Source organism: Vipera ursinii, assembly GCF_947247035.1.
Source record: "Vipera ursinii genome assembly, chromosome: Z".
NCBI lineage: Eukaryota > Metazoa > Chordata > Lepidosauria > Squamata > Viperidae > Vipera > Vipera ursinii.
In genome coordinates, this window is record NC_139517.1 from 38694438 (window position 1) to 38838616 (window position 144179).

The window sequence follows — 144179 nt, forward strand, 5'->3', positions numbered from 1 at the left end:
CCAGAAAGCCTTGGACAACTCTGCTAATTATTCCAAAAGAGAGAAAATAGTAAAAATAATCATGTAGAATCAAATTAAATTTGATGTCTGTTCAGGTCCTTGAAATATATGTATATTCAGGGCTTTTTTTCTCATAGAACGCTCAGAACAGAGTTCCGGCACCTTTTTTGGATGGAACCCTGTAGGGTAGGCAAAGCGGGTTGTGTAACGTGTGAGTTCTGCCACCTTTTTCTTTTACAAAAAAAGCACTGTGTATATTACAAGGAATCATAGCCCAACATATGTATTAGTCATGAAATAAGCAAGGCAAGTGAAGATCTATTTGGGGAGCTCTGTAAGCATGCAGATTATTTTCGCCCAGATCTTTCACCCTCTGCAGTTCTGTTGAGCAATAATCCTTAGATACAAATTCAAATATCTTTCTTGTTATGTTTTGGGATCGGTGAGACATTGACGAGGCGTTTGGTGAAACAGCAACAAGTTTATTAAGTTAATACAGAAGCAGCGCAAACTGCCGCTAAGCTTCTATTTAAACAGACCACCGCTAGGTGGTGGCCAATGGGATTAAAGCAGTCTTTCCCACTCAAAACACAAGTAACAACTTTAGAGACAAGCAGTCTGTAGTTTAAACAGACACAGTAGTTAACTAACAACAACAGTTTCCAAGTATTTTGCACCTATACATAACATTTCGGTCTAGAGATTAATGGACTTGTAGATTAACCTTTCTGATAGGTATCATCTTCAGGACTCTCATAAATCATTTCTGGAATGGATCCTACCTATGTGTCCATCTGTTCAATATAAATGAAACATTAGTTGGATTAGCAGTTGAGAATTCAAATATAATATTAGCCATGATAGCCAAATTATAATATACTTTTCATTTCTTATCTTCTCCCTGAAGGCCAATCTTTGAATAATGTGAAATATTTAAGTTGCTTAAGGCTACCTGAAATTGGAGAAGAGTTCTGTGTTAACTCAAAGACTTGGGTCCAGTATGTCTAATACTGTAGTTTTAACAAGTCTTAATTATGAGTTTCTACTACCCTCTGCTGTTTTCAAGAAGAACAACAATGACAAAAAATACCTTATAGAACTGCAGTCAACTTATGTTAAAGAAGATACAAAGATGAACACCACACTCTAGAGATGGGCACAACCGGACAGGGAAATCTTTGCCTTTTTATTTATTTTCTGCCTTTAGATATATATTTCCAGTGTAAATTGCTTTGAACTGAGTCATATTTTTAAATAAACAATACAGGATGACACTATACATTAATAATCTTTTTTCTATGGTATATTTATTTTCTTCCTTTCGTTTCAGTTGCTTAAATATGCTAGTTAATATAGTTCAGACAAGGGATCCCAAGCCCAGGGGTGCAGCCTGCTACCATGCCGCAGCCTGTTCAGAACCAATTCACACAAGTGGCAGTCGAGCGAGCAGTAGCATGCAGCTCCATTTGCGTGAGTGGCAGGTGCATGCAAGCATGCTCACCCATTGCTTGCATGGAACCATCCCTTCTTCCACCACCACCACCGCCTCCAGGACTACTACCACTGGTCCACAAAGTCAGAAAGGTTGGAGACTGCTGGTTCAGACCATCTAAAGGAGCCCAAGCTGAGCTTGGTTGCTGCCATCCAGTGACTGTTCAGATTTTAGAAGTCCAAATACGATAGCCTATTTATATACTCTAGCCAAAACAACAACTTTCTGTTACTAAAGAAATCACCAAAAGAGATATTAATTGATTTTATTTTAAAAAAAATTAGCAGCAAAAGACGTTAAATAGCCATAGAATGTTCATTGCTAATATTGAAGAAAATAATAAATAACTGAAGAATAATTAAATGAGAGACATATACAGGTAGTCCTTGAGGTACGACAGGTGATTTAACGAATGTTTGAAGTTACAACAGACAAACCCCCACCCCAAAAGCTACATATGAGCCCATTTCAAAGTTACAATAGCTAAAGTGACCCTGCAGTTATTCACCCTTATGACCCACCACATGTTCACTGCAGCACACCCTTGGCTCTCTCCCACCATCTCATTCCACCTGAAACCTGCAGTGCTTGGGCCTGCTTTGCACATGTCTATCATGCACCACATTTATATTTTGATGCTCTCCAGACTTCATGTTGTGGAATGAGAACAGGTCATGTGTCCCTAGCCCATGCAGTGGCAATCCAAATGCAGCCATTTTGCCCATGCACATGTGGGTAGGGACAAAATGACTGCCACCAGATAACTTGTTTTGCTGCCTTCGCTTCAGCGCAGACCTTGTTAAGGCAGTAGAATGAAGCAGTATGTCCCCTGACCACTCAGTGACCTGAATGCAACTGCCATTTTGTGGGTGGGACAAAATGGCAGCTGCTTTTGGAATCGTGCCATGAAGCCATGCAAAGATGGGCCTGGACCTGTGCTAAGCTCCAATGACCTTCCCTACCCAGGATGTAGCCCCCGCTCTGCATAATGACCCAGACATTTATTTAATGATTCATTGGGGGGGAGCAAGGATAGAGGGAGTTAGGTGAGACATTTTATCTAAAGATTGCCGTGTTATGAGACCATAATTGGCAGGCTCCATTATGGTTGTGTCTCAAGGACTACCTTTAAATATATAAAACACGATATAAAACATAAGGAGAAAACTGACTCATCTGTTATGAGACACAGTTATTCTGGGGAGCTAATTAATTCATTACTTCTGAGAAGCTATTTTTTAAGCCTTGCAAATATTTGCAAGGCTTAAAAAAATTCTTTTTAAATACTCCATTCCTTTTTTAATACTCCATAGGCAGTTTGTTTCTTCCTCAATCTTGGATCCCCTGCCAGAGACCTAGGAATATGAGAGTTTTGTGCAGTATCCTAGCTGTTCCTAACATTGCTCTCTTCTGGACAGAGAGCTCTGATATTCCTGGGATCTGTTGGAGCTCCTCTCCCAGGGTAGGAATCACAGCCCTAAGTACTGCTACCTTCACTGGGACCACTTTGCCTTTTATTTTCCAAATCCCTCCTTGTTCCTTTTCTCCTTTGTGTGAAGACCCAAAATCTACTGAACTGCAGATATTAAACTGAGTTTAATATCTGCATGTGAATAACGCCTGCTAGAATGCGAGTCTGTACCAAAGCAATTCTTCATACAGAAAATTAAATATCAGGAAGAAGTAACAATGGCCCACATTAAGCACTTGCCCAAGACATTCAGTATCCACATTACAGAAAATTACTTGGTTCTGAATACCATATTATTCCATGTATAAGATGCTATTTTTTCCTGCAAACACCCTGTTCAAAAATCAGGTGCATCTTACACAAGTGCAGTGTCTTTTACATGGAAAAATAATGGTAACTGTTATGTACTGGGCTTTTGGAATATCACCACGTGCGTTGCTGGAGAACTAACGGTTCTCCAGCAACCCAGACAGGACGTCTCCAGTCCTGCAATTGGTCAACTTTGGGTGGCAAACATGGGTTCAATCTGATTGGAGCACTCCTTAGCAGCCGGGGAGTGCGTGCATGTGCAGGACTGCCCTGCCGGCTCCCGCCCGACGCCGGACAGCTCCGCCGATGCTGCTTCAAGAGGGAAGAGCATGAGGCACCTGCCATGGTTCCCCGAGGACTCCTTAGGAACCGGGGAGCACGCGCATGCGCAGGACTGCCCTGCCGGCTCCCGCCAGACGCCAGCCTGCCCTGCTTCCTCCACAGTGAGAGGGGAGGGCTTGCCTTCCCGGGCTCGCTGATTTTCCAGCGTATGATGAAAAATCTTGAAAATCATCTCAAAAGTTGGGGTGTCGTCTTATACGCCCAGTCGTCTTATACGCTGGAAAATACGGTACCATTGGCTTAACAAAGCATTACATTTATTATTGTTTATTATTATTTTAGTATTTGGGTTGTTGGGAGTGATTGATAAGCCTTGACTATTGTCAAGGGTATTATAGCCTGATCTTAGGAGGGAGGAGTGTTATGTACTAGGCTTTTGGAATATCACCACGTGCGTTGCTGGAGAACTAACGGTTCTCCAGCAACCCAGACAGGACGTCTCCAGTCCTGCAATTGGTCAACTTTGGGTGGCAAACATGGGTTCAATCTGATTGGAGCACTCCTTAGCAGCCGGGGAGTGCGTGCATGTGCAGGACTGCCCTGCCGGCTCCCGCCCGACGCCGGACAGCTCCGCCGATGCTGCTTCAAGAGGGAAGAGCATGAGGCACCTGCCATGGTTCCCCGAGGACTCCTTAGGAACCGGGGAGCGCGCGCATGCGTAGGACTGCCCTGCCGGCTCCCGCCAGACGCCAGCCTGCCCTGCTTCCTCCACAGTGAGAGGGGAGGGCTTGCCTTCCCGGGCTCGCTGATTTTCCAGCGTATGATGAAAAATCTTGAAAATCATCTCAAAAGTTGGGGGGTCGTCTTATACGCCCAGTCGTCTTATACGCTGGAAAATACGGTACCATTGGCTTAACAAAGCATTACATTTATTATTGTTTATTATTATTTTAGTATTTGGGTTGTTGGGAGTGATTGATAAGCCTTGACTATTGTCAAGGGTATTATAGCCTGATCTTAGGAGGGAGGAGTGTTATGTACTAGGCTTTTGGAATATCACCACGTGCGTTGCTGGAGAACTAACGGTTCTCCAGCAACCCAGAAAGGACGTCTCCAGTCCTGCAATTGGTCAACTTTGGGTGGCAAACATGGGTTCATGTTTGCCATGGAGCACTCCTTAGGAGCACTCCTTAGGAGCCAGGGAGCACGCGCACTCCTTAGGAGCCGGGGAGCACGCGCGTGCGCAGGACTGCCCTGCCGGCTCCCGCCAGACGCCAGCCTGCCTTGCTTCCTCCACAGTGAGAGGGGAGGGCGTGCCTTCCCGGGCTCGCTGATTTTCCAGCGTATAAGACGAAAAATCTTGAAAATCATCTCAAAAGTTGGGGGGTCGTCTTATACGCCCAGTCGTCTTATACGCCGGAAAATACGGTACCATTGGCTTAACAAAGCATTACATTTATTATTGTTTATTATTATTTTAGTATTTGGGTTGTTGGGAGTGATTGATAAGCCTTGACTATTGTCAATGGTATTATAGCCTGATCTTAGGAGGGAGGAGTCTTATGTACTAGGCTTTTGGAATATCACCACGTGCGTTGCTGGAGAACTAACGGTTCTCCAGCAACCCAGACAGGACGTCTCCAGTCCTGCAATTGGTCAACTTTGGGTGGCAAACATGGGTTCAATCTGATTGAAGCACTCCTTAGGAGCCGGGGAGCGCGCGCGTGCGCAGGACTGCCCTGCCAGCTCCCGCCAGACGCCAGCCTGCCCTGCTTCCTCCACAGTGAGAGGGGAGGGCGTGCCTTCCCCGGCTCGCTGATTTTCCGGCGTATAAGACGAAAAATCTTGAAAATCATCTCAAAAGTTGGGGGGTCGTCTTATACGCCCAGTCGTCTTATACGCCGGAAAATACGGTACCATTGGCTTAACAAAGCATTACATTTATTATTGTTTATTATTATTTTAGTATTTGGGTTGTTGGGAGTGATTGATAAGCCTTGACTATTGTCAATGGTATTATAGCCTGATCTTAGGAGGGAGGAGTGTTATGTACTAGGCTTTTGGAGTATCACCACGTGCGTTGCAGGAGAACTAATGGTTCTCCAGCAACCCAGACAGGACTTCTCCAGTCCTGCAATTGGTCAACTTTGGGCAGCAAACATGGGTTCAATCTGATTGGTTGCTACCAGAGGGTCTGGCTATATATTGAGGCAGGGTGACTCCAAATCCTCAGTACAGTTTCAGCTTAAATAAAGAATGAGTTTCTCTGTACTCAGCTATGTGTCTTCATTCCTGCTCATCAGAGCCCACGACATAATAGTAACCTTCGCAGCTCGGGGCATGCCTGTGTGGGTTACCATGCCGCCTGGTGCAGGTGTGAAGCCCCTGTGGGCCTGCCACTAACGGGACGGGGGAGGGGGCAAGATCGTTGGCGGCTGAACTTCCAGATTTGCCAGCTCCGCCAAACAGCTGAACGGCGCGGAGAAACTTGCATGCCAGAGCATCTTATACAAGGGTGTGTCTTATAGACGGAAAAATACAGTACTACTCAATTACAATTGCCTCTCCCCTTGAAGTGATGCAGCCCAGTCATGTACCATGTACTTTGAATGACAAGTCCCAGAATTTGCACCCAGCAGACAGAACTTAGCATCTGTGATAAAATAGTAAGCCTCTTAACAGAAATAAATACAATTACCGTACATTACAGCAATTTAAAGTAAATTATTTTGAGCTAGTCAGAATGGGAGAATTGAAATTAGGATTGAACAAGAAGAAAAACAGACAATTTTTGATCTGGAGGCTAATTTCTGTAAAGTTAAACTTTTCATCTGCTTTAAATGGCTTGCTATATTATTGGCTGGCTGTAAAAATCTGGTTTTGACATTGTAATTTGGATCATTGCAAGTCTGTCATTTCTTATGTTGATTTCTTTATCTACAATATGTGTCTGTAATTTAAACAACATGCTTCAGTACATGGAAATGTAAACTGCATAATGAATTATTAATTTAGCAGCAACCAGGCCTCCTTTCCCCATCACAAAGGTTGGCAAAAATATATCTTTATTTTCCTGTTGATATTAAAAGCCAAATGTTTTGAGTATCTGCCTATATTGGGATTAACTGGGTAATTAAAAAGCGGGCATATGGGAGTATATCACTTCATTATTTGCCTGCACAAGACTTTAAGTAATGCATGTAATTGAGGGAAGGAAGGTCAGCAGACTGAATGTCAATTAAGATGTGTACATAAGTATCAATCCTGTAGTTTGACTCCTGTGAAGCCCAAAATTATTTTAAGCCCTGTAAAATTAGCTCAAAAATTAACTCTATAAGAGTACAAAATATTAGAACCAAATCTAATCTTTGAATATATCTTTAAAATCCCTGCCTAAGAATATGTAACTCCTACCTTGCAATATGTAATTCAAGTGATTGAAATTGATTGGCCTGTTAGTTTTATTTACAATCCTGCTAGTTACTGCTTGCATATCTGAAAATTTCTATCCATTTCCTCTTAGAAAATTAATGTGCCTAAAAATGTTCAATTTCTGGAAATGAGGATGCATTATTTCATTTTTTCACCAGTTTACCTTTCATTCATTATTACTATAAACCACTAAAGGCACCATAGTGATAAACATAGCTAATGAGCTTTATGCCTGAACAGGATTAAATTATTACATTCAGCTTTTACCATACACTTTCAGAAGATTTTTGCCTGTCTAAACAAGGTTGTTGTATATGCATTCCATTTTGTCCCTGTTCTACTTTACTTCCTGTGACACATTTTTCCTAAGTTTCTTAATATGGAGTTCAATACATTTAGATTTTATGTACATATGAGTGTGCAGCTACTGAAATCTAGTAGTGGTTAGTGGCTAGAAAACGGGAGAATTGCCGAGTTCTAGTCACACAAATCATTCCAAACATCTTGACAAAAAAAAATTACAGGGACTTGTCCAGGCAGTTGTCAAGAATCAACACTGACTTGAAGCCACACAAACACACACACACAGTCTTTCCCCCCCCCCAACAACCTTTTTGTAAATTGTACAATTATTATTTGAAAAGCATTTAAGTGTCTGTAGATGACACTCCTTATAAACAATTAAAATATACCCAAAAATGACCAAGACCCAACAATGAGCATGTGTATTTATTTATTTATTAAATGTATTCATTCATTTATTAAATTTATTTCCTGCCCATCTCATTACAAAGCAAATCTGGGCAGTTTACAGCATAAAAAAATCATGACAATACAAAAACAAAAAATTATTAACAAAAGATGGAGAAGGAGAGAGCTGGATACATTGGGGGTGGGGGGTAGGGGGGGTTGGGGAAGCTAGGATTAGCACTTATGAACCAGTTCCAATGTGAAGCTCTCCATTGGGACCCAAAGCTATCTGGTAGAATCAGGTCTTAAGGCCCGTATGGAAAGTCAGAAGAGTGGAAGCTGATCTCATCTCAGGGGGCAAGATGTTCCAAAGGGTAAGAGCCATGGCAGAGAAGGTCCCAACCAACTGAAATTCCTTACCTGGGGAACTACTGTATGCCCCCTCTATCAATGTGAGTGGGACAGGCCAATCACATTGGGGTGAGATGGTTCCTCAGGTAGCTTGGACCCATGCCATGCAGGGCTTTAAAGGTAATAACCAACACCTTGATTGCACCTGGAAGCAAACCAGCAACCACTGCAGCTCACAGAGCAGTGGTGTAACATTTGGGGGCCCTAAGAACTGCCTGCACTGCTGCACTCCATGCCAGCTTCCAAAAGTTCCAAGGGTAGTCCCATGTAGAGTGCATTGCAATAATCCAAGCAGGATGACCAGGTCTTGAGTACCAGGGCTGGACCAGGCAGGGCTGATCCAGAAAAGGCTGCAACTGGCAAACAAGACAAAAATTGTAGAAGGCTCTCCTAGCCACAACCTGCCACCTGCTCTTTAAGCAGAATTCGCGAGTCCAGGAGAACCGCCAAGTTGCAGTCCAGGTTTATATGAGATAGTACCACCCCATCCAGATCTAAGGATGTTAAAATCTCAGATCCTGAAGCTCCATGAACCCCAAGCCACTTTGTCAGCCAAAGCCTATTGTCCTCCATCCAGGCCTTCACAGCCTCCAGACACAGCAAGAGCAGCCACAGCATCATTTAGAACACCAAGAATGGAGATATAAAGCTGAGTATCATCAGCATACTGATATCTCAACATATGGTGACAAATAATCTCATCCAGCAGATTCCCATAGATGTTGAAAAGCAGTGGAGAAAGTACCAAGCAGGATCTCTCACTCCCCATCAACACAGATTGGGACTGGACTTGGACAAAGGAGTTAAACCAGTGCAAGAAAGTGCTGCCCAGCTCCAATCCCTATAGTCACTCAAAATGGTACCATGGCCAATGGTACTGAAGGCCGCTGAGAGATCAAGGAGAGAGAAAATGGATGTATTACCCCATCCCACTCTTTCCAGAGATCATCAAGGGTGACCAATGCCATTGGGCCCATAACTGGGCCCAAATCCTAACTGAAAAGGGTCCACAAAATCCATTTTATTCAAGACCCTCTGAAGCTGCCAAGCACTCATCTTTTTCACTATCTTCCCTAAAAAGGGAAGATGAGAAATTGAACAAAAATTGTTCAGGCAGGTGGGATCAAGTGCTGATTTTTTTAAGGAGGGGTTGAACCAGGACCTCCTTGAAAGGACCTGGGAATGTTCACTCCTGCAGTGAAATTTATCACTGCTTGCACTCACTTACTAGTCACCATCCTGGAGGCATTCATCAACCAGGTGGGAAAAGGATCTAATTGGCAGGTGGTTGTACTGACAGCACTGAGGATCCTCCTTCTTCAGGATCAAACTGTTCCCGGATAACTGGTCAAGGCAGTTCAGGCATCTCACATGACCTGAACCATGCATGGTTTTAAACTGAGAATGAATCCAAGCTACATTGAAGGATTTTTTCTATATGTCCTTGGAGATGATCACCCAACCCTTCTTCTTCCAGCATTGTTTTAGGCATCTTATCCCTTTTCAGAACCTGCAATTCTTCTGCAAACCACAGGGAGATTTGGAAACAATGGGTCAAGAGAGGCTGCAGATAAGTGATCCTTTCCAGAGCCCTGGCTGCCCTTTGGTTCCAGGCCATTATCAAGGTTTTGCCAAAGCCATGTACAAAGTCCCCAGGTTGTCTCCCAGCTCCCTCTGGAACTCATTTGGGTCCATCAGTCAAAAAGGCCATACATTCTAGTGGCCCAGCCTCTGTGCAGAGGTGGCAGCCTAAGAGAATCTCAAAGATACCAGGGCACGACAGATGTCCTGTTAGGTCCTCTGCCAGGTCACATTCCCCTTGTTCTGGTAAGACAATAACGTCTGGTGTGTAGCCACTGTCAAGCCAGGCCTGAGGTGATCTGGGATGGTCCCATGGCTATCATCACGAAATCCTTGGCCACTTCCAATGCCAAACCCAGGAATGGCAGGTTGAAATCCCCCAACCGCAAGTCTGGGGAACTCTACTGACAGCTCCAAAATGGCCTCCAGCTCAGGCAGGGAGGTTGTTATGTAGCAGGAAGGCTGGCACAGTAGCAACACTCCCAACTGATCCCTTCAGTCCAGCTTCAGAAACAGGGTCTCACAACTAGAAACCTGGGGGGCAAATCCTCTGAATGGCAAGTGACTCTCAAATGACCACTGCCATGCCACCTCTCCCTTTGGGGCCTGGGATGGTGCCAAACCCTAAACTGGGCTGGACACATCTCCAAGAGGGGAACCTCCCACTTCCGCAATCAGCCAGGTCTCAGTAATGCATGTCAGGTTGGCTTGTTCCTCCTCAGTAAGATTTTAGATAATAGAAGCCTGGCATTAACCAGTAGCAGCCAAACCCAAAAGCCTCTTAAGGTTATGTTCAGGTACAGAGAATGAGCCGAGGGGGCTGTAACACACCAGTTCCATGCATTGGGGCCATCTTCCCCTGCAATGGCCTGCTTCTGGCTCCCACATTGCACCCCATGCCTGTCATCACTCTGTGTTGTTCTGCCCAGCATCAAGATTTCCCCCTCCCTCTTTGTAGAGCCAAGGTTCTGCCATCCCCCCTACCCACTCATTCACTCCTGCAGACCGGGTGGGGAAATAGGGAATATCTATCTTAAACTATCAGCACCAACAGGGGTCCCACCATTTTATTCCACCACCACATATGCAACCTCCCACCTCAGCCCATCCCTCTTGCTGGCCATTCAGCAGGATAATTAACCTAGACCAGTGATGGCAAACCTTTGAGAGACAAGAGTGCCTGACTGAGTGCAACCCAAACATCACTTATATATCATGTGCCAAGTGGGTGTGGCTGCAGTGGTAATGGCAGACTGGGTATGACTAAAAAGTTCAATCTATCAATTCCAATTTTACGAGATCTTCCCCCCCCCCCGCGAGTAGTTGAAATTGATTGAACTTTTTTTTTTTTTGCAGCCAAGGCCTAAGTGAAAAGGTTTTCTAAAACCCAGCTGAAGGCCTAGGACTGGGGCGACAGTGCATGTGCCCAGAGCTCTGCGTGCCACCTGTGGCACGCGTGCCATAGGTTCACCACCACAGTCCCACACCTTCCACCTGACTATCAGAGTGGGGGCTGCAAGCATCCATCCTAATACACTAGCCACTTATGGCTGCCTCAGTGGGCCCCCAAGTCCTCATCTAGTGTAGCTCCCGCTATCATATACAAATGCATAAAACATAATTTAAGTGGTATCTAAATGTGTACTAATAATATAAGTCTAATTTTCTATGTTAAAAAAGTGGATTTAAAATATTTATGATCTGCAGACCGTACAACAGAATGGGGTTTATTTTCCATATCACAGAATGAAGTCCTTCTATTCAAACTATTCCTTCCCCACAAAAAATCAACTGGCTAGTACGTAATATTCTGGCTAGCTTCCATGTGATAAGTTTTTGATTAAAAAACTTAAATCTTTCATACATGCATTAAATAAGAAATTAAATACAGCAACTATTTAAAGTAAGTGAATAGTTACATTATACAGGCTTGAACCGAAACATTCTTTAAGAGACAAAGGTTTAGCTAAGACCTGTTATTACAGAAAGTAAAACCTACTTTATTTTAAATTCACCCCCTCCTACACAGAAAAAGATACTGGTCACTACTGTTGTTGAAGACATTTATTAGATACCCTTTGAGTACTATGTACACAAAAAGGCAGAAATTATTTCTTAGTTTCTTCTTCCTTAGATAGGGTTTTGATAATTTCCTCCTTTTTTGCTTGGAGACGCTCTTCCCGGCGCTTACGGGCCTCCTTGGTCTTAGACCTGCGGGCTTCAGCCTGGTCACTGAAGAATAAATTAATGCTCAGATAGTTTAGCAACGAAACATTACTTTTGAGGCATCCAGTGATTATTTGTGTCAATTACACCAAGTATTTCCCCAATATTATTAACAATCATGCTTCTCTTCTTAAATTCTAACTTTTCCCTACAGAAATGTTAGCTTTTACAAGAGGTAGCAATGGCTTTTCTTTTTCCGCAACTAAAATCTAGCTATTTTGCTATTTATGAGGAGCACCCTAAAGATTTATTTCTGTCTCTCATATACAAACTAATACAAACTAAGGTTAACTCCCTCCCAAATTTTTATTTAAGGACTGCTTCCTTACAGAAAATATTATCCATTTGAAAAACCCTAGGTGCCTAATTTTCACTTCCTGCTGCAAATTAATGTGCTCAGACTAATTATGTAATTTGATCAATTCCACATTGGAGTTACATAAAACCAAGCAATCATATTAAGAAATCTTACTAATGATTGTACTTGCAAAAGTATCTCTTTAAAAAAAATGTTCAGAACTTGCAGTGTTTTTTGATGAATGATATGGCTTATCGCCTACTTACTGTACTTTCTAATTAAGTGCTGCACCTATAAATGCTGTAACCAGATTCTTTTGAATCACGCTTCCCAAAGCAGAAAATCTACACACCAAACCTTATTTTCCAATATCCGTTTTCCACATTTTTATAGTTTTTAATGTGTAACTCCTCACTAGTGTTACATTCAAAATTGTTAATACTGTCACAGTTAATACTGTGGTTCTTTATATGTAAAGAAAAAAAAGCATTACTGAGTAAATAAATCTGCCTAAATTTTAGTAAGGTACTTACGCCAGAAGCTTCTTGCGAGCCTTATCTGCCTTCAGCTTATGGATGTGCTCCATAAGAATCCGCTTGTTCTTGAACACATTACCCTTTACCTTCAAATACAAGCTATGGTACCTGTAAAACAGAAAAAAAATGAGTATCTGTGAGTACTGAGGAAAAAAATGCAACTTTAATAGAAATATTTGTCTAGATGTTCTGCCTTGGCACTTGAAATGTGGACCTTATGTTCTCTTTATATAACTTCCCCAATTTAGCGTGCAGAAGTTGTGAACTTCATAGGCTCCAGGCAGCATATGTTGTGGAATCTACCAGCCTGTTCACCAAACATTTAAGAAATTGACTTTATGTGTCAGTCAACAGTGCTAAGCAGCTTTATCTAGAATGTTCTGTTACGGGATGGGGCCCTAAGTAAAGAAAAATAAAGCTTAAACCTTAAACAGACCTTAAACAGACTATCTTCTAGACTTACATATGCCTGTCAATTTTTTTGGACTCCCTGTATCTGCGTAGAAGACGCCTCAAAATTCTCATCCTCCTCATCCAAGTTACTTTTTCTGGCATACGAGCATTAGCTGTACCCTTTCTCTTCCCTAGAGAGCAAAAGAGGTGGGTGTTAAATCAATTTTTGATACTTAATATTTGCACTTCTCCATAACTTTAAAAGCTTTTCTGTGCCTTATCTTTACAGAAGTCTACATAAAACTGATTTTTTAAACTTCATAATTGTAGGCGGAGTATATTATCATGCAACTACCAATAAACGAATTATAATTTGATATAAAGCAGGGGCAACCAGTACTTACCAATGCCCATGTGCCTGCCCTTTCGACGAGCCAAGGTATTTTTCCTGCATCGAGCTCTTGAGTGAACAGTCACAGGTTTACGGATTATTAGGCCATCTTTTATTAGTTTTCTGATCTGCTGACCTAGAATGGCAGAAAATCAATTTCTAACAGATGGTACTAAGGGCAAATTGGTAGATATCACATGAAAACTTGTTTGGATCTGACTAGTAGGTATCCAACTTCAAAACAAAATACTTATTATAAGCAATCCATTCCGATTACTTCAACAAGGCTGGAACATCCCATTCTGGGACAATACTTCCACTGAGAAAAGAGCCTGAACTGGGCATTCTGCAGCTGGTAAGGAATGGTTATATTTGAAAATGTTTTACATGTCTCTAAATGCTATAATATAGGCCTCCTATGCATGGCAAATGAAACTTACGAGAGTTGGCATTAGCAATTTCATTGGTTTCATTAGGATCCAACCATACTTTTTTCTTTCCACATCGCAAAACGCTGGAGGCCAGCCTCTTCTGCAGCCTTAACATACTAAGGAAAAGAAACACTACATGTAAAAGATGGAAGTCATTCAGGGAAAAAATGACTGAAGATGACATGGGAAATTATTCTAAGTATCTAAATATAATTAATTTTGAATAGACAAAATGATATATTTATATAGGAATCTTATGCTGGTTAATCAGGATCAGTGAAGATCATCACCTATACATGCTTGTGATTTTAGATGTAAACACTAAGGACTTAACATATTTTGTCTGATAAATCTTGCTTACAGGGCAACTTTTATTAAATAGAGATTCTATTTCATGAAATTCCACCATTTAAATCTGCTTTATACATTATGGTGAGAATTAAAGAAAATTTCAAGGTTAAAAACATCCTATAAAAACACAAGTTATTTAAAACTGATATTTTTTTATGAAACAACTGTTGTTCACTTGTTTCCTTTGCAGGAAATCATTTTAGTGTACTGGCCTATAATTGCCATTGTCCAAACCAAAATAAAGGGTATCAAATTAGCCAAAGATCCCTCACATTTGGATAATTTTATTCACATGACTTATAGGAAATAAAAACGTAGGTATTTGGGGGAAAATGGAGATAGGCTTAAAAAGCAATATTATTCCAAATTTACCAATTTAATACATTTATTTCAACAGTCAGTGTTCAACTAAGAACTATGCCTACTGTATAATGACACAAGTCTTCCTTTCAGAACCATCATTAAGAATCTGCATAATATACTTGAACTATGCCTAAGTTTTTCTTCAAACCAGGAATTCACTTTCAGGTATCTCTAGAATTGCAATAGATTTGTAATCCACAAGTCTTCAAGATACAGAAAAGCATTTATGCAATTTAGATTACTTGGAGGGGACATACTATAATGAACAGGATTACAGTTCTAATTCTAAAAAAAAATCTAATTTTGTTTTTAGAAATATATGTCTTTATGGTTTTCTTAATGCTGGGAAAGACTGAGGGCAATAGAAGAAGGGGACGACAGAATGAAGTGGCTGGATGGAGTCACTGAAGCAGTAGCTTAAATGAGCTTAAATGGACTCCAGAAGATGGTAGAGGACAGGAAGGCCTGGAGGAACGTTGTCCATGGGGTCGCGATGGGTCGGACACGAGTTTGCAGCTAACAACAAATGGTTATCTTCGAGCTACCCAGATTCACTTTGAAGAGATTTGAGCAACAAATTTTATTTAAAAAACAGCCTTGATATGAAAAAGTATTCTGAACATGTAACATGACCATCAAGAGACAAAATTATTTCAACCCTCTAAATACTATATCTAGTTACTTTAATATATTCGTATTAGGCCTTTTTACATAATAACTTATCATTAAAAAAATCCTCTCGGAAAAAAATTTTTTGGAGGAAACATCACGACTTCTAGATTAGAAGCACAGCAAGATTCAGCTGAAAATAGTAAATAGTATGATCTGGGAAGAAAAGATTTGAGATTATAAAATATAGCATCGTGAAAAACTGTTCATGTTACTCGAGAACCACTTGTTCGGTAAGCTCCACAATGCCTCCACAGTCTTAAGTCTTAAAATCTCAATTAAATGAATCCAAGTTACTTGTAAAGAAGAGAGACATGCAAAAGACTGCAGTGCAAACCGAATAATGTGAAACGAGGAAAATATGCTCTAGAAATAGGCGGCGCCAAACCCCACGAGGCCGCCATCGTCTACCGATGTCTGCTCATTCTCCTCCCCTCTTCCTCCCGCAAAGCTTCCCAGGCCCCTCGCAGTCTCTCCCCTTCGGCTAGCGAGACAGAAAGGGACTCCCTTGCGAAAAGGGAATACTTGGTAGGAAATCCCGGGTTCCCAAATCTCAAGTGCCAAGAGTCACGTTTTCGTCGCCAGGCTCTTCCAGGCTTCACCAGGCCTCTAGGCCGCACTCCTCGTTCGCCTAGCCGCAGCCCCTCGCCCCTCCGTTCCTTATAAAAAGACTTTCACTCCAACCGGTTGTCTTTCGGACCATTTCGCCAATCTCAAGTTTTATTACTTAAGGCTCACGCCAGACCCTTAAGCCCCTTCACAACGCGCAGCTCACCTCATGGCAGCAAGGCCGACAGCACTCAAAAGAAAGAAAGGAAGGAAGGAAGTGGAGGAGGGCCAACCCATCTCACGTAATGGGCTGCACCACTCGCTTTCACCCCAATCCTATCTTCGCTTTGCCTTTCTCACTTTTTCTAAAATCCTGTTTATTTTCTATTGCACCCTTAAATCTGATCTTAAAGGCTATATCGAGGAAGACAGGTGACGTTACGTGTAAATAAAAATATATTCCCTCAAATGGAGACAAATGGTATCATCCAAAGTATTACTACGCTTGCGCACATCTCTTGGTATGTTAGCACGGGGCGGACGGTGCAGGGGAAAGATTTTGTGCCACGAACGTACGCGAACCGCTATGCGCATGCTCACATTTGATACTATTCACACAAATGCGCTATCGGCGTATGAATGCTCAAAGTAACTCCTTTTTTTAAAAAAAAAAAAAGCAATCTGATTTTCTCGTAGCTTTCATAAGCCACTAGCGACTTCCGCCATTTTGCTCATTTCAGAAAATCGCTTTAACAAAGGGGAAACGGTCTAGAAGGGCGAATACTTTCCCCACATCTTAATGCGGGGCGGGGGGGTATTGCGATTGAGAAAAAAACCTACAATACGGGATTCTAATTCTATGATCAGAAGATGGGCTGAACAATTGACTTGAATTCCTCCTCAAGCATTCACTATTTCAAAATATCCTTACTACAGGTAGTCCTCAACTTAACGACCACAATTCAGCCCAGAATTTATGTTGCTGAATGAGGAATTTGTTAAGTGAGTTTTGCCCTGTTTTACAACTTTTCTTGCAACAGAATCACTGCAGTTGATCTGGCTTCTACATTGACTTTGCTTATCAGACGGCTGGAAAAGAGCATCACATGACCCTGGGGCTCTTAATTGTCATAAATATGAACCAGTTGTAAGTATCTGTAAGGTTTTACACTTAGCCTCACAATTGCCCCAGCATTACTCAGGAATTTAAAAGAGCCAAAAGAAACTCCTGAGCCGAGGTTTCAGCAAGCAAACAACTTTTATTTTGATCTTCGGGGCTGGTAGAGAGATGAAGGCAACAACCAGGAAAGATGTCTTCCACCTTTTGTACCCCTTCAGAACAAAGAGATCTGGTGTTGGTACTAGGAACCAAAAGGTACAGAAAAATAATTCCTACGTGATGACTCAAACAACAACCCAGGCTCCACCACAGCTCCTTTCCCCCTCCCCTTACCATGCTCTTTTCATGTAAGCAATCACCTGTACCTAAAGCATGAAACATTTGATTTTATATAATTAATTTCCCAATATAAAGCACCTACAAAGTTGCTTGCACATACACAGATGATTACAAAGTATCACTACTAATATCAATATTACTAACATCAACCTTAAGCACAATAAAATCCCTTCATTCCTCCCTTTTTAATATAAAAGCCGAATAGGCTTAGGGACTCTTGAAGAGGGAAATAAAGTCAGAAGGTAAAGGTTTCAAAATCATTGCTTTGGCTGGTTTATCGTTATAGATAGAAGCGTCAGCAAAAATTGGTGTGGATAGAGTGGATCTAACAATTCTCTAAATAAATGGGATAAGGCATGATAAACACAACAACCCTCCTAAGGTCAAAAACCACAATGAACAATATTCTTTTCCAATTATCAAACATTCCCAAAAACCATCCTCCAACATCCAGTGCTCCTGTCCATGTCTGGACAGGGACATGAACCAACTTGCGCATTCTGTCAGTGACTTCTTTGATATATTCCTTATATGTAATGGCGGACTGGGGTCTAATAATACAGTTCAGGGTCACAATGATGACATAGAGGACCCATTTGGTTGTACAGTCCTTTTCTTTCAAGTCAAATGAAAATAAGTGATGTGCTCTCAAGCTTCACATTTAAAAATGAAACAATTCTTTTGGGACAGATCAATTAAAAAAAATGTCTTTGATACGGAGGGAAACTCAAAGGTGGTTTCCAGTTCAGGAAGATCAACTTGGACCCATATTTGTATCTGGTCCAATTGATAGCAAGTTCAAATGATGCTGAAAAATCCATTGGTCTGGTTATCTTGAAGCACACCAGGTTGCAGGAATCATCTGATTATGCCAGGTTGGGTAGGATGTGCAAACATATTTGGCATTTAATGAGTAGGCCTGTCTCCACACTTAGTCCATTTAGCTTGATTATAGTCAATAGCTTTACATGCACCAAAAAAAATATCTGGCACTTGTCCATAAATCTCATGTTAAAAAGGTAAGGTAAAGGTTCCCCTGCACATGCGTGCTAATCGTTTCCAACTCTAGGAGGCGGTGCTCATCTCCATTTCAAAGCCAAAGAGCCAGCGCTTGTCCAAGGACTTCTCCGTGGTCATGTGGCCGGCATGACTAGACGCCAAAGGCACATGGAACACTGTTACCTTCCCACCGTAGTGGTCCCTATTTTTCTACTTGCATTTTTACCTGCTTTTGAACTGCTAGGTTGGCAGAAGCTGGGACGAGTAACAGGCGCTCACTCTGTTACGCGGCACTTGGGATTCGACCCGCCAAACTGCCGACCTTCTGATTGACAAGCTCAGTGTCCTAACCCACTGAGCCACCACGTCCCTATCTCATGTTATTCTTCCCCAAAAGCTAATATCTGTATGTTCCTCCATATGTCCAGATTTAAAGTTGTTGGTAAAGCTGCACTATATTGACAGGAGCATACTGTAACAAGTGACCCTGTTGCCCCTTTGCAAGTGGAATATGTAGTCTTGTTAGAAACACAACTCCCTTTTCTTCCATAACGTATTGGGCCCATGGTCCTTCCTTCTACCAAAGAAGGTACGAGGGAAACAACAGGAGCAGAAGAAAAATATTGCAATACACAGTCCAGGTTCCATGAACATGATTTCCAGGGTAGTACAATCCATTGAGGTTTTTCTCATACTTGGATAGAAACAGTTCAACAGGCGAGGCAGGTTGAAATTTCATTTGCAGGCTGTCCAGCTGCGGAGCTTGTCACTGGAGAGGGAATGATGGGACTTTCCATTGACTCACGCCTTGATTCCTTAAATCAGGAGGACTTGGCATGGTTGAGACCACTCAGGACTGGTATTTCTAGGTGACAGTTCTTTTCACCTGAACCCACTCTCCAGGAACAACAATGGGCAGAGACAGGTACTGAAATAGAAGACAAAACCTGCGCCAGATTAAATGTTGAGTAACTTTATACTCTTCCTCATTGACATTCTTGAACCTTCATGTAACAAAAGTCTCCCATACATTTATTTTATTTTATTTTATTTTATTTTATTTTATTTATTTTATTTTATTTTATTTTATTTTATTTTATTTTATTTTATTTTATTTTATTTTATTTTATTTTATTTTATTTTATTTTATTTTATTTTATTTTATTTTATTTTATTTTATTTTTTTATTTTATTTTATTTTATTTTATTTTATTTATTTTATTTTATTTTATTTTATTTTATTTTATTTTATTTTATTTTATTTTAATTCCATTTATATCCCGCCCTTCTCTGAAGACTCAGGGCGGCTTACAAGCTTAGCAGTAGCCTTCATTCTATGTATATGCCTGCTTATTAGGGCTTTCACACACACACCCCAAGCGGCATTATTACAAAGTCAGCTTATTGCCCCCAACAATCTGGGTCCTCATTTTACCTACCTCGGAAGGATGGAAGGCTGAGTCAACCTTGAGCCTGGTGGGATGCGAACCTGCACTAATTGCAGGCAGCTGGTGTTACTTAAGGAGGCATTAGCCCACATCATTTGAAAGGGACAAAAACAGCTTTCCAATTGAGGCCTATGTTGAAATGGCCTCACCGCCAAATTTTGCAAAGCTTTACTTATATGTATCACAGATTTGTTTAACCAAAATATAAATACAACCTGTTATGTACTGGGCTCTCGTGATACACCACGTGGGTTGCTGGAGCAGCTAACGGCTCTCCAGCCACCCAGACTGCCAGTCTCCTGTGCTGCAATTGGCTATCCCCAGGCGGCAATGGTTGATTCAAACCTATTGGCTGCCACCTAGGGGCTAGACTATATATTGCGGCTGGTTGCAGCTTTTGCCTCAGTACAGTTCCAGCAAGAATAAAAGTATGAGTTATCCTGTACTCAGTTTCATGTCTTCATTCCTGCACCTAAGAACCCACTATTTAACAGTGGCGATGAAGGTGGGATCCTGCTTCGCTGACTAAGAGCTGAAGTCCACGAGGGAAAGGCAGCACACACCAGAGGGAAGAGGCATTTCCCCCCCCCTCTCAAGGCCGGCTAGCAAGCTACACTAGCGGCCTCGTGCTCAGTGGATGCATTTATTTTTCTTCAGAATGCTTATATTTTTTGTTGAGTACATTGGTATTAATTTGTGGTGTTTATGTGAACTGAACATGCCACCATAAAAGGAAATCATTGTGCTGAATGTTTTTCAGTTTTACCTAGACAACTAATATTTCTATTTAAATATGTGGTTACTTACTGCCTAGGAAAACAGATTCTTGGTCATGGTTGTCTCAAAAGTGCTTTTTCAAAAGGCCACTGGACTATGTTTTTTCCTTGAGGAAGAAGACATTTTGCTTTTTTTTTTTTATCCAAGAAAGCTCATCAGTTCTGACTGGATGATGATGATGGGGATGGAAAGATTAATTCTGATGCTTCTAATGTACTGCCTTCATTGGAAAAGCTCTTAAAAATTCAAGGAAATATTCAGATATATATGTCTTGAAAATAACCCATACTGAACTGTATGGCACTATCAACTATCAGGAACTGATCACAGGAAATATTTAATGACATTCTGTATTATATATTGTGATAATTTTATGTAATAAAATGCTTTATAAAATTTGCCTAATTATATTTCCATGTGAATCATGGTTCCCACACTTTGGATGCCTTCTGTAAGCTAGCCCATTTGAGGTACTTTGGTTCAAAAATTGTTGCCCTATGATGCACTGTTTTGCTCAGATAAAGGTTACAGATATGAGTTTTAGATATAATCATAATTGTCCATTGTGCCAAGTGAATAAAGTTTTTTTTTGAAGAAAGAGATGCACACACATCCAAGAATCACTATGGACTATGGTATTATAGCACCAACAGTAAGGAATTAATTTTTAGCATATTCTCCCTCTTTTTCCCCTTGGGAGATTTTAATATGTTATAGTTAAAATAAGCCAATGGCAGTTTAAATTTATCTTTTAAATTTTCCCTCATTTTCATTTTCTCTCAAAAATCAACAAGTAGTAGTGGCATCATTACTACAACAGTTTGCTACAGCATTTCAGCAGTGTAGGCTTAGAAGTTTCCAGAGCAGGCATGTCAAACTGTCAGCCCATGGGGTGGACGCATCATACTGAAACCGCGCGCACCCCATTGCTGGCAATGGGGAAAAAGTCCCAATATGCTGTGCGACATCATGTGACGTCATGTGATGTCACGAGTTTGTTATGCCTGCTCCAGAGGATTCAAAAGAAAAGGGAAAGATTGGAATCACATGTAAAGCAGGAGTTGTCCATCTTATAGAGCAGGATTGGAATCTCATGTAGAACACGAGTCAAAAAGCTATGGCCAATTTATCAGTTTCTACTAGCAAAAGATGACTTTCAGCCTATTCTGTGTAGGAATTCTCAAGGGTCAACAGGAGCAATTAAAAGAATAACAATACTAAATAAATTCCAGCATTTTCAACAGCACAGGACAAAATACATGAATTCTAGGTTAAACATGTCCTTTATATTTGTACTCAGATCTTTCAAAGCCTTATTCTTCTTTCTAACTAGAAAATATCCTTTGTTTGCTCTATTAGCCTTCACAAATGCTGTAGGCTGATTTTATTCTCTGTGAAAAACTTCTGCATACAATTCCAGAGTCAAAGCTGGCCCACACATATTCAACAAGGATGAACTACCCTCCCTGTGGATTGATTGAAGCCTCAGATAAAGCTGCAAGTTAAATATTTAATTAGAAGAAGGCCTACACTCACTCATTCTGTCATTGCCAACAGCAGTTATGACAAGGATTACAAAGCTCCAAACAACTTTCCAATTAATCCAATGAAACATTTACCTTTCTTTATTGGCAGGAGAGCTGTTCCCCATCCCACCATCACACTTTTTTGTGTAAATTTAGATCTTGGAATTTTAGGAGCTTGAGTTTCAAAGTTTCTTTTAAAATTATTAAAAAGTCATGTCAGATGTGCTTGTATTTGAACTAATTGCTTGCCATAACATCCAGAAAACTGGTTGATTCATAAACTATGGCAAGACAAAACATGTTACTGTAATGTGGAAATCATATTAGTAAGTATGTTGGAAACTGGAAAAAATGAACTTGGTATATCTGAAATATAAATCAGAGGTGAACAAAGCTGTGTTTGTAGATACTATTGTAGTCCATTCTCCAAAATTAGAAGATAAAATGGATTATGGGGCATGTCCAGATAGCTTAATGTGTCTTCTTCTAGTCTGTGAGGTGGTATAGAAGTGTCTTGCCTGACACTGGAATTTATTCTGCCCTGGTTACAAGGCTAGTGAGTGCTGTCTTGGGGTTTTTAATGTGGGACAAGTTAACAAATAGATTGGAGTAGAAAGAATAGAGAACTGGGCTGGAGTCCAATTTTGACTGATGGGTTTAGCCATTTGTCAGAATTCTGGTCTGCAGAGCGGAAGGGGCTTTCTGTGGATCAGGCTGCAACTCCCACCCACTTTGTGGGTGATCCACAGATTATTCCTCACACTCATGCTGTCTCACTTTCTTTTACCTGTTAGTCACTTATACTGTCTTTTTCATTCATCTTTCTCACTCATACTCCATCATCTTCTGTGGCCCCATCATCACTCCATCACTTGCTTTTGCTCCACCACCTTCCGCCGTGCCTGTTTTCTCATTCTGTTATTCATTTCACTGCTCTCATTCATTCCATCATCGTCTCTTGCTCCATCACTCTCATTCAACTGATTTTCCAGACCTTTTTTTGCTCACTTACCTTTCTTCTTCACTCATCCTTCTCTTAGTTTCTTTTTTCTTTTTTTGCACTATTGCTCACTGTGTACTCTCTGTCTCTTAACTGCTGTGCCTCTTGCTGACCACAATAGTTATGGAAGGGTTGAGGTTCAAGGACTCTGGTGGATGGACTCTGCTGCTTCAGCCAATGTACAAGCTACCCAGGCATTCATTTAGCGAAGCAGATAAAAAATCCATGTAATATTTAGTGCTTCACATCAGATGACCACAGCTGGCAAAAACAGCTATAGAAACTGAACTGATCTTAGCCTCTATTCTATCATCACCCCAATAAAAATTTTTAAAGTATTTTATTGGGTTTTTTATCATTTCAATTTACCTGTGCTCAATAAACAACATGTTGTCTGGGTTAATTTTGCCTAGTCATACAGACTAAGTTCTTACTCTATCCTGCTTTTCTAACCATGGGTAAAATAAGTTCCATGTCTGAAAGTATACTGTGTCTTCTCTTCCTTTGATTGTCAATGTAACTCTGTCCATTTCCATACAGTCCAATATTTTCTTAATTATTGCTTCCTCCAATGGTAGTGTCTCATTTTTCCAGTGCTGTGCAAATATGATCCTCGCTACAGTTAATACATTTAATGTTAAATATACATTTTGTTTAGCAAACTTTTCTGGCATTATGCCTAGTAAAAAAAGTTCAGGTTTAAAATCTACAAGTTTTCCTATTATTTTTTCTAACCACATATGTATTTTACTCCAAACTTTTTTTGCTTTTACACAAGTCCATGACAAGCGATAATATGTACCAGGATTCTGATTACATTTCCAGCATTTGCTAGACATATTTTTAAACATTTTTGCTAATCTAACAAGTGGAAAATGCCATCTGTAATGTACTGGGCTTTGTCTTGTTAAAGGAATATCACGTGGGTTAATTGCTGGAAGGTTGCTCAAGCAGGGAAGCTGGCTAACGGCTCCCAGCTCCTCAGACAACCCGTCTTCAGCGCTGCCATTGGCTGCCTCTAGGGCGGCGATAGGTTGCTTTAAACCTATTGGCCGCCACCTAGAGGCCAGGGTATAAATTGCTGCATTCGCAGCCCTGTTTCTCAGTTCAGTTCCTGCAAGCAATAAAAAATGATCTTTATTTATTTATTTATTTATTATTGGGACTTATATGCCACCCTATCTCCCGAAGGACTCAGGGCGGCTAACAACAGTAACATATAATAAATACAGAAGTTAAGATAAAAATTAAAATTAAAGGCCTCTGTACAATAAATTGAAATTAAAATTAAAATAAATTAAAAGTTAGAGTTAAAAATTAAAAACATAATTAAAATCCCTGTCAGTCCAGGTCAGCCAGGTGGAAAAGGAGTGTTCTGAGGCCGCGGCGAAAGGACCGGAGATCTTGGGCCATCCGAAGCTCATGGGGGAGCTGGTTCCACAGGGCTAGAACTCACTCGCCTCATCTCATCATTGAAGCAATGAGCCCAGTAGCAAACATTGGCGATGAAGGTGGGATCCTGCTTCTCCAACTGAGCTGAAGAGTCACTAGGGGAGAGGCCGAACAAGCTTGGTGGGAAAAGCAATCCCCCCCCCTACGGTCAGCCTAGCACAGCCACGCTAGTGACCACGCGCCCAGAGGACCAGTCGCTGGGCCACAGAGGAGCAGGACGCAAAGACAACAAGCCCCAGCCATAAATACCAGCAGAAATGGCCAAGGTCAGAAAGCTGGAAGAATTTGACATAGCTCACCCAGAAAGATGGTCCTCATATCTATCCAGGGTCGAGAACTATCTTTGTGCAAATCAAGTTGCCGAGGACAGTCTGAAGGCTGCTATGCTCCTGTGTGTGTGTGGCCCAGCCACGTTCGACATCATGGAGAACTTGTTCGAGCCGACGCCATTGGAGTCCGTAACATTCATGGACTTGAAGAAGAAGCTCGGAGACTACTTTCAACCCAAGCTGTCAGTAATTGCTTGGTGCCATGCATTTGAACAGAGAGTTCAGCAACCAGGTGAAACAGCGTCCGAATTCATAGCGGCCTTGAGGCAGGCCGCACGCCTGTGCCAGTTCTCTGATGTCGAGGAGAGACTACGAGACCGACTTGTCTGCGGTCTCTGGAAACAAGAGTTACAGCAAAAACTCTTTGCCAAAGAGGCTCTGTCGTTTCCAGACGCGCTGAAAGAAATCATGGCAGACGAAGCCACCGCCGGGGCCGTACGAGCCATGAGGCCCACTAAAACAGCACAGCATGAGGAAACCGTCACCACGAGAACACCGAGCACACAGAAGACCCCAAAGACGACACAGAAGTCAACAAGCTACAAAGACACAACGACCAACAGCGTCACAGCGACAGACAACAAGGGGCAATTTACAAGGCAGATCCCTTCCTTAGCTGCCCAGGGTGTGGCGGCCACCACCAATGTTTGAACTGTTGGTTCCGGACAGCCATGTGCCGGGCCTGCAGAAAGACCGGCCACATTGCGTCCATCTGCAGAGGTCGCCAGAGGGACTGGCCATCAAATCGCCAGTTGGACATTCTGACCAGGAGAGGTACCGGTGCCCCAGGACAGTATAGCATGGGGTTTTGCTCCAGCCGCAGAAGCATTTGCTGTACAGGAGCTCGCTGCCCTATTAAGCTGAAGTTTAGACTTCAGGTGGAGTTGCAAGGGGTCCCCTGCAAGATGGGCTCCGCAGTATCTATCATTTCACTTGAGACATATAATTTTGACTGCAATCACAGTAAGAGATGGGCCAAGCTGAGGCCTTCTGACATTATACTAACTGATTTCCAGAATGCCAGAGTCACAGTCAAGGGTGAGGTCACACTAGCTGTTAAATTTAAGGGGTTTTCTGGGCATCTGGATGTTGTCATAGTAGGGAGTCAGCAAACGAGCCTGATCGGGCTCAATTGGTTTGATGCACTAGGCATCCAAGTAACCGGAATTAACCGGATGCAAGTTGCGAGTCTAGCGACAGTATGCGAGGAATTCGCAGATGTATTTGATTCAGCTCTGGGGACTTACACGGGCCCGCCAATAACATTTAAATTAGATCCTACTGTAGTGCCGGTCAGGATTAAACCTTGTAGGGTGCCATTTGCTCTCATGCACAAGATAGACGCTGAGTTAGATAAACTTGTTGAACAGGGCATACTGCAGCCAGTAGATGGGGGTGAATGGGAGACCCCAATCGTAATGCCACTAAAAGCCAATGGGGAGGTCAGAATCTATGCTGATTACAAATGCAAAATTAACCGTGCACTCAAACAGCATGCATACCCAGTGCCAGTAGTAAGCCACATCCTGGCATCTTTGCAAGGTGGTACAATTTTTGCAAAATTAGATTTGGCTCAGGCCTACCAGCAGCTTCCTGTTGATGAGGCCACAGCCACGGCACAGACAATTGTAACCCACAGGGGGGCGTTTAAACTAAAGCACCTGCAATTCGGGGTCAGTGTAGCCCCGGGCATTTTTCAGGGCATTATGGAACGGACGCTCAAGGGCCTTCCGGGGGTTTGCCCCTATTTTGATGACGTGCTCATTGCTGGAGAATCCACCTAGGTGCTCGCAAGGAGGCTCAGAGCTGTCCTTCAAAGGCTACGCAAAGCAGGCCTCAAGCTTAAAAAGAATAAGTAAAGTATTGAAGTCCCTTCAACTGAGTTCTTGGGTTTCCGTATAGATGCTGATGGCATCCACCCTGCCGAGCCTAAAGTAAAAGCCATTCAGATGGCACCTAGCCCCAAAATGAAGGGAGAGCTGCAGGCATTCCTAGGCCTCCTAAATTTTTACCACGAGTTCCTTCCTAACAAGGCCGCAGTGGCAGAGCCGTTACACCAGCTCTTGGACAAAAATGCTGCATGGAAGTGGACTAGTGTTCACGAAAGAAGCTTTCAGGAATTGAAGGCTCTTCTGTCCAACAGTTCCACGATCACTCACTTTAAGGAATCGATGACGGTATGCTTTGCATGTGACGCATCCCCATACGGGGTGGGGGCTGTCCTGAGTCACTTAGAGATCGATGGAACTCAGGTTCCAATTGCTTTTTATTTGAGGACACTGTCCTCTGCCAAGCATAATTACACTCAAATTGACAAAGAGGCACTGGCCATAGTAACTGGAGTAAAAAATATTCCACGACTACTTATACGGCAGGGACTTCACAGACTTTACAGACCATAAACCACTATTGGGGTTATTCACTACAGACAGACAGACACCCCACATCTTCTCCCCTAGGATGCTAAGATGGTCCATTTTTTTATCCGGCAAGGATATGGGCCATGCAGATGGCCTGAGCAGGCTTCCACTGCCTCAAATTAAACCAGATCCAGCCCCAGCAGCCCGTGTTTTTTCCATTCAGGACTTGCCGGAGTTTCCCCTCCACATGGGGGACATAGCTGCAGAAACGGCAGCAGATAAGACTCTAAGAGTGCTCTCTTGGGTACACACGGGGTGGCTAGATAAAATCCCAGGTCCTGAGTTTTAGAGCTATTTAACAAGGAGACATGAGCTCTCACCTCATAAAGGTTGTATTCTTTGGGGGAACAGGGTCATTGTTCCCACCTCATTAAGGGACAGGGTTTTGCAATCGCTTCATGAAGGTCATCCGGGTATTGTTCACATGAAAGCTTTGGCAAGAAGCTATTTATGGTGACCAGGATTAGATAAAGCCATTGAGGCTCAAGTGCATGCGTGTTACACATGCCAGCAATCTAGGCCTGAAATGCCACATGCTCCCATCCACAGGTGGGAGGAGACACACACACATCAGTTGAGGATTCATATAGACTTCGTTGGGCCCTTTCAGGGACAGCTCTTTCTTATAGTGGTCAACAGCCACTCTAAATGGCTAGAAGTTATACCAATCACAAATATGACTACTGCTAGGACCATCCAGGTGCTTAGGAAACTCTTTGCAATGCACGGGCTGCCAGACGTCGTAGTGTCCGATAACGGGGCCCAATTTACTGCGGCAGAATTTCAGGATTTTCTGAGGGAAAACCTCATTAGGCATGAGACATTGGCTCTATTTCACCCATCTACTAATGGTCAAGCCGAATGAATGGTGCGCACCACAAAAAGATCATTGAAGCATATAGTGACTTGGGACTGGCAACACAGACTGGCTGACTTTTTGCTTTGCCAACATTCCACACCACGCATGGCAACAGGTAAAAGCCTAGTAGAGCTGCGCTGGGGGAGGTGACTAATCACGAAACTGGACAGGTTGCACCCAGATCAGGTGGCACCTGAGGCCTCTTGCCCCAATCCCCCAAGTGGGCTGCAAGTGGGCGACGGGGTGTGGGCCAGGAACTATGGGCATGGGAACTTGTGGGTGTCAGGGAAAATCACCAAAATGTCAGGCCCTCTCTCATACAAAGTGGGCCTAGAGGGTGGGCGAGTCGTCTGTTGCCATATCAATCAGCTTAGGAAGTGTTTTCCAGAATGGCCACAGAGCGAGAACTTTGTCCCAGGTCCCAGCCATGGACCGCAAACCGGCAGCCAGGCCGATCAATCCATAGGCTCTGAGGTCCCAAGCAGTCAGAGCAATGGGGAGGTGGCCATAGGGGAGCAAAGCCCAGGAGTGCAACATGGGGTCCCTGATGGAGAAAGCCAACCAGAACACTACAGCCACTGCGCTAACTCTGCAAAGCGATTGGACTCTGGGGTGGGCCAACCTGAAAGGGCCAGCCAGAGAATTCTGAGTCAGCCAGACTCACTGGAACTTATGTACCCTGGTCTACCCAGCCCGGCAGGCAAGCTGGTAGGCCAGGGAGGGCCTGGCTCTCCCAAGCATTCCATGAGGGTTTGCAAGCCTCCTGCATATCTACAAGATTTTGTTCTGAAATAACTGAGCTATAATGTTGTTTGTATCATCCATGTGCTGCTAGCCAGGAAACTCTATTTATTAGCCAGTATGGAAAATGTGCACATTGCATGTGACTGTTGTAACTCTGTAAAACTTGTACTGCTGTAATCATTCTCCTTTTGTTATTATAATGTATGTACATTCTAGGGGACAGGGGTGCAATGTATTGGGCTTTGTCTTGCTAAAGGAATATCACGTGGGTTAATTGCTGGAAGGTTGCTCAAGCAGGGAAGCTGGCTAATGACTCCCAGCTCCTCAGACAACCTGTCTCCAGCGCCGCCATTGGCTGCCTCTAGGGCAGCGATAGGTTGCTTTAAACCTATTGGCCACCACCTAGAGACTTGGTGGAGCAGTGGTCTAATGCCTCCTTAAGTAACACAGCTGCCTGGAATTAGTGCAGGTTCGCATCCCACCAGGCTCAAGGTTGACTCAGCCTTCCATCCTTCCGAGGTAGGTAAAATGAGGACCCAGATTGTTGGGGGCAATAAGCTGACTTGGTAATAATGCCATTTGGGGGGGGGGGAAGCCGTAATAAGCAGGCATATACATAGAATGAAGGCTATTGCTAAGCACATTGATTTGTGCTTTAAATTGTAAGCCACCCTGAGTCTTCGGAGAAGGGCGGGATATAAATGGGATTTTAAAAAATTGCTCCATTCGCAGCCTTCTCAGTTCAGTTCCTGCAAGCAATAAACAATGATCTTTGCTGAACTCACCCACCTCATCTTGTCACTGAAGCAATGAGCCCAGTATCAAACACCATCTATAAAACATTTTATATAAATTTTCTTTATATGAAGTAGCCATTGTCAGTTTATAATTTCTTTCTCATAAATTTTGCCATTTCTCTAATTCTATGTTATGCCCCAAGTCAACAACACCTGATCAAACACTGTCTGATCTTTATAAAAGCTGTATTCTTTAACATCTTTGTCATACCTGGATTGCATTTGCAATTGGGGCCACCATGATAAGTCAATGCCTTTGTCTTCTAGGTCTTGTTTAGATTTTAATTTCCCATCTATATTTAGAATATCCTTATATGTTATTTTTTTCCAAATTTAACTAAATTTGGATATGTGAAAGCTTCCATTGTTGATAGCCATTCTGGGATTTTCATGTAAATTTTAGGTTTTATGTTTTCCCATACTGATAATAGTGCATTTCTTATGTAGTTATTTTGGAAATATGATTGGCACATAAACTGAAAAAAGAAAGAAGAAATTGATGAATAAACTGCAAGATGAGAAGGGTGATTTACAATTTCAAACTGATGCAGTTAAAAAAAGAGTGAAAGAATTCTATGAAAAACTATATGATACAGAAGGAATTTCCCAGGGAAAAAATGATACAATACTTGGAAAATGCAAACCTACCAAAAGTACCAGAAAATCTGAAAAATATATTAAATGAAAAAAATATGGAAGTAACAGAAGCTATAAAAGAAAAAGGATAAAATTCCAGGACTGGATGAACTACGCGCAGAGGTTTACAAATGTCTACAATATACTTAAAGCCTACCAATGAAGGAAGTATGTAATGAGGTATTATTAGAGGACAAACTACCAAATACATGGAGGGAAGCAAATTGTTGAGGACCCAGATTGTTGGGGGCAATAAGCTGACTTTGTAATAATGCCGCTTGGGGGGGGCAAAAAGCCCTAATAACCAGGCATATACATAGAATGAAGGCTATTGCTAAGCACATTGATTTGTGCTTTAGATTGTAAGCCGCCCTGAGTCTTTGGAGAAGGGTGGGATATAAATGGGATTAAAAAAATATTACTTTAATACCAAAAGAAGATTCAGATCTCACACAGATAAAAAAATTAAAGACTAATATCATTATTAAATATGGACTACAAAAATTTTTGCCTCAATAATAGCAAAGAGACTGAAAAGATTTTTGATTTAATTTATCCATCCAGACCAAAATGGATTTCTACCAAAAGGACAAGTAAAAAACAATCTGAGGATTATTCTAGATACACTGGAATACTATGAAATGCATCCAGGAAAACAAATGACTTTAATTTTTCTAGATGCTCAAAAAGCTTTTGATAATGTAAACTGGTAATTTATGACACAACAATTAAACTGTATGGACTTTGGAGAAAAGTTCACAAATACTATTAAGACAATATATGATAAACAAACAGCAAAAGTAATTGTTAATGGAGAGTATATGGAGAACTTTAACATAAAAAAGACACAAGACAAGGATGCCCACTATCCACACTGTTGTTCATACTAACGTTGAAGTTCTCAATAGAAACATTAGACAAGATCCGGAAATTAAAGGAATGGAGATAAAAAATGAAAGTTACAAACTACAAGCATTTGCAGATGACTTGGTATTTATTTTAGAAGAACTGTTGGACACAATATCTAAACTGCTGAAAAAGATAGAAGAATTTTGAGAAATAGCAGGACTGAAAATAAACAGAAAAAACCCCAAAGTTATAGTTAAAAACTTGACAAATAAGTAAAAAACGCAACTGTCAGAAAAAACAGACTTGCAAATAGTTAAGAAAGTGAAACATCTAAGAATACATCTAACAGCAAGATGCACAATGATAAAAGACGATAATTATATAAAATTATTGAATCAAACAAAAACTGTTTTGGAAAAATGGAAAAATTTACAATTATCAATGCTAGGAAGAATAGCGACTGTGAAAATGAATATTTTGCCAAAACTTTTTTTTATTTCAAACAATACCTGTAAAAACAGAAAAAAACTTTTTTGATGATTTGAATAAATTGATCTTGAAATTTATTTGGCAAAGAAAGAAAGCTAGAATCAAACTGAAAACTCTATAAGAAACTAAAGAAAATGGAGGATTTGGACTACCAGATTGTGCCTTATACTACCAAGCATGTGCTCTAACGTGGCTAAAAGAATGGATAACTCTTAGAAATAAAAGGTTACAATATTTAGAAGGATATGACTTACAGCTTGGGTGGCATGCATTTTTATGGTATCAAAAAAATAAAACCCACCCCAATAAATTCTTAAGCACCACTAATTGTGCATAAAGCAAGCCAATACCGGTAAAATATGGAAAATATAGGATAAGATAAACATAAAGTTATGTGGCCTCAGCGACACTCTAGAATGAGATGAAAGCTGAGTTCTGAGATGTCCTTATAAAATGGTTAAGAAGGAATCTTCACAATGCAGTTAGCAGGGCTTGTGAATGAAGTGAGGAATGTTTCTAAGCAAAAGAAATGAGCAATGGCAGCAATAGTGTAAACAGGCTGCTGGGATTAAAAGAAGATAGAAAATGTTGCACTTATTGACATTATGAGCACATTTGCAAAACATTTTAAGCCATAATGTGGTATGCTTTTTCACCAACCTCAAAGTTAAGCAAACCAGGCTTAGTATAATGGTGAATCAGCCTGTGTCTCATAATTTGAGTGATTTGGAGATAATGTTTCTTAAACCAAGCTCTATGAGACATCTCAATGGAGAAGACTAAAGTGAGACAGAAAGAGGAGAGGTACAGTTCAGCTGGAACAAACCTTATGAATAAATGTAACAGATTGTGTTTGCACAACAAGATCACTTATAGCTAATTTAACCAAGTGGAATTTATGGACTTGCACAACACCATAAACTAATAACACAGTCTGAGTTCACTCAATATATTAGACAAAACTGTGGCAGACTAATTTGGAGTTATGTGTTGTTAAAGCAACCCTGAGTTTGCTCCCATCTTCCACTTTTATGCTTATAGCTGTGGGGGGGGGAATTATCAGTGTTTGTATTTGAACCAAACTTAATTCCTGGGTGAGGGTTTTTGGGGTAACTGTATGTACTGCCAGGTTGACTTCCCAGCCATGGGGGTGCTTGGTGGTCTCTCGTTCAGTATTAACCTTGCTTAGTTTCAGAGTCCAGAAAGGGCCAGTAGTCAAATGAAGCTATTCTCAGCTACAACCTGAAATCTTCTTGCACGACCCAAATTCTGCAGGGATCTCATCAGAAGATGGAGAGAGTGAAAAAAACAGAGTTGGAAGCAAAATGGTCGTCTCCAGCCTAATGCTGGAGGGAGATGTTAAACGTGGATCGACAAAATAAAGAGGGGAAAAGTAGCTAGCTATAACCGGAAGGGAAGCTGAACAAATTTCCTTCCATTCTGGCTTCCTGGATGGGACAGCAGCAGGTGCACCCCAGAGGATCTTTGTAAGGAAGCTAGCTAGATGTGAGACCATTGACAGGAGCTTCCATCTTCCCCTCCCCTCCCCGCCATCTGCTCGGCCCCACTTTGGCTCAGACCACACCCACCCCTTCTTCCTTCCCCTGGGCAGCTGAAGGCAGCCGTCAGCCCTTGCCAGTTGCCAGGAAGCGCTCGTAGGCGATGCCCTATGATTGGAACGCTGGGCTCATCCATCACGGCGGCGGCGGCGCGCGCGTAGGGGGCCTGCTTGCTCATCTTAGCCATCAGGAGGGGCCATGCCGAGGCTACGAGTTTGAGGAGGCTAGTAGTAGTCGGCTCCCTGGGCAGGCGAAAGGCGACCCCAATCTATCCTGGCTTTCACCATGAGTCCGGCGTGAGCTCAGCCGACAGAACAGGCGTCTCCATGGTGCAAGACAGCGGCATGTCACGCACACCTTACAGCTCCAGCCAAGACATCCAAATGGAGGTCTTAGACAACCCTGGCCTCCAGGTGCGTAACCGCCAGCCCGCTCTTCAGTCGGCTGCACCGGTCGGACGCCTTGCAGCCCATGGGGCTGAGGACAGCTTGGCTGTGATGTGGGAAACTTTGGACGTGGCGATCGTGTCCGAAAGAAAGGAGGGGCGGGGAGAAAATCAGAAGAATCGCGGCGGCGGGAGAAGGAGGGAGTGGAGAGATCCAGTGGATGCGACCGGGGGACCATGCGAGACCCGACCCGGGCTGAAGCACCCACGTTCTGTGCTGAATTATTCCCCCCCCCCCCCCGTCTAGCACGTAATTGAGAGAAATGTTGATTCTGGAAGAGGATGGGGTGGAAGAGCACGTTGTCGGTTTTCATGGATAGTCTTTACTGACTGTTGGCCACCCAAGAATAGTCAGGCTTTTTGGGATGGGTGGATGGGTGCTGAGTGCGATTCACGGAGTAGGACATAAGGGGGTGCAGCGATGGCTGTATGAGAGTTCCGGCTAGCCGGTTGGTCCAGTGAAAAGTATCGCTCAGCTTCAGGGCCTTCTCCCTTGGGATCCTTAAATCTGTCCAAAGCCATCGGTGGCAGCACTTGCAAACCAGACTGAAAGTGGGGAATCTCTCTGCCTCGGTCCTTGAATTTCACGGGGAGGGGGAGATATACAATAGGATCTTGTATCTGTGCCTTTTCTTATTTTCTTAGGAGTTCCTCTCCTACCCCCCCCCCCATTCCCAATCCCCATGCAAATTGGTTAAGATATTGTTGAGGCTGGTTATAAGAGAAGCTCCTCAGGCATCAGCCTTTGATTACTAGTGCATCTTTCCAGATGTGTCAGACTTTCTAGCCAGTTGTGATCAGGAAAGTGACCTGGGAATTAAATGGCTACCATTCTTTGCCACTGAAGTTCAAATGTTTCATCTGGCTTTCTTCTCAAATAGAAATCAGGACTAGTCGATTCAAGATTGGTAATGATCCCCCCAGTTTATGTAAGAAGATATTCTTAGGGGTTTCAATAAAGATAATTAATTATATATCTAGCTATGGAGAAAACCTGGGATTTAGTAAGTTTTTTTTTCTCTCTTCCTACACTGCTCCAGGATAGATAGTTCTATCTTTCAGGATATAACATGATTCATGGATGAAATGTCCTAATTTGAAGAAAAATGATTTGATTACACTCTTCATCCTTTCATATGTGTTAGACTTTGTTCCCACAATCTTCTACTTCTGTTTTTTAACTTTCTGAAGCAAGGAGTTTATATTCAACATCTCCTAATAGTTACAGCATAATGACACCATATTGACTATTGCTAAATATTTGTTTAGCTGCTAATTTTAGCTATAAGAGCTCCCAAAACAACATTTACTGGGTGGATTATTGGAAAATTGCTTGTGTTTTTATCTGCCAGCCACTTTTTTAAGGGATAAATTATTGGCCCAGACTGAAAACAAGGGATTCTCAGAAACTGCTGTACTATATGGTTTTGATGAGCAAAAGAGAAGGAGAGAAATATTGGATATTAATAAATCTAGACAAGCAGTGGGAGTTGGCAAATGCCAACATACTCTTTATTTTGATGTATGTGGATAATGAGAGAATAGAAGTCAGTGGCGGTATATTTTAAGAGAAGAGGTTGAGCTACCTGAGTCCTTTGATATGATCCTAAAGATAGAAAATATCAGTTTTCTTGTGCTCACTTATGAACAGCAGGAGCTTAATTTTTTCCCCCAAAATAAAGGTAGATCTTAGAGGGAGGAAAAGGAAGAGAGGCACAGAGAGATCAAGTTGATAAGGAAGTAGCATCTCCAATGCTCTCCCTGGATGGAAGAATCAGATGGAATGAAATATACTATTTTATAATTTTTCTGTGATGAGGTGTGTGGTCCCTCACAAGAGCTAGCCTCAAAAGCAACGCTAAATTGAGTATCTTTGAGGCAGTAGTGGGCTGTTTGGAGCTAAAACACCTTTTGGCAATTCTTTTGTCCTGGTCTTCATGGTCCTCCATGTGTTGGATCCTGACTGCGTATTGCAGCTATGAGTGACGCATATGCCTGATTTAGAACGGGGAAAGACTAAAAATACCAGCCTCATCTCTGCCTTCTTTTCCTGCCCTGCTTGACTTTAGAACTACAAGGACCTTGTTTGTGGGGGCCTAATAACAATGGGTTTCTCCTCAACCAGCTGTCCTTTCTCTCTCTGAAGACATGCTTGGGAAGCATCTGGCTCATTCCTGGTGTGCCCCCCCCATCGGTGCAAAGGGTCGGTTCATGGGGGAGGGAACATTCTCCCTTGGGATATGGCAGAGGCATGATTCTTAGAAGCAGGTGAAGGAAAGAAGCTTAAATTGATATCCTCTCTCCTAAAAAAAGGAACTTGGTGTTGCTAGCTTGCTATGAAAGGAAAAAGCCACAGGTTATAACTGTAATGGGTGTAAGAATTAACTGACCAGCAAATATATGCGGGGGGGGGGGGGAGGAGGAAGGTATCTTCCTGCTTAGAATTACATATGTGCAGGGAGAAGAGCCCTCTTTCTTTTTTAATTCCAGTAGAACTTCTTAATTCCCTCAAATGAAAATTGCATTAAATGCCCCGACTTTTTTCTGCTCAATAATCTTCTGATTAGATTATATCACCTATACTGTAATATTGATCCTCACATGCTCAGAAAATTATTCATGAACTCGCAGTAGGCTTTCCCAAAGCCTTGATAAATCAACTTTGATATTCAGTTTGGATGATCCAGATTGAATTAAAAAAAAAAGATTCATGGTTAAAGAACATGGACATTTAGCAGTTCACAGCTTACCCTCTTAAAAACTGGATTAGATATCTGGTTACTAAGATGTGAAAAACAATAAACTATCAATGTTTCTCACTCAGCTTGGAAAAAAGGGAGGAATGTTGGTTATGATTCATAAGTGGGCCAACTCTTCCTAACTTTTCCTAAAGAAAGTCTCCTGGTGGAATTTTCTCCAAACAACTATATTGACCAACAACAAAAAAGAGCAACAAAAAAGTAAATATGGCAATTGCAACCCTTACAACAAAGCCCCACCCTTTTTATGTGTTGCTTGTGAGGATGAGAGAAATTTATAATCCAACCAAGCCAATAAAGGATTCTCCCATTGCAGAATTCTGGATATAACGCATCTAAAAAAGCAAGTGTTTTTCAACAATAGTTCTTTTTCAAATTACAACATATTGCAAAGCCATGATACGTGATACAACATTGTTAGGCTCAAGGTTTTGTGTCTTGCTGCAGTGCTGACTTGTGTGAATTTAGGGAACTGACCTATGTGTATCAACAAAAGCAGGACATTTATGTGCCATTGGGGTGTATTTATACTTCATAGAATTGTTTGATTTTTTAAATGCTCTTCTGCTTTGCATTTTTGCTCTACATACAACAAGAGAATTAGTAGCATTGTAGCAGATCTTTATAACCAGATTCACAGAGCATGGTAAGTCATAGCACAGTTTGTTTAGTGAAGAGATTGCCATACTATTGGTGTTTTGAACCATGACTTATGATTTAGTATTATTTGTGAATCAGGTCACTGTGTCTTGTTCAAAAACAAATGAATTTGGTGAAAAATCAATGTCTTCTGCAGCATGCAATGGCAGCTGCAGCCTGCTTGCTGAGGAATTCTGGGAGTTGAAATCAACACAACTTAGTGACCACAGTTGAGAAACATTGAATTAAAGAATATGGAACATGTCGTTCAACTGTCTGAAGATGGGGTTTATATCATCCCTTTGCTGGATTAGAGTATAGTGTCGTGTGTATCCACACTTTTTGTCACCTACTTACCTACTTGTGTATGTTTTTCTGCATTTGTGCTACTCTTGACCTTTTTATGTTTTTCCCTTTAGGGGAAGTATAGCAAAAGGAAGAACCGTTTCAAACGCTCTGATGGCAGCACCTCTTCTGACACAACATCAAACAGCTTCGTCAGGCAGGTAAGCAACCCCAAAAAGAGAGAGAGTAGGTATTATGATGGGCAGGAGATGGCTACTAAATTCATGGTTTAGAAATTAAAGACTTGGGTTGATGTTATACTAAACTGTAGTTTGTTGTTTTTCTGCATTTCTGTCTTGCCTTCCATTCAATTTTAAGTCCTGTCAACTGCATGGACTAGTTCCTTGCATTTGTGAAATAATTTGCCATGGTTTATATTAGAACTCCTGGTCTCTAACATGGTGCTTTCACCATTACACCAAACTCTTGCTTAAACATATATTATTAAATTATAAAGTTCATGCTTGGCCATAAGGTAATTGGTATATTCTGAGGTAAGCACATTTCTAAATTCAGTCATGGGGCTTTTCCTCACTTGTATCTAGCCATGACACAAACAAATCTTAGCAACTTTTTTCTGCCATGTCCCCATGAGACTGTTCAAAAAAGTCAAGATGGCAGTCACAATACTGATTGAATCTCCATCTGCTTTTTACGTACAACATACACAAAAAGCTTGGATCTTCAATCACAACCTCATGGCCACTATCTTGACTTTTTTGACCACACTCCCTGAAAATCCAGCCCACCATGAGCAAGCAAGTTTAACCCATTCTCAGCTAAAGTACTTTTTAAACCCCATCCCTTTTTCAAGCATCATCCAAGGGCACCTCAAGGAAAGTGAAGTAACCCAGAGGCAATGAAGGCTGAATTAAAGGATAAACCGTGGGGACAGCAAATATTATGCTGATAGCAAATGTTAGCCTAAATTAGTTTTCTGCTGACTCAAAGGCAGGCGAACAGCCCTTCAAGTCAACAATGGGGAAAGCCCATGGTTTAATATATTTTCAAAGTATTTCCCAACCATGATGAATTCCAGGTAGTAATTTTCAACTCTAAAAATTACACTGCCATAACCATTGATAAGAATTTGTTGATATCCAGTCACTGGGAATTTGCCATGGTGGAAATACTCTTCTTAACAATGTACTTTAATTTCAGAATTCACATATTTCTGAGATTTTTTCCTACCCATCAGCAACTTTTTTATTGCAAGTTTGCGATTTTCTTCACCTGTTGTACGTATGCAGCTCAGAGAAGAAATAAAGGGAATGTGAATGTGGGGGAAAATTGGGTTTCTTCCCATGTAAAGGTAAACGTTCCCCAGCACATGCGTGCTAGTCGTTTCCAACTCTAGGGGCCGGTGCTCATCTCCGTTTCAAAGCCGAAGAGCCAGCGCTTGTCCGAGGACGTCTCCATGGTCATGTGGCCGGCATGACTAGACGCCAAAGGCGCACAGAACGCTGTTACCTTCCCACCATAGTGGTCCCTATTTTTCTACTTGCATTTTTACGTGCTTTCGAACTGCTAGGTTGGCAGAAGCTGGGACGAGTAACAGGCGCTCACTCTGCTATGCGGCACTCGGGATTCGACCCGCCAAACTGCCGACCTTCTGATCGACAAGCTCAGCGTCCTAACCCACTTAGCCACCGCGTACCTTTGTACACTTTCCCATGTACACTTCAATAATTTCTTCCTTGGTCTACACTTCACCTGTTTACTGTACTTTTTATTTGTTTCCTTTCTATTTCTCATCTGTTTTTCAAAATCTTGCCACTAAATCAAAGTCTCTGAACTTTTGGGGGAAATAAAATAATGAGACACTCATTTCCAAGATGTACATCTATAATTTATTTTCCTACTCTTGTCCCCACTTGTCCTAAAGATGTACCAGTTTTTTCTCCACATACATGTGAAACAGTAAAGTGGCTGAGAAAAATTTCCACTGAGGATCAAAATTTGATTTTTGAATTTGAGAACACAGTCTAAAACATACTCCTAAGTGTCTTTTCAAAAAGTGCTCTGAAAATAAGGCAGCAGCAGGTGGTAGTTGGCAATGTGGGCTGTAATCCTCTATTTATGGACCTGGGAGAAAGCTGCTCTGACTAAACAGCACTGATTCTTGAGTAAGTATAAAGTTTGGATCTATGAAATGGAACCCTTCAGTATATGAAGGATCTAAATGACTGAAGAAACAGAGGCAGAGGGAAAAGTATTCTGTGTTGAGATGATAAAGAAAGAGTTGGGTCATACATGAAGATAAGCCAAATGCAGTCATCTGTTTATTTATTTTATTTTAATTCCATTTATATCCCGCCCTTCTCCGAAGACTCAGGGCGGCTTACAAGCTTAGCAGTAGCCTTCATTCTATGTATATGCCTGCTTATTAGGGCTTTCACACACACCCCAAGCGGCATTATTACAAAGTCAGCTTAATTGCCCCCAACAATCTGGGTCCTCATTTTACCTACCTCGGAAGGATGGAAGGCTGAGTCAACCTTGGGCCTGATGGGATGCGATCCTGCACTAATTGCAGGCAGCTGGTGTTACTTAAGGAGGCATTAGCCCACTGCTCCACCAAGGCTCTTAAATTATGCTGGAGAGGAGACATGTTTCAAGGTTTTCAGGATTAACCTCTGTTAAGCCTGCTGAAGAACACGCTGTAATTCTAATGTGTTTTCTACCTTTAAGATGGTGAAAAATATTATCACCATTTTTCAGCAGTAATAGCAAGACATTCTGTGCTATGAAGAAACTTCACTGGATTGGCTATTATGACAAGCTTCCTTGGTTTATCAAAATAGAGTGTTCATATTTCTAGAGGTCACATTAATATTTACAGTGAAACCTTGCTCTAAAGGACATTTGTAAGCAATGGATTACTGTTATTCTTGAAATTGTGAGGACTTTGTGTTTCAGATGATCATTTGTATAACATGAGTTACTATAGACTTTTATCTAATACATGGGAACTCTATTCAGTTGAGCTCTGAAACATCTAGATTTCGATGGTCAGGTCAATGTTATCAGTTTCTTTCTACTGGCTTAGAAGCTTTAATAAATCTCTACAAAACCTCCCACCACAATATGACTTCAAAAACTACAATATCAGCTGGTTCAGGTAGTCCAAATACCAAGTCTTTGAGTTGACTAACCTGCCAAGTAACATACATATAGGCTTTAAATCAATAATTTTAAAAGCAGCTGTACTGAGTTTATTCAAAATAATAATGAAAGATCTATTTTACATGGACCCATTTTTCCTCTAATAACAGAATAACATAGTTGGAAGGGACCTTGGAGGTCTTCTAGTCCAACCTCCTGCTCAAGCAGGAGACCCTATGCCATTCCAGACAAGTGGCTGTCCATTCTCTTCTTAAAAGTCTCCAGTGATGGAGCACCCACAACTTCTGAAGGAAAGCCATTCCACTGGTTAATTGTTCTCACTATTAGGACATTTCTTTTTAACTCTACGTTGCTTCTCTCCTTGATTAGTTTGTAGCCTCCAATCCCCTAATCATCTTTGTTGCTCTTCTCTGCAATCTTACCAAAGTCTCAATATCTTTTTTATAATGTGGTGACCAAAACTGAATGGATTATTCCAGATTTTGTCATACTAAGGTTTGATAAAGTAGTACTAATACTTCACATGATCTTGACTCTATCCTTCTGTTTATGCAACCAAGGATTGCTTTAGCTTTTTGGGCTGCTACCACACACTGCTGGCTCATATTTAACTGATTGTCCACTAGGACTCCAAGAACTCTCTCACAGTTATTGCTTTTGAGCCAGGTTTCACTTAATCCATGCTTGTACATTTGGTTTTTCCTGTATAAGTGTAAAACCTTACTTTTCTCTACATTAAATTTCATTTTGTTGGACAGGGCTCAGTCTTCAAGTCTATCAAGATCCTGAGCATATCATCTGAGGTATTGGCTTTTCCTGCCAGTTTAGTGTCATCTGAAAATTTGATGAGTTCCCCTTCTATCCCTTTGTCTAAATCAGGCATGTCAAACTGCCAGTCTGCAAGCTGGATGCGTCACACTGAAACCGCACCGAAATTGCTGGCAATGGGGAAAAAACCCCAATACATCACACAACATCATATGACATCATGAGTTTGACATGCCTGGTCTAAATCATTGATGAAGATATTGAAGAGTACTGGGCATAAGATAGAACCTCGTGGTACCCCACTGCTTACTTCCCTCCATGTAGATGTAGGATTATTAAGGGGTACGTGTTGAGTGCAGTTTGTCAGCCAGTTACAAGTCCATCTGGGGGTGATGTTGCCTATCTCACTTTTTTTTAATTTACAAAGAGGGTCTAGGACAGGGTAAGCAACCTTGGCTCTTTTATGACTCATGGACTTCAACTCCCAGAATTCCTGAGTCAGCATAGCTGACTCAGGAATTCTGGGAGTTGAAGTCCATGAGTCATAAAAGAGCCGAGGTTGCCTACCCCTTGTCTAGGACATTTAGGTGCTGACCCTTAATCATGCCCACTTCATTCCCAGCCAACCATTGCTGCTGAACTACGGCAAGCTTTCCTCCTCCCCTGGCCCACTGCCAGGGATTGTCCACCACCAATTGCCCCCTGGCCATCCGGCCCCATATTAAGAAATTTCTACTTAGTTCTAGGTTGCTTTTTATGATAGTTTGTTTTGTATGGATAAAGCATCATAATTTGATTTGAAACCAAATATTTATAAAGCAAACATTGTGGCATTAAGTGTATGCATCTAAAGTGATTCTGACATAAGTAAGGATCTCAGTACTTCTCAGATTTAGAGGGATAAAATAACTTTCAAAATGAATCCACAGAGGAATTTCTGAGTTTCCGGTTCCTTATTCAAGCCAGCATTTGAGCCTAAAATTAATATTCAACAATAATCCTGGAAAAGTATGAAAAATTAATTCCACCTTTCTCAATAGATCATTGCAATTTTCATAATTAAAATACCACAGCATGTGTTTTCCAAAGAAATGTATTTAAAGCCCTATATTTTTGCTTAAAGTAGATTAATAAAATAGGAACTTCAAAATAGAGCTAAATTTATCTGAATCGCATTTATCTTACTCTATATACTCAAATAAAGGGATGCGGTGGCTCAGTGGGCTAGGATGCTGAGCTTGTCAATCAGAAGGTCAGCAGTTTGGCGGGTTGAATCCCAAGTGCCGCGTAACAGAGTGAGTGCCTGTTACCCGTCCCAGCTTCTGCCAAACTAGCAGTTCGAAAGCAGGTAAAAATGCAAGTAGAAAAATAGGGACCACTATGATGGGAAGGTGTTGTGTCAGTAGCTTATTTGCAAAAGGTTTCTTTGAAGCGGGAAGCCCGGTTGCAATTATTGGTTAATGTTGTAACGGTGGGAAAATCCGGGCTGGGGATTGGATACAGTTCAAACAGCCCGAGTATATAAGCCGGAGTTATTCTGACAGTTGACAGTTGACATATGTGTATTAATAAACGTTCTTACTGTTAAACCTCACTGAGTCATTCGTCTGTCTGAACCTAACAAGTGGCGGCGAGGATGGGATTGACGGCGGACTAGTGAAGGATCGGCGACAATCAGCTGAGCATAAGGCGGTAAATTTAAAAATACACAGTCAACTGCTAGCGGCCGCGGCGGAATTAAACAAACCTCCGAATGGCGCAACTAGGCTCTTTAAAAGAATTTGATCCAAACTACCCAGAGGATTGGGAAGAATATGTTGGACAGGTCGAAGGGTTCTTGCTCGTTAACGGCATAACCGACGACCGGAAAAAGGCTGCTGCCCTATTGACCATCAGTGGCACACCCGTGTACCGGGTTGCCGTTGGACTCTGTCAACCCTTGCCGGTATCAAGCGTCTCGTACGCTGACTTGCTAGCCAAATTAAAAGTACATTTTACGCCGAAAAGATCAGAACTCTATTGGAGGCGCATTTTCGAAAACCGCAATCAGCGGCTGGGCGAGTCAATCACGAAATTCGTCGCTGCAGTCAGAGAAGCAGCATTACGCTGTAAATATGACAATCTTGAAATTAGGTTTCGAGATAGAGTGGTGCTGGGCTTGCGAGATGAACAGTTACAAAATCGTATTATCGCTAAGCCCACCGGCAATCTACAAGAAGTCCTTGACGAACTTTTAACTTATGAATCTACTGGAAGTCGCGACCCCCCCCGCAATAGCATGGCTGCTTCAGCCGAAATTAATCAAGAAAGCCGTGTGGACAGTGGAGAGGCGGATCAACAATGGGAAGCCGACATAGCCGAAGTCACCCGAAGGTTTGGAAAAATGCCGGCAAGACCTTCTCGCAGCGAAGGACCAGAACCGGGTCGCCGATTTCAACCAACAGCACCGCAACGACAACCGAGAGACAATCTGACCAGACCGCGCGACAGCGACACCAGATGTGGAAGCTGCGGGGGCAACCACCCCAGGGCAACATGTAGATTCCGCTCTGCTAAATGCAGAATGTGCGGAAAGACCGGCCACATTCAGGCCATTTGCCGGGGCCGCCCTCGCGACAATCGTCTTCACGAAGTCGACGTTTGGGCCGAAGGTAAGGTAACCCCCTACCATAGTGGCAACGAGACCCCCAGACCTGTGGCACGTTATCCCAACCGCGGGGAGGTGGCGCGAGTCAACCACATAGGGAAGCCAAAAATTAACCATATTCTAAGACCAAAATTAAAAATCATAGTCCATCTGCAAGGAATCCCTTGCAAAATGGAAGTCGACTCTGGGGCCTCAGTATCGATAATTTCTAATGAGACCCTTAAATATATTGAATTTAAAAGTGGCCGGAAAATTCCACTTAGCTCAACAAAAATTCAATTGGCCGATTTTCAAAAAACCCCAATAAATATTAAAGGGAAGGTCACTCTTAAAGTTAACTATAAAGGGTTTAATGGCTTCTTAGACTTATTAGTCACAGAAGGCCATAGAACTAGTTTAATTGGTCTTAATTGGTTCCCAGCCCTGGGAATTTGGGTCGGGGGAATAAATACCATTAATAATAATAAGACCCTCAAATCTGTCTGCGATGAATTCGCAGACGTATTTGATGGGTCTTTAGGTAAATATAAAGGGCCCCCAATTAATTTTAATCTAGACCCAGCAGTTAAACCCATTAGGCTTAAGGCCCGACGGGTGCCTTTCGCCCTTAAGCAAAAAATCGAGGCCGAGCTCGATAAGCTTGTAGGCCAAGGCGTATTAGAACCGGTCGAGGGTGGTTTGTGGGAAACACCAATCGTCACACCCCTAAAACCTAATGGGGATGTGAGGATTTGTGCTGATTACAAAGCCACCCTGAACTTAGGAATGAAAAAGCATGCTTACCCGGTCCCGACGGTGAAACAGGTCCTCGCGACGATCCAGGACGGCGCCATCTTTGCCAAGCTCGACTTGGCGCAGGTGTATTTGCAACTCACTGTTTCCAGGGAAGCTGCTGAAGCTCAAACTATTGTTACCCACAAGGGGGCGTTCCGAGTCCACAGATTGCAATTTGGCATTGCAGCAGCTCCAGGCATCTTCCAGGAGGTGATGGAGAGGACTTTAAAGGGCATACCTGGTGTATGCCCTTACTTTGATGATGTCCTGATAGCTGGAAGAACTGAAGAAATCTTAGCTGAGCGTCTGGAACAGGTACTGGGGAAATTTAGAGAGGCTGGACTCAAATTAAAAAAGGAAAAATGCTGTATTGGAGTTAAATCCACTGAATTCTTAGGGTTTAGAATAGATGAAAAGGGAATTCACCCTACAGCTGAAAAAATTAAAGCAATTAAATTGGCTCCTGAACCAAAAAATAAGGCTGAATTACAAGCCTTTTTAGGATTAGTCAATTTCTATCACACATTCTTGCCACATAAAGCTGCCATCGCGGAACCATTGCACAGACTATTAGATGGAAAAACCCCATGGCAGTGGCAAGAAAAACATAGAATCAGCTTTCAAACCTTAAAAGATATTCTATCTAGCCAATCCACGGTTACACATTTTATTGAGAACAAACCGATCTATTTAGCTTGTGATGCTTCACCTTATGGTGTGGGAGCTGTCATCAGCCACATGGATAGTCAGGGCAATCAAAAGCCAATAGCATACTATTCCAGGACGCTTACCAAAGCTGAACGGAACTATGCTCAGATTGATAGAGAAGCATTAGCTTCTGGAGTAAAAAAGTTCCATGATTACCTTTATGGTAGGAACTTTACCATATTCACTGACCACAAACCATTACTGGGACTGTTTACCACTGATAAACAGACACCCCAAATAATGTCTCCCAGGATGCTGAGGTGGTCAATTTTCCTCTCTGCATATTCATTTTCCTTGCAACATAGACCTGGTAAGGAAATGGGTCATGCGGATGCTCTTAGCAGACTACCTTTAACTAACACTGATGGTGACCCTGCACCGGTAGGACAAATTCTGTCACTACAGGAAATACCTGAATGCCCCTTAACAGCTAGAGAAATAGCTGAGGCCACTAAAAAAGACCATATTCTCAATAGGATTATGACCTGGGTACTAGGTGGATGGCCAAGTAAAAACCTGGACCCTAAATACACTCCATATTTTAGAAGGAAAGATGAATTATCATCCCACTTGGGTTGTATATTATGGGGTAACCGAGTTGTCATTCCTGAACTTCACAGGAATACGGTTATAACTGAATTACATGAAGGTCACCCTGGGATTGTCCGAATGAAGGCATTAGCCAGAAGTCATTTGTGGTGGCCGGGGTTAGACAAGGCTATAGAAGAGTGTGTTTCAGGGTGTTATCAGTGTCAGCGCTCCAGGCCTGAGCAGGCACACGCACACACGCATAAGTGGGAAATGGCCAGGAATCCATGGTCTAGGATTCACATTGATTTTGCGGGGCCATTTCAAGGCCTAACCTTCCTAGTTGTGGTGGACAGCTTCTCCCGATGGTTGGAGGTTGTGCCTGTTACTTCAATGTCATCTACTAGAACAATACAGGTTTTAAGGGGCCTCTTTGCCACTCACGGGTTACCTGATGTGATTGTATCTGATAATGGGCCCCAATTCACCTCTGCTGAATTTCAGGGTTTCCTCAAGGCCAACTCGATTAGACATGCAACATCGGCATCCTTCCACCCGTCCACCAACGGCTTGGCTGAACGCAACGTGAGAACCACTAAAGACGCCTTGAAGTGAATCATCCGTGGCGACTGGCACCAAAGACTTGCAGACTTCTTGCTGACTCAACACACAACCCCTTGCACGGCTACCGGGAAAAGCCCTGCGGAAATGAGGTGGGGCAAACGGCTAACCACTAAACTGGACAGGTTACATCCTGACAAACTACCCTCAAGTGCAGAACCTGACATCCCAAACAGGTCCTTCAACATTGGAGACTTAGTTTGGGCCAGAAACTATGGACCGGGGGACAAATGGGTTCCAGGGGTAGTCACTGACATAATGGGGCCGTTGTCTTACACCATTGAGGGGGAAGGGAATAGAGTAAGCAAAAGACATACTGATCAACTAAGGAAGAGGGTTTCCGAAAGTGTGTCAGTCAATGGGGGTCAAATTGAACACAGGGGTGATACTGCATCTTGGCTTAACCAACATGACTCATCAGCTAGTGGGGGTGAAGTGGAAACTCAACCCAGGTTAGCTGTAGCAACTCCACAGCATAGTCAAATCGATTGGGAGTTGTTTTCTATGGACAGGCCAGCAGTACCTGTACAACAACAACAGCAAGATCTACAACAACAACATCAACAGCCACATCAGCAACAGCAATCAGTTATTAGAGAATTTGCAGAGCCAGTAACCCAAAATTCTAGGCCCATAACAATTAGCCAGTCTGTCAACAATGATGTAAGTTGCAAGTCCAATAGATACCCATCTAGGGTCCATAAGCCACCAAAATACTTGAGAGATTACGTCAACAAATAACATCAACTGGGGGGGAAGGGGTGTTGTGTCAGTAGCTTATTTGCAAAAGGTTTCTTTGAAGCGGGAAGCCCGGTTGCAATTATTGGTTAATGTTGTAACGGCGGGAAAATCCAGGCTGGGGATTGGATACAGTTCAAACGGCCCGAGTATATAAGCCGGAGTTATTCTGACAGTTGACAGTTGACATATGTGTATTAATAAACGTTCTTACTGTTAAACCTCACTGAGTCATTCGTCTGTCTGAACCTAACAGAAGGTAACAGCGTTCCGTGCGCCTTTGGCGTCTAGTCATGCTGGCCACATGACCACGGAGATGTCCTCGGACAAGCACTGGCTCTTCGGCTTTGAAATGGAGATGAGCACCGGCCCCTAGAGTTGGAAACAACTAGCACGCATGTGCAGGGGAACCTTTACCTTACCTTTACCTATATACTCAAAACAATTATAGAGTCTCTGTCTAGATCAGGCATGTCAAACTGCCGCCCTGCGGGCCGGATGCATCATACTGAAACCGTGCCGACCCCATTGCCGGCAATGGAGAAAAAGTCGTGATAAGTCGCGCAATGTCACATGATGTCGCAAGTTTGACATGCCTGGTCTAGATCTTTATTCCTTTTTATCAAGGTAGAAAAGGTAGAAATTAAAATTTACTAACAGAGAACTTACAAACAAAATTTATTTCAAGATAAATGAAGGAATCAATACACAACCTAAAAACTTAGTCCAGATCATCAGAAGGAATGCTATAACTGAATGTATAAACATTGATTAATAATTTATTATGTGCATCGAGTCATTTTCAACTTCTGGCCAACCTATGGATAGATTTTCTCCATATATTATGGATAGATTTTCTCCATATGTTATGGATAAATTTTCTTCATACGTTATAAACATTTGTGATGTCAAACTCCATATGGGGTGTGTGTGTGTGTGTGTGTGTGTGTGTATACACATACATGCACACACACACAGAGTATGACATATGAACTTTTTGATTTATAAATATAAAGCAAAATCTTATCCTCTGCCAATTCACTCCTTCTATAATTCCTTTAAGTCTTTCAGAGGTTATACTAGCACTTGGAAGAAGTTTTAAAGCAAGATGTAAATAAAAGAGAGAAAAAGAACATCGTTGATCATATTTCACAACCAGCCAGGCAAAGGGGGTGGTGTCAAAATCAGTGGTCAGAGCTTGTGATTCAAGCCCCACCCCCTTTATACTTGGAAGTGACATTGACTTACATCTAAAACAGATTATTTGCATCGCCGTGCTCTGTCAGCCATCTTACTGATTTTGCCCCTTCTAGGCAACCCTAACCACAGCTACACAAATATATGTACGAAAAAGACACATCTTTAATAATAATTTTTATTAGGTGATTTTTCCAATCTTTTCTAACATCTGTAGGAGGCTTTTGGGTGAGCTCATCTATCCCCATGAACCGAGGTATGCTAACGATATTGTATATCTTATCCCCTGGTGAATTAAGCAATGTCAGGTCCGTCTTACACCAGTACCTGGAACAAGAACAGGCATCAGCTGAACCCTGGCAAGAGTGAATGGGTTTGGGTTTTGAGGCCAGTATGCCATCTTTAGCGCTGGATGCATTACCTCAGAGAAATCCAGAGTGCAACCTGGGAGTCCTCTAGATTCTCTACTGCTGCATTGAGCAAGTGGCAGTTGTGGCTGGGAGGGTCCTTACATAGCTTTCTCTTGGGTGCAGTTGTCTCTCTTCCTGGATCAGCAAGAGTCATTCATGTCTTAATGGGCCTACAGATTGGACTACTGCAATGCATTTTATATGAGGCTGTCCTTGAAAACTATCTGGAAGCTTCAACAGATACTGGATACAGCAGTGTGGATATACCCATGCATTCCTAGAATAGCACGGGTAATACCTCTGTTCTGCAAGCTGCATTGGTTGCCAGTTTGCTTCCATGTCCAATTCAAGGTGCTAATTTTAACCTTTGAAGCCCTTTATGACATAGGACCAAGCTATCTGAGGGGTCCCCTCTTCCCGATTATGTCAGTCTGCCCCACCATATCTTCAGAGAATGCTTTTGATCTTTGAAAAGACCCTCAAGATCTGTTTATGCACCCAGGCCTGGGGTTCCTGTGGAACCCAGATAGTCCATTGTTGAGAAATAACTTTTTTATTCTCCTTCCTTTATGTTTCTGTTTATTGTTTTTTAGGAATATTGTTATTAGTTTTGTATTTGTATTTGCTGTTTTTTATACTTTTTGATTTATCTGTAGGTATGTGCTGCCCAGTCACCTTTGGTGAGACGGGCAGTTTTATAAATTTATTAACAAATTAATAAATAAATGTTGTAATTTGTGAGTTAAATAAACCATACTAAACCAAAGAACAACATTTTGGAGAAACCAAAGATAAACTACCGAAAAAACTTCCTAAAAAATATAACAACAGTTTTCAGAAATTATAATTGTTGCATTTTACTTATTTTGAATTAAAGTAAAAATATCAGTTACAAATCCAATAATGCCAAAACTTTATAGCCCCATATAAATCCATACTGAATGAGGTATCTAAGGGTCAGTAATTCAGCTACTGTTAGTTATACAGTCAGCTAAAAGTTCAGGGGGGATTTAGCATTTTTGTCCACCTGTCCAGTACTTCCCAAGGACTTTTGCATACGGAGTTGTTTAATAATATTAAAAGAATTATTGCAGGCTTTAAGCTGTTCTAAGTAAAGCTATTTTTTATTATTAAGGTTGGTCATATAACCAACCAGCTTTTTAAGTATTGTGTAATGCTGTTTTTTTAACTAAATGTTGCATTTTTTTAAAAAAATAATTTAATTCATTTATTACATGAAATATGAAAATACAAAAGCAAATAGTAAGGTACAACATTAGGGAAAGGGAAAACAAAAAAGTATGGAGAAGGGGAGGGGAAGAAACAAAAGATGACTTCTGATTTCCTTTGTTCTTTCATAATAAACATGTGCAACAATACAGCTTCAGGAGAATGCTTTGGCAGTATCCCACAAAATGACATCATCCGGGCCCTGTATTTATTTAATATATATTATTCTATGAAGCCACTTAAAGGATTTTTTAAATTTGTTATAAACTTCACAAGGGCATGATCTAAAGTAGTAACAGCATTTTTATTACATGTATCAGCTTAAAAATCAACATATGAGATATAAGGAATTAATCTATTTGGAAACAGTATATATATAAAGCAGCACAACTCACCAGTTCAGGTCTAAGGCTGGCAGCTGAGACCAGCCCATCCACTCAAAACACATCCCCACCCAATCAGAACACAGCCCCCATTCAAAACACACTCCCACCCAATCAGAACACAGCTAAGCCCCCACCCAATCAGAGCACACCTCCACCCCATCAGAACACAGCCAAGCCTCCACCCACAGAACACCCCCCCCTGGCAGTTTAAAAAAGAAGAAAAAACAGCCACTATCACACACTTCTCCCAGAAGAACGAAGCTGAAGTGTATATGTGTGTGTGTGTGTGTGTGTGTGTGTGTGTGTATGTGTATATATATATATATATATATATATATGATCATCTTAGCCTCCCAAATTCTTTATTAGCAATTTGAATAATTTGCACAAATAATGAGCTGTCATAAGTTGACTAGTTCCTGCGGATAAGCCCTGAGCCGGGCCAAAACAGGAATGAAAGAGTTAATTAGCAAGGTCCACTCAAAAAACCTTGACAAATACTTAAACATACATTTGCCTTGCCTTCCAGCTAATATAAGAGAGAAGGAACCCGTGGCTCAGGAGGTTAAAACACTGCCTGATATATATAATCAGCCCGGGTTCGAATCTCAGATAAAGGGTATGACTAACTGATGAGAACATAAATAGTTCGAAATGATCATCTTAGCCTCCCAAATTCTTTATTAGCAATTTGAATAATTTGCACAAATAATGAGCTGTCATAAGTTGACTAGTTCCTGCGGATAAGCCCTGAGCCGGGCCAAAACAGGAATGAAAGAGTTAATTAGCAAGGTCCACTCAAAAAACCTTGACAAATACTTAAACATACATTTGCCTTGCCTTCCAGCTAATATAAGAGAGAAGGAACCCGTGGCTCAGGAGGTTAAAACACTGCCTGATATATATAATCAGCCCGGGTTCGAATCTCAGATAAAGGGTATGACTAACTGATGAGAACATAAATAGTTCGAAATGATCATCTTAGCCTCCCAAATTCTTTATTAGCAATTTGAATAATTTGCACAAATAATGAGCTGTCATAAGTTGACTAGTTCCTGCGGATAAGCCCTGAGCCGGGCCAAAACAGGAATGAAAGAGTTAATTAGCAAGGTCCACTCAAAAAACCTTGACAAATACTTAAACATACATTTGCCTTGCCTTCCAGCTAATATAAGAGAGAAGGAACCCGTGGCTCAGGAGGTTAAAACACTGCCTGATATATATAATCAGCCCGGGTTCGAATCTCAGATAAAGGGTATGACTAACTGATGAGAACATAAATAGTTCGAAATGATCATCTTAGCCTCCCAAATTCTTTATTAGCAATTTGAATAATTTGCACAAATAATGAGCTGTCATAAGTTGACTAGTTCCTGCGGATAAGCCCTGAGCCGGGCCAAAACAGGAATGAAAGAGTTAATTAGCAAGGTCCACTCAAAAAACCTTGACAAATACTTAAACATACATTTGCCTTGCCTTCCAGCTAATATAAGAGAGAAGGAACCCGTGGCTCAGGAGGTTAAAACACTGCCTGATATATATAATCAGCCCGGGTTCGAATCTCAGATAAAGGGTATGACTAACTGATGAGAACATAAATAGTTCGAAATGATCATCTTAGCCTCCCAAATTCTTTATTAGCAATTTGAATAATTTGCACAAATAATGAGCTGTCATAAGTTGACTAGTTCCTGCGGATAAGCCCTGAGCCGGGCCAAAACAGGAATGAAAGAGTTAATTAGCAAGGTCCACTCAAAAAACCTTGACAAATACTTAAACATACATTTGCCTTGCCTTCCAGCTAATATAAGAGAGAAGGAACCCGTGGCTCAGGAGGTTAAAACACTGCCTGATATATATAATCAGCCCGGGTTCGAATCTCAGATAAAGGGTATGACTAACTGATGAGAACATAAATAGTTCGAAATGATCATCTTAGCCTCCCAAATTCTTTATTAGCAATTTGAATAATTTGCACAAATAATGAGCTGTCATAAGTTGACTAGTTCCTGCGGATAAGCCCTGAGCCGGGCCAAAACAGGAATGAAAGAGTTAATTAGCAAGGTCCACTCAAAAAACCTTGACAAATACTTAAACATACATTTGCCTTGCCTTCCAGCTAATATAAGAGAGAAGGAACCCGTGGCTCAGGAGGTTAAAACACTGCCTGATATATATAATCAGCCCGGGTTCGAATCTCAGATAAAGGGTATGACTAACTGATGAGAACATAAATAGTTCGAAATGATCATCTTAGCCTCCCAAATTCTTTATTAGCAATTTGAATAATTTGCACAAATAATGAGCTGTCATAAGTTGACTAGTTCCTGCGGATAAGCCCTGAGCCGGGCCAAAACAGGAATGAAAGAGTTAATTAGCAAGGTCCACTCAAAAAACCTTGACAAATACTTAAACATATATATATATATATATATATATATATATATATATATATATATATATATATATATATATATATATATATATATATATATATATATAATATTTATTTATTTATTTTTATTACATTTATATCCCGCCCTTCTCCAAAGACTCAGGGCAGCTTACAAGCTTAGCAGTAGCTTTCATTCTATGTATATGCCTGCTTGTTAGGGCTTTCACAATATATATATATATTTGTTTTCTGAGGTTTTCGCAGATACGGTATATATATATCTGCGGGGGGGGTTGTTATTGTCATTTTACTGGGGTTTTAAGATGTATTTTTAGGATATGGGCATGTATTTAATTATTTTTAAACTTTTGTAATCCTGTATTTTTATTCTTGCCCTGTTCACCGCCCTGAGTCCTTCGGGAGAAGGGCGGTATAGAAATATTATTAAATTAAATTATATATATATATATATATATATATATATATATATATATATATATATATATATATATATATATATATATATATATATATATATATATAATGTTAAATTAATCCTTCCATATATATATATATATATATATATATATATATATATATATATATATATATATATATATATCAAATACTTATTAACTATTTAGATTACCTTGCTAGGCCCCAAACATGGGGCAAATCTTTATTTCCTGTTTCAGCCTATCTTGAAGGCCATCGAACAGGCAGTAGTCACACCGGACAGCTCATATATTTATGTAAATTACTAACAAAGAATTAAGGGAGATAGAAATGCATTTCAGTCTCCCTTAATTCTTTGTTAGTAATTTATATATATATATATATATATGGATCTTTGGTCATTCGGGTTTTTCCCCGCGTAGAATTGAAGGTGTAGGAGCAATGTTTCGACAGAATCCCATCCGTCATCCTCAGGCTGGTGGCTTCAGCTTCCTTCTTCTGGGAGAAGCACGTGGTAGTGGCTGTTTGTTCCTCTTTTTTAAACTGCCAGGGGGGGTGTTCTGTGGGGGGAGGTGTGCTCTGATTGGGTGGGGGATTAGGTGTGTTCTGATTGGGTGGGAGTGTGTTTTGAATGGTGGGTGTGTTCTGATTGGGTGGGGGTGTGTTTTGAGTGGATGGGCTGGTCTCAGCTGCCAGCCTTAGACCTGAGCTGGTGAGTTGTGCTGCTTTTGTTCGGCTTCGTGTTTGTGGTGGTGCCATGTTTTTATAGTGGGTGTCAGTTTGCTTATTGTGTGGTTTGGAGGGGTTTAAAGTGGCTGATGTTGCAGCTGTAGTTAGGTTTCTGTTTTGTGGTTGTGCGTCGTTATCATTGTGGGTATATATATATATATATATGGAAGGATTAATTTAACATGAGGTAGCCACTCAATTTACTTCATATATACATGGGTGAATATGAGAAAACTCACAATATGTGGCAAAGATTCTTCAGCTGTATGGAAAGAAAAAACATCTCATATCTAGCTCTCAATCTTTTGGCAAAGCCAATAGTTCACATTTTAGAGTTCTATAAAGAAGAACTAATTGTTTTTTTCATTGCTTGCTTAGAATTCCCATAAGAAATACATTAGCCTGGTGGGAATGTGCTTCCAGAGACAATACTTTATTCTGAAGTAACTTATTTGCCTTCAATGAACTAGTTATAGATTTGCCTCCTTTTTGTTTTCCAGCTGAGATAACTTTGTTCTCAGCCATGTCCAATCTGGAATGTAAAATATTTACAGTGTTATAATAGCTTTTATCTCCTCAACTCATCTAAAAACTATAGCTATTGTACTATTCATGAATATCATTGTTGCCTTGTAGGGGAAGATGATATGATATTTTCTTGAGCATTAGCTAAGCAAGTAACAAATAAAGCCTATATGATAATCAGAGCAGAACACAATAATCTATTTCTGATTCTGGAGAATGTTTACCTGTCAAAATACACCAGCATCTTGACTAAACGTTGCTTGCCTGTTAGAAGGTATGAATGTGGACAGAAAGTTGATTCACCCAGTTCACTAAGCATAATTTCATTAAGCAATCTGTGGTTTTGTTTGTGTATAACATAAATCTGTAAATCAGGAGTTGCAATCCATAGTGGTGCTAAGTCAAAGCCACATAAACCACATTATAATACTGCTTTATGTGATTCAAGCAGTTTTAATATTTTTGCCAAGTGATGATGGTTGTGTACCCTCCAAGTTGTCCTCCGAGATAAAAGAACCAGTATTTGCACTTCTGCACTACAATATTTTTGTTGTTCATGTTTATCTGTTTCAGCTGCTTTGTCAGTTTCTTGCCTTGGCAAATAAAAAATAAACAGAAAGCATTTCTTCCATTGCACAGGGAAGCAATGAGGTTGCTATAGCAATTCTCCATCTGCTGAGTGTCTGGAAAGACAGAAGTGAAGCATCTATCAAAGTATTTATAAACCAAGTAGGAGAAACATCTTTCAATTTAGCTTTGGTCCTGGCTCTGGAATAGAAATTGCCTGGGTCACCCTGAGAAGGCCTTTGTTTATGAAGATTAGAGAAAGGGATAAAGGAGTGCAACTTTGTGGACAGGACTAAAATAAAATAAATAGAATAATAACAAATTGTAACCTGATCTATTTTAAACATTTTCAACAGACTGCAATGTTAAAATCAGGAAACCTGGGCAATTACTGGGAAAAAAATCATCAAAAGTTAATTTAAATGTATCCACTTCATAAAATTAGCTTGACAAATCCTCTGAAGACAATTAAGAGTTCATCATATCCTGCCTATGATTTTTTTAAAGGTTACAAATAAAATAACAACAACAACAACAATAATAATGTTGGAAGAGGCCTTGGAGGTCATCTAGTGTCCAAACCCCTGCTCAGGCAGAGAACCCTATACCATTTCAGACAAATGGTTGTCCAGTCTCTTCTTAAAAACTTCCAGTGTTGGAGCATTCATAACTTCTGGAGGCAAGTTATTGCACTGATTAATTGTTCTACCTACCAGGAATTTTCTCCTTAATTCTACATTACTTCTCTCTTTGGTTAGTTTCCATTACTTCTTGTTCTGCCTTCACGTGCTTTGGAGAATAGCTTGACTCCCTCTTCTTTGTGGCAAGCCCTGAGATATTGGAACACTGCTATCATGTCCCCCCTCGTCCTTCTCTTCATTAAACTAGACATACCCAATTACACAAACCATTCTTTATATGTTTTAGCCTCCAGTGTCCTAACACAGGGATTTTCAACCAGTGGTATGGGTACCACCTGTGGTACATTGGCACCTGGCAGATGGTACATGACCATCCTAGAAAAGTGGTAGCGGGGGAGGGGAATGAGCTGAACCGGTGGCAGCACTGCACAAGCCTGAGCGAGAGATGGCTGGAGCTGCAGGGCTGTCAGGGCTCAGTGGAAGCGCCAGGATTAGTGCCGCTTTCCAGCTGATCAGCGCTTCTTCAGGGCTGTCAGGTCTCAGTGGAAGCCCCAGGATCAGCGCCAGGCTCCAGGTGGAGCTCAGTGCTGATCCTGGTGCTTGTGCTGAGCCCAGAAGAAGTGCCGATCAGCTGGAATGTTGCAGCATCTCCAGGGTCTTATGATTTACATTCAGATGCTTGGCAACTGATTCATATTTATGATGGTCACAGTGTCCCAAGGTCATGTGAAGTGACCAAAACCTGCTGCAACCACTCAGCGGGGGGTGGGGGTGGAATAAAAACCAAACACCCACCCCTGCTGCCAATCCTCAACAGAGCCTTGGTGGAGCAGTGGGCTAATGCCTCCTTAAGTAACACCAGCTGCCTGCAATTAGTGCAGGTTTGCATCCCACCAGGCTCAAGGTTGACTCAGCCTTCCATCCTTCCAAGGTAGGTAAAATGAGGACCCAGATTGTTGGGGGCAATTAAGCTGACTTTGTAATAATGCCGCTTGGGGTGTGTGTGAAAGCCCTAATAAGCAGGCATATACATAGAATGAAGGCTACTGCTAAGCTTGTAAGCCGCCCTGAGTCTTCGGAGAAGGGCGGGATATAAATGGAATTAAAATAAAAAATAAATAAAAAAATAAATGCTCACAACATTGAAAACCTCGGACAGGAGGAAGAGTGCTGCCGGCCGGCCAGCCAGGCGGGTGTCTTGCTCGGCTGTGGCTTTGGGGGCACTTTTTTCAGTGCTATTGTAAGTTCGAACAGTCACTAAACGAACTGTTGTAAGTCGAGGACTACCTGTACTTTATCACTTTTTTCCTTTTTTTTGTCATCAAGTTTTTGACACCTTGCTAGGCGACTAGTGGTACTCAGATGTTGCCATATCCTAAAAGTGGTACAATGGGTGAAAAGGTTGAAAAGCCCTGTCCTAATAATCTTTCTTGTTCTTCTCTGTACTCTTCCTAGAGTCTCAACATCTTTTTTAACATTGTGGTGACCAAAACTGGAAATCTAATTTATTGGGGGGAAAAAATCAAATGAGGGCTATTGCTAATAGCAACTAATTCAGTAATTTGAATGGAATATTGTCTTATTTGTTCAGGAGAGGGGAGCAGCTGTGGCCCTCCATACTCCAACCAGCCCAAATTCCTGGCTATGTTATTTGGGACTGGTAAGGGTTGGAGACCAATGGCCTTCTTTTAAAGGACCACCAATTCTCCAATCTTGCTTTACCATCTGTTTTGATGAATGAAAGCAGGAATATGCTGGGATTCATATAGGCCCAACATAGCTGGTTTAAAATGAGGTCAAGTGAGAAAAATAGAGGGAAGTAGATTTTGAGCATCCTGTTTCTTCAGTTTAATTTTTACCGGGTTGTGTCTCCTATAAGACAACATTGTATACTTTATATTATAAGCTTCTGTACTCCACTACACATAAACATACATCATGCACATGAACATTGTTGTGTGATTGGAAAAAACAAGGAAATGGAAGAAGAGTGCAAGGGAGACCATCAGTGACCTAGACTTGCATTGCCATAGTGATGACATAGGAGGCAGTTGCTATGGAGGAGATCCCTAAGCGATCCTTTAACACAGCATCAGCACACATTTAAAGCTATCATGCTATGCAAGCCTGCATTTACAGCAGAGGTCCTTTGTGGTACAGAGTATCACTTTGTGTCCAGGCTTAGGGAACTGGGCACAAATAATGGCAAAAAATTATTTTGGAATCTTAGCAAGGGGCTGTTCGAGTGAGCAGTTTGAATAAGTGGAAACAGTGAAGCTCAAGCTGGTTTAAAGAAGAATTGCAAATTTCCTGTCTGAAAAACATGCAGCAGGAGAAACCAGATGTCCTCTCTTAGTCAGCTGGAGTGTGTGTGTGTGTGTGTGTGTGTGTGTGTGTGTAAAAACCTGGATCCGAAATTAGCAATTCAGAGCTCAACAGTGCAGTCTATAAAAAGGAAGGCTTCTTCCTCTCCCATCCCAACGTTACCTTCCATATCTTGTTGATGATACACTGTGGGGAAAAAATTCGGAAAACAATGTGTGGAGTCAGAGGAGGGATGCAACTACATAACATTAAGGAGACTTGGGTTTAAACAGATTTAGACACCACATTGTTATTTTTTCTTCTTCATGATACCCTCAGGCTAGTAGATTGAATGAACCAAACTAGTGTGATTTATTTATGAGTTATGGTTAGTATGTTGTTTAAACTCAGCCAAGTATGGGTTGTTCAATAAGCAAATCATAACTTAATGCAGAGAAATGTATATCTGTGGATTTCATTTCAGTTTTTCAGGTCTTTTATCTTCAGAGCCCTGCTCTGGCCATGATAGATAAAAACCAGAGTCACAGTTTTCTGCTTATTTCAGGTAGGAAACAGATAAAGATTATAATAAATTGTACATATACACCCAGAGAGATGCACACACATGCATGCACACAGAATATTACTTATGAGAAATATTTTAAATAAGACAAAATAATCCTGAAATAGGCATAGCAATTTAATTCTAAAAAAAGCTAAAAATCTCCCCACTGTCATCTCTGCTTATATGATACCTTTTCATATAATCTGAAGCTTACAGCCATCCCCTGGACCAAGTCATGAGCTACCCAAAGTAGCTTATTGTGTGAATATATTCACCGTGTGTATTATGTATTCAGATTTATTTTTCAACAAAATTCCCTACAGCACCAGTAATTATAGCTATGGTAAGAATGTGTCCTGCTCTTGGCTTGTCAGAAAATTTAGATGCCACATAATTATATGAATAAAAATCTGAAATAGAGATTCAGTCATTTACAGGAAAAGGGTCAAGGAAGCAGTGTTTGTAAGATGCAGAATTACCAGCATCAATGAAAACCTTTGGGGAATCTATGACATTAAGAAATGCCATACAAAGGTTAAATCAATTTTAAATGTTTGTAAGGAGCAATGAACCAAGATGACAGAAGGGCTTGTACCCATAAAGAAAAGTGCAACACTTTGCTGCAATGTATATGTGACTCCTTAATAAGCACACATTTTCTATATTGGTGTTTAACCAAATCATTTTTTCACAGATGAGGTACAGAAGATTCCTAATTCTACATTCAAAATGGATTTGTCTTTAACAGTGTTTTTAATGCAACTGTTAAAGCAGTTGCATCATATTTTAGGCCTGAAATTGCATTGTATTTTAGGGCAGCAGGAAGACATGTGTACATTAATGAATAACAGAAATGCTGTCCTTATATTCATGCAAGATCCAGAGAACTAATTCTGAATTATTTTCATAGAGTGTATAGCTCATAGATTAGATTAAGGAAAGCCCATATGCTCCCACCACCCTGGCTGGGAAAATGTTTATCTCAGGGTAATTGTGACATTTGGTCCCTCTATTTCAAAAAACAGACATTCTCAAATTCCAGGGCTCATTCTAATACTAAATTCCAATTCCACCAAATGTAAAGTTGCTGTAACACTGAATGGAGAGAGCATTGAATGAATATATTATGTGAACCCACCCATTTTGATTTGTAAACCATGATTTATAATTTAGCGACTGTAGAATCTAATGACTTGTAGTTTATCCAATAAACAAACATTAACTAAACTGACTAATTTATAATGTAATGGCTCGATGTGGAAGCAAATTAGACAATTAGCTGTAATACCATATAAGCAAATCACTTGGAAGAAAAAAAAAGAATGAGAGGCTTGCTTCTGCCACGGTTTTAGAGGAGAAGCAAAGTGTACAGGTTCATTTCTTGGCTGAATCAAGAGCCTTTAGCTCTCCATTAAGGTGACAGGCATAGTCGCAAAGAGAAGGAGTAAGAAGCAGTGAGAACTGGAAATAAATATCCCATTGCTTCTATTGTTTGATTAGGCTCCTATTAAGTGCCCAGCATTTTCCAAAGTGGGGGGTAAAATACATGTATATTCTTATCTCAGAACTTCCCCCACCTATCCTACCTTCCCCCAAAAGCAGCTCTTTTCTTAGAGTCTTTTATTACTACCTGCTAGCTCATTCTTTGTCTCTTTCAAGTACACCCAATAGTGCATTCAGAAAGTTTAAGCGATTAAAATGACTTCATTCACTGGAAGAAGGATTAGCATTGATTTGAACTGTTATGTTGGTGCACAGTTTGAATCATCCTTTTTAGGCTACTTGGGATAAAGCATGGTAGATAAATTACTACTTTATATAAAGTTAGTTATCTGAAAAACAGATCTTAAATGCATGGAAATGAGATCCTTGAAAACTGAATTATTCCAATTGGGATTGGAATGCTGAATTTTTGGCATTTATTCACATAGTAGCATCATGAATGAAGCCCATGTCTTCCCAATTTGGCTGAAGCTAGAGCTCCACGGAACACTGTATTTTCTCCTGGATTTGCGACTTTACACCCTACCTATAATTGGAAAAACTCTGGAATACAATGTGAATCTTATTTTTTTTGCAGACAGACTTGGTTTCTCCTTTTTTTCTACAAAGCCAAACTTGCTGAAGTACTGGCAACCTGCCAGTGTCAACGCAGTGTCAGTTGGAGGAATGCTAGTCTGCTCAGGAAGAATTCTTGATAACTGTGTGAATATTCACATTACAGAATAATCTGTTATTTGGGTGGCTGGAACAGTTGCAGGGGAAACTTTCTAGACGTATCTGGAATTGGCTTCAAATGACCTTTTCAAATTCTTCACTATGTTTATTCATTTATTAATCAAATTTGTATGGCTGCCCATCTCACAGAAAATCTTGGGTGGAATACACAATCCTGCATAAATATTTATTTATTTATTTATTTATTTATTTATTTATTTATTTATTTATTTACTTACTTACTTACTTACTTTCTTATTTATTTATTTATTTATTTATTTATTTATTTATTTATTTATTTATTTATTTATTTATTTATTTATTTTATATACCGCCCTATTCCCGAAGGACTCAGGGCGGTTCACAGGGCAAGTTAAAAACAATACAAAAAGAGAGAATAAAATACAATTAAATTAATACAAGCCCACAAAATTAAGATAACATTAAAATTGAAATTTAAAATTAATTTAATTTAGTTTAATTTAATTTAATTTAATATAATTTAAAATCCCTCAGTCCAGGCCAGAAATTCAAACAACCAGGTTTTTAAGTCCCAGCGAAACGAGCGAAGATCAGGGGCAGTCCGAAGTTCCATCAGCAGTTCGTTCCAAAGGGCGGGCGCACCCACAGAGAACGCCCTCCCCCTGGGAATCACCCGCCGGCAATCTCTAACTGGCGGAACCCTAAGGAGGCCCTCCCTGTGGGCGCGCACAGGACAATGGGAAGCTGATGCTGGCAGCAAGTGCTCCCTAAGGTAATCCGGACCCATGCCATTTAGGGTTTTATAGGTCATCACCAGCACCTTGAATCTCACCCGGAGGGCAACTGGAAGCCAATGCAGCTCGCGGAGAAGAGGTGTTACATGAGAGTATTGGGAAACTCCCATTACTACTCGCGCAACTGCATTCTGCACCAGCTGAAGCCTCCTAGTGGTCCTCAAGGGCAGCCCCATAGCAAATAGCAATAGGAATAGCATTGTTATGCTATTATGCTTATACACTTATATTATAATTTTATTTATTATGCTTAGATACCACTCCATAGCCTTTTACTGCACTCTCTGGGTGGCTTATAATATAAACATTATTTTCATATTGTTCCCAACAAACAATCCGGGACCTGATTTTACTGATCTCTGAAGGAGGGAAAGCTAAATCAATTCTGAGCCCATGATGATCGAATTTCAGGCTGTGGGCAGTTTGCCTGCAATACTGCACTTAAACCATTCCATCACCAGTAAAAACAGTAAATAAAGCAATCATTAGTTAAAATAATTATGTAATAATTTTAAAAGAATTAAAAGCTATAAGAGCAAAGTTAAAACAGAGAAAGAATAATGCATAGAGGAATGTTAATAATAAGGGAATGACTTCATGGGATCACCATCTCCTGAAGTTCCAAGGGCTGCTGGCATAACCAGATCTCGAGGGACCTTCGGAAGCTCAGGAGTGATGGGGTCTATCTCATCTCAGGGTGGAGAAGATTTCACAGCAGAAAAGGCCCACCACGTAGGGCCCGTCAAATGTAGCATTCTCAACACTGAAACTCGTAACATATCCATTCTGTGAAATCTGGTGAGACAGATGGATTAAATTAGGGAAAGGCAATCTCTGAAATAACCCAGTAACGTACCATGTAAGGTTTTAAAGGTCAATCCCAGTACCTTGAATTGCATCTGGAAACAAACCTGCAGCAAATGCAGCTTGTGCAGCAGAGGCATAACATATGCTCTACCAGAAACCCCGTAGCTGCTTGCACTATTGCATTTTGCATCAGCTTAAATTTCTGCATACATTTCCAGGGAAGCCTCATGTTTTATGGACAAAATATTGATGGAACATTCTCCAAGGAAGAAGAACTTCTTCAGTGATTTCTTAATGACAAGCCTCCTCCTTTGTGATCATAGTAGCATCATTGCTGAAAAACAAAAACAAAATATGATGGTGTGGTGCAGTGGTGGGATTCAAATATGTGAACAACCGGTTCTCTGTGTGGATGCCACTTCCAGAAGTCCTAAGTAACTTAAATGCAAGGAAATTCTGCTTCAGTCCTGAAAAAGTCTCTCAAATTCTCCTATCCCTTAGAATAATTGCTAAAGCAAATTCCCCTTCATCAAATAGCAAGAGAATTGCAAAAAATGAAGAGTTCTTCTGCCCAAATTCATTCTAATCCTATGTATATGTATATGTGTATGTATGTATGCATGTATGTGTATACACACACACACACACACACACACACAACAAAAGAGGAGGTGGAGTTGCTCTCTATATAAAAAATAACTTTATCTCTATAGAAATAGAGCACAACAATGATGAAAACTGTAAACTTGAATGCATTTGGGTTAATATAAAAGGTGGGGAAATGACATTGCCATAGGTGTATACTATAGGCCGCCCAACCAAGCAGAGGAAATAGATGAACTTTTTGCTAGTCAGCTAACTAAGGTATGTAGGAAGCACATCACAATAGTAATGGGTGACTTTAATTACCCTGATATCAACTGGGAGACAAACTCTGCACCAAGTGGAAGATCTAACAGATTCTTGACAAACCTAGCAGACAACTTTCTCTCCCAAAAAGTAGAGAAGGGAACTAGGGGATTAGCCATATTGGATTTAATTCTCACTAACAGAGATGAAATGATAGAAAGTGTCGAAGCCACAGGAACCTTGGGGGGAAATGATCATGCAGTATTGGAATTCAACATTCTGGAAGCACAAGCAATAGAACACAGCCAAATTAGAGTCTTGGACTTTAAAAGAGCTAATTTCAATAAACTTAGAGAGACCTTGGGAAGAATTCCATGGATGAGAATCTTAAAGGGGAAAACAACTCAAGAAGCTTGGAAAATTTTGAAAAGTGAGATAAAAAAGGCCCAGTCTAGCACAATACCAACAAAGAAGAAAAACAACAGCTCTCAAAAGAAACCAGCATGACTGCATAAAGAACTCTCTGATAAATTGAAAGATAAAAAGGACAAGTATAAGAAGTGGAAAGAGGGGCACATAACTAAGGCAGAATATCAGCAAATAACCCGTGCCTGCAAAGATGAAGTGAGGGAAGCTAAGACTCAAAATGAACTAAGGCTTGCAACCAAAGTCAAAAGTAACAAAAAAAGCTGCTTTCAACATATAAAAAAAATAGATCCAGGAAACTACAGACCTATCAGCCTGGCCTCAATACCTGGGAAGATTCTGGAAAAGATAATCAAACAACAAATCAGTGAACGCCTTGATGCAAACTAAAGTCATCACTAAAAGTCAACATGGGTTTGTCAAAAACAGATCATGCCAGACAAATCTTATTGCATTCTTTAACCAAGTGACAAAATTACTGGACCAGAGGAATGCTGTAGATATAATTTACTTGGACTTCAGTAAGGCATTTGATAAAGTAGATCACAACCAACTACTTGATAAGATAGAAAAATGTGGGTTAGATAGCATCACCACCAGATGGATTCATAGCTGGCTGACAGGCCGTACTCAGCATGTGGTCCTCAATGAAACTGTAACTACACGGAAAGAAGTGTGTAGTGGGGTGCCCCAGGGCTCTGTTCTGGGCCCAGTGCTCTTCAACATCTTTATCAACAATTTGGATGAAGGGATAGATGGGGAACTCATCAAATTTGCAGATGACACCAATATATTATATATAATATATATATATATATATATATATATATATATATATATATATATATATATATATATATATATATATATATATATATATATGTTGGAATTATATATATATGATAATATAATTTATATATATGTTGGAAATATATATATATATATATATACATACATATATATACATATATATGTGTGTGTGTGTGTGTGTGTGTGTGAAATGTTAACTATTTAGACAAATATTTAAGTATTTACACAAATATATATATATGTGTGTGTATATATATATATATATATATATATATATATATATATATATATGTATATATAAATTCTGTGTATGTGGATCCTTGGTTTTTCGGGTTTTTCCCCGCGTAGAACTAAAGGTGTAGGCGCAACGTTTCGACGAAATCCCATCCGTCATCATCAGGCTAGTGGTTTCTGCTTCCTTCTTCTGGGAGAAGTATGTGGCTGTTTGTTTTTCTTTTTTAAACTGCCAGAGGGGGTGTGTTCTGTGAGTGGAAGTGTGCTGATTGGGTGGGGATTATGTGTGTTCTGATTGGATGGGAGTGTGTTCTGAATGGTGGGGGTGTTCTGATTGGGTGGGGGTGTGTTTTGAGTGGATGGGCTGGTCTCAGCTGCCAGCCTTAGACCTGAGCTGGTGAGTTGTGCTGTTTTTGTTTGCCTTCGTGTTTGTGGTGGTGCCATGTTTTTATAGTGGGTGTCAGTTTGCTTATTATGTGGTTTGGAGGGGTTTAAAGTGGCTGATGTTGCAGCTGTAGTTAGGTTTCTGTTTTGTGGTTGTGCCTCTTTATCATTGTGGGTTCGGATTTGCTTTTTGAATAGTTGTGTGGTGGTGATGTCATGTGATGTTATCATGAGTTTGGGTCTGGTATCATTCTTGGTGGTTGAGACTCGTCTGTCAATCAAGGCGGGTTTCCAAATAGCTGGTAGGCGAGAGGTATCATCTCGTTTGTTCATGCTGTGGGGGCGTTTTTCTATCTCAATGGCTTCTCTGATTATTCTGTTGTTAAAATGTTCAATTTTGGCGATAGTTTTGGTTTTTTTAAAATCAATTTCATGTCCCGTGGCTTCAAAGTGTTGGACCAGGGATGAAGTTTGTTCTCCCTTTCTGAGTGAGTTTTTGTGCTCTTCAATGCGTGCACTTATTCTTCTGTTGGTCTGTCCGATGTATGTGGTGGGGCAGGTGGTGCATGGGATTTCGTATACTCCTTGGTTTTCTAACCCAATTATGTCCTTGGGGTTTCTTAGGATGGTGGATACTTTTCTGTCTGTGTAGAATGCTGTTTTGATGTTGTGTTTTTGGAGGACTTTGCTGATTCTGTCTGTGGTCCCTTTTAAGTATGGGAGGAGGGCTTTGCCTTTTTCTTGTTCTCTGTCTTGGGTTTTTGTGGGTGTCTCTCTTCGGATTAAGTTGGTAATCATGTTTCTTTGGAATCCATTGGCTGTTAGTACATTAGTGAGGTTGTGTAGTTCGGTTTTTAGGTGTTGTTTGTCAGCTAGTTGTACATACACATAGTCTAATCCTGTAATATATACCACTGAATCATCATATTCTCCACAAGATGATGCTCTTTCCTCCTTTGTAAATTACCCCTCATTTCAGCATGGGTATCAGCTAGAATGACATTGGCGTAGCCTCACACCCCCACACCCCCACTTGGTGGGATGTCCAGTCCCTGGTCTAAATATACCGCAGCTGTTTGCTAATATAGCAAAATGTTTGTAACCTGAGAGCCCAGGAATAGGCAGAGCCACCTCTGTCCACATATCACCAGGCCTAGGCAGCATGGAGACACCCAGCAGCAAAGACCCCAGACCCGCTTTGGTGAGCACTTCTGTCTCTTAGCCTTACTTGGCCTCATGGGGAAACACCCTTTTCCATGGTCTTCCATTCCCCCCCCATTAACTTGTCTCCCAACCTGAATTAGGGTTTTTAAACTCAGAATAGACCCCACTAGTACTCTCCTAGCCTTCTTAACGCTGCAGTACTAGAAAACCTGTGCATTCCAGATTCTTTCCTTCCTCCCCCATTTCTTCATTTCTCTTTTACCCTCAGAAAAGTTCATCTTCTGTCCCCATCACCTGTTCTTTTTTCATCCCCCCCTTACAAAGCAAATGTACTGTGACAGTGTTTTACTTTATTTTCCTTCTACTTACTAGCCTTTCCAAATACAATTTGCAATATTACAGTTATACCTATTTGGTCAGCTAGCCCCTAAATCTTGATTGTTTGGAATCTAGAAGTAAATCTCTACCAAGTTTTTACATTTTGGAAATGATTCTGCCTGGCTGCGGAAGAGGTATGAAATGCTTTATAAAAATAGTGATTTGAAATAAATAATTGAACCCTGAGGTTTTCAGGCTAATAGGATTTTTTTCCCCAAATTTCTTTTGTGATGTGCTATATAGAAATGTTACCTTCCCACCGTAGTGGTCCCTATTTTTCTACTTGCATTCTTACGTGCTTTCGAAAGTTGGAAACGACTAGAACGCATGTGCGGGGGAACCTTTACCTTTACTTTATATAGGAATGTTGCTTGTTGTTCTGTCCCATATTGTAAGATAAGATAGTAATCTTCTGAATCCATATGAATTCTTGCATGGTCCATGGTTCACTACATGTAAGCTGGTACTTTTAACTTTTAAAACACCAGTCATCATGCCTGAAGGGATTCATCCCTTCACTGTTTATTGGAATGACTGGAATCATTTTTATTTGAGTATTATGATGATGTAGTGATGATTGGAAACTTATATAGCTATAAATAGAATGACAGTAATTGTAGCTTCATATTAATTGAGTTTAGAATAAAAGAGTGTACTGGTATTTAAATGTCACCTACCTTTTAAATTCAATTCATGTTTTTCCTAAGCCACCACCACTTTTTCCTGATGATTTTGGCTAGATCAGCTTTTTCTAACCTGTTGTTCTCCAGATGTGGCTACACTAGATAGAAATGCCCACAGTCTCAATCGAGGAGAGGAAGGCTAAGCTAGACCAAGGGGGGAGGGGGGGGCTGATTCATCTGCTTCTGTCTTTTGATTTGGAAATGAAACTGTTGGATTGAACTATAATACCAATCTTTGGTAATCTATTGTCAGAAGTCCCTTTCATTCTGGACAAGCCCAGTCAGTCCTTGATGTCCATTCTTTTCTTGAAGAGCAAGTCTTAAACTCTCTTTAAGCACATTAATAGTTAGGAATTACTTTCTTTCTCTCTGCTGAGCCTAGATTGCCAGGACCAGTACATCAAAACTGACTTTTGAGGTGAAGATAGACTTGGGTAGAGGGGAGATGGATGTCCTCCATGAATAGGATAAAATATGTGTTTCTCTATAGGGAGATATACAGTAATCACTTAGCAATGTCCATCTCAGGAGTAGAGGATATTTTTGGCATCAATATGCCAAGTCCCCAGCTTTAATTCTTAGTATTATTGGCCATGTGGAGAAAACTTGCTACCTGAAACCCTACTGAGACATGACCAGTCAAGGTAGAATCAATACTGGGCTTAATGAGACAATCTTCTGATGTAACATAAAGCAGCTTTCTAAGCAGAAGTTTTATTATACAATCTGACACATCCCTATTCAAAAGTATAGCAGGACTGATTTCCGGATAAATGGGAATAGGGTTGCATGAAGTCTGATTTTTCTTTAAACCAGGCTGTGATAGGAAAGTAACAAAAATCATTTTTATTTTGCAAGAATATCATCCACATAGAGAGAGAGAAAAAAACTCTCTAAGAAAAATATCGTGAAATTTGTCTGATTAACCAATCCCACTTCTCTCTTTGAATTCAAAATTATTGCACTCTACATTTCTCTCCAAAGATTAGTTGGACAGTAAGGCTTTGAGAGGGATCAGTAATCTGGGCTGGGTTTAGAATTAAAAAAAACAAATAGAAAATTAGAATTTAAGGTTCAGTTCAAAAATAAAACTACAAATTCATTTTAGAGAAGTTTCCAACTTTTAGATATGGCTATGGGAAATAAATAAAATGGGATGTACTATAACCAGTGGTGGGATTCAGCTGGTTCGCAGCACTTCGGCAGAATTGGTAGCTAATTTTTTTTGTTTCCCAGGCCCAGAAAGGACTGATGGAACAGCATCCACACAGAGAATCAGTTGTTCACATATTTGAATCCCACCACTGACTATAACCTTCCTTGAGACCTTAGCATTAGGTGGGGAACAAATCTTAAATATACAGATCTTGGTTTTACACATGTAAAGAAAAATTTAAAAATATATTATCAGTCTGATGTAATAGAAGGATAATATAATAAAAACTGGTTCATGCAGCATGCTAAAGAAAATGTGGCTTGTTTGATTTTGGCTTAAATTCAGCCCTTGCAGTTTTAAACTATGATCTATAGGTTATGCTATGTGAACCCCAATCCTTATGGTTAATTCGGCAAACTATGATTAAATTAAAAAAGTGATGTGGGTATACTCTGGGAATTCTGGTTGAATACTCATATCACTATATTTGGTTAATCATATTTTTTCTGAATAAACCACAAGGATTGGGATTCACATTTTTGCTTGCTTTGATAATAAAAAATAATGGTTTATATGAACAAATCCTTTTGCCACTTGCCACAGGTCAATTTTATGCTTCAAAACATTTCCACCACAGGACATTCACTCTTCATGTCTACACTGGTTTTAAACAATGAGGCTCTTATGCATATATATTACAGATAAACTAAACCACATACCAGCTTTGCTAATGAACAACACATAAACAAATAAGCCAATTGCATCGCAGAAGAATGTCATCAGCACTTGGCACTTTCAAACATTAATCTGTAGATCTCATGCATTGGAAGCTAAAAAGCTGTTGAGCCAGCAAGACTCTCGCCCAGATTTCTCTTTTTTTTATCTTTCTTCCAAGTGGGAGAAGGACAGCTGGTGCCACTGGCTGAATTTGCCGTTCTTGCCTATTTGCAGTTTTGTGCTTCTGGAAGTATTGGGCTGTGGGTTCAGCTTCCAAGCCAGTGCCTCTTTGCATGATTTTGAGCACAGGGCGGAATGTTTGTGCTATATCCATAGCTGTATGCCTGACTTGCCACCTGCCAGGATGTACCTGTATGAATGGGATGATGATTCAGAAGCGGTGAGTAATTGCATATGCCAAATTTGGTACCTTGCATTGCTTATGACTGCCTTTGCCAAATTATTGTGGTGCATCTGAAAACACCAGAGCTCAGATTTTATTATTGTTTGCTTCCCCTCTTTTGTGTCAGGGGTCTAATCTGCATCTCTTTCCTTTCTGATATTTTTCTTTCAACCTTCTTGGTCCAGGAAAATTGTCCATTTTTAAACAGATCAGAAGGTTCCTAAAAGAAAAATAACTTGAAAACCTATTCTCAAATCAGATCAGGTTATTGAGTTGGGACAGATCTTGACAGGACCACTGGGGAAGTCAATCAGTAATAATTGATAATCATTTCTAGCCCTGGAAGATTCTGATTCTGATTTGTTTTGTTTTGTTTTGTTTTGTAGTGGTAGGGGTTGGTGATAGCTCCATCTTCTCCCAAATATCCTTTTCACAAAGGGAAGATTTCATATATCATCACAAGCTTGGTTTTTTTAAGTGGATTTTTTTTGGTTTCTATATTACCAGTCTTTATAGCATACTTATTACCTAAAACATGGGTTTGTGTTTATTTATTTCTTTGCCCAAATCTGCCCCAACTCTAACTTCTGTTGTACAACAGATGTTGGATACATCAGGCTGAGATGCTGCCTTACTACCCATATGGAATGTAAGCAAATTACAGCTGTGTCCTTTGTGCATTTTGTGTGTATAGAAACTATCACTGGGATTAAAAAAACACTACCATCTGAATGTTCAGTTTTGAAATTTAAGCAGAAATCAAGTTTCAGTGTGTGCACCTGGGAGGAGTCAAAATGAAGGGCAAAGTATTTTTGCTCAGTTTTCCTATTCTGACCATTACCCCTGTGACTCGCTTTTTATGAATTCCACCATAAGTGTCTACTTTGAAGGATATCAGCTTTCTGCTTCCAGCTTTTTGGGGGTTTTGGCAAATTCAGCTGTCCAGTCTCCTTCTCCTTATAGGAAGTTTCTGCGTTCCTATAGCTTGCAGAATGGCCTGCTTTTTTCAGTTGCACAATCAGCTAGAGAAGCTCTTTGGTCTCCATGTAGCTTCTGTTTTCTTCACCTTGCATTTGGTGAGAACCTCCCTTATGTTTGCAAACAGTGACAATAAAAGGCAAACTGTAGGATACCTTCAGCTTAAATAATGGAAATATATCCTTTTGGAGTTGGAAACATTTTCCCAAAAGCAATCAGATTCTGAAGGGGAAAGAAATTCAGATGTAGGGACAGGAATTCAGGCGAAGGGAAAAGAATTCAGACCTGAGTCGATAGAGAGCTTTGAACCAGCCAGGCAGCCTCATCTCCAGAAAAAGAACTCCCCCGAGCACTGCCCGCTGAACTTTTATTCACCTCCAATCTTACAAAAAACTACATCAGTCTCACACAAAATAGTATACATAGAAATAATTGGATACTCAGGTGCCTATGAGATCACACAAAAACAAGGTAGCATAAGATGTATGTGAAGTCTTTATCATAGCGTTTCCCAAACCTCCCACATGCCAGGCCCCCCTCCCAGCCAGGAGAGTGTGCTCTGCACTGAAGCTACAGAGAGGCCCAACTAGGAAGGCACGGAAAGGCTGAAAGGTGAAAAGCCAAATTCTTGGGAGACCAAATTCTGGCCGTTCCCACAAGATTCCCACAGGGCTACCTTAATAGGCGAACTAAAAAATTATCTGTATACAATTGGGTTTAAATAAGCACCCCAGTTCCTTCCATCTTACTACTTGATAGGCAACTGCCTGAAGAGTTGTCACTCATTTGAGAGCTTTTCCTCACCTCAGCTTTTGCAGAAACTCTGCCTTCTCAACTAAGGCTCCTGGGGGGGGGGCTGCTAATTAACAGTGGCATTTCAGCCCTTCAGATTCTCTCCGGTCAAGTGACCGCAATTCAAGAATTGTCAGAAGCATTAATTATCTGTTCATCGGGAGAAAAACATTATTTCCTGCATAAAGACCTGAAAAGAGACCTGTGTGTTCAGAAAGAGACTTAGCATCACTTCTTTTAGACAGTTTGTTTGCCTGTGACAACCAACATGTGAATATGGACATGCTTAAATGCATCACATCTGGGATAGAGGTAGTCTTGACTTGCAATAGTTCTTTTATTGATTATGCAAAGTTACAGTGGCACTGTATGACCTATGACCATTCTTCACACTTACGACTGCTGCAACATCCCCACGCTGCATGTATCAATTCTGAGAGATTAATATTGTCAAAAGAAATTACTCAGAATAAACAATTGTTAAAACTAAAACTAGCTCATCTCACTTTGAGTACTATAAGGTACTTAGTTGTTTTAAAGGAGGCAGATTTATTAGGCCCTTCAGAATAAATTGCTATATATTTTTATTTATTTTTATTACATTTATATCCCGCCCTTCTCCGAAGACTCAGGGTGGCTTACAAGCTTAGCAGTAGCCTTCATTCTATGTATATGCCTGCTTATTAGGGCTTTCACACACACCCCAAGCGGCATTATTACAAAGTCAGCTTAATTGCCCCCAACAATCTGGGTCCTCACTTTACCTACCTCGGAAGGATGGAAGGCTGAGTCAACCTTGAGCCTGGTGGGATGCGAACCTGCACTAATTGCAGGCAGCTGGTGTTACTTAAGGAGGCATTAGCCCACTGCTCCACCAAGGCTCTTTTTATATATAGCAGTTGAGTGATCTCTTTTAAAAAAAAAATAAATAAGAGATAGGTTAACTGTCTCTAGAGCAAAACTGAATGTAAAACTAAGTACAAAGTTACTTAGCTATTAACTCGATCATACTTAATCCAGGTCCCTTGTCTTCTCCAATGGTGACTTCCAAACATGTTTATTTTGACCTGGGAACCTCCCTCCAGATACAGCTGCTCAATTTCTGGATGAATTGGGGGTTACAGGTTATTTACAGCACTCTAAAGAAGAGATCTCATCCCTGCATAGCTGGCTAATCCACATCTTCCCCACTTTCTCCTTTTTCAGAAGGGGAAATTGTATGGGAAAAAGAAGGGGAAGGGTGCCCAGAAACTATACCTTTTTTGCATTTGGAACTATATCAACATCAGTTTGCTGTTGGGAGCAAATGATTGCCTTGGGCCCAGGAGCATGATTGCTTTGTGATAGAACTTCATGCTTTATTTTTCATACAGCACACTTAATCTAGTCAGCCAGGAGCTCAGTCAGAGCGCTTTATCAATGTTCTGGAAATACACAATCACATTAATTGGGTTATAGGCCATTATTTGAGTATTATACAGTACCCAGCCACCACTTTCAGGCAACATATGGTATCCTTTTGTGCTAGACTGGTATTGAAAAGGGCCCTGTTACAGCACTAGTGCCTTCTCATTGCCCAGGCAAGCATCAGGAGTTTCATCTTTTTTTTCCACTTCCTCACTCCTTTTCAGGGTTCTGCTGAGTCCTATACCAGTCGCCCATCTGACTCTGATGTGTCTCTGGAGGAAGACCGTGAAGCCCTGCGCAAAGAAGCAGAGCGCCAAGCGTTGGCACAGCTGGAGAAAGCCAAGGTGAGTATCTTCTTCCTACAAAGTTAGAGAGTTAGGATTCAGAAGATGACTTTTTTGTTCCAAGGGACTGTAATGCAGTATGTGAACAACAGGAAAGCAGAAGTTTCCATGAAGATCAAACTATGTTTCCTCTAGTGTATGAATAAGAAAAATAAAAGTTACACCTTATCTTAGTGAACTAGGATTTTTTTTCTTTGCATCAGATGGACAAACCAAGACTGCTTCTATTATATCTACTAAGTTTTGTTGTAAAAGATAGCTTATATTCATGTCAAAAGTGTCATCACAAATGCACTCCTTCTGCTGTTTGAGAAGTTATACCAGAGCAGAAATTTCTCTAGAAAGAAATATGTCTTCTACTTTTCTTCATAGAAAAAGAGTCTGCTTTTCCAGAATTTTTATTCCTTTTCTAGGATTTGATATACTGTGTATTTGATAGGAAATTGTTTTTGCAAACAGAGCAGAGCAGAATTTAGGATGTTATATTATGTAACTTTCTCAAAGAAAAAGCTCCTTACAATTTTGTCCTGCGGGTAAAAATGGAACAGTTCAGAATGGTAGGTCTGATCCAGAGCCAGAAATATTATGAAACAAAATTCTTGTATTTAAGCTTTACTAACCTAAACAGTCTTGCTGCCTGATTACTAGATGAAATTTTATTTCTTTACTTAATTAAAGACCTTCTGGCTCAAAATAGTTTTCATCAAGAATTGCCTTTCATTTATATTATTAATTTTTGTAGACTCTCTGAATTGTAAATTAATCTTTTGTTGCACCTGACATTTCAGCCTGTAGGAGAACGTTTGTAGTGATCTACAAACTTGTGTAGTTTGGGCTATTATAAACATAATCCATCTATGTTTTCACCTTATTTTAGCAAGAAAAAAGTAAGAAGATCTGACTAAATAGTTAGCTTTAGGTGCTATCCAACTGGAAGGATTCTTGGTCAGATATAGTATATAACCAAGTTTCCCAAGTGGCTATTCTTCCGATGTTTAGGATTATAACTTCCATTTCCTTTGACTTTTTGTCTTCCTGGAACATGGATGAAGGTGATGGAGCCTGTAATCCAAATCATATGGAGGACTTCACCCTGAGGAAGCAGCTATATTGTTCATGGTTTTATTAAAAGCTCTGTCTCATTTCTCAAGAAACAAGGTAGTTCAGGTCACCAATATAAATGTGGCGATCACTTTGTGCATCTATAAATAAAATGGTGCTATATCTGTCACCGCATTAGAGATGATGACTTGATTGGAGTATTATGTTGAAGGGCATGTCAGATTTAAGTGGCTATATGCTGTAGCAGCTATTTTCCACCACAAATTAAATCTCCGTTTCTATCCCTTTTGTTCTGCTCAGCTAGAGCACATGCATTACCTTGAAAATATTTCAGATTAAATTCAGCTTTCAGATGCTTAGGGTATCTCCTCAGATTAGTTTACAGATGCCTCCAGAGAACTGGAATAATAGGCATCCATATTGCCCTATTGCATGGGTCGGCAACCTGCGGCTCCAGAGCCGCATGCGGCTCTTTCAGCCATCTCCTGTGGCTCCCAGTCCTCTGCCATGTGCAGTCCAAAAAAAAAGTGGGACTAAAAAAGTTCAACCAATTAATTCTTATTTATTTATTTATTTAATAATATTTCTATACCGCCCTTCTCCCGAAGGACTCAGGGCGGTGAACAGGGCAAGAATAAAAAATACAGAATTACAAAAATTAAAAAGGATTAAATACATATTTACTATATTAAAACCCCAATAAAACAACCGTAAAAAACCCCGCCAATCCCCCCTCAGGCCAGGCCGGTTTGTTCGAATAAAAATGTTTTTAGATCGCGGCGAAAGGAGCGAAGATCGGGCGCCATCTGGAGCTCAACCGGTAGCTGATTCCATAGCTCCGGGGCGCCCACAGAGAAGGATCTCCCCCTGGGGGCCACCAATCGACATTCTCTGATCGGTGGCACCCTGAGGAGGCCCTCTCTGTGGGAACACACATGGGAAAAAAAACTTGCGAAGCTTGAATTGATTGGTTGAAGTTCTTTGGTTTGTGGGACTTCTCACAAGCTGTTTGTGGGACTGCCCACAAACCTCTTTTCTTCCTCGGCAGCAGTGAAGGAAGAGAAAGGAGGACTGCTGGATAGGTGAGTGGGTCGGCCAGATGGGGCGTGCCGGGGAGGGGGAATTCTGTGTGTGTGTGAGTGTGTGTGTGTGCGCGCGCGCACGCGCGCCTCCAAATCCATTCATTGCCAAGCTTTCTTCCCAGTGAGGAGGGTCTGCTAGAAAGAGGGCATTTAGCAGCTTAGTTGGTCAGCCCACAAGCTTTCTCTTACCAGTTTTGCTGGATGAGGAAAGACGTAATCCCCTTTCCCGATCTGTACCCTCCCTAATACCCATTGGGCACCACTCTGTCCGTTAGAAGGAAAGAAACCAAAAGCCACCCCTTTGACGTTCCTCCTTCCAAACAGGGAACCTTTTGGAAAGGTTGAAGCAAACACACCCCTCCCCCAACCATTCCTTGTAGAAGAAACTAAGACTGATCAGCCGCATTTATTAGGAAGCGGCCCCTCTATTCTGGAGAGCCAGCAGGGCCCCTGCTTCGCTTTTCCTACATCAGCAGGACTGGCACTCCCTTAGCCTGGAAAAAGAAGAGTAAAAAAACTCAAAAAGATGGTTCTTGCTAGCAGCAGGGAGCTGTGAAGGTTGGTGAGTCGGGAGAAACGGCCGGGGGGGGGAAGGTGGTGTCGAAAGAAAGGGATAAAAGGAAAGCTTTTATCTCGCTCTCTCATTCACTCACACGTTCCTCGGAAAAGCTTCTCTTGCTCTCATTCTCTCACATTTTGCTCTAAAAAGCCTCTTTTACACTCATTCACTCACACTTTGCTTGAAAATGCTTCTCTCTCGCTCTCACTCACTCACCAACTCAAAAGGCCAGCTGCAGCACCTCCATTGACTTCCATGGGGATGCTTGGCAATGAAGGGACCGATTAAAACCGCTCCTGCTAGTGCTGCTACTGCTAACTTTTACATTTGCTGCTTGGTTCCGATGAAACTGGAGAATCCCTGGATGCCACTGCTGGGGGTGGAGGAGGCTGCCCGGGTTCGGCCGTAGTGGAAGCTAATGACAATAGCGGTGGAGGAGGTGGCGAGAGAGATGCTGGAGGTCTGCCGCATCTCCATCAGCCTCCGCCTCCCCCACAGAAACAAATCCCTGTGCCGGCCCCCATGGCAGCAGTGAGCCCCAAGGACTGGGCAATTGCTCCGCTGGTGGTGGCTGCTGTTGGGACAGCCTAATGTGCTTGCCGAGACGCTGGAGCATCTTTGGCAGCTTTGGCGGCAGGAGTAGCAACGCCTGCCAGTTGGGCGGAAGAAACAGGAAGGCTGGCGGTGGCAGCAGCTGCTGTTGAGGCAGCTTAGTGCCCTTGCTGAGATACTGGAGGTGTTCAGGCCCGGCAGAGCCGCAGCACTCCCAGCTTTGGCAGCAGGAGTAGCAACGCCTGCCTGCCAGGCGGAAGAAACAGGAAGGCAGCAGCGGTGGGGTGTCCGGTAGGCAGTACTCAGCAAGTGGGCATGGCCGATGCACCGGCAGCTCCCACCCCTCCAAATACCAGGCGCTGCTGCCTGGACACACCACTGCTTCTGCCGCCACAGCCGCCAAATATGGGGAACACGGCAGCTCTGCCAGGCCTGGACCACCTCCAGTATCTCAGCAAGGGCACTAAGCTGTCTCAACAGCAGCCACCACTGCTGCCACCAACCTTCCTGTTTCTTCTGCCCAGCAGGCAGGCATTGCTACTCCTGCCGCCAAAGCCACCAAAGCCACTCCAGCGTCTCGGCGAGTGCACTAGGCCGCCCCAACAGCAGCAGATGCTGGTGGAGTGATTGCCCGGTCCTTGGGGCTTGCTGCTGCCATGTGGGCCGGCATGGGGATTTGTTTGTACAGGGGAGGCGGAGGCTGACGGAGATGCAGCAGACCTCCAGCGTCTCTCTTGCCGCCTCCTCCACCGCTACTGTCATTAGCTTCTGCTACAGCCGAACCCGGGTAGCCTCCTCCACCCCCAGCAGTGGCATCCAGGGATTCTCCGGTTTCATCGGAACCAAGCAGCAAGTGTAAAAGTTAGCAGTAGCAGCACTAGCGGTAGCGGTTTTAATCGGTCCCTTCATTGCCAAGCATCCCCATGGAAGTCAATGGAGGCGCCGTGGCTGGCCTTTTGAGTTGGTGAGTGAATGAGAGCGAGAGAGAAGCATTTTCGAGCAAAGTGTGAGTGAATGAGAGTGTGAAAGAGGCGTTTTAGAGCAAAATGTGAGAGAATGAGACAGCGAGAGAGAAGCTTTTCCAAGAAAAGGCGAGTGAATGAGAGCGGAGGGGGCAGGGCAGGTGCATGTCTCGCTTTAGGCTCCACACTTCTGTCAAGCCTCTTGTTCTGTGCATGCGCGCCTATGCGCACCCATTTTTTGCGGCTCCCAGATTTTCCTTTTGTGAGGGAACCAGTTCCGAGTGGCTCTTTCACTGTTTCAGGTTGCCGACCCCTGCCCTATTGTAAGCCAGATTAATTTATTATACTTTAAGTTATTTCATTCTCTTGATCTTTATGGTAGAAGAAAGCTAATATGCTTTGAAAAATTAGTTTCAGAGAACCTTCTGTGTTCATGCAACATATTTAACCAAGTCAGTTACACATCTGTCAACTACTAACATATTAAATATGGTTCATTTGTTGATTGTTTTGTTTTGCTTTTAGCATGTTTTATAAACCCAGACTGTTTGGTTAATATATTGTGCAAATCCAAAAATTGGATTAATTCATGAACCACATTCTACATACTATTTGAACATTGTTTAGATTTCCTTATTTAATTAAATTAGGCTGGTATAGCTAACAGGCAAATACCTTTTTGGCAACGGCCTCTGAGCTATGGAACTTACTCCCCAAAGCCTTCCTTTTTGTACAGCAGTTACACCCATTCAGGGATCCTGAGACCCTATTTATAGTCATTCATACCTTGACTGTTCATGCTTCAACTATTGCAACACATTCTATGTAGGACTAGCCTTGAAGACCATTGGAAGCTACAATTGTTCCAGAATGCAGCAGCACAAATAATTATAGATGTCACTGTTTTGCAAGCCACACTGGATTTATGTAAACTTCTAGGTACAATTCAAGATGCTAGTTATCATCTATTAAGCTCTTTAAGGAACAAGGCAGATTATATTCAAGACTACTGAATTCTTACTTTGACAGATTCTGATTATGTCTGTCCTTTTTACAAGATCCAGCATAGTCATACTTCTAGTCCTCTTCATCAAACAATGCATGTAATGGGACCCAGTTTTTGTTGTGATACTTGCCTTTTGGAATACTTGCCTTTTGCTGTGACTTTAAACTGTTCCTCTGGGTTTTTTTAAAATTTTAAAATATTATTATCTTTTAAAGGGAAAAAAGATGACATCAAGCTGTCAGATTTTAAATACCAGAATACCTTGATTTTCTATTTACACTGAACAATACGCTCCTCAAACATATTAATCTCTGCACTACTCTAGCAGTTCTCAAAAAAATGTTTGTTTTTCACTAACAGTTAACTCATATATCTCCTATGGGATGATCAAATAACACACACACACACACACACACCCAAGGTGGGAAATATGAAACAGGCACTTGAGGTCATGCCATATGAGGACAGGCTGAAGAAACCTGGGAGGTTCAATATGGAGAGAAGAAGAGAGGAGAGACGTCAAATTCTAATACATGAAAGAAAGACATTGATTCCCATTACTGCAGAAATTATGGCCAGAAATAATGAATACAAGTTGAAGTTACCTAGATTTTACTTAACTACAATGGGAAACTTCCTGTTGGTAATATCTATATATTTCCCATGTATGGGACTATATAAAGAAAAAACATATGAATTTTCTGTAAGGTGCTTTTTTGGAGTGGTCTCCTCTACAATTATATAGTCTTCTCTCATTCCTTGCTGTCATGCAGTTGGAACCATACCCTTTCCCCCTGGATCGTACTGTGCAGATAACCTGAAAGAATAGCTACTTTCTGGACTCTGAGGTATATGCAAATCACTACAAACTTCCACTTGGTTGGATGATCTTCCTTAGTTAGGCTTCAGAAAAGTTCCAAACCAATTTATGCAGGCACAAAAATGCCTCATGGCTGGCTCAGCTCAATTCACTAGATTCAGTTAAAATGAGTTGGAGACATTCATAGTTCAGTGCATGGATCCAGCCATTGTTTTAGGATATGATCCCACAATTGTTATCCCATTGCTCCATGTTAAAGCAGGGCTGTTTTTCTCATAGAACGCTCAGAACGGAGTTCCGGGACCTTTTTTGGATGGAACCTTGTAGGGTAGGCAAGGTGGGTTGTATGACGTGTGTGAGTTCCGGCACCTTTTTCTTTTACAAAAAAAGCACTGTGTTAAAGTATAGCAATTCTTATAAAACCAATCAATTCATATAACTACTCCAAAAAGGCTCTAAACGGCTATATCACTTGCAAGTAAGCAAGATCCAACTTATAAAGAACCTATAACCTGATTTTTAGTAGGACATCAGGATCTGGGTTATCACTCAGGGCTTTTCCACTTTTTTCAGAATTCTATTGATGCTTTATCTTATCATATACATAACCTGCACTAAATCATCCAAATGATTCTTCCAGATGAAAGATTCCATGTAACTCAATATTATATCATATATGATATATTATTACCTATTCTTTTCCAAAATATATGGTGTAATTTTCTATAAAATCTAGTAAAAAGCTAGCTTTCTCATACACCTTGTGACTTATTGGGGGCATTTAGAAGTGGGCACCATCTTGCTGATGTGAAATAAGCAACATTTCATGTATTAAAGTTTATGTTCCTAAAAGACTAATCTGGAGGGCTGCATCACAGAACTGCAGGAAGTGGTAGACGGGCCAAATGTTGTAGGTTCAACATTTTTTTCTCTTGATTGCGTCCCCTCTGTTTTGTAGAATGGGGAAAGCACTCCTTATTTTTATCAGAGTTAATCTCATACTTTCTCACATGCTTTGTCAGTCCATTTTGTTTGTCTGTTTTGCAAACAGTATTTGAAAATAGGCTAAGGATATATTACAATCGGTAACAAAATGAAGATACCACCTACGTTTTGTATCTAATTGATTAAAGGATCATGAAGATTGTATTTTCTGTGATACTATTTTCTTGTATTTTCTTGCCTGCAGTTGTATGGCTTTTTACCTCTCTTGTTTATCCCAGCCTTACATTCTACAGATTGTTTATTATCTTATCTAAATGGTTATTTTTTGCATACTATTATGCTATTGAACCAGTGTAATGTGATAATAAAGATGTGGGATTGAGATGTGGGAAAGCCAAGTTCAATTTTTACTCAACAAAGATGTTACTAAGTGATTTTGAACCAATCATTCTCTCTCAGCCAAACTTTTCAGGGCTATGAAGATAAACTGAAGGGATATGCCACTTTGAACTTGCAAAAAGATCTGTTCAGTTACAGATTTTCATAGTAATCTCAAGTTTAAATGTAATACCTGGGTCTTCTAACTTCCACTTCAAAGAGATTGGCCCAAATCTAGGCAGTTTCCACATTCTTTGCAACGAGCTTCATCCCATCTACCATTACAAATCCCTGGCTGGCCAGTCATCTGCAAATTTATTAGGCTAATTGCATGGTGACGCTTTATCAATTCAGGAGGTGGATGAATAGCTTTAGTAATATTTCTTATTAATTGAAATGGCTAAAGCAAAGCTACAAAAAACATGAACCTTTGCTGCAGATTGGCACAGTACCAAGTCTTGTCTCAGCACCTGTTCACCACAGGTATTTCACAGTTGCTATTTTCCAAGCACCAACCATGAATAGCAGATCCTGCTCACAATAACTACAGAAAGTAGCCTGAGAAGGATTAAAGAAAACTATTGTTGATCTATCAGCAGCATGCCTTAAAACAGCAATTGGAACTCTGTACAATACTTAATTATGTTTGGAAAAAAAATAAAAACTCAGACAATAAGAGCTGCTATTTCTCTATACCATTTGTTATTGGACTGATGTTTTTAAAACAAACAAACAGTAAATATTAAGAAAGAAAGAAGCAACCAGATTAGTTGGCTCAAAGGAAAATATGATTTACAACAGTGTTTTTCAAGTTGGCAACTTTTAAGATGTGTAGACTTCAACTCCCAGAAACCAACATGCTTCTGGGAGTTGAAGTCCACGTATTTTAAAGTTGTCAAGTTTGAAAAACACTAATCTAAAAAAATAGGTTCTCAGATTTGTTCTTGGGTTTGCAATGGTGACTGATAACTTGCATGGGTATCAGTCTGAAATTTTCTTGATATGATATGATATTGAAGCAGTGCCTCTATTTTTGTGGGAGGAGGGAGGTGGAGGGAGCTTCTGGCCAGCTTTGTCTGGACTCAGAAACTAGACAAGGTTGGGACCTGCTCTGTACAAGAATGGGAGATCTCCAAGGAATATAAAGCCTATAAAGTACCCTAAGAATTCAAACAAACATCTTGGAGGTAAGTGAGGTTCCAGACAGTTGCCAAGAAACATGCATAGAGTTGGCCAGGAAGTCAACCAGAGTTGTGGTTTTATCATTTGGAGGAGATTTAGGACATCACTTGAAGGGATTAAAGATTCAGATTTTCAATTTGTTGTTTCTAGAAATTTGTTGCTTTAATGGAATTTATCTTGATTAAGTGTGAATGATTCGTTTTTAAAAATTTGTTTATAGATATGAGATAAGACATGAGAAAAAGAGTTTTAAAGAAAATGACAAGTTATTGGGCAAAATGCAGAAAAGAATTATGAAAATGATTTACTTGTTTAAAGTGTATTGGCATAGGCATCGGTATGCACTCTTAATGGATTCTTGCTCATTAAGATTGAAAGCTGAGATTTCGCTATTTGACAATAGATAAAAGATGAAATGTAGGATGAAGAGAGTTTTGGTTGAAATATTAGAGAAGTATTAAGATATTGAAAATGTTTATACTTGTCTTAATGAAGGCGGAAGTTATTTCTTCCTATTTTTTTTCCTTCTTTTTTCTGTTTTATACCGGTATGTATTTCCCCCATTTTTCTTTCTTACCTATGTATCTGATGGCAGTCTTTCCAGCAGATTTCTGTTAGGTTCCTGTTCATGACAGCAATTCATGACAACAAGTATCCTTATCGTAAACTATCAGATTTCTAAAAAGGAGGCTCCCTTTGGCTGCAGCCTCATGATTTTGACAGATGCAATTAGCTAATGAAGTCTCCCAGTCTCCTTCTGTTTCAGCTTTTGGCGGATCCTGTTGCTGCCTTCTTGCAATTAGGATGTCTAGAAGCATTTAGGCAACTGGGCTGGTCCAGCTTTTTTGCTGCCAGGATGATCTAGGAGAAAGAACTGAGTAGGAGTGAAGGGCACCCAGAACATTCCTAGCTTTCTGCTTGGGCTTCAAGCCAAAAGTTTCATCCTTTGCTTCTCTCAGCAGGTTTTGTAGCTGTTTGTTGACTACAGTTTCAGATTAACCCTGGGGCCCCATAGGCAGTGGTGGGATTCAGCTGGTTCGCACCACTTCAGCAGAACCGGTAGCTACTTTTTTGTTGCATGGACTTCCGGAAGCAGCATCCACACAGAGAACTGGTTCTTCACATATTTGAATCCCACCACTGCCCATAGGGGTCTGAAAAGTCTTGGCATCAGGTGTGCTTTGCACTAAGAATGATGGTGTACTTTCTTACCTGTTTTTTTTGCTACTTGGCCTCCGGGATGAGGAGAGCTCAAGTGTTGTTTTTCATTTTTATGTAGCATCAAACTAATTAACAACCTGAAAAAGCAGATACAAAACAATTACATTTTAAAATATGGAACAATATTTATATATCCACCCACCTATCATGATTCAAAAGGATTAGCAATGTTGAAAAAATAACTCTTTACTACCAAAATTCACCAAATAACTGAGGAAAATGTCTGGAAATATATCTCATAATCAAAACAACTGCAAGAAAATTGGAAAGGTTCCTAAAAGTTCAGTCCCATGGGCATTGTACACACCAATGCAGCTTATTCTACTAGTTAGCTATTATGACACAGTCAGCCAAATGTTTAGACTGGATTTGGCCATCTATCAAGTCCTTCCCGAGGACCTGGGACAGGCAGACATTTTTCATGGTGTTAGTGGTATGTTGTGAGATGTAAGCTGTTGCAAGTAAAGCTGTCTTTTGCAATTGACTGGTGGTGATTTTATCAATGCCAATGGTGGTGGTGCTCCAAATATTTTGAGGTCAAGGAGCCTATTACTATTGGTACTATCTTTGCTTTCTTCTGTCACAGACATTCTATTTCTATTGACAGGTCTTTGTATTTTGTGATTTTCTCCACTTCTTTCTCTTTTACAGGTAGTCCTTGGTTTATGATCCTGCTTGGGCCTAGAATTTCCATTGTTAAGTTGGTGCAGTCATAGGTTGAGTCATCATGTCACCAAACTCAATTTTACAACCATTTTTGTAGTGATCACAAAGTAAATCACCATGATTATTAAACAAGTCATATGGTCATTGGACAAATCCAGCTTTCCCAATTTTCATTTTTTTGCCAGAAATTGGCTATGAACATTGCAAATTGGATGCTGCCACCAGTCATAAATGTGAATTAATTGCCAAGCACCTGAATTATAATCATGTTTTGGTGGGGATGGTGAGATGGTTATAAGTGTGAGGACGGGTAGTAAATTACTTTTTCTGAGAGCGTTGAACTATGAACCATGATTCTGTAGTAAGTTGAGGACTTCCTGTATTTTGCTATTTCCACACTGTTTTGTCTTTCTTTTGGACAATTATTAAGTCTGTGTGTTATGTGGCAAGTCCTTGTCTGTTTGGATTCTAACGTTCCAGAACATTTTAGCTTCCTTATTTTTTATTATTTTGTCTGTTTTATGATCACACCTCTAGGCAAATGGCCTTTCTTGAAGACATTCTGATGCACCATTGTTGCTATTTTGTCATGCTGTTGTTTCTACTCAGTCTATGCCACAGGTCGGCAACCTGCGGCTCCGGAGCCGCATGTGGCTCTTTGAGCCGTCTCTTGCGGCTCCCAGCCGCCCGGTGCGCACGCACCTCTTCCAACGGGCAGTGGTACGCGCGCACATCTCCAAATGGAGAGTGGCACCGCCCGTTTGGAGAGGTACACGCGCACCTCCCCGAATGGGCGGAGGTGCGCGCGCACCTCCCCAAACCTTTGGAGAGGTGCGCGCGTACCTCCGCGCGAAGGGGCAGCGGTGCCGCTCTTTGAGGAAGCTGCCGCGGCCCGTCTGTGAAGCTGCCGAAAGCGGCAGCTTAGCAGACGGGCCGCGGCAGCTTCCTCAAAGAGCGGCGCCCCTGCCCATTCCGAGAGGTGCGCGCGCACCTCTCCGAACGACCGGAGTTGCGCGCGCACCTCCCCAAACCTTTGGGGAGGTGCGCGCGTACCTCCGCGCGAAGGGGCAGCGGTGCCGCTCTTTGAGGAAGCTGCCGCGGCCCGTCTGTGAAGCTGCCGAAAGCGGCAGCTTAGCAGACGGGCCGCGGCAGCTTCCTCAAAGAGCGGCGCCCCTGCCCATTCCGAGAGGTGCGCGTGCACCTCTCCAAACGACCGGAGTTGCGCGCGCACCTCCCCAAACCTTTGGGGAGGTGCGCGCGTACCTCCGCGCGAAGGGGCAGCGGTGCCGCTCTTTGAGGAAGCTGCCGCGGCCCGTCTGTGAAGCTGCCGAAAGCGGCAGCTTAGCAGACGGGCCGCGGCAGCTTCCTCAAAGAGCGGTGCCCCTGCCCATTCCGAGAGGTGCGCGCGCACCTCTCCGAACGACCGGAGTTGCGCGCGCACCTCCCCAAACCTTTGGGGAGGTGCGCGCGTACCTCCACGCTTTCGGCAGCTTCCTCAAAGAGCGGCGCCACTGCCCCTTCGCACGGAGGTACGCGCGCACCTCCCCAAAGGTTTGGGGAGGTGCGCGCGCAACTCCGGTCATTCGGAGAGGTGCGCGCGCACCTCTCGGAATGGGCAGGGGCGCCTCTCTTTTTGAGGAAGCTGAGACGGGCCGCGGCAGCTTCCTCAAAGAGCGGCACCGCTGCCCATTCGCGCGGAGGTACGCGCGCACCTCCGGTCGTTCGGAGAGGTGCGCGCGCACCTCTCGGAATGGGCAGGGGCGCCGCTCTTTGAGGAAGCTGCCACGGCCCGTCTGCAAAGCTGCCGAAAGCGGCAGCTTTGCAGACGGGCCATCGCCGTCGGGCAACCGGGAACCGGTTCCATCTCATTTTTAAAAAAAATGGCAGCCGCGTGCGTCCACGCATGCGCAAAAAACCTTTTTGCGCATGCGCGTGCATGGACACACGCACGCGGCTCCCTCTTTTTTTAATTTGTGATGGAACCGGTTCCCAGTGGCTCTTTTTCTTTTTTAGGTTGCCGACCCCTGGTCTATGCGATCCTCTTGCAGCAGCTATTATAACTAGATGTTATAACTATATATAACTATATAACTATAACTAGATGTTATAACAACTATAAAGCAGTTTTTTCAGCTCCTTTGCAGAGGTAGCATTTGCTGAATGTTGCTGTTTTTTCAACCTGATGTTGTACACATTTGTCCTTAAGGCTTAGTCTTGTACAGCCAGAATTAACTGCTCTATTTCTTCAATAATTATTATAAACATGCTGTGATGATTCCTTTAACGCCATCAAACATTAATATCTGCCTATCTCAGTTTCTTGGGAAAGACTTGATAGGTGAACAAAGATGTCAAATCCAGTCTGAACGTCTGGCTTACTGTGTGATGAACCAAAATAATAACAATAATGTATATTTTACTGACTTTAGTAATTTAGGCTATTCTTGCATATTATGAGGAAGGGCAGCATAATAGATAACTTTAATCAGACAAGGGGCACTTTTCTTAAAGGTAATTGCAGGAGAAATATACATATCTAGTGAATATGGCTGAAGCAAACAAGGGGTGATATCGGAAATGAATGGGAAAAAGACATTCTCTCTTACACACACACCCCTCTTCTGTCTTTCCTCTGTGGCAAACTGAGAAAATGACAAGTATTTCTTACCACAAATTAGCACTCATTACCTGTAGTAAGCTTATATTGAGAAGATGAAGGCTGGGGAATTCTGGAAGCTGAGGTCCACATATCTTAAAGTTGCCAAGATTGAAGAACTGTGTAGTGTATGCTGGGCTGGCATTCACGTGTAGCAGCTGCATCAGAAAGCGCGGAGCTGGACAGCTCCTTGCAGGAACTACGTTCGGCGGGAAAGCTGGATTTAAAGGGATTGGCCGCCTGGCTGGTGGGAAACCAGGGTTCAAACCTATTGGTCAGGCATTCACCTGGGCAAGTATAAAGCATGCCCAGGTAACCGTTGGCTGGCAGTTCAGACCACGCTACCACCAATAAAGATTATACACACACCTACGCCTGCGTCTCATCGATCTGCGAACCTGACGTAACAGTGGCAACAAAGGTGGGATTTTGTTTCGATTAGCGGTAAGACACCCGCAGTCAGCCACATCGCCAGGTAACTCGCCTGAAGTCGAAGCAGGACCGGTCGGATCGGACGTAATGGATCAGGTCGGTCAGGCTCCCGTTTTTAACATCGCTCAGCCAGAAGAGTGGGAAGCATTCGTGGGGCAGCTGGAATTCTTCATGAAGGTTAACCGCATTACTGAGGACAGCATGAAAGTTGCTGCACTGCTCAGTACTTGCGGAAAGGACATTTACAACCTGGCAGTGGGGTTGTGCTCGCCAACAGCCATTGGTGCTGTGACTTACAGTGACCTCATTGCCAAACTGAACCAACACTTCAACCCGCACATGTCGGAAGTAGCGTGGAGGTATCAGTTCATAAAAAGAGACCAGCAGCCGGGCGAATCAGCATCCGCATTCATAGCCACAGTCTGGCAGGTGGCTCGTCTATGCAACTTCAAAAATCTAGAGAATAGGCTGCGTGATCGAATCGTTTTCGGACTCAGGGACCGGAGGTTGCAGCAGAAATTGTTTGCCAAACCGAGCCTGACCCTCAAGATAGTACAGGAAGAAGTACTGGCCTGGGAGCTAGCAGAGAAACCAGAGATGGGCAAAGCCAGCCACAGCAGCCCGAGCACCACTGTTCATCAGACAAGCGGATCCAGAGGAAGCAGCGAGGACGGACTCGCGGCAGAGGTAGATGCGCTACACCTGAAGGCAAACCAACCATCGGGGCAGCGGGATAGCCCGAGGGGTCAATGGTCGGCAGCCACCGCCATCTGCCAGGAGAAGAAATGCTCCGGATGCAAGTGCGGCGGGTCTAAACAACGATATGCAGGGTGCAGAGGAAATCATAACCGAGCCACCTGCAAATTCAGGTCAGCCAAATGCAGAGCGTGCGGCAAGACGGGACACATCGCATCCATCTGCCGGAGCTGAAACCGCGACAATCTGCACGAGGTGGATGCCGAAATTCACCTGCCAACAGGTACTGGGGCTCCGAATCATATTGCGCCCATCAGCTACACCAAGAGCAGAAGGGCAGTTTGTAACACGGGGGCTCGCCAATTCCTCACCCTCCAAAATCAAGCTAGATGTGCATCTTCAAGGGGTTCCCTGTAAAATGGAGCTGGACTCCAGCTCATCAGTCTCTGTCATTTTTTTCGAGACTTATAAGTTAATTTGCAGCCGGAGCGGCCAGCGGGTTCCCTTGAGGTCATCTAGCATCACCCTAACCAATTTTCAGAACACCGCAATACAAGTCCGGGGGGAGGCTACCTTTTCTGTGTGGTACAGGGAGTTCCAGGGGCCCTTGGACATCCTATTGGTCAAGGGACAAAGGACCAGCCTGTTAGGGTTAAACTGGTTTCAAGCGCTGGGAATCCGCATTATTGGAATCCACTAGACCCAGGTTCTCAGCATCAAGTCCATGTGCAAGGCATTTGCAGACGTGTTTGATGAAACGCTGGGCAAATACACGGGACCACCAATCACGTTCAAATTAAACCCCAACATCCAGCCCATCCGAATCAAACCCTGGAGAATACCGTTCGCATTAAAACACAAAATTGAGCGGGAACTCAACAAGCTAGTCACGCAGGGAGTTTTGCAGCTGGTCGAGGGAGCTGAGGGGGAACCCCCCATTGTGACACCACTCAGAGCAAACGGCAAGGTGAGGATCTGCGCTGATTATAAATGCACAATCAATAAAGCATTAAACCCTCACGTGTACCCAGTGCCCACGGTCAGCAGCATCCTCGCATCGCTCCAGGGAGGTGCTATCTTCACCAAACTGGACCTCGCTCAGGCTTATCTGCAACTCCCGGTCAACCCAGAGACCGCCGATACACAGACTATAGTAACCCACAAGGGGGCGTTCCGGGTAGACCGGTCGCAGTTCGGAGATAGCATAGCTGCAGGCATCTTTCAGGAGCGAACGCTTAAGGGTATACCAGGGGTATGCCCGTACTTCAAAGATGTTCTCATTGCAGGAGACTCTGAGGAGATTCTGGTAGAATGAATGCAGACTGTTTTAGGGAGATTTCGTGCTGCTGGCCTCAAGCTCAAAAGGGAAAAGTGCAGCATTGGGGTGCCAGAAACGGAATTTTTGGGGTTTAGAATTGATGCTAAGGGGGTTCACCCCACAGCATCTAAGGTGCAAGCAATCAAGGAGGCTCCCACGCCTAAAAATAAGGCGGAGCTGCAAGCTTTTCTGGGGTTACTCAATTTCTATCATGCCTTTTTACCCCACAAAGCATCCATTGCTGAACCTTTGCACAGACTACTGGACAAGCACACCACGTGGAACTGGACCAAGGTACATGACACCAGTTTCCAGGCCCTAAAAGATCTGCTAACAAGCAATGCCACAATCACTCGTTTCATAGAAAACAAACCAATTTGCATTGCATGTGATGCATCCCCTTATGGGGTGGGGGCTGTGTTAAGCCACTTAGAGGGGGATGGCAAACAAGTCCTTATTGCATATTACTCCGTGACATTGTCTGGGGCCGAGCGTAACTATGCCCAAATAGACAAGGAAGCCCAGGCAATAGTTGCTGGAATGAAGAAATTCCATGACTATTTGTATGGTAGGAATTGCACCATTTTCACAGACCATAAACCATTACTAGGCCTGTTTACAACAGACAAGCAGACCCCGCAAATCACCCAGAATGCTCCGATGGTCAATTTTTCTATTGGCTTACTCGTGCAAATTAGTGCACAAGCCGGGCAAGGAAATGGGCCATGCTGACGGTCTAAGCAGACTTCCTTTAAACCACACAGAACCAGATCCTGCACCAGCAGCCCAAATATTAGCCATCCAGGGACATTGCAGCCAAAACACCAACAGACAAGATCTTGAGTAGGGTCCAGATGTGGGTAAACACGGGGTGGCAAGACAAATCCCCAGGGCCAGAATTCATGGCATTCTTCACCAGGAGGCACGAATTGTCCATACACAAGGGTTGCCTGTTGTGGGGATGCCGGGTTATCATACCAGAGGAACTGAGAGACAGGGTCATTCACTCACTACACGAGGGTCACCCAAGGGTGGTATGAATGAAGGCGTTGGCAAGGAGCTACCTGTGGTGGCCGGGCCTTGACAAGGACATTGAGGGACAGGTAGCTGGTTGCTACACCTGCCAAAGATCTCGGCCAGAACCGCCTCATGCCCCAGTCCACAAGTGGGAGGAAACCCACACACCCTGGTCCCAAGTCCACATTGACTATGCAGGTCCTGTTCATGGCCAATCATTCTTGGTAGTGGTGGACAGCCACTCCAAATGGTTGGAGGCGGTACCTGTGAGTAGCATGACCACAACAGGGACTGTCCAGGCGCTCAGGGGACTCTTTGCCACACATGGCCTCCCCGATGTATTGGTCTCTGATAACGGTTCACAATTTACTTCCTCGGAATTCCAGGCGTTCCTGAAGACCAATAGAATTAGACATGTCACATCCGCTCCCTTTCACCCTTCGACCAATGGCTTGGCTGAACGCATGGTGCACACCACAAAGGACACACTGAAGTGCATCATCCAAGGGGACTGGAAACAATGGTTGGCCAAGTTCTTACTAAACCAACACACCACACCCTGCACCTCTACTGGAAAAAGCCCAGCAGAACTTCGGTGGGGCAGGTGTCTTATAACCACTCTTGACAGATTACACCCAGACAGAGTGGCAGCGGACGCTGAATACCCAAAGACCCTCAGAGAATTCTCTAAGAGGGACTCCATATGGGCAAGGCACTATGGCTCTGGTCATGTATGGGTGCAGGAGGAAGTGGTTGAGAGAACAGGCTCATTGTCATACATTGTAAGGGAGGAGACATGTTGACCAGCTCAAGCGACAGGCCCCTGAAAAAGTTGAAAAGGCCCCAGCCAGTAACAGCCAGGAGGAGATTCCCGGACCTGAACTCACTCAAAATGACAAAGGGGGCACTGAGGAAAGGGGAGTGGCTGCCAAATCTTTGTCGTGGGGACAATTCCTACCCCATCAACATCGGGACAATCATAACGGGGTCATGACACCTTCCACTGTACCAGGGAGCCCTCATAACTCCAGGTACAAGAAGGTCAGTCACAACGTCACACCTGGAACATCATCACCGGTACCTGGGGCTCACCACAACCTCAGGCCTAACAACTCAAGTTGCAACACCTCGCTGGTAGGGGGGAACCCCTGAGGCGATCTGGCTGGTCCCATAGGCCTCCTGCTTACCTCTCAGACTATGTGCAGACTTGAGGGGGGGCATGGGGGTTTTGGGGGGGCAATTTGTACATAGTTATGTGGGGGAAGAATTTGGAAATTATGAACTCATGGGGCATTGTCTATTCTTATGGGGGAAGGGGTGTAGTGTATGCTGGGCTGGCATTCACGTGTAGCAGCCGCATCAGGAAGCGCGGAGCTGGACAGCTCCGTGCAGGATCTATGTTCAGCGGGAAAGCCGGATTTAAAGGGATTGGCCACCTGGCCGGTGGGAAACCAGGGTTCAAACCTATTGGTCAGGCATTCACCTGGGCAAGTATAAAGCATGCCCAGGTAACCGTTGTCTGGCAGTTCAGACCACGCTACCACCAATAAAGATTATACACACACCTACGCCTGCGTCTCATCGATCCGCGAACCCGACTTAACAAACTGTGACATAGATGCTAGATTGATAGATGTGCAAAGTTAGTTTGAGGATTATATTTCTGTGCTACACAGATTACTGAGGTGAAGTTTTTTGATCTCAAGAAATCTGTTTCAGTCATTCAGTCCTCTGAGCTCTGGGATGTCAGTCTATTCTAGATAATCAATGGCAAAACCTATCTTTGCTGTTAGAAGTAACTCATTCATACCAGCATCTTCCTCTTATATGGCTATATAAACAATTTTATGTATTAGTTTTTAAACTGAGAAGTTGCATAATTTATTTTCCATGTTAGACAGTAGCTTCTGGATGCTCATCTCATCTCTGCTTCTCCATCAAAGTGTCTTTGTTTGTTGTTTTGTAGACCAAGCCAGTAGCATTTGCTGTGAGGACAAATGTGGGCTATAATCCTTCTCCCAATGATGATGTGCCAGTCCAAGGCATGTCTATTAGTTTTGAACCCAAAGACTTCCTTCATATCAAAGAGGTAAGATGTCCAGATGAGGTAGCAGAAACAATCTGATGAGGAAATGTAAGGGCTCACCCCAATCCCAATGGTTATAAAATGTACAGAGCAGGGTTTCTTAACCAATGGAACTTTTACTACTGGTCCTATCTACAGTAGTAATAATCTGGGTGGGGCATGACTCCCACCCTTAAATCAGGAAACAGAAAAAGAGAGTAAAATGAAGCAGAGGCATCAGTCTCCCATACAGCATGCAAAGAGAAGGAATAATTTGTACATTGGACTAAAGAGAACGTATGAGAGGTTTGATTTATGACTTAAGAAAACTGAGAGGTGCCAAATTAAATATAACCAATGTCTCTTTCTTGTCTCCTCTCTCCTTTTCATTATTTGAAATTATTTGTCATCTGGGCTTACACAAAATTGCTCCCACAGTAGGAAGCGCTGCTTCAGCCCTATTAGATCTCATTTTATAGTTGTCAGTATAATTAATAGTATTAATGCATCTTTTATGTTCTTAAAACTTATGGTACTTGATCAATACAGAAAAAGATTTTTGTGAACATGTACAACATATGTCTAACACACATACATACACTATATCCTTGTTAGAGAAAGTAGACATTTGATGTTTAGCTAAGGGGAGACCCAGAGTGATTAGTGGGTTTATGATATGAAAATTTGAAAACCATAGTATTTATCAATGGGTAACAAGGAGCAACCCAGAATGGCTCTCCTCTCTCTTTTCCACCTCATTCATTTTATGTGTTTTATATATTTGTTTCTGTTTTCTCTGCTACAGAAATACAACAATGATTGGTGGATTGGACGTCTGGTCAAAGAAGGTTGTGAAGTGGGCTTCATCCCAAGCCCGGTCAAACTGGAGAACATGAGGATGCAACAGGAACTAAAGATGAGACAACATCGGCTTAGCTCAAGGTGAGATAGGATGAGACTGGATGGAGGAGAAGGAGGAACTAAAAGTTTTGCTTTTAGAAAAGCTAAATCCTTGGTGTTTTATCTGATCAAGAAAAACCTATTGTCTTTCACTGTTTTTCAATTTTATCCATAACCATTTGTTACTCCTGACTTATGTTAGCTGAAGCTGAAAGTACTGTTAATAGAATCCAAGAATATCTGGAAGGCTGCAAGTCCACTATCTCTGAACTAAAGGCCCAGGGAAGTTCTACACCTGATAACTTTAGAAATGTTTTTGACCTCAGTCTGTTAGCAATTTAGCAATTCAGTGTGCTGCCCTGCTCCCCTCCCCATTATTGCACATACAGCAAGAGTCTACAGTCAAACCCCCCCAACAGGTTCTCATAAAGCACCCCCATTGCACACGTCTGGATTCTGAGCTCAGAAGGGCAAGTAACTGAATCCCATAGGCACACAAAACCAGGAAAGTAGTCCATGAGTCAGACAGATCAGAATACACAGCATGAGCACACAAGGCACAGAACTTGGCATGTTGCTCCAGCAATGGAGGGCAGGATTAAATAGGCAACACCAGTGCAGCCCTTCATGAGAGGCAAGGTTGCGTCCTCACGAGTAGTCTAGATGACCAGCATTGTGCCTGTCTCCTCTCTGCTCTATGTGTCATTGGATTGGGAGGAGGTGTGAACTCCGTTCCTCCTCATTGCTAATGGGTAGCAGCTGCTCCCAGTCACACCCAGAGCCTCCTGGCCAACTTGCTGCAGCTGTGGCTCACCTCCCTCAGCCTCAGCCTGTCATTAGTCCAATCGACCAAGCTGAGGCAGCTCTGTCAGGCTAGTGCTCTCTGAGCCCTGATCCTGACCAATACTCAGCTCCGTGCTTTCCTCTGCCAACTCAAACTTCCCCTCCTGCCTCTGAACCTGCATCCAGAGAGAGGTGGGGGGGAATCCATGAGACTCAGAATTCTAAAGTAGAATAATTTTTTGAAGGTGTTAGGGTGGGAATGTTCCTAGTGTTTCTCCACCTGTTCTATTACCTGCTTCTAATCATATGGGAAAGCAAAAGACTGGAAGGGCACTTGGCCTAACTTAATACAGGAGTGGTTTTTATAATTATAACTGCAGATTATATACACACACATGTGAGTTAAAAATAGCAATGAGATAAGGCTGAGACAATCTTAATTAATTTATCTTACTATTTGCCCTTGCAGGTGAGTATAAGCTTCTTGAACTTTTAGATTTTCCATCAGTAGGCAAGACTAATTTCAAATTTCCTGACAAAGGCTTTGGAGAACAAAGTACTAGAGATGCCACAGGGGGGGTAATCAGACACATATTATGTATCAGTTTTTTTTCAAACTTGACAATTTTAAGATGTGTGGACTTAAACTCCCAGAATTCCTCAGGCAACATGGGAGTTCATCCACACATCTTATAGGATCCAATCTTGGTCGGTCACCAGAACCAGAGGTTTAGTCTTCCGAGCTTTCAGACTTATGCTGGAACCCATCCTCAGGCAACTTCTCTCTCACCAGAATGTGTGTGACACCTGTGTGACAGACATTCCCTGAGAATGGGCTCCAGCATCAGTCCAAAAGCTTGCAAGACTAAATCTCTGTTCCCAGTGACCAACTCAGATTGGATCATGCAACATTATTCTTGGACACATATATTTGCCTTCACACATCTTAAAATTGTTAGGTTTGTAAAACTGCAATATAGAGAGATTGGGTTGAAGATTGGTTGGACAGATGTATAGAAATAGTTAAATGTGAAAAGTGCCCTTATAGTAGTTATATTTGAAGAATTTAGTTATTTTACTCTTCCTGGAAATTCAGGATACTGTAATTTTTTTTAATGAAGTTATTTATTTACTTAGTAAATTTCTATAGTGCCCATCTCACCAAGTGACTCTGGGCAAGTTATATATGCACTCAAATCATAGCACCAAACATATTATTCCAACAACATCAACCCTATCCTATAAATATAAAATTATTCATATGGTGTCATTTGTGTCAATTTATATCATGTGGATAATTGCATAATTGAACAAATGATGTAAATATTTTTGAACAATCGATGTTAACAAAACTGAAGGATACAGTAGAAAGGAAGACAAGTTGAGGAAAGGAAAGAGGTTGCACTACTTTTGTTTTGGCCATTAGAGAGTCCTATTTAGCATCTTCTACAAAACATTCTCCATCAATGATTCAGCTTGGTTTTCCTAAAAATGGCCTTGCATGACCCAGTAGAAGGATGACCCAGTATGTTAGAAATACTGATCTGACATATTTTGAGGGCAGTGATTGAGGAAAACTGGTTTAAACAAAAACAAATTTCTTTAAATTTTGAAAACTACATTGAGTCATACAATTTTAAGAAAAAAATAGCTTGTACAACCTTAGAACAGAGTTAAAAATATAGAGCTTATAACTTCTCTCAGTAGAAACTGCAAAACTACAAAATAAGGATTTTTTTAAAAAAAAATATTTTCAACAATGGCATTTTTAGGAAGGAAACAAAAGAGGCAAGAGAGCAATCAGCACAGTGTAATCAAATTCATCCCTTTTTATAAGCATGCAAGATCAATATGTGTACAAGAGATCTAACTGCCTTCTGCCTTCTTGTCTTTTTTAAACCTCTTCTCTTCTGGGCATCACTGATAACCAATATCTCATCTGAGGGTTAAATCTTATTAAATATAGTGTTCTTATGAGATGTCTTCCTTTTCAAATGAAATTAAACAAGATCTTGCAGCTGAGTCTGCTCATGTGTGGGGCCACCTTTGAAAAACTGTTTTAGTTACCCATGTCATTATGCAAAACTGTACAGTAGCACCTGGCGCCTGCAAATGATGTCAATCACTGTTTTAGAGTACAAGGTGGGTGTCAGTTTCATCTTTCTTGCTACCATCAAGTGTTTCAGGGAATAAAATTGTCACGCGCCTCATTAATCTTTAGCCTCATTAAACTTCATTGTACATTATGGATCTTAAAATCCCTCAGACATTCATGCGTCCATTCTATGGCTGCCCATCATATGTGCTGCAATTCTGAATGGCTCACAACCAAAGTAAAAACACTGAAAATATCCAGCAAACATAACACGTCTTGAGAGACACTGCAGAATCCTTCACACGATCTAACTCCTCTTTTAAAATACATGCAAAAGATAATCTCTCCTTACAATATTTCAAATGTATTTAATTCTCATGACTCCTAATCCTTTAATTACTGGATCCATTTTCCTGCAAGTCCTTCTTCTAATGAAGAATTTTTAGCAATCTGCAAACTTTAATTATTAGTAGAGCATCTTTCTTGGAAGCTGAATATGGTTACCAAATGTTTTATATCTATATTCAAAGTATGCCTTAAATTTCACAAAATATTATCACATTAGATTTAGAGAGCCACCTGATTCCAAAATATACTGAAAAGACAGGAAATAGATGAACTTGTGTTGCAAGTAATAGTTATCCAAGGGAAGCCTATCAGGCAGCATAAATAGGCAATTAAATAATGTTATTCTGCAGCAATGTTTGTCCAAGAATCAGAAAATTTAGCTGAATGAAGAAGTTGATTTTCTAGTGAGTAAAGTTGGCAAGGTTGGGCCTTATGGTGATTCTCCTGTGCTATGGCTGATTTTTCCACAATCTCATCTTTCCACATTTTATTTTAATGGTTTGTTTTTATTTTTGCAGTAAATCAGGAGACAACTCCACTTCCAGCCTGGGAGATGTGGTGACAGGTCCCCGGAGACCCACCCCACCTGCTAGTGGTAAGGCATCTCCTTCTCAGAGACAATGGCTTTCACTGTTTTTCTACTTTCACCCTAGGTGAAAAGTCCTGCATCTCTCCTTACTGAGAATGAGAAAAGTCTGAAGCATCAGGAAGACCTGACTCTTTATGGGGGATGTTAGGCATTCAGCAAAATGAGATTCCATGGGAATTCTATGTTCGAATATCCCCTACATTTATATCTCACCTTCTGCCCAAAAGCCTTTATGCTCATCAATGTGCATTTCAAACGTATATTAGCCCAGCCTTCTTTCTAGGATGCTAGGTGTTCTGTTCTTTTTTTCCTCTTAACAATAAAAAATTGCATTTGCAAATAACAAAAAATTTCATTTGCCTTTGCCTTGTCTAAAATAGTGTAGGTTGCCCTGCCTCTCCAGGACTCCCTCTCTATAAGTCATTGCTTATGAATAGAACCTGTCTGTGCTTAAGCCACTGCCATGGGATAATACTTTACGGAAACTGGAATTTCTACCCCATTTTTTCCTTGCATTCTTGCATTCTCTAAATTATTTTATTTTACTTTATTTTTTTCTTTCCTTTTAATTTATTTTACCTCCTGCTATTTCCAATACATACTGTCTCAGTTTGGTTATTGTTCTTGGGTTCCTTCTTTTTTTCTTTCTCTCTTCCCCTCCCCCACCTCTCATACCTTTTCACCTCATCCTTGTCCCAGGTACCTTGGAACTGACTAACTTAGCTTATGACCCAGATGCCCTTGATTTAGAGGAGGAGGAAGAGGCAGGAGCCGATGAGAGCCACCGCACCCCTAAAACTAGCGTTAGCAGTGTCACCACACCTCCCTCTACCACCAAGCGCATCCCCTTCTTTAAGAAGGTAACGGTGCCCCTGTTTACTTGCATCTGCTTGCTATGTCCTGATAAGATGCCTGCCTGTGTGTATAGGCTGTTTTTGTCAAGGTCAGGCCATTGTGTGGCTAGGATAGAGGTGACCAAAAAGCATGTTGGAGAGCTTATCTTGTCATTGATCATCCATTGGCAATAATGAATCTAGAGCATAAGTTATAGGAATGAATATGGTGATGGCCTTCAAACAGTAAGTGGCATATTAAATGCACAATCTCTTGGACAGCAGGTGCTGTTCATAACATTTGTAACATGTAAATATAGTACATAAGAATGGTATATTCGCGTGATCACACCTATTTTTCATCTGTATGAGCTAAAAGATGTATTGGCAGCTAGTTCATACTCATGTGTGGACCATATTGCAAGATGGATCCAACATATTATGTGTCCTTTCTCCTGTTCCTCCCTGCCTTACATATCATGACAATAAAATAATTGAAGGGTAAGAAAGAAATATTTCAGTCATCCAATTATTTTCTCAGTTCATCCCCCCCCCCGTATAAATCCTTGAAAACTGAAAATTCAAACCATTTTCTCACTGTGCAAGTGACATTCCCATTCACTCTTCCCTAAGATGATGAGCCTTCCCTGTGCTGATTATAGGAAGAGAACATATTCTCCATTTGCTCACCTAAGGAAAATTCCACCAGCAGAATCTTCTGATAGCAAATGGGTGAAATAATTCTGCAGTTCCTCACAATGTAGACATGGGATTAAAGCATCCTGTTGGTCGCAATCATTCCATAATAAGCATGAATACAGAATTTCTAATAGCTTTTCCTCTCCAGATAAAGAGAACATTCAGCATTTATCTGGAGAGGAAAAAACTATTGGAATATTTCATATTCATTCTGTTCGACCGATTAAAAATTTTGTGCAGTTCTGCACAAATATTATCTTCTTTTTGTACCTCTGAATATGAAATGGGGCTATTCAGAGCCTTCCTTAGAAAGTGGGAAGAAAATAACCTGGAGCCTAATTGTTGAAGCAATTCAAGATAAAGGTTGGGAAGTACTGCAAGACTAAATTACACGTCACATTAGTTTGCTATGAAGAAGAGGAAAGGGAGTGCTTAATTCTGTCTCTACTAGATGCCTTTCTCCAGAAATATCTTCCAAAGCTTTTCAGATGGAGGTGTAAATAGTTTGAGAAAGCACCTCCTTCTCTCTTGCAAGATTGAGTTGGATATACTACAAAGCTTATCCTGCACCTTTGTCCCTATATCAGCCATTTGATAATCCTATCCCATGGTCAGAATTGAGGTTTAACTCCTAGTTTGTGTGGGTTCTGGAACTGGAGGAAGAGGGATAAAATTTGCCTTAAGGAGCAAAAGAACTCTTCCATTGCCCTGTAGTATTATGGGGCTGCCATGAGTAAGAAGAGTAAGGAGAAGAGAGATCAAACTGGATGCTTGATGGAGGGTTGTTCTACACAACACTAGTAGGTGTGAGGATTAATTTATTGATACTGAAAAACAGCCAGTATCCTGCTTTCCTTGGCCCTAGGTTTTTTTTCTCCCCTTCCCTTCCTGTGCTGACCTATGCTTCTGCAAGTGTGAGCTGTCAGTAACACGCATGCCCTGTTTGTTTTTCTCTTGCCTGTCCCTTCTCCCATTCCCATATCCCTATCCCCACCCCACCATTAATGGCGATCACTGGACATAGCCAAGCAGAAGCAAAAATCGGTAAGTAAGCTTATGAAATATCACATCAAGTGAAGGTTTCCCAGAAATTTAATTACTGAGATTCTGGGTTCAGTTGTTGTCATTAGTCAAGGACCGCTTGTAATCCACAATATCAAGCTGTCCAAAGGCCTTCTGTTATGTCTGCCACCTGTTCTTTGAACAGGAGCTGCCAGTCCATGAGGTTCACAAATTGCACACTGTTTTCTGTTCTGCTTTCATCCAGGACAAGCAATGGAAAGTCCTCAGGACCTGGTGGCCATTGAACTCAGAGCTACTCAATCTTGCTAGGGTTGAGTTGAAGCCCATTTTTCCTCACCCAGATTCCAATAGCCTCCAGATACCAAGAACCTCTATAGCAATATTTGGTTGGCCAGAGATGGAGGTATAAAGCTATGTGCCATGAGTGTACTGATGATATCTTATGTCATGCCATCAGATTACTTCATTCAGCAGCTTCATGTAAATATTAAACCAAATGGAGAGAGTGCCAAACCCTAGGGATCCCCACAAAGTAGAGATTGAAGTTATGAGAATCTGGAAGCACAGGTTAAGTGATCAGGAGCAAACCTAATGTTTTATTCTTTCTTCTTTGTCCTCAGACAGAGCATGTGCCACCATATGATGTGGTTCCCTCTATGCGACCGATCATCCTTGTGGGCCCATCTTTGAAAGGCTATGAGGTGAGACATAGAGCATGTGGGTGGAAAGTTGGATTAATAGTGATGTGTAGAAAATAATATGGAGGAGTTAGGTTACTCTACAGGGATGCTGGAAACATTTCCAAAGGGCCATCAGATGTTTATACATATTTTTTCATCTGCCAATTCATCATTCAAATTTGAGATACATCTCCTAAAACCATTGAATGGTATGTAGCTTTTACAAACTTTGGTGCAGTCCCCAGAGCAGCTCCAAAAGTTTAATTTTAATGTTTAATTTATAACAGAACTGGGAAATTATTAGATACAGTCTTTAAATGAAGTGAAATCAAATTTTTGCTCACTTTTTACTTGTGGTTTCATGCGGAACATCAAATGTTGAATACAATCTCAACCGTTAAAGAAGTCACTCCAATCCAACTTCCTTCTATGCATTTGAGTGAGAGTTGATGCCTCATCTTGGTGCAGCTCATGTCAACTTTGCTACCAATTTTGACCCATGATTCTATAAATCAGAGGTCCCCAACCTTTTGGGCACCAGGGACCAGTTCCATGGAGAGAGGTTTCTCCGCAGACTGGAGAGTGCTTGGTTTTGTGTGCTGCCTGCATCTCACGCCTGGGTCTGTGCTTGTTTGTGTGGACCAGTTGCTTGCATGCCACGGACCAGTACTGGGCCACGGACCAGGGGTTGGGGACCCCTGCTGTAAATCATTTTTTCCATCCTTTCTACTGGCTTTCTACACTATTTTCCAGTAGAAATGATTGGGAAGTGGAACACTATTAAACCTTGAAATCTCCATTTGAGATAGGGAGATGAAAGATCTTTCAAAGGTGTCATTCAGATGTTTAGAATAGATTGTGGATGTGCCTATCAATTGTTTACCCAGACATGGTCATTTCCTTTCTAATATAGTTGACTTTCCAGGTCTTTACATTATCAGTCTAAATCTACTTTCAGTAGATTTACACTCTCCTTTTTCCACAAAAATGCTAAGAAGAATTCTCATAACAATTTTAAAAAGCTGAAAACTAAATTGTAATACTTTTATGTAGATTAACAATTCTCCCTCTTTCTTGAGCAGAATCATTCAAAATAAAGGCAAACTATTACAAAGGCATGTTGGTTTTGATTTTATACTAATATTTTGTATGAAGTCAACTACAGTGTTTATTAAATGATCTATCTATCGATCGATCGATCGATCTTTCTAACTATCTATCTATCCTTATATATCATCCATCACATTTATGAACTCCCACTCCAAATAACTCTGGACAGCATTATGGCTCAGCTTTATATGAATGAACAACAGAGTTAGAAGGGACCTTGGAGGTCTTCTAGTCCATCCCCCCTGCTCAGGCAGGAAACCCTATACCATTTCAGACAAATTATTATCCAATCTCTTCTTAAAAACGTCCAGTGTTGGAGTACCCACAACTTATTGAGAAAAGTCATTCCACTGCTTAATTGTTCTAACTGTAGGGAAATTTCTCCTTAGTTCTAGTTTTAGTTATTAAATCCAAAAGGGTACCTATTCATGCAGAGAACAAAAACTGTATCCGCTGGCAATTGAACTGCAACATATCCAAGAGTTTTATACCCGAAGTCTAGCGGACAATTTTTTTTTATCAAATGCTGGCACAAACCTTTGCAAATATACAAACTTTTGGATTTTAACTTTAATTTTAACTTTTAACTGTATACCTCTTTCCCCCTTCCCTTTTATCTTCCCAGGTGACAGACATGATGCAGAAAGCCTTATTTGATTTCTTGAAACGCCGATTTGATGGCAGGTGTGAGCAGGACCCTTGGGGGGGGAAAAGAGAGGTATTGGGAAAGCTAGAAATCTTATGGCCCCATCTATGTGATTTCTGGAAAAAAAATCCAAGTAGGGGTCATAAGATATGGGAGGGTTGCTACAGAGTTTCAGCCTTCCAGAATTTTAAAAGTTTTCCTGCATTTTACTGACTATAAAACATTTTCCCCTCTTTCTTCCAGGAGATGAAGGTTTCTTTTTGAAATAAAAAATGAAAGAAGTTAGATTTTTTTTGGTGTGGTTTGTTAAAAACTCCTTTCCTCAGTGCTTTTTTTGTAAAAGAAAAAGGTGCCGGAACTCACACATGTCATACAACCCGCCTTGCCTACCCTACAAGGTTCCATCCAAAAAAGGTGCCGGAACTCCGTTCTGAGCGTTCTATGAGAAAAAAAGCCCTGCCTTTCCTTATTCATGAAGAGAAACAAGTTTCAGTTTGGTTTAAGTGGGCTGATTTATTAAACTTCTATTGGCAGATATTTAGAATCCTTTTTCTGGTTGTAACATCAGAAAAAATGTCCTAGTGATCTGGTGGGAATACCTGGCGAATGAAGTTGGCTTCCTCAGCTATTCATCCCTCTATGTCTTCCACAGAATATCCATCACACGTGTGACGGCTGATATCTCTCTTGCTAAGCGCTCAGTCCTCAACAATCCTAGCAAACACACCATCATTGAGCGCTCCAGTACCCGTTCCAGTCTGGGTAAGGCTAAGTTGAGGTCCCGCAAGAAAACTTCAAATCTTTGTTTTCTTCTAAATTTTTTCCTCAGGATGTTTTTTTCCCCCCCTGTAGAAATAGTGGGAGGGAAGAGAAGGCAGCTCACATGACACTAACATTTTGCATGGTGACTATTTAAGCCTTGTCTAACTCTGATCTGTATCAGTTGAGAACATCTTTTCCTGAATGCTATTTGATTTTTATTTTTATTTTATGTTTGTAGTGTTGTCTTTCTTCCCCTCTCCCTGACAGAACCCCTTTGACACAATCCTTGAGCAGGGCATTGGGATGGTCTCTAGAACAACACGAATTTATCTGTATCCAGGAATGGAAGTGGGGACACCCTAAAACATGCAGAGCATGGACAATGGCATCAGAAGTATTATAAGACGCATTTTAAATCATATACACTTCTGTGCATGAGGAAGAATGTTCCTTCTCAACCAACAATTGAAAAAGGAGAAAGCAGTTGGGTTTGTCAGCAGCCTTCTCTATGTTTAATTCCTCCCCATGTTGTGACTTCCTCAGTCTTGTAGGCATCTTTTGCTGCTTCCCAATGACTTGGACTCACTCTTCTCTTTTTCCCCCCTTCCCACAATTTTCCTTCCCTTGTGTCTGCGCATCCTCTTCCTTTCTGTGCTCCTGATACAGATGTCTTGGGTATGTAACCTTTAACTTCACAAGCTCTCCAGTGTTCCATTCAAGTGCCAATTTAACATGCTTAAGTTCAGCATGGGAAATATGTTTAAGGGAACGGGGCAGGGGGTGATCAAAACCAGAACAATAAATATTGTTCTTGCCAAAATGTTTAAAACATTTTTTTTTTGGATTTTTAATTGTGTTTGGGAAGTGAAAAATGCAGAGTCATATCAGTCTCATTTTTCACTTTCATTCATTTCCTAGGATCTTAATGAGCCAAACCAAATCCAGAAAAGAATGTTTTTAGTTTTCAGTTCATGGCCATCATAAGGACAGCAACAATGCTTAATGTTTTGATTGCAGCCCTATGCATATTTACCCGGGAGAAGACCATTTAAATTCAGTGGGACATATCTTTAAATAGACTTAATGCTCTGACACTGTTAGAGAAATCACTTGGTTGTAAAAGGTTACAGATTCTATATTTAGATTTATTTATTTATCTATTTATTTCTTTTTTGGACATTTCCTGTATCTGCCATTTCTAATTTTGCTATTCTGCTGGTTTGTAGACTTTGACTCCCAGAATTCTCAGTAATGGTTATGCTGCCTGTGCAATTCTGGGAGTTCCACACAGTTGGGCTGTGGTCGTATTGAGGAAGACTACCATACTGAAGTCATAGCATTTCTGCACATTAAACTGAAAACTTATATATATAAAAAACCCAAATAGAAATTTTTAAAACAAGGAGATCACTTTGGATTACAGGTAGCATTTCCATGTGGTGCATTGCCCATATTACTGTCACGATGTGGCACAAACTCCATTAAAAATTATCCTAGAAGTGATGAGGAAGGACTAGATACTTCCTATTAACGCCCTGGGGGATATCTTGCTGTATAAGGCCCCGTGAATCAAAACTTAGCTTTCTTATTTATATTTCAAACTTGCTCCTTGTGGCTGGCAGCTAGTTTACTTTTCTTCATTTGAGGATGGCTTTAAGCCAAACTGTCATTGGATCAGACTGATGGTTGATCATTCAGAAATGAAAAGAATTAATGTTTGTCCTATAAAATAGGCAGATTTAATAAGTGTATTCTTTTTCAAATGCAGCTTCTTCCAAAATCTCACAATGATGGGCGCTATAGCTGTGGTGCCTAAATATATTGGTGAAAATAGTGAGTTGTGAGATAATAATTGATTACATTTCATGCATTGAACAAAGGCTACTGAAAGAAACAGTAAAGACATCCCCAAATCTGTCGTTTTTTCTTTTCTGTTGATGTTATTTCTCAAAATTCCATAACTAGAATGTTATGGATCTTGCTGCCATTTTTCCCCCCATGGCAATGCTGACCTTGTCTTCTCCTTCTTTGCTACTTGCTCTCTGCCTTGGCAGCTGAAGTGCAGAGCGAGATAGAACGCATCTTTGAATTGGCTCGAACATTACAACTGGTTGCCTTGGATGCAGACACCATTAATCATCCAGCTCAACTCTCCAAGACCTCATTAGCACCTATTATTGTCTACATCAAGATATCTTCTCCAAAGGTGAACAAATTCCCTTTTTCTTCCACCTGATTCTACTAACAAACTACCTTCCGCCTGGTTTGGGAAAGAAAGGTGGATGGCCATCGAAGGACTTGGCGCTAAAATAAATTAGAAAGAGTACATAAGAAATATATAAATATTTTTAACAGAAATTGTTCATATCTTTCAGAAATTGGCTAGTATTAAATTATAGAGGAGAATGCTTAAGTTACATAGAAGCCAGAAATTGTTGAGCTGAACTAGTGGTGCACTTACCTTGTACTATTTTTATTGGCTGCCACTGTTCTCCACGATTTCAGGAAGGAATTTTTCCCAGCCCTTTCGATGTCAGGAATTGAATTTGTGAACTTTTTGCATGAAAATCCTGTGCTGTCTCTAATGAATTTAAGAAGTTCCATTCTTAAAGGGGGGGAATGTTAAACAGCCTAGAAAATATAATATTTCTGAGGTGATCAGAAATGTATGAGACATTTTATAACCTTATTTTCTTCCTTTTGTTATTTTATTATTTATGTCTTTACCTTGTTGTTTCCTTTATATTATTAAAATTACTGGTTACCTCAAAAACATATTTTAACAAATCCAGTGAAATTGCATAACCTGCCTACTTTGGCCTTGGCTATATGGCTGATCATTTTTGGAAATACTTGCGTGCATGATTCTGGTAGCACTCAGGTTGCTTCTTTAATGAGTTTATTTATTTAAGAAATATCTACATTCACATTTTACTACTAGTTTCCATTTCCCTTTCTGGACCTTAATGAATGCCTCTATGGTCTAAATTTGAAATAAGAAAGCACTAATAGCAGAAGAAATGTAAAAAATGGTTACATTTGCCAATGTTGTTCTCCTTAACTGCTTATAGTTGTAATCTGACTTTTATGATGGGAGGATAGTAAGCATAATATAAGTGAGGCTTGGGTGAAATCTTGATCATGGGAAGAGAATGAACAAGTATGCTATGGAAGAGATAGAAGAAACAGCAGGTCCTATCCTGGTCCCTGAATGCAGTAAAGACCAAAGAGTTTTCCAGTTTTCACCCCGGGCTGGTTGTGTTTCATGTGTTGTCTTTTCAAAAACGTAATATTATTTTGAGCATAGGTTGTTTAAAATTGAGTGTGATCGTGCATAAGTGAAATTATGCCCTGTTAAACGTAAAGACATCGCGTAGTTCATACAAATTCATCAGTAGCTTCTTGTTTCTCTTTTGAAACAACTGCACATACAAAAATAACTTATCACAAATTAGACAACTGGCCCAACTAGTTCAGAAGCTTCAGGCTCAAGATGTCAAGCAAAGACACAAACATTTTGACACAAGTTGCTAGGAAATGAAGACAGGATGCAGAAGGCGAAACATTGCTCTATTGTCACTGCAATCTATCCACTCTAGATCACTAGTTTATCTCCACAATATGAAATGTATTCTTGTGACTATTTTCTCTGATGAATAAAGGCTCTGTGTTCAGGGGAACACCTCTTCCCTGTATATAAATGTTCATACATTTGCAAGGGTTCCTTCAGGAGAAAGATGAGAGCAAGAGTTCTTTGGAAGTATCCTCCTCTCTTTTAATAATTGGTTTGTTCTAATCGTGTCTCCATTATTTTGGGCCCTGACATATTCTTTCTCCAACAGGTGCTGCAAAGGTTGGTGAAATCTAGAGGTAAATCCCAGGCCAAGCACTTGAATGTTCAAATGGTGGCATCAGACAAGTTGGCACAATGTCCCCCAGTAAGTTCTCGCACTGGGTGCCAGCATCCTAAGTGTCAGGACTCTTCAACTATTCTCTCCCTTCCTTCCATATTTCCAATCCCAGTTATACCAAGCAAATGTTGTGATATTCCATTATTTAGCTAAGTTCTTGGTCGGTATCTTTGCCCATGTTTACAAAGTAAGCCAAGTAGGGTAGTTATTGTGATTCTTCTGTGCTCCGTATCATGTCTAGCCTAGTCTTTTCTAGTTGTGATTTCCAGAGATGATGGATTACAATTCCTAATAAATACACCTGGCCAGCACGTTCATACGGAGGAAACGCTGATCAAAAAGTTTTTACCACTAGTAAAAAAAAAATAGCAATACATACAGTATTTTCCCCTTTCTCTCTTACAGTGCCCATTGCACTTGCAGCAGAATGGTTTTTCAATACAGTAATGGGATAGTATCCTTTATCGTATCTGAAGGATTCAAGTAAGCTTAGGTGGTACAGAAAGATCATGTTGCTCATGTAGCTCTCCTCTTCAACTCTTTGTTCCCATCTCCCAAAGTTTACCCTCTGGAAATTGGAGAAGATTGTGTTTTTAAAAACCTACTACTGCATTATCATTGGCATCCTTCAGTCTCAAGAGACTATGGCAGGGGTGTCAAACTCAATTTCACTGAGGGCCGCATCAGCATTGCGGTTGCCCTCAAGGGGCCGAGTGGGTAGGGCCAGGGTGGGCGTGGCCTACTGGGTGGGCATGGCTAAAGTGTGTATGGCCTACTGGGTGGGCGTGGCCAGCTCTACATTGTTCGCATTTAGGGTGCCTATGAGGGCCTGGGCAGCAGTGGGACAGATCTGAGGGTCTCTGGCAGAAGGAGGGTCTCTGGGCCAGGGCCAAGGCAGTGGGGGGCCGTTCCCTCACTGTTTTCAGGATGGCTTCGCGGGCCGCATGAAACCACTTCACGGGCCGGATCCGGCCCCCGGGCCTTGTGTTTGACATGTCTGGACTATGGTATCGTGCTCTGGGAAGAGGTCCTAAAGCAGCATCCGGTGTGGCTAAAAAAAGCCAATTTGACAGTGGCAGTCCCTTCCACACTGCAGCCCACTGGCTTCTATTCATACAATCTATCCAGCTTCCTCTTTTGCTTCCTGCTGCTCCTGATATTTCATCCCATTTTTATACCCCCCACCCATCTCTCTATTGCTCCCATTGAACCAATGACTCTTCATCCTATTTTTCTGCAGGAAATGTTTGACATCATTCTGGATGAAAACCAACTGGAAGATGCTTGTGAACACCTGGCGGAGTACCTGGAAGCCTACTGGAAGGCCACACATCCTCCTAGCAGCAATCCACCCAATCCACTGCTAACCCGCACCATGGCAACTGCTGCCCTGGCTGCGAGCCCTGCCCCGGTCTCCAACCTCCAGGTACAAGTGCTGACCTCCCTCAAGCGCAACCTGGGGTTCTGGGGTGGAAGGGGCAGCCTGGACGAGGGGCTGAGTGGAGCTCTCCGGGTTGAGGAACATGAGTTATAGCTTTCTGGAAAAACTGGGATGTTGCTCCAGAAAGAAGAAATAAGGGAGATCCACAAACAAGGCTCCTGCTTGCCCTCAAAGGACTCTTGGTACTGCTGTTCAGTGAAGGTGATTGCTCTCTGTTTCTTCTTCCGCTCTTTGCTTTAGACTTCTTGGATGAATCCCTCTGCTAAGGACCCCTCCTCCTTTTCAAAATTTACACTAATTTTATTGAGAGGATGCCTTGTCAGGTTTCCTGTGTATCTCCATCTTCCCCTGCCTTTGTCTTAACAAGCGGTAATTCCTAGGAAACTGAACTGAGAATGTTGGGTCTGGAGTTTAAGGAAAATATTGCAATTTATTTTAATCATGGTAAAATGGTATCACAGAAGCCGTAAAAGCATTCATTTTCCTTCACTTTCTTGCCAGGTCATGCAGGAATTGACCAAGCTTTCTGCAAATATATGTACATGAATGCAAAAGCTGGGTTACTATGCCACAAATCTGACCATGGTTGCCATTGTTTTTTTCCCCTGGATGAATTTGCACTACCATTCACCACCTCTGCCATGCTATGTTCCTACTGTATTCCTAAACAGAGTATAAGAATGTGGAAAAGGGCTGTACTCGAAAGGTAATTATTCCCCAATTTGGTACTGCTCAGATCTACTGATTTCAACTCAACTGCGTGAATTTTCAGTGTGCTGAAAATTCTCTGCGTTGAGCTACAGCACATCTAGAATACACCAGGTTGGGGAAGCTCCAGTGGAGTGAGATTATTTTTTAAAAATCCACTACTACTGCCTCTCCAAATAATATACTATCTAAAAACCTAATCATTGTTGCAACTTATCAAAACAATGTCCTGTTCTAGCTTCCTAGCAATTAGTAGACAAGTCAACACCAAACTATCAGAATCAGCACCCAATTTTGTCAGAATCACCACCTTCCATATCACATTACGGTATTCATTGTCTTATCTTTTTACTTCAACTAGGACCCTCATCTTTGAAAGTTAATTTCCATTGCAATTCTAAGCTAATTCAAAGATTGATAGGCAAACCTAGTAAACTAACTTCTGGCATGAGACTCATCTAATATGTTTCTTTCTTCAGTTGAAAATATAAATTTGCACCATAATTATAATAGTTTGTTTTTTCAGGAGCGAAGGTAATCTGTTCCGATCATTCAGAAACTTGAGTTTTCCTTGTTTCAAATGAATGTTTGAGTATATGATGAAAAAGTCACACGCTTTTTATTTTTAGAAAAGTGCAGGCTCTGAAGTGGTAAACATATCTGAAGCTACTACTTAAGTTGATCCTTTTCCCAATTGGCCCTCCTTGCTTTTTTATGGGTCTGCATGATGAGACTCAATAGACTACTAATTTCCTATATAAATGGCATTGTGTCAGAACTTAACCAAAATCCAGGTACAGTTAGTTAATCCTCGACTTACAACAATTCTTTTAGTGATCATTTGAAGTTATAACAGCACTGAAAAAAGTGACCTATGACCATAGCAGCATCCCCATGGTCATGTGATCAAAATTCAGACACTTGGCAATCGACTCTTATTTATGATGGCCGCAGTGTCCCGGGGTCACTTTTTGTGACATTCTGACAAGCAAAGTCAATGGGGAAGCTAGATTCACTTAACATCTGTGTTATTAACTGAAGAACTGCAGTGAGTCATTTAACAATTGTGGCAAGAAAGGTCTTAAAATGGGGCAATACTCACTTAATAACTGTCTCTCTTAACAGAAATTTTGGGTTCAATTGTGGTTGTAAGTTGAGGACTACTTGTAGTCCCACAGAGCAGTATGTAGTCAGTTTGATCGTGAGCTATGTAATCTGAAATCTTACAGGTTATCAAACTGGGTAGTAAGTCCTTTTAATGTTACAGAAACAATGGAAAAGTCTCATTTTTCTCCTAAATAACTACATGTGTGCATGTACATATCTGTATGTATGTGTGCATGTATGTATGTATTATGTCACAGGGAATGAAATATAGCCAAATTTGGAAGAAGAAGTGCTGTTGAGCAAAATCCAATTGGAGGAACAGAAGATTCTCATTCCTGTTCTAGTTCACATTGATTCTGCATAACTTGTCCAAAACTATATCTAAACAGCAATTTCTGACAACATGCCAGAACTAACATTTTTCTCTGACGCTATTTCTCTTTTTCCTGGTGATGCCATTCAAGGCAGAATTTGGGGGCAAATAGATCCTAGTTTGGAGAGCCAAAATATAGCATGGCATGGTTTGTTTTCTGTTGAAGTAAGTAAAATAATATACATTATTGCCTAAAAGTACACTTTATGCTATTAAGTCTGGACTTTATAATTAACCAGCAACACTATTGTTCCAAACCTCTCTTCCCACACCCCTAATTTCTCAGTCCCTCAATTATCTATCTTCTTCATTTCTTTGCAAGTTTCTTTGATATTAAGATGCATGGGGATTTTCTTGTTCGTCTGCTTGGGGAGAAAGAAGAGGAAATGCTGCCCCAAAAAATGGTCTGTCTTGGCCTGGGGAGAGGAAGTCTGATTGCTTTCTTAAATCTAGGGTGATTCACAAGACTAGAGTTCAAGAATGTCTCATTCTAACCAGTTTGAGGATATTACTGCTGCTGTGTAGTGGCTGCACTAACATTGTTTTATCTTTTTCTTCTGTTTGTTTGCATGGTGTGCGATATCTGCTTCTTTCAAGCAGGGACCCTATTTGGTGCATGGGGAGGAACCTCATGACCCCGAGCATCCTGGCCTCCACAGCTACACAGGGCAGCCAGTGGGGCGTGGCCAGATCCGTTCAATGGTGCCTCCTTCTCACTTGGCTGCCCGAGGCCTTTCCCGACAAGACACCTTTGATTCAGAGATGCTGGGCAGTCGTGATTCTGCTTACACAGATCCAGCGGATTCCTGCATGGACATTGAAACTGACCCTTATGAGGAGCCGGACCTTCCTTGCCTGAGTCACCGCCAGGGCGCCTGGCAGGCTGAAGAACCTGAGCCTCATCACTTCCAGGGCCACAGTCATCGTCCCCTCCAGTGCCAAGGCTCCCCAGAGGCCAAGGAGCCTGACCGACAAAACCATAACCGGTCTCTGCGTGGGCGGGGCAAAGGGCGGGAACATTACTGCCAGGAAGAGGAGGAGGTGGAAGCTCTAGGTCATAACCGTAACAATGTGGAGGACTGGGGGCGTGATGTTTATATCCGTTAAGGCCTCAAGGGCAGGTTTTTATCTGCCTAGAAAGAAGCTTGTTCCCACTCAGACCTTTGGGGGTGACAGCTGAGAGCCACTGAGGGCAGAGGCTGTCCCTAAAAGATTGGCCTTCAGCCCCACAGGTAGAGCTTGGATGGCTGTAGTACTTGCACCCCCAAAGCCACATCATCATTGACCAGCCTGTAACTCAATGCCCCTCCTTGTCTGGGGATTCCCTCCATTCCCCTTTTGCCATTTGTGCCAACAACTTCTTTAACATCCTTACCCTGCCAGCAGCACTGCCTGGGCTTTCCCACAAGATCATGAAGAATCACATTGACCTTAAATTTTTCTTTATATTTCAGGGCTGGAAGGGTGGGGACAGTCCCTGAGGAGAAGGGACAGGAAGAGAATTGGTCTCCGCTGGTGCCTCAGATTATCCCAAATGCTTGGGGAATGGCAGGGGTGGACAGTGACCATAGACTGGCTCTTCTAAAGTCCTTCTTGCCTGTCCCCAGCCAGAGCCAAACAGCTTCAGGAGGAAGATGGCCGCCTTTCCTCTTTCAATTTAAAACTGTCTTAGATCTCTTCCTTTGCTATCTTATGGTGCTGCATCCAGCCCGCCACTGTGGGGGAAAGGGAGAAAAGATAACTCTCAATTTTTCTCCCAGGATTTGTTCATTGCCAGACCTTTTCCAGTGCCTAAAAAGAATTACAACACAAATCACCTTAAATCAGCCTTCTCCATTCTGACAACCTCCAGTCCTGTTGCATGATAACTGCATAATTCCCAGCCAGCACATCTGGAAGTTATCATGTTGGAGAAGGCTGCCTTAAATGCTTCAGCCCTCCAGTGCCTCTGCTCAGGGCCCTTCTGTTCGTATTTTGCATGCTGAACAGATTCTGATCATACAGAATGCATGCATGTACGTGTGGTATGCGCCATGTGCCTGGCAGAGAGAAAGTCTTTGACATCCCTGTAAATTGCTCTCTGGATCTCAGTACTGACTTTGGAAAACTCCTTCCAGCATGTGTGATAGCCTGGCTTGAGGCATTAGGCAGATAAAAGGCAGAGCAGCTCTCACACCCCTTAGCCCACAAGGAGGCAATTCTAGCTAGTCTCCTTTGCCTTTGCTGCAGGAGGTGCCTTCCCTTGTGGAAAGCTTGCGTGTTGACCCACCCTGCTATTGCTTCTTTCTTCCTGAGGATTTATTTTCCTTGGTGAACTTGGGAACCTAGCTGTCTTCCTCTTCTGATAATGTGCCAGATATGTTGCAGGTAAAGCAACCAGGACAAAAACCAGAAATAAGAGGAATTGGGATAGATCAAGTTGGAGTCCTAAATCTGCTACTATTGATTACACATGTGCAGGTCTAGAAAGCTGCTGGATCTAGGGGAGGTCTAGGGGAGGACCAGGGATGATCATCAACGCAGAACATGTTAACTATGTCCATAGTTGCTGCTTGCTCCTACCGTTATCAGTTATGCTATGATAAGACTCTCTTACCCAGACCAATGTTTTAAGAATGTAATTTTTGGGTCCAAATCTACTTCCTGCCTCTAGTCCCCAGGATCTTCCTATAAAAGGATTTTAACAGGTAAGAATTGTGATTTCATGGACACATCCATTTGGTTTACTTGACAACAATATGGGGGTAATTTATTATTATTGCCCTGTAAGTAGTTTTAATCAACTTTGCTTAACGTTTCTTGAAATCAGCTACATTCTGTACTTACTTACTCTTAAAAGGATTAATCTTTACTAAGATTCATTATTGTGGCATGGAATTGTAACAAGCAACCCTTGTAATTTCTAAATAACACAGAGACCTCAGGAGTTTCCCTTCCCTCCTCTATAGATATGTCAGGCTTCTATGTGAGCTTAGAAAAAAAAAAGGTGCCACAGCTTTAAGAATCATATTAATTTTGAATGAATAGATTCATTAAGACTTGGATGGATGCCTGAAAAAAAAGGAAGGCTAATGTATAGTGGAGAAGTGCTGTGCTTACTCTCCCGTGAGTACTGAAGCGCTTGTACATCATTTCTGAAGACTACCCACCCTTGTTTATAAATTATATGCCGTAGGCTCTGTTAGAATAGTGCTTGTAAAAATATTCAATAAAGGAAGATAATGGAAACTTGGTTGTATTAGGAGGGAGAAATAGTAAAAAAATGTACTGACATCAGATCCTTGGATTTGGGCCACCTTCTTCAGTGTGGTGCCAAAGAGTAAGGATTGAGGGAATCCTTGCTCAACATAGCTGAAAGTCTCCAATTCAAGAAGGACTGGCATCTTTCTTTGATAAAGCTGGTAAAATTTTGGCATATTCAACTAGCAGGAAAAAGGGAGGACATTGTGGCATATAAATCCAGCCTACCTATTAATGTACCAAGAAAGTACAAGGAATTAAAATGAAACTCTGCTGCAAGGCATAGGAATAACTGTTAACCAGAAGTACAGGTTGGTGAAATGAGACACAATTTTTGGGATTTATGACATCTTGCAATGATTGGAGGTGTCTCGTCCTGATAGGTTTTGACCTGACGGTTAGTGGCAGAATGATTGACTTGATATGTATTGGGTCCTTTCTGCTATAGGGAAAAGGAAATAAAAGAAAACAGATAATCTCCCCAGAGCTTTGCTATTGGTTTGATCCAGTTATGTAATTCTTTCTCACCTACTCTTGAAATGGAAGTTCTCTTTGGTTTATTGCATCTTTGATTCCTTATTTTAAGCCGCTGCTTCTTATTCCAGAGCTTTGCACACCCACAACACTTTAGTGGATAATCTTTCTATTAGACACAACTGCTGCATAGATTGCTTTAATTTTTCTGCTCTGGGAACTTCAACTTCAGCAGCCCTGGACCTTTTGTGTCCAATTGATTAAATGATGATAAAGATAGGAATAGGCTATTTTGAGTTCTGTAAATCCAAATTAGCTTAGGGTTTTCCCTTCTTTCCATGCCCACAAAGTTCTCAATATGAAAGATAATAAAAGATCTATTACTCTATCTACATGTTCAAATTTGTTCTGTGATGAATTTAAATTTATTCTGTTGCTTCAGTGGAGATAAAAAGTTGCAGACACATAAACTCTCTACCAACAAGTTGTTAACGGTGTAGCTGAATTACAAGAAGAATATATCAAATTATAAGATTATTTGAAGAGAGAGTATTTTATATTATTTATTGTAATGTTCCTTGAGATAAAATTACTTGGCCAAATTTCTAATGCATGATTTCACCAAAAGACTTACAAACAGGATTTTCTGAGGAGAAAAAGAGGTGGTGATGGAGATATTTTTAAGAGTATGCTGTTGAATTTTCAAGTAATTAAGATCGATCATCTTCATCCCCTACTTATTTGTACCTCTTGGTTTTATTCTCCTCTTTGGGTTGTTATGTTGCTTAATTTGAGTGGGGAGCAAAAGAGAAAGATTATTAATAGAATATAAATTTTATTAAGTTTTTGCCTCATCATTATACCACTGGTTCTTCAATGCTTCAATAATCCAAACCTATCATTATCATGAGAATAAAATTATTTTCTAAAATGCTATCTCTCTGAAATGTTTATTGTGTTCAGTGAAGAACAGTGAAAAATACCTTATCCCCAAATCATACATATTAAAGGGAGGAATACTGAGATGCTGCTTGCATGCAGTTGCATAACAAGTAACCCTTGCAAAAAACTTGCATCTAAAAATGTGGAAACATGGATGTAACTAGAAATCCAAAGCTTCTATAACTCAGGTGGATTCATTTGCAATAAGAATCTGTCCTCTGAATGCTGGTCTTCAGGAATCTCATGAACAAGGTGGATATACACATTCCAAACAAAACGCAAGAGGCAAAGAAGTGCTATGAGAAACAATTGCCTCTTCCAGGGAGCTACTTTAACCTGCTTTCTTCTACTAAGTAGGCCAATAAACAGTAATCTCCTCTGTCTTGACAGCTGATTTCTGTTATCCTTCAGTAAAGGGGTCAGAAGGTAATGTCTTTACTGTGTTAGTTCACGAGGCTGCAGTCCAGGGATCCCACTTCCCCTTGCTAACTGGGAAAGGTAAAGGTTCCCCCACACATGTATGCTAGTCATTTCCGACTCTAGGGGCCAGTACTGATCTCCATTTCAAAGCCGAAGAGCCAGCGCTTGTCCGAGGACGTCTCCGTGGTCATGTGGCCAGCATGACTAGACACCAAAGGTGCACAGAATGCTGTTACCTTCCCACCATAGTGGTCCCTAGTTTTCTACTTGCATGTTTACGTGCTTTCGAACTGCCAGGTTGGCAGAAGCTGGGACAAGTAACAGGCACTCACTCTGTTACGCGGCACTCGGGATTCGAACCGCCAAACTGCCGACCTTCTGATCAACAAGCTCAGTGTCCTAACCCACTGAGCCACCGCGTCCCTTCCAACTGGGAAAACATCCACCTAATTAATGCCTTTCTTAATGTGGTAGAGTGGGGTTGGGAGATGGGAGTTAGCAAATCTAGGACCTGGCACCTTTCCTCCCACAGAAGCTATCAGAGTTACATTGATAGTTTAACAAGCATGTTGAAAATACTGTAAATGTCTTGCAGCACTGTCACTTCGGCTAATTTTGAGCTCATATCTAATGGGACAGTGTTAGACACATTTCCCAAAACAAAAAGGTTGATAAGTAAGTTGGCACAGTACGGGTGTGGGGCACAAGGAAATTGCCCAAAATAAAAAGGCCAGTAGATAAGTTGGCACAGTACAAAAATTTCCAGCTGAGCTCCATCCTGTTTCATCCACTACACAGAAACACACACACATACCTTTTTTAGACAGATTATCACATAAATTAGCAGAAAAATCACTATGATCAGTGTCCATTGCTGCACCCAGCTGGAATAATGGTGGATCTTATTGTCTATCTTCATGTTGATTTTGCTGCTGCTGTTCCATTCCTGGTTTTGAATATTTTGTGGTTTTTTTTTTTTAAAAAGAGCACTTTAGATTTTCTCCAAGAATAATGGACATATATTTTGGAAGTGGTCCAAAAGTTGAGAATATGTTTTATAGGAAGGTTATAAAATCCAGTGCTTTTTTTGTAAAAGGAAAAGGTGCTGGAACTCACACATGTCATACAACCCGCCTTGCCTACCCTACAAGGTTCCATCCAAAAAAGGTGCCGGAACTCTGTTCTGAGCGTTCTATGAGAAAAAAAGCCCTGATAAAATCCATCTCGGGCTTCAGCATTCTGCCGGCAGGAATTGTGCAAGTAGCTACCTGTGGAACGGGATAGCATGTCAGTTGAACAACACAATCCAAAATGTTCAGGATGGACAACCAGGAGGTGATCTACATGAGTGCTGATCGCATCCGAACTCAACCATGCCTTTTCAGCATGATTTTTGAATAAGCTAGAATTGGGTTCATATAACATTATATGCAATACACCACAATTTACACATTATTATAGTTTGGTTCAGTAAGCCAAATCTAAATAAACCACATTATATTTTAACAGAATGAATGAACTTGCCACAGGGGTTGTCCAATTTATTAAGATTACAACAACAACAATAAGTACGACAACACTGCCACTGAGTACCAAAGAATTTGAAGGCGTGGATCTCTCTTCAGTTCTCCAACTTCTCTTAGTAACGGAGAGGTGCAAGGAGGATTCCGCCCCGCCCCCTTTTCTGTGTTTTCATAGGCATTTTTTTCTACATTGAATAAATATGTAAAAGCCAACACAAGCATGCCTATATCTTATCATCACCCCCATCTTATCTGCAAATCTTTCAACATCTGAAAGAATAGGGCTGCTCAGAGTTGGTTGGAAGATTGGCAGCTATATAAATATTTTAAGCAAACAAACTAATACATGTTTCCTAAATATAAGAGCTGTTTAACAATGGAAGAGAGAACTTCATGGGGTGGTGGACTCTCCTCCACTGGAAGAATTTAAAGAGATGTTGAATGCTTTTTTGTTGTGGCTGCTGTAATAGCCAAATCCTGCACTGGGCAGGAAGTTGGATTAGATGATCTCTATCTTCGTTTCTAACCCTTGCAATGATTCTGTAGATGTAGTCAAATTATCTCTTTTTTTGTGAGGTGGGGTGTCAAATTATTATATATTTCCAGTTTTTTTCCTTTTAATTATATGCAAACTCTCCCTATTGTTAAATGCTAATTTAGATCACAAGATCTATATTTTAAAAGACCAAAAGATACCGCTGATATATGTGTTTTATATCTGCATTGTTGTATTATTATCACTGGGTTATTCTTTGCTTAATAAAATACACTTTTACACAGTTTTTCCATGTCAGGAAAATTTTTGCAATGCAAAAATAAGCTTGTCTTATACAAAAGAAATGTTCACAAAGGAAAGAATATGCAATATTCTCTCTGCTATATATTTTCTCTGTGTTAAAAAATATATTTCATGTGTTTATCTCCCTTTTTCATTTATTGTCAAATTCAAATTGCCATCCTTAGGATTTTCAGCAGACTCAGACCTGGTTGCCTGCAGCAATGCCGCTGCTTGTTGCTTTTTACTGCATTCATAGCATGCAGTTTGTCCCTGAATAATTTCCAACCCTCATCCCAAGAAAAATCAGGGGGTTTTTTTTCCTCCAAATCACAGCCTTTCAAACTCAAGACTCATAACTGAGTTGTTCATAGAAATCTTCTGTAAGCAGATTTAATATGCAGAATCATGAGCAGGATCCATGCTCACATACAGTTTTGAGCTCCGCTTGGTGTTCACTATTAAGTATTACAGCTCTGCATCAGCCGATTGTTTATATATTTTTATGTACTGTAAAAATCTTCTCTGTATAGATTTCCGGATGCTTAAAGATGCACATTTCCTAATCAAAAGATTTCCTGCAATTATTCCTACTTTTCCTTGTTGGGAGATGCTTCATGGTAAGAAAAAAGGCCGAAAGAAGCAACGAGAAAATGTAAAAGGATTACAAATGGAAATTAATAATGTCTGATGTCCCGATCACTAAATCTGTATATTCAGTGAATGTAATGATATGTGGGGAGGACCTTAGTAGATAGGAAAACCAGCATGTAAAGAATGTCTTATCCCACAGAAGGAAGGAGGGTGTAAGAAATGTTTCAGAAGGGATCCTGCCTAGTTTTGCAGAGACTAAAAGGAAAGGAGCGGGAGGGGAGAAATACATTCACTTGCCAGTTTGTTCTTAATATAGTCTTGCAATAAAGGTAGGGCCAGGGCTTTTTTCTCATAGAACGCTCAGAACGGAGTTCCGGCACCTTTTTTAGATGGAACCTTGTAGGGTAGGCAAGGCGGGTTGTATGACATTGTGTGAGTTCTGGCACCTTTTTCTTTTACAAAAAAAGCACTGGGTAGGGCTAAGCACTCCTAATTGTGTTTGTTGTTGGGACTAACAGTGAATGAGGCAGAGAGAGAAAGGTCCTGTTCCCCATATAATCTTCTCGGCCATCCCTTTCCCCAATTTTTCAGGCAACTGACTTTTGTTTTAATAATTACAATAATAAAATGTGTAATCCAGGCAGTTTTAGGATTACACATTGTCAATTCTGAATCCTTTTTCTTCAAAATCATTTAGCTCTGAAAACTACATCTTATTTTCTTATTTTCTTATTAGTCCTCATGGTGTTGGCATTAAGGATTGTTTCATTACCTGCAATGTTGGATTTACATTTAAGGCATTGTAACCACAGAGCTGCTTACTGTATAAGGGCGATAAATCAAAAGGAGGCTGATTGCACCTTTACAACTAACAGATTTTATTCAAAGGCATAACATTATCTGACCTGCAGCTCATCCAAGTAAATTACAAGTCAAGACTTCAAATTATGAGGGCCCTCTCCATACCAAAAAAACTCCTTTCATTTTCTTTACATCATTTAGAATTATTTATAATTCACTTGTATTTATTGAAAGATAATGGCTGTCCTTTAAGTACTAGCTTAAATAGTTTATTAGTTTTTGCCTGACTTCTCTTTTTTCATACAAAAAGCCAGTATTCCTCTTTCTCAGAAGTAACTTGAATATAGTAGCTGCTGACAGATGAAGAAAATCTGGGATTTGACCCTTCATCTGGGATGACTAATGCTCTGGAAAGACTAGAGATAGAAAAGTTATAAATGGATGAATGCCTGGAGTGTGGCCTGACCAGCAAAGGCTCTGCTACTGAATTATATCCTTGCCCTTCATCTTGGAATGGTATTATGTATATAGATGTATATAGTTGGGTGATCATATTAGCAGTGGCCACTGACACCACCTGGTGGCGCTATACTGCGACAGGATTGGCTGGCTTGTGGACGGCGGGAAATTCAGTTAAAGGGATTGGCCTGGGGTGTACCTGGCCAGGTATATAAGGGATCAGGCAGCCCCTTTGTTCCAGTTCAGTCTGACCACAAGAGCTGATATGCTGCACTCATCTGCCTGGCGTCTTTCCATGTGGTCCACGTGGTCCAAAAACCACAACAAAATAAATGGTAAGTATACTCCATAGAGCAGCAGCAGGTTTTATCCACCAACATATCATAACATTTTTGCCTTGTTTGAATTCTATTTTGCACATGTGCTTTTGAAACTGATGTTTATTTCAGGAACTGCAGATTTTGAATCTGATCGCACATGTAATGAAAAAGACTTAATGCGCTATTTTGGTCATTCTGATAACTGAGCATCCTGGCCAGCAGATTTATCAAAAGAAATCATGAGCTGGTATATTCTGGCTTGCCTTTTTTTCCCCTTTTTTCAGTAAACTTGGGATACAGATAATAGTTTTTCTGCCTTGAAACCTCAATATCTAAAAGCTAATCAAGGAGTGATTCACATGGTTCATGGAGAGTTAAGGGAGCCGAGAGCACTGGGGGAAAATGAAGAACAAACTCGACTAAATACAAGTTAAGGCCACGAAGTGCTCCCTATTGCAGAAGGCAGCTTTAGGGTCACCCAGACTCTTCTTGGAAAGGGAAACTCCGGGCCATGAGGAGGAAATTTCTGGGCATCTGGAGGGTAGAATTGCTCAGATTTGTTCCCAGCTAGATACCAAGTGTTGTGTCTGTAAATAGTTGCAAACATGTAAAATAGCAGGTTGCAAAAGTAGGTTCTTGAAGCGGGAGATTCTGGTGCAACTATTGGTTAAAGTAGCAAAGAAGCGGGAAAATAGCGATTGATGATTGGTTACAGTTTAAACAGTTCTACTATAAAAGCTTGAAACATTTGACAGTTGTCAGTTGACTTATGTGTATTGAATAAACTCCTTTCATTGTGAACCACTCTGAGTCATTGTCTACCTGAACCAAACAACTGGCGACGAAGGTGGGATAGACGGCAGACAGAGAAGGTTCAGCGGAACAGCTGCGCAAAGGCGGCAAATTTGAAAAGAGTCACAGTCAACCATAAGCGGCCGCGGCGGAATCAACAATCCTCCGAATGGCGCAAATCGGGTCCTTAAAAGAATTCGACCCAAGCTTCCCAGAGGACTGGGAAGAATATGTAGGACAGGTCGAAGGTTTCCTGCTTGTTAACGGGATAACGGACGACCGAAAAAAGGCGGCGGCATTACTGACAATTTGCGGCACACCAGTATGTCGGATCGCTGTAGGACTTTGTCAACCACAGCCGGTCTCAAGTGTTCCGTATGCCGATCTGTTAGCTAAACTAAAAGTACATTTCACGCCAAGGAGATCCGAACTCTTTTGGCGTCGTATTTTCGAAAAAAGGAACCAGAGGCCGGGCGAATCGATTCAAAAATTCGTTGCGGCAGTCAGAGAAGCCGCAGTACGATGCAAGTATGACAACTTGGAAATCAGAATTCGGGACCGAGTGGTACTGGGCTTGCGAGACGAGCATCTACAAAATAGAATAATCGCCAAGCCCACCGGTGATTTGCAAGAAGTACTGGACGAACTATTAACGTATGAATCCACCGGGTATCACGACCCCCCCCCCCGTAGTAGCACAGGTGTGTCTGCCGAAATCAATCAAGAAGGCCTTGTGGACTGCGGGGAGGTGGACCAGCAATGGGAAGAAGACATCGCCGAGGTCACCAGACGATTTGGGAAAATGGCGCCAAAACCATCCCGAAGTGACGGGCCTGAACCGAACCGCCGAGTCCAAACCGCAACACCACAACGACAAGTGACAGCGACCCAACGGCAATGGAGAGACACCGCAACGAGACCGCGTGACAATGACAACCGGTGTGGCAGCTGCGGGGGCAACCATCCCCGCGCAACTTGCAGATTTCGTACCGCCAGATGTAGATCGTGTGGGAAGACCGGCCACATCCAAGCCATCTGCAGGGGTCGTGCACGCGACAATTGCCTACATGAAGTCGACGTTTGGCCCGAAGGTAAGGTAACCCCTTACTATAGTGGCAAAGAGACCCCTAGACCGTGGGCTAAATTTCTGAACCGTGGGGAGGTGGCGCAAGTCAATCATAGTAGGAAGGGAAAAATTAATAATTTTCCGGAAGGAAAATTAAAAATCATAGTCCAATTGCAAGGGGTTCCTTGCAAAATGGAAATAGATTCAGGGGCCTCAGTGTCCATAATATCCAGTGAAACCCTGAAAATGATTGAACAAATAAGTGGCAGAAAAATTCCACTTAGTTCAACCAAAATCCAATTGACCAACTTCCAAAAAACCCCAATAAAAATTAAAGGGAAAATTACCCTTAGTGTTAAATTTAAGGGGTTTAAGGGAGCTTTAGATTTAATAGTTACTGAAGGCCAGAGGACTAGTCTAATTGGCCTTAACTGGTTTCCTGCCCTGGGCATTTGGATAGGGGGAATAAACACAGTTATTAAAAATAAGACCCTCGAATCAGTCTGCGATGAATTCGCAGACGTATTCGATGGGTCTTTAGGTAAATACAAAGGGCCCCCAATTAAATTTAATCTAGACCCGTCAGTTAAACCCATCAGGCTTAAGGCCCGAAGGGTGCCTTTCGCCCTGAAGCAAAAAATCGAGGCCGAGCTCGATAAGCTTGTAGGCCAAGGCGTCTTAGAACCAGTCGAGGGTGGTTTGTGGGAAACGCCGATCGTCACACCCCTTAAACCTAACGGGGATGTGAGGATCTGCGCTGACTACAAAGCCACCCTGAACCTTGGAATGAAAAAACACGCTTACCCGGTCCCGACGGTGAAGCAGGTCCTCGCCACGATACAGGACGGCGCCATATTTGCCAAGTTAGACTTGGCGCAGGCGTACTTGCAATTAACTGTTTCTGAAGAGGCTGCTGAAGCTCAGACGATAGTTACCCACAAGGGGGCGTTCCGAGTCCACAGACTGCAATTTGGTATTGCAGCAGCTCCTGGCATCTTTCAAGAAGTGATGGAGAGGACCTTAAAGGGCATACCTGGTGTATGCCCTTATTTTGATGATGTCCTGATAGCTGGAAGAAATGAAGAAATATTAGCAGAGCGTCTGGAACAGGTATTGGAAAGGTTTAGGAGGGCTGGACTGAAATTAAAAAAGGAAAAATGTTGCATTGGGGTTAAGTCCACTGAATTTCTAGGATTTAGGATAGACAAAAATGGAATTCATCCTACCCCTGATAAAATCAAGGCAATTAAATTGGCACCAGAACCAAAAAACAAGGCTGAATTACAAGCCTTCCTTGGCTTAGTTAATTTTTACCACACATTTGTGCCACACAAAGCTGCCATAGCAGAACCTCTTCATAGACTTTTAGATAAAAAGACCCCGTGGCAGTGGCTTAACAAACATAGAGTTAGTTTCCAAACATTAAAAGACATTCTTTCTAGCCAATCAACAGTAACCCATTTTATTGAAAATAAACCAATTTATTTAGCTTGCGATGCTTCACCTTATGGTGTGGGGGCTGTTATCAGCCACTTGGACAGTCATGGTGTTCAAAAGCCAATCGCATATTATTCCAGGACGCTTACTAAAGCAGAGCGGAATTATGCACAGATTGATAGGGAAGCATTAGCAATCGTGGCAGGAGTAAAAAAGTTCCATGATTACCTTTATGGTAGGAACTTTACCATACTCACTGACCATAAACCATTATTGGGACTGTTTACCACTGATAAACAGACACCCCAAATAATGTCACCCAGAATGCTGAGGTGGTCAATTTTCCTCTCAGCACATTCATTCTCCCTTCAACACAGACCGGGCAAGGAAATGGGACATGCAGACGCCCTTAGCAGACTGCCATTAAATATCACTGAGGAAGACCCTGCCCCTGTGGGACAAATAATGTCTTTACAGGACATTCCTGATTGGCCCTTAACCGCTAACGATATAGCTGTGGCAACAAATAATGACCATATCCTAAACAGAATTATGGCCTGGGTCCTTAGTGGGTGGCCAAGTACTAACCCGGATGCCAAGTACATTCCTTATTTTAGAAGAAAGGATGAACTGTCATCCCATTTGGGATGTGTTCTGTGGGGAAACCGTGTTGTCATTCCCGATATCCACAGACCCACAATTTTATTAGAACTACATGAGGGGCACCCTGGAATAGTACGTATGAAGGCATTGGCTAGGAGTCACTTATGGTGGCCAGGACTTGACAAGGACATTGAAGAATGTGTTTCTAATTGCTATTTGTGTCAATGTTCTAGGCCTGAGCTGCAACACACACGTACTCATAAGTGGGAATTAGCCAGGAATCCTTGGTCCAGGATTCATATTGATTTTGCTGGACCTTTCCAGGGGTTAACCTTTCTAGTAGTAGTGGACAGTTTCTCTAGATGGCTAGAGGTAGTACCCGTCAGTTCAATGACTTCTGGTAAAACAATACAAGTTTTAAGGGGCCTCTTTGCCACTCACGGGTTACCTGATGTAATTGTGTCAGATAATGGGCCCCAATTCACCTCTGTTGAATTCCAGGATTTCCTCAGGGCCAACTTGATTAAACACACAACATCAGCACCCTTCCACCCGTCCACCAACGGCTTGGCTAAAAGAAATGTGAGGACCACTAAAGATGCATTAAAGAGAATCATCCGTGGCGATTGGCACCAAAGACTGGCAGAATTCTTGCTGACCCAACATACGACCCCGTGCATGGCTACTGGAAAAAGCCCAGCAGAAATGAGGTGGGGGAAAAGATTAACCACCAAACTGGACAGGTTACATCCTGACAGACTACCACCAAGTGCGGAACCGGACATTCCAAACAGATCATTCAAAATTGGGGACCTAGTCTGGGCCAGGAATTATGCACAAGGGGACAAATGGGTCCCAGGGGTGGTCACTGAGATATTGGGACCTTTGTCTTACACTATTGAGGGGGAAGGGAACAGGGTTAGCAAAAGACATATAGATCAGCTAAGGAAGAGAACTATTGGTTGTATGCCAGTTGAGGGGGATCAAAGCATACATGGGGGGAACATTGCATCAGGGCTTATTGATAACAACTTGCCAGTTAGTGGTGAAGCAGAAATGCAAACCAGTCCGTCCACAGCTAACCAACAACAACACAGTCAATTTGACTGGGAGCTGCCCCCTTTGAGCAGGCCAGCAATAGCCGAACATCAAACACAACAACAACCACAACTTGTTAGCAGAGAAGCATCTGAGCCAATTAGCCAAGAGTCCAGGTCCACCAGAGTAAGCCAGCCAAGCAGACAATCTGATAGAAATGACTTAGGTATCCAAAGCAATAGATATCCTTCAAGAGTCCATAGGCCACCCAAATATTTAAGAGACTATGTCAATAAATAACAACAACTGGGGGGTAAGGGGTGTTGTGTCTGTAAATAGTTGCAAACATGTAAAATAGCAGGTTGCAAAAGTAGGTTCTTGAAGCGGGAGATTCTGGTGCAACTATTGGTTAAAGTAGCAAAGAAGCGGGAAAATAGCGATTGATGATTGGTTACAGTTTAAACAGTTCTACTATAAAAGCTTGAAACATTTGACAGTTGTCAGTTGACTTATGTGTATTGAATAAACTCCTTTCATTGTGAACCACTCTGAGTCATTGTCTACCTGAACCAAACACCAAGTGTGGTTTAAGTCCTGTGGAGATGCCTGGGGAGAGGGCTTACCTTATCTGAGAACTGCAGGATTCATTCTGGGTCGATCACTGGGACCAGAAGATTTTGTCTTCTGAGCTTTCAGACCCGTGCTGAAAGACTCGTCTCAGGGGACTTCTCTGTGTGCTTTGGGCTGTTCTCTGTGTGTGGTATTTATATGGTGGCTGTAGTGTGTAGCTTTTAGATGTAGATTGTGTAGTGTAGTGGGTTTTTTGCTTGAGCGAAGAGATGAGGCGAGTGAGTTCAGTCAGAAACATTCTTAATTTGCTTGCAGGAACTGAACTGGGGAAACAGGGCTGCGAATGCAGCTATTTATACCCTGGCCTCTAGGTGGCTGGGGCCGGATCTGGTTTGATTTGAGGCAATGGAAGTAAACAAGTAGTGGTGGAATTTTTTTACTCCAGCTATAAAGGCCAATGCCTCTTTATCAATTTGTGCGTAATTACGCTCTGCGGAGGACAGTGTCCTGGAATAGAAAGCAGTTGGGACTTGAGTCCCATCGCTCTCCAAGTGGCTTAAAACAGCCTCACCCCTTATGGGGATGCGTCACACGCAAGGCATACCGGCATCGACTCTTTAAAGTGGGTGATCGTTGAACTGGCGGACAGTAGGGCCTTCAATGCCTTGAAGCTGCTTTCATGTACCTTGGTCTGTTTCTAAACAGTGTTTTTATCCAAGAGATGGTGTAACAGCTCTGCCACTGCAGCCTTGTTAGTAAGGAACGCATGGTAAAAATTTAGGAGGCCTAGGAATGCCTGAAGCTCTCCCTTAGTCTTGGGGCTTGGGTGCCATCTGAATAGCTTTCAATTTGGACTCGGCAGGGTGGATGCCATTGGCATCGATATGGAAACCCAAGAACTCAGTTGAAGGGACTCCTATGCTACACTTGTTTTTCTTAAGTTTAAGGCCCACTACACAAAGCCCTTGAAGGATGGCTCTGAGCCTCCTTGCAAGCACCTCAATGGACTCACCAGCGATGAGCACATCGTCGAAATAGGGGCAGACCCCCGGAATGCCCTTAAGCATACGCCCCATAATGCTTTGAAAAATGCCAGGGGCTACACTAACCCCAAATTGCAGGTGTTTTACTTTAAAAGCCCCCCTGTGGGTTACAACAGTCTGTGCCGCGGCTGTGGCCTTGTCCACAGGGAGCTGTTGGTAGGCCTAAGCCAAATCTAACTTTGTGAAAACTGTACCCCCTTGCAGTGATGCCAGGATGTGGCTCACTACTGGCACCGGGTACGCATGCTGTTTGAATGCACGATTAATGGTGCACTTGTAATCAGCATAAATTCTGACCTCTCCATTGGCTTTTAGTGGAGTGATAATTGAGGTTTCCCATTCACCCCTATCTACAGGCTGTAGTCCCCCCTGTTCTATGAGCTTATCTAATTCAGTATCTATCTTGTGTTTAAGAGCAAATGGCACTCTACGAGGTTTAATCCTGATCAGCATTACAGTAGGATCTAATTTAAATGTTATTGGCGGGCCCGTGTAAGTCCCTAGACCTGAGTCAAACACATCTGCGAACTCCTCACATACTGTTGCTAGACTCGCGACTTGCGTCCGGTTGATACCAGTTACCTAGATGCCTAATGCATCAAACCAATAAAGCCTGTTCAGGCTCATTCGCTGACCCGCTACTACGACAACATCCAGGTGCCCAGAAAACCCCTTAAATATGACGGCCAGTGTGGCCTCGCTTTTGACTACAACTCTGGCATTCTGGATGTTGGTCAGTATAATGTCGGATGGCCTGAGCTTGGCCCATTTCTTGCTGCAATTGCAGACAAAGTTAAATGTTTCAAGTGATACAATGGACACGGCTGAGCCCATGTCCAGCTCCATCTTGCAAGGGATCCCTTGCAGCTCAACCTGAAGTTGAAATTTCGGCTTAATGGGGCGGCGAGCTCCCGTGCTGCAAACGCTTCTGCAGCTGGAGCAAAACCCTACGCTAAACTGCCCCGGGGCCCCGGTACCTCTCCTGATCGGGATGTCCGACTGGCGCTTCGATTGCCAGTCCCTCTGGTGACCTTTGCAGATGGACATGATGTGGCCAGTCTTCCCGCAGGCCTGGTACATGGCTGTCTGGAACCTACAGTCCAAACATTGGTGGTGGCCGCCACACCCTGGGCACCTAAGGAAGGGATCTGCCTTGTAAGTTGTCCCTTGATGCTTGTCGCTGTGATGTTGTTGGCCGTCGTGCCTTTGAAGCTTGTCAACTTCTGTGTTGTCGTTGGCATCTTCAGCATGTTCGGCATCCTCATGGTGGACGGCCTCCTCATGCTTTGCTGTTTTGGGGGGCCTCATAGCTCGTATGGCCCCGCTGGTGGCTTTGTCTGCCATGATCTTTCAGCACGTCTGGAAATGACAGAGTCTCTTTGGCGAAGAGCTTTTGTTGCAACTCTCGATTCCAGAGGCTGCAGACGAGTTGGTCCCAGAGCCTCTCCTCTATGTTGGAGAACTGGCACAGGTGTGCGGCCTGCCTCAATGCTGCAATGAATTTAGATGCTGTTTCACCCAGCTGTTGAACCCTTTGTTCGAATGCGTGGCACCAAGCGATTACCAACAGCTTGGGCTAGAAGTGGTCACCGAGCTGTTTCTTCAAGTCCGTGAGCATTACAGACTCCAATGGCGTCTGCATGAACAAGTTCTCGAACGTGGCTGGGCTGCAAACACACAGGAGCATAGGGGCCTTCAGGCCGTCCTCGACAACGTGATTGGTGCAGAGGTAGTTCTTGACCCTGGATAGATACGAAGACCATCTTTCTGGGTGAGCTATGTCAAATTCTTCCAGCTTTCCGACCTTCACCATTTCGGGTTGGTCTTCATGGCTGGGGCTTGTTGTCCTGCTCCTCCGTTTGCCCAGGGACTGATCCTCTGGGCATGTGGTCGCTAGTGTGGCTGTGCTAAGCCGACCATAGGGGGGGGAATTGCTTTCCTGCCAGGCGCCTTCTGGCCTCTCCCCTAGTGACTCTCAGCTCTGTCGGAGAAGCAGGATCCCATCCTCGTTGCCAGTGTTGTGTACTGGGTTCTTTGCTTGAGCGAAGAGACGAGGTGAGTGAGTTCAATCAGAAACATTCTTTATTTGCTTGCAGGAACCAAACTGGGGAAACAGGGCTGTGAATGCAGCTATTTATACCCTGGCCTCTAGGTGGCGGCCAATAGGTTTATTGCTGCCCTAGAAGCAGCCAGTGGCATCACTGGAGATGGGTTATCTTAGGAGCTGGGAGCTGTTAGCCAGCTCCCTGCTTAAGCAACCTTCTAGCAATCAAAACCCATGTGATACACTCAGTAAAACAAAGCCTGATAGCTGGCTAAAAAGCTACACACTACAGCCACCAATAAATACCACACACAGAACAGCCCAAAGCACACAGAGAAGATCCCTGAGAGGATAAGAGCTCCAGCACAAGTCCAAAAGCTCAGAACACAAAGCCTCATGGTCTGGATGACTGACCCAGAAAGGATCCCACAACACTATCCTGGGACACATAAACTAGCCTTCATTAATATCTGGGAACTGTTTGATTTTGTTGCAACTGAAGAAGTGGACCATAAATGCCATCACCTGCACATTAGATCCATGTCCCTCCTGATTGGTTAAGGCCACTTGTGAGGTGCCATGTAGGTGAGTCCAAGCATTGGTGAATTCATCCTTGTTGGAGGGGACATTACTGCTCTTTTTAAAGAGGTGCTGGTGTGCCCCCTATTCAAAAAGCCACTACTGGATCCTACCATACTAGACAAATTTTGTCCAGTCTTCCACTTCCCCAATTTAGGAAAGGTGGTTGAGAAAATGGTGGTGCTGTAATTCCAGAGGATCTTGGAGGACACAGATTATTGGGATCCTTTTCATTCAAAAGGATATGGGATCCAAATGGCATTGGTTCACTCATAAATGATTTCTTGCGGGAGCAGGATGGAAGTGGCGCATCCACCCTTCTCTTCTTGACCCCTTGGCAGCTTTCAACACCACTGATCATGGTATACTTTTGCGCCATTTGGGGGTGGGTGGCACAGTTTCCTGCTAGTTCACCTCCTTCCTCCATGGCTGGTCCCAACCGGTGTTAGTAGGAACTGAGACATCCAGCTCACTGCCCCTGCTTTGCAGGGTGCAATAAGATTTTGTTTTCTCTCTGTTCCTTTTTCAAATCTACATGAAACTGCTCGGTGAGATCATCCATTCTATGGGATGAAGTATCAGTATGTTGATAATACCCAATTATATATATCCATCCTGGATGAAATAAATAATACTGTAGATGTTCTTTCACAATGCCTGGGGCCCTGGGTGAGGAATAGACTTCAGCTGGTTTACCAGGAAAAATCTGGTAAAATGGAGTGGCTGTGGCTCCTCTACATATCAGGAATCTTCAACCTATGAGCCAAGGCCCGGTACCAGGCCATGGCCCATTGGCCATCGTGCCCAAGGAATGGCTGGTCCCACTTGCATTAGTGCCACTGCATGGGCACTAGCGGCCCATTTGCACATGCACGGGGGGTGCACACACACATTTCCTTGCTCCTCCCCTCTGGGCCACCAACGCGGAAAGGTTGGGGAGCTCTGCTCTATATAGTTTTATCATCTTTGGTCTTGAATGGGGTGATACTACCTCAAATAGACACAGTGCATAACCTATGGTTCTCTTGGAACTATGGTTGCTGCTCAAAGAATAGGTGGCAATCATGGCTAGTTCAACTCCTTGTTGTGTGGCAGTTATGCCCTTTCTTGCATAGGGAGGCTCTCCACTTGGTCAGTCATGCTCTGGTCCTCTCCCATTTGGATTGCTGCAATGCACTATAGATTGAAAAATATCTGGGAGCTTCATTTGGTACAGATTGTAGCCATGCGAGCTATATTGGGTATTATATTGGTCAGTGAATTACCTTGGGTGCCTGTTTGTTTCCGAGTCCAATTCTGGTTGTGACCTATAAAGCTCTAGCATGGGAGAAGGTTACCTATGGGATTGGCTTCATTCCATTACATCAGCCTGTTCACCCAGTCAGGCAGGGAAGGTATGTTGTGGACCCCATCAGTTAAAGAACTCTGACTGGGAGGATGTAAGATGAGTTTTCTCTCCTATTGCTCCTGTGCTGTGGAATATTCTTCCCTTAAAGGTTAGGCAGCACCTCACACCTCTCCTGGCCTTCTGAAAAGGAGTTAAGGCATAACTTTCCCAGGCCCCATGTGGGGAGCCCAAAAGAGCATGGGCTGCAGGGCTGGTTGGAGCCCTAGGAGCCCTCCCTTCGCCTTTTTAACAGGGTTTAATTATTTTTGCCTCTTTCCAAAATCTTAATTCTAAAAATTTAAATTTAACAGCTTAATCTTTGTGTATTGTTTTTTATATTTTAACATTTTATTGTATACCAACCAGAATGCCTCTTTGAGGAAGAAATGTGAAAAACCAACCAACACGAAAACAGATAAAACAATCAAATCCTAAAACAGTTTTTTCACACCTTTTCTTTTGTTGTTTATTTATTTATTTATTTAATTAGCCACCCAACTCCGGTAGGCTCTCCTTTCCTTCATGGAAACTAACATTATGCAAAGTACAGAAAACATGTAAGAACTAACAAAAAAATTTTTTTAAAGAGATGAGATAAATGTAAGGGCAAATACTATTCATATTTCTTTCCTATACACTGCTGTGTTGCAGAGCATGCTCTCATCGCATCCATACTCCAGTTCCTTTTGTTTTTAATTCATATTTAAAGACATGGGATTTGCCTTGTCCCTGGCTTAAAGGAGACTCTTCTAGGTGAGTCTGCATCTTTCAGGTATATTGGACTATGTTTATAGTTTGGATAAAGGGAAAATATTCGGTGGGCAACAGATTAAATAAGATGAGGAACATATTTTATCAGAGTGATAAGTAATCCTTCAAGGTTGCAGAATGGATTCTCTTCCTGTGTTTGGATCAATAGATTCAGCAGTGAAGTACGTAAGAAAAGCAGGAGAGCGAATCCAGAGACTTTACACAAACTCAGCAATTTCAGCAGCTGCCCAGCCCATCTATCTCCACTCCACCTCCCCAAGAGCTTTGAAGCCTGCACATATCCTAGTGTACTTGCTACACAACACCTGCTTAAGAAACCTGACCACCCCCCTGAGAGGCTGCAAAGTCAAAATATCTCCCGGACTGATGTTCAGCTCTTCCCACTTCAGGTTTTGCTATGATAAACTTAGCTGGCTAAGAAAGACAGCTGAGAAGGAAGAGCGAATCTAAAAAAGGATAGACATGGAAGCAGGGTTGGAAATAGAGCTCCAGGATCAATTCACAAACAGCATTTTCTCTACAGCAATAATAAGTGATCGTGGGATTGTAACATATGCTCTTTTTACAGTCCAACAAGAGGGGGTGTTGCTCATGGCAAATAACAGGCATAGAAGGCAAGGGATCCTGCCAAGAAATAGCTTTTAATTCCCGCCTTCCTGTGCTTCAGACTCAGTAACTATTGGAAATACATCTGTTGTTTATATTAAAATAAAGCCTTAATCCTGTTCAGTAACAGGAGCTTTCCTTCTCCGGTACATTAAAGTAACAAGATAAATTCATCCCATCCTATTATATGCGCTCTCATAAAGATGTACTTTACAAGTACATGTTCTCTACAGCAATAGGGAGATGTATATGAAGGCAAGACAGTTACACTCTTCACATAAGCACATAGTTTAGTGATAGGATATTTTTTAGTGATTCCTTATCCTCACCAATGGGGGACATGAAAGGAGCTTTCCTGAAGATTGCATTATTTTTGGCAATTGAGAGTCCCTTGGGCAAATCCTTTCAACTCTAGAACATCTTCAATGAAAGGTAACTGTGACTACTAAGAAGAACAACTTCAAAAAATGGCCCTTCTCAGGGCCCAAATTGACATCAATCACAGTTAACATAAAAGGAGTGTCCGTGGTCTAAGAAATCCTCCTCCAAGAATTTTGCAACAAATATAAATGTGACCTCTTATGTTTGCAAGAAACTCATAGGGAGGAAAACCAGCATGCCCTAAATTTCCTGGAATGCGATTAATTGTTGAACAATGTCACCAGCAATATGGAAAAACAGATATTGCTAGAACTGATATTCATATCTTGTCTATAGCAGTGATGGAAGAAAATAATGTAGAGATATTAATAGCTGAGCTCAATGACTGCACAGTGACATCTATTTATAAAACACCATCTTTAAAATTTTCATTCTTTGAACCACCAAACTTTCGAAACAAACCAGTTAAGTTTATATTAGGTGACTTCAACAGTCATAATAACCTGAAGATAACAATGAAAGCAGAAAGGCCATAGTGGAATGGGTGGAATCCAACCAACTATCACTTATCCATGATAGAAAACTACCAGTGTCCTTTAACAACAGTTGATGGAGGAGAGGCTACACCCCTGACATTATTTTCCTAAGCAAGAATATAGTACACTAATGCTTAAAATTGGTAGGAATGCCAATACGAAAGACCGAACATCGACCTATTCTATGTGAAATTACTGCTGCTGGCTTACCACAAGTTGTGAAAACCAGATTTCAGCCTACAAATACACAAACAGAGAATAGTAAGGAACAAAGAATGGAAGATAAGCAATCTGACAAACTCCTTTACCATAGGAGAGTTGGAAGAGGCTAATAGACAAGCGTAAGAATAACAAAGCAGCTGGTATTGACGAGTTTTGGGTTGAGTGGATTAAACATTTTTGATCTAAATGAAAGAAAATTTTCTCAGCCTCTACAACAGATGTTTAAACATTCTTCAGATACGCAAGATATAGAGGAAAGCCTACATGATAAGTCATACTTAAATCAGACAAGCCATCAGAAGATCCAAAAAACCAAAGCCCATATCGCTTCTCAGTTATTTATACAAGGTATTTGAATGTTTAATCCTGAACAATGTTTAATCCTAGTCTGCAGAACTAGAGCTCCTGCTTATACCATACAAGTTGGCTTCAGACCCGGTAAAAACTGTGCAGCTCAAATTCCCAACCTAACCATAATACATAGAGGACAGTTTTGAACTGAAGTAAATCACAGGAATGGTGTTTAATCTCACCATGGCTTACAATACAGTCAGCTATGCAGTCCTGTTGAAGAAAGTCCCTCACTTTACAAAGGATTTTAAATTTACAAAAATTATAGGATGCCTATTATCATAGCTATCATAGATTTTATGTCAATTTTCAGAGACAACACTGTCGATGGAGAATCCCAAAAAATGGACTTCTGCAGGGCAGTGTGTTAGTTCCTGTGCTGTTAATATGTATACACCAATGACCAACCACTGCTGGAAACTACTAGGAGTTTGCTTACACCAACAAACTGGCAACAGCAGTACAGAGTGTAACTTTAAAAGTTTTCAAGAAAAAATTGACCAAGGCTCTGGTCACATACTCTAAGGGTAACCAGCCAAACTGCCTAAAAACATAACTTTGTGCTTTCCACTTGAAAAGCCATGGAGCATCAAGAACACTGCAGATACAATGGAATGGAACCAGCATAGAACATTGTGCTTTTCCAAAGTATCTGGAAGTAATTCTGGTCTGCATACATATCTTTAAGAACCACTGTTTTAATACCAAACAGAAAATATTTCCTAGGAACAACATTCTGAGAAAAAATAACAGGCACAAGTTGGGGCGCCCAATCACACACATTAAGAACTTCTATATTAGCCCTATGTTACTTTGTAGAAGAATATGCCAGGTCTGTTTGGTGTAGATCAAAACATGCAAAACAGGTGGACATTTATTTATTTATTTATTTTTGGGACTTATATGCCGCCCTATCTCCCAAAGGACTCAGGGCGGCTTACAACAATAAAAAACAACAGTACAAAAATTAAAAAATGAATTAAATAACAGCCCCAAAATAAATTAACTACAGTTAAAAATTAAACATATTTAAAAACCCATCATCAATCCAGGTCAGCCTGATGGAAGAGAAAAGTTTTGAGGTCGCAGCGAAAGGACCGGAGGTCCGGGGCCATCCGAAGCTCAAGGGGAAGCTGGTTCCAAAGGGCTGGTGCTCCCACAGAGAAGGCCCTCCCCCTGGGGGTCACCAGCCGACATTGTCTGGCCGACGGCACCCTGAGGAGGCCCTCTCTGTGTGAGCGCACTGGGCGATGGGAAGTTGTCCCCGGTAGCAGACGGTCCTACAAGTATCCCGGGCCTAAGCCATGTAGGGCTTTAAAGGTAAGTACCAGCACCTTAAATCTCGCCCGGAAGACAACTGGTAGCCAATGCAGCTCACGCAGGAGGGGTGTAATATGGGAGTATTGGGATGCTCCCATCACTACCCGCGCGGCTGCATTCTGCACCAGCTGAAGCCTCCAGGTGGTCTTCAAGGGCAGCCCCATGTAGAGAGCAATGCATGGCCCTAAATGAAACAGAAAGACTGGTCACCGGGTGTCCAAAACTGACCAATACAAAAGGTGCATTATCTAGCTAATATCCTTCCTTCAAAATTCTGCCAGGAAAGTGCTGTGTAGAAAAATGAGTTAAAGTGCCATCAACCTCCAAGATCGAGACTGAGATCGAGAAACAGCTTCCTCAAAACTTTCATCCCTCCTAACAATCAGCCACCACATACCACTATGGAACTATGAAAGGCAAGTAAGGAACTACTGGGCAACTGAGCACAACTGTACAATTGTCACCTAGTCTTGTCCTATATGGAAATCGCTAAATAAATTGGGCACCAACATAAGAAAATCAAAGGATTATTTAAGAAAATGGGGCTTCCCTAAAAGATATTCTGTGTGAATGTGGAGAACAGCAATCCATTTCACATGTGCTATGATGCATACAATGAATGACCTTCAATATGTACACAGGAAGACCTCATGCTGGTGGAAAAAAATGCTGTTGGTGTGTCCTGATACTCGTTAAATGTCATTAGTTTTAATCCTATTTATTTTACATGCTTTTTACACATACTGTTTTATATCTATTTTATATGCTCAATATTTAAAGGTGTATGTCTATCACGTTCCTACTTAAGGTAAGGAGACCATTCCAATGTTTCAGTTTATACTTAGTTTCATCTAGTGCAGGGGTTCCAACCTGTGGACCGTGGCCCACTAGTGGGCAGTGGGCTGCTGGCCATTAGGCCGCAGGTCTGGCTGGCCAGTACGTGCATGTGTGCATGCATAACCCACCTGTGCTAGGACGCCACATGGCACGGTGCAAAAAATGGGCCACTGCTGTGCCTTGTGGCATGAAAACAGGATGCCGCCACGCATTGGGATGCAAAAATGGGCTGAAGCAATGCCTCGGGGTGTGAAAACGGAATGCTGCCATGCTGCCATGCAGAAAAATGGGCTGCTGCTACACTGCAGGGTGCAACAACAGGACATTGCAGCACTGCGGGGTGCAAAAAACCACCAAGCCACAGGGCACAAAAACGGGATGCCGGATTGTGCAAAAATAGGCCAATGCCGTGCCTCAGGGTGCATAAACACGGCACTGTGCACAAGAACAGGGCAAGGCTAGCGAGTCTCACGCAAGTGCTAGCCCCACCCCATTTGCGTAATTTGCACGCTTGTGGCCCCATGCGCACAAGCACACGTAAAATGTGTCCCTCTCCCTTTTCTTCTGGTCCACCAATGAAGAAAGGTTGGTGACCTCTGATCTAGTGGTTAAAGTAGCAGGCTAGAAACCAGGAGACTGGAAGTTCTAGTCCTGCCTTAAGCATGAAAGCTTGCTAGATGACTTTGACTCTTTACGCCCAATCTACCTCACAGGGTGGTTATAGGAAAATAAGGATGGAAGGAAGTAGTATTATGTATATTCACCTCTTTGAGTTATTTATAAAAATAATAAATATGGGATAAAAATAATTAAACAAATAATTTTTGAAACAGGTTCTGCATTTCTAAGTTTTTACTTTTCTCCCTTGAATTGAAATCCTTTAAGGAACCGTCTCATGGCAGGGATGTGTAACTTTTGCCCTAAAGCCAAGCAGTCTACTTCATAATATACCTCCAAATTTCAGTGGTCAGAATTGGTACCTTGATAAGGTAGAAACCAATAAAATCATCTAATTTTACAGAATAGGTTTAAAACAAAAATGTTTTAAAAGGAGAGGAAAAAACTCCAGCAACCTGGAAAACTATGATAACCCCAACTTTACAACTGGCTATAATACAGCCCCCACATATTTGGCATAATTGTCCCACCTATAGTAACTGTCCCTCCCACTCCTCAAATCTTGGCATCAAAAGGTCAAATCAAATATTTATTAGTCAAAGATCAGAACAAAGAGGGTGGGGTCAAAGGGTGGTCATCCCTATTTTGTAGAATTACATAAATTACAAATGCATAGTTCCATTCATTATCATAGAGCAGGGGTGTCAAACTCAATTTCACTGAGGGCCGCATCAGCATTGCGGTTGCCCTCAAGGGGCAGGGTGGGTATGGCCAGGGTGGGTGTGGCCTACTGGGTAGGCGTGGCTAGAGTGCGTATGGTCTACTGGGTGTGCATGGCCAGCTCTACATTGTTCGCATCAAGGGTGCCTATGGGGGCCTGGGCAAGAGTGGAACAGATCTGAGGGTCTCTGGCAGAAGGAGGGTCTCTGGGCCAGGGCCAAGGCAGTGGGGGCCGTTCCCTCACTGTTTCCAGGATGGCTTCGTGGGCCACATGAAACCACTTCGCGGGCCGGATCTGGCCCCCGGGCCTTGTGTTTGACATGTCTGTCATAGAGTATAGAAACCAAACATTTATAACAGTCAGGATTATATCTACACACAAAAAAAATCACATGCAGTCAGTTAAGGGAAGAGGCTACAGGAAATGCATTGTTTCTGTATGTTTTGGAGCTAATGAACACAAAGAATGGGAAAGAGTGGTTTCTGAGAAGCTGATCCATAAACTGCAGCATAAATGTTGGGGAGGCACACAGAGATAACCATTTTAATAGACGCTAATGCGGTGGCTCAGTGGGGTAGGACGCTGAGCTTGTCGATCAGAAGGTCGACACTTTGGCAGGTTGAATCCTGAATGCCACGTAACAGAGTGAGCGCCTGTTACTCGTCCCAGCTTCTGCCAACCTAGCAGTTCTAAAGCACGTAAAAATGCAAGTAGAAAAATAAGGACCACTACAGTGGGAAGGTAACAGCGTTCCGTGCGCCTTTGGCATCTAGTCATGCCGGCCACATGACCACGGAGATGTCCTTGGACAAGCGCTGGCTCTTCGGCTTTGAAACGGAGATGAGCACCAGCCCCTAGAGTCGGAAACGACTAGCACGCATGTGCAGGGGAACCTTTACCTTTACCTTTAACAAGTACAATCTGGAGTACTATTACTTAAGTTTAGGAGGAATTTTTACCAATGCTACAATTTAGACATTGATTTCTTTAATGTTAAATCTGACATAATAGAAAGAGTAAATTCTTTTCATTAAGAAACTGCTATAGGAGTATATTTATAACTGATAACAAGATTTTTTTATGCTTAGTTGTACAAAACACTGTGTAAGTTCCTTCAAGGTCAAGACTATGGTAATGATCTTATAAGAACATTTTAAAAGAACAAGACCATCTGTATGGGTTTGCTCTTGTTAACACTAAAAATCCCCGAGACATCATATTCATGTTAAATGAGAAAAGCTTATCTGATTTATATATATATATATACAGTAGCCAGTGGTAGAGGACAGGAAGGCCTGGAGGAACGTTGTCCATAGGGTCACGATGGGTTTGACACGACTTCGCAGCTAACAACAACAAGAGTAGCCAGAATTATCAGTGCAATCTCAACCAAATCTCCAGACCCAGGAAATGCCAACCCATATTTTGTGAGCTCTTCTGAGTGATGGTCAATGATGATCATTCTTTATTTCTTAAAAAATAACTTGGCTAACAGAAGCTCCAAATTAAATATTGCAGGTTTTTATACTTGCCTGAATTGTGTTTCAATATTTTACATTTTGCATTCAAGCTAACTTCAATAATATTATCTCTCTCCTTTTAGCTGTTTTCCACTCATTATGCAAACGACACCAATAAAATTAGGTGCTCCTGCTGCATTTGATATGCACTTGGAAGATGGTGGCCTGGTTTGTCAATACAATCTGGTTATTTGTGATTCAAAAAAATCTAACTTGTTATGTGACGGACACTTTTTTGTGATGAGTTGGGCTGTGGGAAGAGGCAAGAATGTGAGTGGTGGGGTCACTCTCCCTGCTTTTTTGCCTGCTTATAGTCTTCTTGTTTAGGAAAGAAAATATCTCTGGAAGGATGATTCAACACATTACATTGTCTCATACAATATGATGCTAAACAAAAAAAATGCATGCTACAATTTTATAGTAATGTATGCGTGCAATCACCCTTATGAAAATTGCTGGAGACACCCAAGTTAAATTTAGGCCTAACTTGTTGCAGACTTAGTCCAGCTTGTTACTTCATGGTTTAGTATAATATATGGATCCAGAGAATTGGGTTAATTGAGCAAACTATGTTTAAATTATGAATAACTTAAAATATGAGTAAGGATAGTTGTGAGAATGAAACCATTGAGTAGATATTTAGTATGCCAAGCCATAATGTGATTTGTTTGGTTTAGACTCAGCATGATATCCAAACCTAGCCATTATAGTTAGTAAAACCTGGTTTGGTTTATCCACCATGGTAAAAACTATAATAATCTAGCCATGCTTTGTTGATTAAATTACAGCTGGTTAGGCTTGCACACCCTGTTCAGCAAAAGTCAATACAATAATTTAGTACTATGGAACCTAGGTGTTGTCATTCAATATGTAACATAATTTTTTGAAAAATAATTTGTTGCTAGGGAAAAGGCAAGATTGCAAAAGATATGATTGATAATAAAATGAGAGAAAAAGCCAAATAAGGCTCTCCAGCAAGATTAGCTAGTAAAATACACACACACACACACACACACAGGGGAGAGAGAGAGAGAGAGAGAGAGAGAGAGAGAGAGAGAGAGAGAGAGAGAGAGAGAGAGATGATCAAACAGCTTGCAGTCAACTATTCCACTGGGAAAGTGTCAGAAAGTAAATCCAGACCTTGAAAGGAATCTGTGGCATTTGCACTTGTAAGTCTTGCCTATAAAAAGACACACTTTGTTCCCCTTGAGTATAGAGGCAGATTGAGGAGCAAAGAGCTGTATAATTTTTTTTTCTGGATAATCCTCTAAAAAAAGCATTTCCATTTCAGTAAGCTTTCCCAGTTCAGGTGTGCAAAAGCAGCCTGCATTTCCTATCATAGGACATGGAGCCAAGCCAGGCCCTTGTGGATGACAAAGGACAATTGTTGAGTGAGAGACAGGCTACTTTTTTGGAGACCCTTCCTTTTATAGTAAACAGTTGTCTTTGCAATTTACCCACCCCTCCGGTACGAGAACCACAGCTGAGTATATAAGGCGTGGATGCAAGTATTGCCTTTTGTTCCTTGAAGCCCCTAAGGTTTTTTCAACCAAGCAATTTGGCAAGAAATCCAGACTCATGCCTCCTAAAAAGCCTGACCCCAAGAAAGAAGCCCCCAAAGCAGCTGCGGCTCCAGCTGCGGCTCCAGCTCCAGCTCCAGAACCACCTAAAGAACCTGCCTTTGATCCCAAAAGTGTGACCGTAAGTAGGAACTTCATTTCTCCTGTTCCAGCCTCTGCTAATCTGCTGCCCTCAGATGTGTCTTGACAATATTGCTAAGCACATTGATTTGTGCTTTAGATTGTAAGCCACGCTGAGTCTTCGGAGAAGGGCGGGATATAAATGGGATTAAAAAATAAAAATAAATAACTCCTATAATTTCCAGATAATCCTCGAGAAGATTGTGGATAGCAAGATCCAACACATCTGAAAGGGCATCAGGTTTAGAAAAGCATAGCCATTCATTATCCTTATTGGAAATAGCAGCAGGTGACTATGTTCAAACAGGGTTCCCCAAGCTAGTGAATTTTAATAGTGGAAGAAGCCACATTTCTATTCTGAATTTATTATTTGGCTACTCTGAAATTTAGTTTATCAGCCTCCCACTTCTTCCTTATCCAGCTTCAGGTAATATTAAATATTTGTTATTTGTTTTAATTAAATAGTGTGATCTGCAATCGTTATTTTGGAAATCAGCTTCTGCTTGATGAGTATATTTTGCAGAAATGGGATAGTACAAGTTAATTGTAACCTTTAATATGTCTGGTGCTTGATAAAAAATAATTCACGAAAGTTTTGATAAGATTTGTATTTAACCTGAAATTAATTGTTTGTAACATGTTTTCATCAAATGTATTATGATTCTAAGGAATGAATATTACCGTATATATGTTCATTTTCTTGGGTCTGAAAAAAAACTGAAAATGTTGATAAATGTTTAATTTCCCATAAAATTATGGTCGAATAGTTTTCTTGTTTAAAATCATGCCGACACCATTGAAAATGGAATGAACGTTCACAAAATAATTATCAGACCCTTTTCCACATTGTTTTCAACTGTCTGAAGAAATCATCTACATCTAGCTTGAAAGACTTCCAAAAGCTTCTAAAACTTGAAAATCTGTCTATTCAGGGATTTTTAAAAGTTCGGTATAGATCCCTTCTGTAATACTGCATTATTCTGAAGAAACAGAAGATATCATTAGTGTACAAAAAATGTTTTGCATTGAGATAAATTAATTTATAAGTATGCACAGTGTTTTGTGCACTGATTTTTCACAAATACAAACAAATTTCATTCTCATTTTCTTTCCCAAATAAGACACTTTCCAATCTTGTTCTCCTTTGATATGTTAGATATCTCTTTTCTCTGTGAATTTTCACATAGAAAAAATAGCAGGAATAATGGTGTCAAATGATGGACATCACAACTTTCTAAGTTTTTTTTTCCTAATGGCTATGGCCTCCATTTTCATTTTCCAGGTAGATTATTGGGCAGAAAATAACATCAAAGATGTAGTTTCAACATTTTTATATAGTCATGTTGAACTCATGAAACATTAGAAAATATTATAATCTATGCATAGTTTTGGAATTTCAGCTGATAAGTAAACCCAGGTAAAAAAACCAGATGAGACAATATAAAAATAGGAAGACACAGATTTTTTTAAAGTTCTCTTTTTCTTTATTTTTTAAAGAGAGAACTTATTCTTTTGGAGCTACTTGTTTTACTGTTGAACATAACTAGGTTCATTCACCATACATTAGTATGTTTAATCATTATTTATCAAATAAACCACAATTGATTGGATTTGTACAGATCCCAGGGACTGGATTTACTTTAAACCCAAACTAAGTAAGCTGCATCACAACTTATTACGCTGCATGAATGTTAATTTATATTGGTAGTCCATGTATGATATACCATACGCTAAATAAACATTGCATGAAATAGGTCAGTATATCTGCCAGATGTATACAGAAGCCAAATGGTTTCATTGAAGCTAACCCTAGCCCTAAAATAATAGAATGGGAAGGGCTGTTTAGGGGAATCTAAAGTAAACCATTCCAGACAGATGGCTACCTAACTTCTATTTCAACCCTTTCAGAAAGGTGCAGCTTATCATCCTGTGGAAAGTTGGTTCTACTACCCAACTGCTCTTTATTCTTTTGAATGGTAGCACTCTACAATCCTAAAGAATAATCTTTCCTTTTTTCTATGTTCCATTTGCTCAGGTATTTGTTAAGTTCTATTTTTCCCCTCCTCTACTTTTTCTTTTCAACACTAAACCTTCCTAGTTCCTTCAATATTTCTTCATAGAGCTACGGTATTTTCCTAATCCTCTTGTCATATGGTTTGCCCTTCTCTCATGTTCTCTGAATCCTTCTTTTTTATATATAATATTTTATTAATTTTCCAATTTTACATTTGAGTATTTAAAAAGCAACGTGGTGACTGCGTTAATCAATAGTTCAGTAACAAAATCTTTAGTGCAGGTCTCAGGTTACAACATCAGATATTTCTTCTCTTTTTCCCTTAACATTTACTGTCTCGAATTCAAGCTAGTACATTTCTAATTATATCAACTCAATAAAAACATCATTATTACATTTATCAATAATTTTTTAGTTTATACATTCAATCTTCATAAACAATCCATATCCTGTTATTAATTTTTACATAATTTTTAATTTCTCATCAATATTCCAATTTAACCTTTGATATCAATAATTTTCAGACTTTGGGTAACCAAGATTTTCCTTATCTCACTTCATAACAAACTATAATGTCCAAAATACACATTTTATCTATTCAGATGTAATCTTGTTCTATTTCCTAAAAGTTATCTATTTCCAACCGTATTAAATCATTTACTTAATAATACAATATCCCCTTTAATAAATCAAAACCATTATATATATTGCCTGGGTTAATCAATAAATCAAACATATTCATGGTAAATTAATCTTCTTTTCCCTTTTAGATCTAATTTTTCAATATTAGACAAATCAAATCCTTATTTTCAACTGATTTCCAACTATTTTAAATCTAATAACCAAAATTCCCCTTATCTTAACATCTCCCTTTAACCCTCTAGTTGACAATATAAAATCCCCTCTAATGAATCAAAACCCAATTTTTTCAACCTTATTCTAGCTTTCTTCCTTTGCCAACTTTTTTTTTAATACCATTTATATCCCACCCTTCTCTGAAGACTCAGGGCGGCTTACAATCTAAAGCACAAATCAATGTGCTTAGCAATAGCCTTCATTCTATGTATATGCCTGCTTATTAGGACTTCCCCCCACCCAAGCGGCATTATTACAAAGTCAGCTTATTGCCCCCAACAATATGGGTCCTCATTTTACCTACCTCGGAAGGATGGAAGGCTGAGTCAACCTTGAGCCTGGTGGGACGCGAACCTGCACTAATTGCAGGCAGCTGGTGTTACTTGGCTTCCATATCAGCATTTTTAGATCAGAAAAAGCTTATGAGGAATGTGTCAACTTGTTATCCATTGTTTGTCCATAATATTTGATATTTAGAGGTACATTTCTTTTTAATATTTAAGTGTCAGTAAGCTACTCTTAATAACAATGAAACACACTTAACTGTCTAACAAGCAGTAGGTCATGTGTTTCTTGTTATCATTTGCTTTCCACAGGCACTCAAATCAAATCCCCAAAACTCTTGCTCTCTGAAGTTATCATGCAGGCAAGGGAAAAAAACTTTTTGCATTCCTCTCCTTTGATAGTGGCACATTCTTGTAAGATAGGTCTTGGAGTTGAATTATTAATAGCTACAGAACAGAATGGAAAAGGTTTGGAAAGATGATTTATGCTAATAAATATATATATAAGCAGTGCTTTTTTTGTAAAAGAAAAAGGTGCCGGAACTCACACATGTCATACAACCTGCCTTGCCTAACCTAAAAGGTTCCATCCAAAAAAGGTGCCGGAACTCCGTTCTGAGCGTTCTATGAGAAAAAAAGTCCTGTATATAAGCACAAACACAGATACTAATACATAAACTTGGTAAATCATAATAAATTGGCTTGGATCACTTATTACCCTAAGCCTCATTATGGGGTTTTTTAATATATATGAATTCAGCCAGTTGTTTTTTTGTGTGTGTGTCTATATGTGTGTGTGTGTGTGTGTGTGTGTGTGTGTGTGTATGTGTATGTGATGTGTGTGTGTGTGTATAGATAGATGGATAGATATAGATATATAGATATATAGAGATAGATAGATAGATAGATAGATAGATAGATACAGATAGATAATCAACACTAGCAATCTATAATTAAACCAGAATGACTGAAATCTTCACTTTTTAAAATATTCCTCTCATGTGCAATTCAAAGCACACACTTAAGGATTTGTACATATTGCTTGCAAAGTGTGCAAACAAAGGCACCAAAAGTGTATGATATATTGGATAAGGATTGAAATGGGTAATGGAGATCCAGTTCAAGTCTGTACGGAATATTTACTGGATGCTTTTGAACCAGTTGCTATTTCATAGCCCAATTTACATTGCAGGAAAAAAATGAAGAGATATAACTGGAATAACTGAAGGAAATAATCTAACAAATAATATGAAAGAAAAAAACATCTACAAAAAAGTATATCCTAAGAAAGGAATATAAAGAGATGTATAATAAAGAGAAATGTTCTTAAAAATGAATAGGACTTTTTAAAACTAATGTAGAAATGTATAGGAACAAACATGAAACTGACATACTATATTTCTCCACTCACAGTGACAACCTGATTACATTTTCCTTCAGTTCAGGATTAGGTCAATGGGGAG

General features: G+C 41.4%; 4 protein-coding genes across 6 annotated transcripts in view; 3 read left to right on the forward strand and 1 right to left on the reverse strand.

Moving 5' to 3' along the window:
- Nucleotides 1-11717: 11717 nt before the first annotated feature.
- Nucleotides 11718-16236, reverse strand: RPL19 (ribosomal protein L19). The gene is made up of 6 exons (XM_083377334.1): nt 16102-16236; nt 13953-14059; nt 13526-13648; nt 13192-13312; nt 12726-12836; nt 11718-11900 (listed from the first exon to the last, which is right to left on the reverse strand). The coding sequence occupies exons 1-6, from the start codon at nt 16170-16172 to the stop codon at nt 11777-11779; spliced, it is 657 nt and encodes a 218-aa protein (XP_083233460.1). The 5' UTR covers nt 16173-16236; the 3' UTR covers nt 11718-11776.
- A 17306-nt stretch (nt 16237-33542) lies between these two features.
- CACNB1 (calcium voltage-gated channel auxiliary subunit beta 1) lies at nt 33543-110537 on the forward strand. Of its 3 annotated transcripts, XM_083379294.1 has the most exons (14): nt 33543-33631; nt 37481-37567; nt 73127-73246; nt 91767-91889; nt 92671-92807; nt 96510-96586; nt 97280-97440; nt 99756-99836; nt 101551-101609; nt 102224-102333; nt 104388-104539; nt 106176-106271; nt 107485-107670; nt 107926-110537. In XM_083379294.1, the coding sequence occupies exons 1-14, from the start codon at nt 33545-33547 to the stop codon at nt 108046-108048; spliced, it is 1599 nt and encodes a 532-aa protein (XP_083235420.1). In that variant the 5' UTR covers nt 33543-33544; the 3' UTR covers nt 108049-110537. The 3 variants fall into 3 exon arrangements, with proteins under 3 accessions (XP_083235420.1, XP_083235421.1, XP_083235422.1); XM_083379295.1 differs by having other exon boundaries at nt 107485-108058; XM_083379296.1 differs by lacking the exons at nt 33543-33631; nt 37481-37567 and adding an exon at nt 66377-66425.
- Nucleotides 110411-114501, forward strand: LOC310649272 (voltage-dependent L-type calcium channel subunit beta-1-like; the record flags this gene model as incomplete). Its single annotated transcript, XM_083377573.1, has 1 exon — nt 110411-114501. A coding segment is annotated over one exon (570 nt), but the record flags the coding sequence as incomplete, so codon positions are not given.
- A 24637-nt stretch (nt 114502-139138) lies between these two features.
- MYL4 (myosin light chain 4) overlaps nt 139139-144179 on the forward strand; it is a 20011-nt gene continuing 14970 nt past the window's right edge. The window contains exon 1 of the mRNA XM_083379310.1: nt 139139-139564. Within this exon, the coding sequence (XP_083235436.1) occupies nt 139442-139564 (123 nt within the window). The 5' untranslated portion in view covers nt 139139-139441. The remainder of the gene's footprint in view (nt 139565-144179) is intronic.

Bases quoted from the DNA above. Each gene is read 5' to 3' on its own strand.
- RPL19 (XM_083377334.1), bottom strand. From the start codon at position 16,172: ATGGGTTGGCCCTCCTCCACTTCCTTCCTTCCTTTCTTTCTTTTGAGT. The intron at 13,313-13,525 runs GTAAGTACTGGT...TTTGCTCTCTAG, and splicing joins GGGCAGGCACATGGGCATTG to GGAAGAGAAAGGGTACAGCT. The intron at 12,837-13,191 runs GTAAGTCTAGAA...TCTGTTTTACAG, and splicing joins AAAAAAATTGACAGGCATAT to GTACCATAGCTTGTATTTGA.
- CACNB1 (XM_083379294.1), top strand. From the start codon at position 33,545: ATGGTGCAAGACAGCGGCATGTCACGCACACCTTACAGCTCCAGCCAA. The intron at 37,568-73,126 runs GTAAGCAACCCC...ACTCCTTTTCAG, and splicing joins CAAACAGCTTCGTCAGGCAG to GGTTCTGCTGAGTCCTATAC. The intron at 102,334-104,387 runs GTAAGGCTAAGT...CTGCCTTGGCAG, and splicing joins CAGTACCCGTTCCAGTCTGG to CTGAAGTGCAGAGCGAGATA.